The 144,179-nt window shown below is 43.2% G+C and overlaps 1 protein-coding gene across 1 annotated transcript; it reads right to left on the bottom strand.

Moving 5' to 3' along the window:
• Positions 1–39,077: 39,077 nt before the first annotated feature.
• Positions 39,078–138,283, bottom strand: LOC126176458 (leucine-rich repeat-containing protein 51-like). The gene is made up of 6 exons (XM_049923614.1): positions 138,207–138,283; positions 78,075–78,201; positions 67,173–67,276; positions 53,086–53,089; positions 46,963–47,193; positions 39,078–39,389 (listed from the first exon to the last, which is right to left on the bottom strand). Exons 1-6 carry the CDS (start codon positions 138,281–138,283, stop codon positions 39,078–39,080), a joined length of 855 nt encoding a protein of 284 aa, XP_049779571.1.
• Positions 138,284–144,179: the final 5,896 nt, after the last annotated feature.

The raw sequence follows: 144,179 nt of genomic DNA, 5'->3' as shown, positions 1-144,179 counted from the left end.
ACACAGGCTACAGATCAAAATAGAAAAACTGAGAAAAGACATCGGACAGTTTATAAGAAATGAAATATCAGACAAAAAACGAAAAAGGTTATGTAAAACCTCACAACAAGAAGCGATAGAGCAATTAGATGAAAAGAACAGAAATTACAAGCATCGGCCAAACGACTTAGAAGATACAAAAAAAGTGAAAATAGAAGGAAACAAAACCAAACATTCGACACAAACCAAAAGAAATTTCACCAGACAATAGATAACACACACATTAAAATAGACAATCCACCAAACATAACAGGCATGGAACACTTCTGGAGCAACATATGGTCAAACCCGGTACAACATAACAGGCATGCATGGTGGATACAAGCAGAAACAGACACATACAAGATGATACCACAAATGCCTGAAGTGATAATTTTACAACACGAAGTAACCCAAGCAATTAATTCTACGCACAATTGGAAAGCCCCTGGAAAAGATAAAATAGCAAATTACTGGCTAAAGAAGTTCACCTCAACACATTCACATCTAACTAAATTATTTAACAGTTACATTGCAGACCCATACACACTCCCTGATACACTTACACATGAAATAACTTATCTGAAACCTAAAGATCAAGCAGACACAGCAAACCTAGCAAAATATCGTCCCATAACATGCCTACCAGCAATATACAAAATATTAATTTCAGTCATTACACGGAAATTAATGACAAATACAACACAGAACAAAATTATAAATGAAGAACAAAAAGGCTGTTGCAAAGGAGCACGAGGATGTAAAGAGCAACTGATAATAGATGCAGAGGTGACATATCAAGCTAAAACTAAACAAGGGTCACTACACTATGCATACATTGATTACCAAAAAGCTTTTGATAGTGTACCCCACTCATGGTTACTACAAATATTGGAAATATACGAAGTAGATCCTAAATTGATACAGTTCCTAAACATAGTAATGAAAAATTGAAAAACTACACTTAACATCCAAACAAATTCAAATAATATCACATCACAGCCAATACAGATTAAGCGTGGAATATACCAAGGAGACTCATTAAGTCCTTTCTGGTTCTGCCTTGCTCTGAACCCACTATCCAACATGATAAATAATACAAATTAAGGATTTAATATTAATGGAAGATACCAACACAAAATCACACATTTGCTATACATGGATGATCTAAAATTACTGGCAGCAACAACTCAACCAATTACTAAAGATAACGGAAGTATTCACCAGTGATATAAATCAGGGGCAGAGGCAAGAGGGGTGGGAGCTACGGGGGCTATAGCCCCCCACGCCCCTTAATGGAATACCACTTTATACTGGATAAAATGACTTCAGAAATCAACGATTATATTACTTCAACATATTCAATCATTTTTTAAATAATTATTTAGCAATATGTGTTGCAATGTATTTCAAACACATTTTAACAAAAGAATAAGAGCGGCAAACAGCTTTCTATCTAAACCAATAAATATCATTTAACTTAAAATGGGCAGCGTATTATTTATTAATATACACTGGTTGTATATTAATGTACCACTTACAATAATCAAGAAAGCTAAATATGCCGGGTGTGCCTACCAACACTTAAATTGCTAACCCCAGACAAAAACTTAGAAATCGCCCGACATATGGGTCAAATCGTATTATTTTCCCGGGCACATACATTCTGTAGACGCGTTGCAGTGCTGGCAACGCCAGCGGGCTCGCGTCACCTACCGACGAGAGTTACAGGAATTTGTAAAAGCGCATTATAGAGACGTTCATGTTCAAACGTAGTACGCGTTTGTAGTAAGGAATATGAATGTAAATTAAGTCCGTTTTAATACAGCCCAATGAGTAGAAGGCAAATGATATTTAAATTATTCAGTTGTCTGTCGAGCGGGGCGACGTCGCGGTGTATACGATCGCCGATTGGTAGCGGCCTCTCATTATCTCAATAAAGAAGTAAGGAAAACACAGGGTGTTCCAAAAGGATCTTTACAAATTTCAGAAAAGTGTTAAAAGGTGATGGTTCATTCATATATACATAAATTTAAGGGGCAGCATCTGATATTAAATTTTAAAAACCAACCAAAAATTGATATGATAACCGAAAAGTCCGACAGAGAATGTAAATAAAATAACTCAAACCCCAAAACCGAGTGTAAAATTCATTTAACGGCTGCAACCGAGTGAAGAAACCGACTGGACGAAAAAGCAATCGACTGACCAATGATTGTTAAAAACAGTCGGTTGTCCTTCCAACTCTTCCATGTGCTGTCAGCTACAGAACTGGAAGTGTCACAGGTTTGTGCATCTAGAGTCTACAAATTCGACAACACAAAACAATTGGTAAGGGTCATATTTTCTTAATTTTAAATAACCCTTCCTTCATGTTACTGAGATTTTTTAGTAGTAGTTATTAGTTTAATTAAGTAAGATAACGCTATTAGGTTTAATCGATAACTAATGGTAATAATACAGCTGGTTGAAAATATAAAAAGTGAGGTCAATTTTTAAATGTACCATTCGCCAATAAGGTGGTAAAATATTTTCTGCACAAATCAGCATTATTTAATTAATTTTTACTGAAAAATAACACTTTTTTGTTGTTTCCAGAATGAGAATTTCACTCTGCAGTGGAGTGAGCGCTGATATGAAACTTGCTGGCAGATTAAAACTGTGTGCTGGACTGAGACTCAAGCTCGGGTCCCGAGTTGGAGTCTCGGTACGACACTCAGTTTTAATTTGCCAGGAAGTTTCGCTTTATTGTTGTATTTTTTTTACTAAAGCTGGCCATACGTATTTTTGATATTAATAATATCGACAAAATTTGTAAGATGTGATATGGTGGTTGCATATTCTATGTATGAGGACACAACTGTGTATGCTGTAATGACATTTGCTTAATGTTGCAAACTTTTCACAGATGTACACGCTTTTACACAGTTTACAATGTGACAATGTTAAGACAACTGTGAAAATGACGCATCTTGTCCTTTGAAATTTAACTAATCCTAAACACAACAATATTAAATTTTATTAGAAGTTTCATTACAAAATTAATCTTACAATTACGTTATGATGTTGGTTAGTACTACGATAAATCATCAGATTCCGATTCAAAGTTCGGTACTATTTAGGATGACAATCATGTCTGTGGAGGATGGTTAGTTTTGTGACCAGTTGAGCAAAAGATTACCCAAGGTCGCTCGAGTTTACAGTGGACACAAGCTGGTGAACCAACAAATTTATACCTCTGCACGCGGTATTTACCTTAGCTGTGATGAGCTATCATATGTGTGGCCGCTCTCTTCCTCCGAAATTCCTATAAAACGTATTGAACCTTTGCTGAATTTTCCAGCAGAAACCCTCCCTATGTTTCTCATTACGTGAGAAAGAAGTAATCATCCCTAAACTTGAGCCGGCCGCGGTGGTCTAGCGGTTCTAGGCGCTCAGTCCGGAACCGCGCGACTGCTACGGTCGCAGGTTCGAATCCTGGCTCTGGCATGGATGTGTGTGATGTCCTTAGGTTAGTTAGGTTTAAGTAGTTCTAAGTTCTAGGGGACTGATGACCACAGATGTTAAGTCCCATAGTGCTCAGAACCATTTGAACCTAAACTTGAAATATGGCGATATACACGCACATGGCTGGAGCAGCATGCATATTTTAATGCCCTCTCAGTTCTCTCAAGAACAATTAACCAACTGGCTGGTTCGTTTCTCCGCTGTTGGAGCTAAACGTCGCTACAGCTAATTTCTAGCTGGATGTCAGCCGCTGTGAATGCAGTGTTCACACAAATTTCTCCTCTGCTTCGTACAGAGCATTATGCGCCCCGTTCTGCACTAGACGCCTGTTCATAGAAGAGTCTTCGAAAATTTCCGTCTTCTCTTCCTCGTAGCCGAACTGTCTCCCCACCTGGGTTGTTTCGTTCTCCATGTCGCGGCTTTTTTCGACCAATAGAGTCTGAGTCGCCTGGTCGGTCAGTTGTTGACTCCCGCCTTGGGACGAGCCCGCCGGATGCTGTGGCCAAGCGGTTCTAGGAGCTTCAGTCCAGAACCGCACTATTGCTACGGTCACAGGTTCGAATCCTGCCTTGGGCATGGATGTCTGTGATGTCCTTAGGTTAGTTAGGTTTAAGTAGTTCTCAGTCTAGGGGACTGATGACCTCAGATGTTAAGTCCCATAGTGCTCAGAGCCATTTGAATTTTTTGGGACGTGCCGTAAGTGCTTTCCGTGGTACCACCTACGGTGTGGCCTTCAACTCTCCTCGCAACTGCTTCCAAACCAAAACGTTTCCTCTCGCTGCTTGTCTCACCTTCTGCTCTTAGACATGCATTATACGATCAGTGTGTTAATACCGTCGATTGAGTGTCATCCCTTTTGCGTTACATACTTACAGGCAAATTTGCTCATTACTGCCGAATTAAGTTTGGTGTCATATTCACCTTCCCGTTACGATATATAAAGCTCTTATGTAAGGTGCGAAATTGACCTTCATTTATACTGTCACAAATTATTCAAAGCTGTCTTTCTCAACAATATCTACCAATTTTCAGTAATCGTCTATAAACATGTGAGAGCATTTCAGAAGTTTCTAAAAGCTTTTCAGACTACTAGAAGAAAAGTTACAGGCCTGCAGTAAGTAATGTGATACGGAATCTTCCCTGATTTTGCTGTTATTAATCTGACTGCGACCGACTGATGGCACAGGGTGGAACCAACCAACGACCTTCACTGACATAGATGGCTAATATCATGTTAAGTTTTGAAGCGTTTCTGTAGGAAAATTTGCAAACAAAACTTACAGGCAAAGACCACTAAACTAAGAGAAACTTAGATTTTATGTACCTTTGGGCTCCTAAATACCGTTCACGGACTGGTTTCACAAACAAATAAGAGTTGCAGTGTTTAAACTATATCTTGACAGTACTGAATTGGTAGAAGGCAGGTGACGGCAGTCACTTGTTCCGGGCTGCCGGTAACATTAGGTAGCTGAAACATTGTCTGCAGTAACCATAGTTGTCTGCTTTCTTAGTCTTTACTGCTTCACTGTTCTGAGTCGTTTTTTTTTCTCTTTGTAATTACTGTACGGAATTGCTGCAGTTAGTACCTTCATTAAGTATGTCAATACACAAGTCCATTTCAATGCTGTTTACCGAGGGCACCCATACGAATGTTTGTAGCGGGAGGGGACAAGACTAAGGGATATGGGGTATTGTTAATGTTTTGGAAGACAAATATTGACTTTTTAGTGGTCATAATAAATTAAAATCATTTATATTTGTCAATAACGCTATTTACTTTTGTGTTGAGCCAATTGTACGTAATACTGACATTTAAAGCATATTTAACTCACAGGAAGGACCAGAAAGGACTTAAACATATTATGACCTATATGATATAGGAAGAGCTGTTAATGTTGCCTTAGATGATGATGAGAAGCTTAAGTTTTTAAAGAATACTTGGAAGCCTCCTGCAAAGTTTTCTTTTCCTACTCAATTATAAGGGAAGCAAAACCCAAGATTTAAGCATGAATGGATGAGCCAGTACAACTGGCTTTCATACAGTAAAATGTTATGTGGTGGATTTTGTACTGTATGTGTTCTGTTTTCTCCTTCAGTTGCCAGAATCAGCTCCCAGATACTTATTACAGCTTTCCATTATTCTAAATAATTGAAACCATTAACTGGCTGGGTAAAAAAACATAAATAACTTGTAGGTGACGTTTTTAATCGGAGACACTTCAGATACACAAACATAATTATTCAAATTAGTCAGTTAGACCGTCAGAGAGAGCGCATCGCTAGTTCCTGCTACTACTAAAGCGAGTACACCGTTTGCTTTTTACACATTTTTACGAGCTTCAAACAGGAGCGACTTATTTTCAGTTATCTGTGTAGTTACTAGTTTATTTTTGTAATTTCTTGCGTGTTCGAGTGCTTACTAGGTACAACCTTTTATTTCAATAACAGTGTAGTGTACAGTACCGCCATTGCTATCGACCGTTGTATCGACTCTCGTATCGTGCAGGCTTGTATGTTTGGTTAGAGCAGCTCAGTCAGTGTCAGTTAAGGCCGGTTCCCACTAGAGCGCGGCAGCGCGGCGTGCGGCAACGGCAGCGGCAAGCGTTTTCCGCGTTGACGCGGCGGCTCGCGGAATTGGCGTTCCCATCTGGAAGCGGCGGACGTTAGCGGTAGCCAATGACGGACAGCCACTGAGGTACGGGGCAGGACCCACTGAAACGCGCGGTGCGTTTGATTAACTATATCTTACACCTACATGAAGGAAAGACGAAGTTGGGTGAAGACATACCAATTTTTCATTTTCTGTAGAATGTACTCTTTCACATATTTCATTATTCATGTTTTCTCATTTCACCATGAACAGATTTCATGACTACCGTTCACGATTGTTCACTATCTCCTAACACATTGAAACAATGTACGACAAAAGAAATTATTCAGATAGTTAAGCGAGACAAAAATTTAAAATGTGATACGGTAGCAGGAACACGGAACAGTAAGAACACAAAGGCTAGGGGGAAGGGATGAAAGTGGAAGCCACCTGATAGAATTTCCCACAGAGCATAATGTAATCATCGCCAGCACCTTGCTTAAGAATCATGAAAGAATAATATATATTTCGAACAGTTTTCGAAACCAGATTTTAAATTGTAAGGCATTTCCAGGTGCAGACGCAAACCTGACTGAAGACTGTCAATAGCAAGAAAAGCGTTCTGAAAAAGAAAATTTGTTCACGCCAAATATAAATTCTAATGGTTGGATACTATTTTACAAAGGTATTTGTGTGGAGTGCAGCCTTCTACGTAAGTGAAACGTGGACGATGAACAGTTCTGTCAAAAAGACAATGGATGCTTTCAAAACGTGGTGATCAATAAGAATGCTGAACATTAGATACGAGGATCGTGTGACTAAAGAAGAGGTAAGGAATTAAATAGAGGAGGAAGAGGAAATTACGGCACAACTTTGACAACAATAGGGGTTAGTTGACAGGACGTATTATGGGGCGTCAAAGAGTGAGGACAAAGGGGTTGGTTGATATTATTCTGATAATAATCATCTGTTGAAATACTATTCTACTATTTTATCTGTTAATGTAAGCAGTGAATTTACTCTTCCATGCACTCCTCCACAAAACATTTAAACCAAAACTGAAATCAGCTGAACACCAAATCTTTCAACCACTGTCTGACAACTACTGGATTCACTTTCAACTTTCTATAACTGTCACCGGCTAGCCACACACACATACAGATATAAGGAGAACGAAAATAAACAAACATTAGTTTTCAGCATATAATTCTGCAGTTTGGCAACATGTACATAAACAAACCAGACAGGAAGGGACATGAGGTGAACACACTGTAGTTACGACGTCAAATCAGAGTTTTCAGTAAAACGTCTACTGCTAGTGACAGAAGAAGAAAGAGCGAACATGAAAATGTGCTTATGTTCCATAATCTAAGTTTTAGTTCAACCTCCAGCATGTGACCAGGTGAGGGGAAACGTATATGTCCGCCAAAAACTCGATTCACTGTAAGTAATCAGTCATTCACGTAAAAAAAGATGTGAACTGTTCTATAATCTGCAAGTATCACATATCAAAACAAAACTGAATCATTCTAGATTACACTGAAGATGCCTTAAAGTAAAAGGCGAAACGCGTCTTGAATCAGTAAAGTACACTGGATAAAGAAAAAAGAAAGGAAATAATCAATAGCTCTACATATTTAGTAAATTACATCTTATGACATACCAGCAAATTAGTTTCGGTTTAACTTCTCATTCGACATGCTATTAATGCCGTTTAAAAAAATTCATCTATCCCTTCTGAAAAACTGTAGTTACTTTCATATCTCATAACAGATTTAGGATATTTATCATGCGACGAAATACATGACTTTTCACAAGTTATCGTTTGCAAAAAAACACGTTTCGATTTCTTGAAACGTTTACGAAATTTGCAGTTGATACAACCACATGGTTTACGACGAGCAGGACGAAGTATCGGTCGCGTCGCGAGCGAGCCGCGGTCGGTCACGGCACAGCCCGTCCGCCGACATATCATTCAATATCTCGAGAACGGTGATAGCTATCGATCTGCTCTCAGCTTTAAAAACAATTTCGATATGTTGACTAAATTTCATACGCAATAATGTATAACCTAAAATGAACTGTACGCAAAGTCCACGCAATGCGTTTTCACCTGTGCACACTCATTAAAATTTCGTGTAAAGGTTTATGTAAATGCGATACAGCAAGTAACTACGACGAATAACGAAAAGAAATTCGGTCCTTTATCGAGAAAAGGTATCAGGCTATAACATGCCCAAGAATCAAATTTTTCTACCGAATAGTTTCCTTGGAATCGGATGATATGTTTTTCATAGTTGCCGCCGCGTCCGCGCCAGCGTTTCGGCGGAAGTTCGTGTGGCCCGGGGTTCCGTACCTGACGACACGCTCAGCGCGTTCTGTGATTGGCGGCGCGCACCTGGAGCGCGTCACGCGGCAGCGGATGCGGTTCGACATGGGCAAACCGCGACGCAGAGCCCGCCGCGCCGTGCCGCTGACGCCGTTTCCATGGCAACCACGCCGCTGACGCGCGGTTTTGGCGCGTGGCAGTCCTAGTGGGAACCGGCCTTTAGACCGTCAGCGAGAGAGCACCGCTAGTTCCTGCTACTACTAAGGCGTGTACACCTTTCGCTTGTTACGTATTTTGAAGAGCTTCAAACAGGAGGAGTGCAGTAATGGATAGGAACTGTGATTGTTGTGTACAGATGCGAGCTGAGCTGACGACCCTTCGCTCACAGCTTCAGGCTGCGTTGGCTTCCGTCACACAGCTTGAGGCTCCTGCCAAGGGGCGTCACTGTGGGGACCGGACGCGGGGATGCGAGGGACGTCGAGCACGTCCCACGTGTCCTCTGATAGGTCCACTGCTGTGACCTCCCCGGATACTGCCTGCACTGAGGTTGACCCCTCACCTGTCGTCGAGTGGGAGATCATTCCAAAGTCTGGCAGGCAGCGAAAAACTTTCCGAGGGGCCGACCGTAGGGCCTCCCCAGTTCGTTTGACGAACAGGTCTCGGGCGTTACCTGTTGCTGACGATGTCTCTGAGCCGGATGCAGTCGTCCACCCCATTCCAGAGGAAGCTTCTCGGCCCGCAAGGTCTGGGCATTCACAGAGGGTGGGTTTGCTGGTAGTTCGGAGCTCCAATGTTAGGCGCGTAATGAGGCCCCTTAGGAACATGGCAGCCAAGGAGGGGAAGGAAGCCACTATGCACTCTGTGTGCATTCCGTGGGGAGTCATTCTGGGTGTGGAAAGGGTGCTTCCGGATGCCATGAAGAGTACAGGGTGCAGCCAACTGTAGGTGGGGTGGTGGGTTTTCCGGGTTCCACTTAATAGGTCAGGAGTCCACTACACAGGGGGTGTGTGGAAGGGACTGGGCGGTTTATTTTAGGTTAGAGGGTCTCAGGGAACCACAGAAGGGGCGTCCGCCAGAAAGTGGGCAGGTAAAACACAGTAAGGTAGTTGTAGAAACGACTGGTATTGTAGTTGTAAATCGTCGTAGCTGTGTTGGGAAAGAACCAGAGCTCCAAGCCCTAACAGAAAGCACTGAAGCTCAAATAGTTGTAGGTACAGAGAGGTGGCTACAGCTGGAAATAAGTTCAGTCGAAATTTTTTCAAACGATCTAACAGTTTTCAGAAAGGATAGATTAAATACAGTTGGTGGTGAAGTATTTGTTGCTGTCAGAGGTAGTTTGCCTTGTAGCGAAATTGAAGTAGATAATTCATGTGAAATAGTATGGGTAGAAATTATACCTGACAATCGGACTAAACTACTAATTGGATCGTTTTACCGACTCCCCGACTCAGAAGACATAATTGCTGAACAGTTCAAAGAATACTTGAGTCTCATTTCAAATAAGTACCCCGCTCATACAGTTATAGTCGGTGGTGACTTCAGTCTACCCTCAATATGCTGGAAAAATTCTACGTTTAAAGCCGGCGACAGGCATAAAACATCATCCGAAATTGTACTGAATGCTTTCTCAGAAAATTGTTTTGAACAATTAGTTCATGAGCCCACTCTAAGCGTAAATGGTTGCGAAAGCAAACTTGACCTTTTGACAACAAATAATCCTGGACAAATAGTGAGTGTTGTGACGAATACAGGTATTAGCGACCACAAGACAGTTGCTGCTAGACTGAATACCGTAACACCTACAACCTTCAAAAAGAAACGCAAAGTATATCTATTTAAAAAAGCTGATAAAATGCTCTTAACGCCTTTTTAAGAGACAGTCTTCACTCCTTCCGATCTGTTCATGTAAGTGTAGAAAAGTTGTGGAATGTTTCCAAAGAGACAGTATTAACAGCAATTGAGAGATATATACCACATAAATTAATAAGTCATGGTACTGATCCCCCATGGTACAAAAAACGGGTCAGAGCGTTGTTACAGAAGCAACGAAAAAGCATGCCTAATTTAAAAGAACGCAAAATCCCCAAGATTGGCAAAGTTTTACAGAAGTTCGAAATATGGCGCGTACTTCAGTGCGAGATGCTTTTAATAATTTCCACAACTAAATTCTGTCTCGAAATCTGGCAAAAACCCAAAGAGATTCTGGTCAAACATGAAGCACACCAGTGGCAAGACACAATCAATACCTTCACTGCGCGATAACAACGGTGAAATCACTGATGGCAGTGCCACTAAAGCAGAGTTATTAAACACGGTTTTCCGAAACTCCTTCACCAAAGAAGACGAAGTAAATATTCCTGAATTCCAATCAAGAGCAAATGCCAAGATGAGAAACATAGAAGTAGAAATCCTAGGTGTAACAAAGCAGCTTAAATCACTTAATAAAGGCAAGGCCTCCGGTCCAGATTGTATACCAGTCAGGTTCCTTTCAGAGTATTCCTGACAAAATAGTTCCATATTTAGCAATTATATACAACCACTCGCTCAGAGAAAGATACGTACCTAAAGACTGAAAAATTGCTCAAGTCACACCAATACCCAAAAAGGGAAGTAGGAGCAATCCGCTGAATTACAGGCCTATATCACTAACGTCGATTTGCAGTAGGGTTTTGAACATATACTGTATTCAAACATTATGATTCAAACATTAGATTTATTCACATATAGTCAGCACGGATTCAGAAAATATCGTTCTTGTGAAACACAACTAGCTCTTTATACTCATGAAGTAATAAGTGCTATCGACAGGGGATGTCAAATTGATTCCATATTTTTAGATTTCCAGAAGGCTTTCGACACCGTTCCTCACAAGCGTCTTCTAATCAAACTGCGTGCCTACGGAGTATCGCCTCAGTTGTGCGACTGGATTCGTGATTTCCTGTCAGAAATGTCACAGTTCGTAGTAATAGACGGAAAGACATCGAGTAAAACAGAAGTAATATCCGGCGTTCCCCAAGAAAGTGTTATAGGCCCTCTATTGTTCCTGATCTATATTAACGACATAGGAGACAATCTGAGTAGCCGTCTTGTTTGCGGATGATGCTGTCATTTACCGTCTTGTAAAGTCATCAGATGATCAAAACTACTTGCAAAATGATTTAGATATGATATCTGTATGGTGCTAAAAGTGGCAATTGATCCTGAATAAAGAAAAATGCGAAGTTATTCACATGAGTACTAAAAGAAATCAGCTAAATTTCGATTACGCGGTAAGTCACACAAATCTGAAGGCTGTAAATTCAACTAAATACTTAGGGATTACAATTACAAATAACCTAAATTGGAACGATGACATAGATAATGTTGTGGGTAGAGCAAACCAAAGACTGCGATTCATCGACAGAACACTTAGAAGGTGCAACAGGTCTACCAAAGAGACTGCTTACACTACACTTGTCCGCCCTGTTCTGGAGTATTGCTGTGTGGTGTGGGATCCGCATCAGGTGGGACTGGTGGGTGACACCGAAAAAGTACAAAGAAGGGTAGATCGTTTTGTATTATCGCGAAATAGGGGAGATAGTGTCACAGACATGATACGTGAATTGGAGTGGCAATCATTAAAACAATGGCGTTTTTCGTTGCGACGGGATCTTCTCATGAAATTTCAATCACCAGTTTTCTCCTCCGATTGCGAAAACATTCTGTTGTCATCCACCTACATAGGGAGAAATGGTCATCACGATAAAGTAAGAGAAATCAGGGCTCGCACGGAAAAATTTACGTGCTCGTTTTTGCCGCATGCAGTTCGAGAGTGGAACGGTAGAGACACAGCATGAAGGTGGTTCATTGAACCCTCTGCCAGGCATTTTATTGTGAATAGCAGAGTAATCACGTAGATGTAGATGAAGTAGTTTTCAGGCTTGGTTTTTCAGGAAAAATTTCGAGTGCTTAAGAGATTTGGGGTTTGCACTAATTTTTATTTACCTAATTCTTTACCTAAGACCTTTTTAATTTATTTTTATAGATGTTGAAAACACTGGTAAAAGAACCATTGGTCAAATACAAAAAGGCTACGGAAGATCTTCGTCATCATGAAAACACAAAATATCACAAATTTTCCATGGAGAAGGCCACAGAATTCACCAAGTCTATGGAATCAAGTAAAAACCTATTGCTGTTGTCCTTGATACCAAGAAATCTTCAGTTATTGAAGAAAACCGGAAACGCTTGAGGCTTATTATAAAGACTATAGACCTGCGTGCAAGAAATAACCTACCTTTACGAGGACATCGTGATCATGGTTTAATTTCTCAGCTAAAGGAAGAAAAACTGATGATCTTCTAGAGGGAAAAATGGAGTCTTTCAGAGTCTTTTGGCTTTTCGTGTGGATGCTGGAGATAAAGATTTGAAACATTTCAGTACATGTGGCCAAAACAGTTCTATGATAAGTAACACAGTCCAAAACGTAGTCATACATTGCATTGGTGACGCTGCTCGCTCCTCAATATCGAGAGATGTGAAAAAGGCTAAATTTTTTAGCATTATGTGTGATGAAACGACTGATGTCACCACTATGGAGCAGATGACATTTTGTATTAGGTACATTGCACAGAGACCTTTGTTACGAAAGAAGACTTTCTGGGTTTTACTGAGCTTAAATCAACTACTGGCACTTCGATGATTGCAGAAGCCATCGGTGTAGAACTCAAGACACTGGGGCTGAGCTATCAGTATCTTTGTGGACAGGGCTATGATGGTGGCTCAAACGTGGCTGGAAAATTATAAGGAGTTCAAGCTCTTATTTTAAGTAAGCAGCCGTTGGCTGTTTATACCCACTGTTTTAGCCACTCTTTGAACTTGTGCTACTCCAATTGTGATCCGCCCCGGTAGCTGAGTGGTCAGCGTGACAGACTGTCAATCCTAAGGGCCCGGGTTCGATTCCCGGCTGGGTCGGAAATTTTCTCCGCTCAGGGACTGGGTGTTGTGTTGTCCTAATCATCATCATTTCATCCCCATCGACGCGCAGGTCGCCGAAGTGGCGTCAAATTGAAAGACCTTCACCAGGCGAACGGTCTACCCGACGGGAGGCCCTAGCCACACGACATTTCCATTACTCCAATAGTTAGAAATATGATGGGAATTGTTGGATCAGTTTCAGCATTCTTGTCTGCCTCTGCAAACAGAAAAAGTTCCCTAGAGGAAGCTATATCACGACTACCGTTCACAGGGTCAAAGAAAACAAAGTTGAAGGCAATGTGTCCAACAAGATGGGTGGAAAGACACGATAGCCTTATTACTTTCAAGGAGCTATTTGTCCCGGACGTGACCTTGCTTGACGAACTTTCAAGTGGTCGTGAAACCAATGCATAAACGGCTAGTAAAGCTTGTATGTTTAGATCTACTGTCCAAAGAGGAGACTTCGTAGTAGCTTTAGCAACTGCAGCGTATTGATTCTCTTTAAGTGAACAGCTCCAAAGTCCTAAAATGGATTTAACAACTGCCTTAAATAATGCCAATGATGTGCTTGAGGTCTTCAACAATATAAGGATGTATTTTTGAAGACGCTGTTAAACTGGCAGAAGATATTGGAAGTGTAATAGCAATGGCAAGAACTATTTCAACAAAAACCAAAAGAGACAACGTTCCTGCTTCAAACGCCGAGGAATACTTCAGGCAAACAGTATTTTTACCTGTTGTGGATCGTTTTATTGCCGAGCTAGAAACAAGATTTCCCCAAGATTTTCGCGCCATATTACCACATGAGAGTCTTATGCCTGCATACTGTTTAAAATATAGTGGGTATGAAGTGATCCAGGCATCCGAGAAATATGAACAGTTTTTGGAGAGTTCTTCGCATTTAATGTAAGGAGAGTTGAAACTATGGAAGAAAAAGTGGGTTGATGAAAGTAAAAGACCTGAAACAGTAACTGAAGCATTAAAGAAATGCGACAAGCAGTTTTTCCCAAATTTATATGTTTTACTTCAAATATTTGGGATCATTCCTGTCACCAAAAGCACTCCTGAACGAAGCTTCTCTACTTTGAGACGAATAAAGACATATTTGCGTAACACAATGGGGCAGGTGAGACTAAATGAATTAGCTCTTGCAAATATCCATAAAGAAAGAGTTATGGAGGCTGAAAATATCATTGACATATCAGTAAAAAGAAACAGAGGCGAATGAGCATGACAAATTGGGCAGAATACGGAAATATACAGAATTTTGATACAGAATTTTTTTATATTTATGTCAAGTTCAAGTTTTTACATTCATGTCACCTTCTGTATCCAGAAAATTCATGAAAACGTATTTGTTGTAAGTTGACCTTTTTCATGGTTTATGTAATTTATAAAATCTCCCATGTGACAATAAGTTTCTTTTACCCTGAACTCCAAAACAGTTACGAAAAACTACTTCAAGCAACACCAAATTTTACCAATTTGTCGGCGGAGGACCCCAACTCTCCTTTTGTTAAGGGGCTCCGGAACGCCCTATACTTGCAATGTTAAAATAAGGCTTATAAATTACATCTTTCCTCACAAAGTATTTGAGGTACGAAGTTGAACTTTTCACAGATTATTTATTGGAATATGGGCTACAACTTAACATAGGGATTTTACAAAATTTTAGTTCAGTTATTAAAGATGATTTTTTTTCAATTGTAATAAAAATTCACAACATTTTTTTGCAATTTTTTATTTATATATTAAAAAATATACAGTTTTTTGGAAAAAGGCTGTGTTAAATTATGCAGAAGGTACTGTGTAACATTTACTGAAAGTTTGAAACAAATATGTTTGGAAGATCCTTAGAAAACATGTAAGTAGTATGAGAAAATAAAAGTTTTGGGAATCGAGCGACAAAGATTGGATTAAGTTTTTAGTGCATTCCAGGTCCATAGGATGGATTATCTTCATCCTCTGCAAACTCCTCCTCCAGCTTCCTCTTGTTCCTCCTCCTGTTTACTCTTGCTTGTATTTCTAGACTCTTTACAGCCCTGTCTGCAGCCCGAAGGCGTTCCTTGTCTAAAGCACCATCGTACCATGTTAGAACCTATCTTCATTCCCATATTTCTAAATACCTTGCACCTTACAATGTTGCCATCATTGAAAGTCGCAACAGCAACTTTACTTTTAATCATTATTATACTTCAACAAAACAGAGACTCAAGAAACAGAATAAATTACGAATATGTTTGAGTTAACGACAGAGTAAATAAACATGAAACAATCGACAATCACACCAGCGATATATATTGAACCATCACAGGTTAGCCACAACACATACTTTATCTCACATCACTAAAATGTACCTGATGAACACGGATGTTAATAATAACACCATTTGACAGCAGTTTAACAGCGCCACAGTGGGTCACGCCCATGTAGAACACATTTCAAAAAAAATTTAAAAATAGTTGTAGTCTTCTGAATTGAATAAATTATATATCTATTAAAAGGTAATAGTCTGCAGATTCAGAAAACACAAAAAAGTAAAAATAGAACTTTTCATGATTTTGAGCCTTTCCGGAGCCCCTTAAGCGATATTCCACTCCGCCAACCACCCCTCCCTCCTTCCCCCAATTAGACCCCCCCCCCCCCCCCGCCATAGACCGACCTCTAGAACCGCCCCTGGATATAAATATGGCTTTTGGAACAGACAAATGTAAGAAAAATAGCATAGTCAAGGGAAAACACACTAAACAAGAAGATTACATATTGGATAACCACAGCGACTGCATAGAAGCGATGGAAAAAACAGATGCCTATAAATATCTAGGATACAGACAGAAAATAGGAATAGATAATACAAATATTAAAGAAGAACTAAAAGAAAAATATAGACAGAGACTAACAAAAATACTGAAAACAGAATTGACAGCAAGAAACAAGACAAAAGCTATAAATACTTATGCTATACCAATATTGACCTACTCATTTGGAGTAGTGAAATGGAGTGACAGCGACCTAGAAGCACTCAATACACTTACACGATCACACTGCCACAAATATAGAATACATCACATACATTCAGCAACAGGAAGATTCACATTAAGCAGAAAGGAAGGAGGAAGGGGTTTATCGACATAAAACATTATGGACAGGTAGACAATTTAAGAAAATTCTGTCTAGAACGAGCAGAAACTAGCAAAATACACAAAGCAATCACTCATATAAATACATCTGCTACACCACTGCAATTTCATAACCACTTCTACAACCCTTTAGATCACATAACATCAACGGATACGAAGAAAGTAAATTGGAAAAAGAAAACACTACATGGCAAGCACCCGTATCATCTAACACAGCCACACATCTATCAAGATGCATCCAACACATGGCTAAGAAAAGGCAGTATATACAGTGAGACGAAAGGATTCATGATTGCAATACAGGATCAAACAATAGACACCAGATATTACAGCAAGCATATTATTAAAAGATCCCAATACCACAACAGATAAATGCAGACTTTGCAAACAACAAATAGAAACAGTAGATCACATCACAAGCGGATGTACAATACCAGAAAATACAGAATACCCCAGAAGACACGACAATGTAGCAAAAATAATACATCAACAACTTGTCATACAACATAAACTAATAAAACAACACGTTCCCACATACAAGTATGCACCACAAAATGTACTGGAGAATGATGAATACAAATTATACTGGAACAGAACCATTATAACAGATAAAACAACACCACATAACAAACCTGACATCATACTCACCAATAGAAAGAAGAAATTAACACAACTAATCGAAATATCCATACCCAATACGACAAATATACAGAAGAAAACAGGAGAAAAAATTGAAAAGTACATCCAACTGGCTGAGGAAGTCAAGGACATGTGGCAGCAGGATAAAGTTGACATTATACCAAGTATACTATCAACTACAGGAATCATACCACACAATATCTACCAGTACATCAATGCAATACAGCTACATCCAAATGTATATATATACAACTACAGAAATGTGTAATTATTGATAAATGTTTAATTACCAGAAAGTTCCTAAATGCAATGTAACATATACCGTACAGTTAAAAGGAAGTCACGCTTGATCAAGGTCCGCGTCACTTTCCATTTTTAACCAGACATAACGTCTGAGAACGGAAAGAAAGAAATAATAATAAAAGCTTAGTGAAGGGATCAACAACTAACTTAAACGGATGTCATTTGACGTTCACTACGACGAAATACAACGAACAATTACGAACAAAATTGGAAAAAATGGCGGTGAAGACGACCACTAGTGTAAGGCGCGAAATCCGGGTTCGAGTCCTGGTACAGCACAAATTTTCACTATCACCAATAAATTGTGCAGCTGGAGTCTGATCATATTTGCAATTGCGAATACATTTTTTGCTTTATTTAGCACTAAAGTCCACAAGTCTCATTTGAGTCCTCCTCCTTTTCTGTTCAAATTGTTTTTGTGCTTTTAAGGGACTGAAATTAGACAAGTTTTGGGTCTTAGCGCTAAATACAGGAAACAGCGCCATCTATTCTCCACTTGAAGCTCCAATCTGGTTCGGCTTGCTGAGCTTTAAGTTTGTAGCTGTCCTCAATGTCTTTACAGCCTCTGATGATGTCTCCAGCATTAGGAGACGAAACGCTAGACATGTAAACGTGCCTTGGATCACGCCTTAATGCCCATAAAACAATAACCACTTAAATGAGGTTTTCCTCGTTCTAGTATGTACAAAATGCTGCTTTATTCTAGAAAAATCAATTTTTTGCCCTCTTTCATTTTCTACACAAAGTCATACAAATATATGAGTTATAGAAATACAAAATAGTTGCTCTGCCAGTCACTGTTCCCTCTTGAACCAAGAGGAAGCAATTGAGTGACAGACGAAGCATGAAGTGCACGGATTAAAAAGGATGTAATATAGGGATGTAATTTCTCGTCCCTGCTGTTACGTCTGTGCGTCGAAGAAGCAATGACGGAAGTAAAAGAAAGGTCCGAGAGTGGAATTAAAATTCAAGGTGAAAGGATTTAAGTGTCGAGATTCACTGATGAAAGAAGGTGAAGAAGAGTTACAGGGTCTGTTAAATGGAATGAACAGTTTGTTGAGTACAGAATATGGATTGAGAGTAAACAGAAGAAAGACAAAAGTAATGAGAAGCAGCAGGAATGAGAACAGAGAGAGACTTGACGTCACAATTAGTGATCACGAGGATGAAGTTAAGGATTTTTTCCACCTAGGCAGCAAAGTAACGCTGCCAATTGGAGCAAGGAGGACATCAAAAGCAGACCAGCACAGCCAATTGGACGTTTCTGGCCAAGAGAAGTCTACTAATATCAAACATAGGCCTTAATTTGAGGAAGAAATTTCTGAGAATGTACGTTTGGAGCACAGCATTGTATGGCAGTACTCTGGGAAAACTGTAACTGAAAATAGTACGACTAGAAGCATTTGATATCTGGTCCTATAGAAGAATGATGAAAATTATGGGTACTGATAAAGTAAGGGATGAGAAGTTTCTCTGCAGAACCGGCGCAAAAAGAAACACTGACAAAAAGGGATTTTCGTGGTACTAGAGAGAACTGTGGAAGGTAAAAATTGTAGAGGAAAACAGAGATCAAAATACATTCAGCAGCTAATTGAGGATGTAGGTTGCAAGTGCTATTCTGAGAATGAAAAAGTTGAAGTTGGCACAGGAGATGAATTCATGGCAGGCCACATCAAACCAGTGAAAAGACTGATGAAGCAAAAAGAAAAAAAGAAGACAGTAGTTTTGATTTCAAAGGCATGCATGATCCATCACAAGTTGATGATCGGAACCAAACAGAGAATGCAGGAGTTTATATCCATCGAATGCAAAAACTCAACAGCACTATCCAACTACAATGACCAGACACTTCCTGGTAGATTCAAACTGTGTGCTGGACCGAGACTCGAATTCGGGACCTTTTCCTTTCGCAGGCAAGCGCTCTACCGACCCAAGCACGACTCACTGCCCATCCTCAAAGCTTTACTTGCGCCAGTACCTCGTCTCCTACCTTCCAAACTTCACAGAAGCTCTCTTGCCAAACCTTGCAGAACTAGCACTCATGGAAGAAAGGATACTGTGGAGACACGGTTTAACCACAGACTGGGGGATGTTTCCAGAATGAAATTTTCACCCTGCAGTTTTAATCTGCCGGTATGTTTCATATCAGCGCACTCTTCACTGCCAAATGTAGAGTAACAAATTTATATATGTCGGATCACAAGACCAGGTGTGACCACAAACTTATCGATAATTGCCTTATAAATTTTTATAAAAGGTCTTTAGCTAAAGAGCGTTGTATTACCGGCTGGTGTGACCGCAGAATACAGCTACAGAATGGATCACGAGTTTGACGCTATTTAGGACTATATAGGTGGCTTAAACCCTAACAAACAGTATTTACGATGTGCTTCTCTGAACTCGCCGCCAATCACAACCTTGCGGCGTGAGCTAACAAACAGTTGCTGTATAGCAACATTCTACAGTATGTATATTGAGGTAAGAGTGATACATGCAAGTTGACTGCTGTCCTTGATGTTTTCCTGGAAAAGAGAGCCATCTGCCTCTAAACTCACATAGATCTGCATTAAAGGACGATAGGAAGTAGATGGATTGATCTGTTGCGAGGGAGAGAGGGAGATGTTGCTGCAGGTCATTTATGATGCATTTAACCATTTTTTCCATTGTTCTCTCAGGGTGCATCAGTTGTGTGTTATAGCCTGCAATCGACTTGTATACAATTGTGTCTTCTGTATGAGATTTCGAACACTATCTACCTGCAATCGTTAACAGCAAACCTCCCCAAACCACAGTCATCAGAGGACTTCCAACTCGTGTGTGATGAAACATGTCTATTGATGAAAAACCTGTTCCGGTACCCTACTCTAGACTGACGAAGATGTATGCAAAATAGCCCATTTCTCTGCCACATCTTGGATGTAAATCTTCAGTTTCATATGGGCACGAAACGACTGTTACTATACTTTGCATGTTAGTCATGTTCTAAATGCATGTAAGTGGATCATCGGGGAAAGGACCAGTCATGCATCGCTGGAAACCTATGTAGTGTTTGTATTACAGAGAACAGATGTTTTCTTTGGCGTGCAAAGTAGTTTTTTTAATCTCTTGACAGTTTGTCGCCATAGTTTATCACAGGGAAACTTGCATGGAGAATGTATGTCATGTGCTGCGGATATATTTCTCACATTGGATTACTAACAGCGTTGCATTCCGCACGACTACTAGGCCGGAAGCCGCACAGCTCTATCATTATAGCGTGTTTTAAGTGCAGAGCCGTGTAGCCTTAGGAATGCATGTAATTATGTGTTCTCGTACCAATACCTTCTTGGTACTGACGTCAGACACTAGAACAATACTTCTGAATTGATAGCGCAATAGATTTACTTAAAATCCTTCAAACTACATCTGTCTGGACCTCCATCATGCATAAACCACACGTGTCTTCTTCATAACCGTCTCTTATATCATGCGCGCATCTGGAGATATATTTTGCCCTTGGATAGGTGCTGTGAGTAAGATTGGTGCAGAACAGCAGTTACGGACTCTGCTCCTTCACGAGACGGGGAAAGTAGCTGTCTACTTCTGGTCAGCTGCAAATTAAATCGGCAGTTACCCTAAGTTTGCGAGAATGCTCTGTAACTCCCATCCACATAGGGAAAGATGGGCAATTGTAATTGTAAATTACGCCCTATGATCGAGTGCTAGAAACACGTAGATCGCTGTATGGTATACTTTGGTATATAGACATGTGCTCGACAATTAACATTGAATGGACGTACTGCACAGTCATCTATCTACATTCGCAATCTAGTATATGGTATTCGCAAAGTAGTGAAGGGGCGGTTTTAGCGATGATGCAGAAATTAGGAAGCATGCTGCTGTGTCACTGGTCGGCTTTGAAAAACTGGTAAAATTGCTAAAATAGATCCCACTATCAACTGTGACGCTTGTTACAGTACATCGAAGTCTTTTCCATCCCATCTCCCAACTGGTATGCTGTTGATTACCATATAATGATTGACTGACATCACTTTTTTGAGATGGAGAAAGAGTCCTGGTAGAAGGGCAACATCTTCTGGGGATGGCTAGCACCGAAACAGTGATTGCACACATGACCGCAATATGAGGAATCAGTCGAAACGGAAAACTGAGTCACTGTGAAAGATGAGTTTAAATGTAGAAGTAATCAGTCATCTTCTGACAGCTGTTTGGATACACTCCACAATGCTGGAAAGCTCTTCCAGTTTTCTTATGTTGTGACTGTCTTTTATTTCAATCATCCGATGTGTTCATTGTCTGAGCAGCAGCAACATGATTTACACTGTGTGATGTCTAGCTTTCAGTTAGAACCAGTGGATTGAAAGATGTTAATGCCACTGTAGAACCTGACACAAACCTCGACGTCATGGTGGAAAAAACAAAATGTATGGATGTGTACAAAGCTGTAGTAATCATCGATTGGACGTGTTACAGCAGAAAAAAAAACAATGTATCAAACAACAAAACAGGGACCCTCTCTTGCGCGTGATAGTCTGTGGGATATGGTCCTCCTACAGTACAGGCGATTAAATTCTACAGTGGTCTGTGCAAGCGACTGACCACCTGCTCCAATGGGTCAATACTATATATTTAATAGGGGTCTGCGCATATGCTTGACACCAGCACACAGACGGTATTTATTTTCGATATATATCCCTGAAGCCAGGGACGTGTAAAAATCTTATCGAATTCTCTGTCGGACGATGTCAGAGCTTTTTTAGTTTGTAGTTTTTCTCTGTTGGATGGTACAAAATAACGATGGTAGAATGTTTAGGTGACAGACGTGAATGCACCCTGAGGGATGCAGTACATGTATGTGGTCTGGAGATGCACAGCAACGCAGTAGCAAAACCCTCGTCCTTTTTTCAGTCCTTCCTCCAGTTCCTTTGCTGTCTTTTATACTATCTCATGCTGCAGGAGAAAGCTTCGCTTTGGCGCTGACCTTACACAACGTACACCATTGGCAGAGCTACGTCAAAATGCCCCCATTTGCAATGAGTGGTCAAAAAAGACGGTCCTGTCGCATTAACTCATCTCAACTTGTTTCTCCACAGGATGGAGAAGGTGGTAGACATAGCGCTCTCCGACTTCTGCTCAGTTCCGTCTTAAATTGGGACGATCACATTGACTAATTTGTAGGTGGGGTGGGGCAGAGGCTGAGGAACAGTTACAAGATGCAGGACTGTCTAAAGCCACGTTGGAGTTTTGCTGTAGCAGATAGGTTCGAAAAAGATGACTCGTTTCGGGATATGAGAGTGGCAAAAATATGATTCACCAGTGGTTTTAATCATTAAAAGGCTTCCCCATAGTATCCAATGCAGCCGGCCGGGGTGGCCGAGCGGTTCTAGGCGCTACAGTCTGGAACCGCGAGACCGCTACGGTCGCAGGTTCGAATCCTGCCTCGGGCATGGATGTGTGTGTGTGTTGTCCTTAGGTTAGTTAGGTTTAAGTAGTTCTGAGTTCTAGGGGACTGATGACCTCAGAAGTGTCCCATAGTGCTCAGAGCCATTTGAACCATTTTTTATCCAACGCAAGTACGTGGTTGAATGGAGAGACTTGATTCCAAATCGTAGAGAGCTTTTCTACCAGAAAGCATAATGTTATAAGCGACTCTTGTGTGTGCTTGTAGAACGAAAACGGCTTTTTATGCAGGGTGAAGGTAACATAGTCATTGTGATTGTGTTTTTAATAGCATGGTCCTTACGCGAAATGTATGTTGCCGGCGGTACAATCCATCTGTGGTCAGTTTCAAATGTCGGTTCTCGATATTCTTCCTCGAAAATAACGTCGTCTTCCTTCCAGGGATTCCCATTTGAACCACCTGGTGAGTGTAATCCGACTACTCAAAAGGAAACATTTCTCACCATGCAAAGTGACTCTCATGATCAATTTAATTAATTAGCCTATCAATTTGATATCAGTGATATACCATCTGGCGGCTGGAGGCGGTGGATAGGGCCCCACAGATATGATTCTTGACTCGGTGTTTTTTTCGTTGGGACGATATCTTTTAACGATATTTGAATCTCTCACCTACACAGGGAGAGACGACCATCGTAATAAAATCAGATGTATTACCGAATTTATAAAGTGATATACAGGGTGGTCCATTGATAGTGACCGGGCCAAATATCTCACGAAATTAGCGTCAAACGAAACAACTACAAAGAACGAAACTCGTCTAGCATGAAGGGGGAAACCAGATGGCGCTATGGTTGGCCCGCTAGATGGCGCTGCCATAGGTCAAACGGATACCAACTGCGTTTTTTAAAAATAGGAAGCCCCATTTTTTATTACATATTCGTGTAGTACGTTAAAAAATATGAATGTTTTAGTTGGACCACTTTTTCGCTTTATGATAGATGACGCTGTAATAGTCCCAAACGTATAAGTACGTGGTACACGTAACATTCCGCTAGTGCGGACGGTATTTTCTTCGTGATACATTACCCGAGTTGAAATGGACAGTTTACCAATTGCGGAAAAGGTCGATATCGTGTTGATGTATGGCTATTGCGATCAAAATGCCCAACGGGCGTGTGCTATGTATGCTGCTCGCTATCCTGGACATCATCCAAGTGTTCGGACCGATCGCCGGATAATTACGTAATTTAAGGAAACAGGAAGTTTTCAGCCACATGTGAAACGTCAACCACGACCTGCAACAAATGATGATGCCCAAGTAGGTGTTTTAGCTGCTGTCGCGGCTAATCCGCACATCGGTAGCAGACAAATTGCGCGAGAATCGGGAATATCAAAAACGTCGGTATTGAGAATGCTACATCAACATCGATTGCACCCGTACCATATTTCTATGAACCAGGAATTCCATGGCGACGACTTTGAACGTCGTGTACAGTTCTGCCACTGGGCACAAGAGAAATTACGGAACGATGAGAGATTTTTTGCACGCGTTCCATTTAGCGACGAAGCGTCATTCACCAACAGCGGTAAGGTAAACCGGCGAAATATGCACTATTGGCAACGGAAAATCCACGATGGCTGCGACAAGTGGAACATCAGCGACCTTGGCGGGTTAATGTATGATGCGGCATTATGGGGAGAAGGATAATTGACCCCCATTTTATCGATGCCAACCTAAATGGTGCAATGTATGCTGATTTTCTACGTAATGTTCTACCGATGTTACTACAAGATGTTTCACTGCATGACAGAATGGCGATGTACTTCCAACATGATGAATGTCCGGCACATGTTCGCGTGCGGTTGAAGCGGTATTGAATAGCATGTTTCATGACAGGTGGATTGGTCGTCGAAGCACCATACCGTGGCCCGCACGTTCACCGGATCTGACGTCCCCGGATTTCTTTCTGTGGGGAAAGTTGAAGGATATTTGCTATCCTGATCCACCGACAACGCCTGACAACATGCGTCAGCGAATTGTCAGTGCATGTGCGAACATTACGGATGGCGAACTACTCGCTGTTGAGAGGAATGTCGTTACACATATTGCCAAATGCATTGAGGTTGACGGACATCATTTTGAGCATTTATTGCATTAATGTGGTATTTACAGGTAATCACGCTGTAACAGGATGCGTTCTCAGAAATGATAAGTTCACAAAGTTACATGTATCACATTGGAGGAACCGAAATAAAATGTTCAAACGTACCTACGTTCTGTATTTTAATTTAAAAAACCTACCTGTTACCAACTGTTAGTCTAAAATTGTGAGCCATATGCTTGTGACTATTACAGCGCTATCTATCACAAAGCGAAAAAAGTGGTCCAACTAAAACATTCATATTTTTTAATGTGCTACACGAATATGTAATAAAAAATGGGGATTCCTATTTAAAAAAAAAACGCAGTTGATATCCGTTTGACCTATGGCAGCGCCATCTAGCGGGGCAACCATAGCGCCATCTGGTTTCCCCCTTCAAGCTAGACGAGTTTCGTTCTTTGTAGCTTTTTCGTTTGACTCTTATTTCGTGAGATATTTGGCCCGGTCACGATCAATGGACCACCCTGTGTAGTTGAAACCTTATTCTCTGTGCTGTTACCTTAAGAGAGAGTCTGAAAGTGAGGAGGCGACCTGTGACTGTGGTGTGAGTTTAATATTCTAGTCCTGTGATGCAGGACATGACAGATAATAAAATTTTTTTTTCTATCTGATGAGAGAATGGTTAGATGGAATATAACCTATGCCATAGTCTTGTACAGGATTTTCACTACAAATAACGATACTTAAGCAATGTGAAAACGCAAATAACTCGTATAAAAGGGAGAAATCTACATTTCGCGTGAGAAATTCGAGATGTATGGTCAACGACATCGCTGCCTCAGATTGGTTAAAGTAAATTTTTGAAACTGGTCGGTCTATGTCGGGGGTGGAATTGCTAAGAACTACTGTATACATTCAAGCTGCAGCTGCTTGTTTTGCAGTGCACTGTGGCTGGCTGCAGCGGCGGTCACGAGGAGTCTGGAACCGGAAGCAGAGGATTAGCGCAGCCTGGGCTGGACACAAAGAATGCGCCGACCTGTCTGGGCTTGCCATCAGCAGCAGGGGCTGCGAAGTGACCAGAGTGCTGGGTGAGCGCGACAGAGGTGGACGTGTGTGTGTTACGTGAGAGAAGATCAAAATGATGGATGTTTCCACTGGACACATTGATAACATTCGGATTCCTTCCACTCCAGTCACCCCTGGATGCCCTCCATGACCGGGGTGGTGCACTCTGGTATACACGCGCGTCCACGACTGAAGCTGCAGCTTCCTGTGATCCCTGAACATCGGTGCTCGCGGTGCACAAGTGGACGGGTGCTCTGTGTTTGGACGTCTGAGAGGTGACTGCGTGGGACGTGCGAGTGTTTCAGCAATTTCCGACATCTACCCACAGCAATTACTGCTAAGGACTGCGTCGTGATTTAAGTGTTTCGTGTTTAGCGCTTCTCAGTACATCGGAGTGGACTCTGTCTTGTAGTGGTATTTGCTGTTGTCTCTATTCCATCATGCAATAGAACTTCCTCCCTCCTTCCGAATGTAGCAGAGAGAACAAATTTAGGAAGTCTGTAGTAATTTTCTCCCGATTAATCAGTCTATTGTTTCCGATAGTTGTATTGCGTGCACAGATGCATTCAGTACGTGCAGGCATGGCCGGCATATGTGTGGGTCTCTCCCAGCTGGTGCAGACGGGCCTACCCTGCAGTTGGCAGACAGTGCGCTTCATGATTGTTAGGATTCTTTTTCACCGGGTATGTCGAGTGGAAACGTTGTGGTGGGGAAGGGTGTTTATGCTCTCAAACATCGGTGTGTAAAAGACCATGGATATATTTAGCACTACGATCTATTTGTGATGGAAATTTCATTACTTGTTTTGAATAATGTTTGTGTTTTATACTTAAATGTTGAAAATATGTTTTAATATCAAGAAGGATCAATGGAAGGTGGAAGTGAGTGTTTTAAGTGATCTAGTTGACTCTTCTAAATTGTGAAACAATTAATTTGATGGAGCAGTACAAATGGATTGCTTCACTCTATTTTTGATATAGAAATTGCCTCAGCTTCCCCTTTGTCTCCAGCATTAGTCAATAGGAATAGAGTCTCCTGAGGAGAGATGAAAACCTCCATCTTCTTGTTGGGAGACGTTGGTTCACACAGACAAACAAGGAGTGGCATCTTAGAGACAAAGACAGGAAGTGAGCCTGGAATTTTCTGATCAACAGAATGCCGCCACTTGATGCTTTGTATGTGGGCCGTGAGATGAAAGGAGGCTGATATCTGGTCTGTGGTTGGTGGTTTTTAGTAATGTAATCTGTAGTTAGGACTTTGGGCTCTTTTGACCTTTGTGGCGGTGCCCTGGCGACAGACACACATGTGGGAAACCCCAATTTGTGGCTAGTATACTGCATTTCATTCCATTCCCTGGTGATTACAGTTATTATGTCATGGGGAGCAAGGGTGGCGGGTGCAATCGTGATGTCTACCCAAGTGGGGGAAACCCTGTTTCCTACAAACTGATTGAATGCAGAATATGTATCAATATATTATTGACTTTGATTTGAATTTTGTGCCGTGAGATCCTTCTTCTCCAACACATAGTAAATCTTTTTTCCTACCAAGTTTTCTGGGATTGGTGGGGAGGCAGAGGGTGAGGGATAAGGGGGGGGGGGCATGAGATGTCCTCTGGTGGTGGCATTGTGCACTAGCTCAGTCGATCCCTGCATGTCAAGGTGAGTGCACAACCGAAAATTTTTCATTAAGACGACACTTCCAATCTGCAGCAGAGTAATTACATAATCAGGACATGTAGTTGCTGGATGTGAGCTTTTCCCACCAAATAAAAGTGAGATCAAGCCCCTGTGAATTGAATTTTATAAACAAACACTATATCCTATGCTATATAATTGAATTTCCTGTTGTGAGATCCTTCCTTTCCAGCACAGGTGACAGCTTAGACCCCATGGTGGAATCCATTCTGTCAGACATTTGCCTCGGAAGGAGTTTTCATGTGCTTTGGTATACCACTATGATTCACCAGGTAAATGCTGCTCTGTTTGTAGTTTGGTCAGACTGTGAGTGATGGCATGTGCAGGCCAGGCTGTGGGATGCTAAAAGAGGAGAAAGAGAGAGTGCATGTGTTTTGACAGGAATTTCTTGGGTGCTTTGGTTCAGGGATTAGCGTGACATCCAGTCTGTAAGTTGCTCGGTCAGACAGCTCTTGGACTTTGGCGCATGGCATGGCCACTGATGGACATGTCGCTTCCTAGGGCCCCCGGTGCACCCCGACTTTGCGCAGCCCATGTAGGTGGCGTGAGCTGGCACTGAGTGCAGGCCAGAGAATGGTGTGTGCTTCGAAGTTGAAAGATTTTTTAACAGTGTGATTATGTGTTTCCTTACGTGATTGGAATGCAAAAGCGCTACATTGTTTAAATATTCCACATGCTGCAACCAATTTCCCACCAACTGCCAAATTCTTTGCAATAATAAATAAACTGTTTTCCATACACAGTCTCGTATCCCATAAATTGTTTAAATAAACAGAGTTCCACACATTGTCTAAATTTGTTAAAACAATATTGCTTACACTGCAGTCAATTTCTCACCAAATCTTTAAATAAATAAATAAACTATATTGTCTAAATTGTTTAAAGAATATTCCATACATGGAAATCCTTTTCCCTCCAAATGCCCAATCAGCTGACTCTTTTTCCCATCAATTTTCAAGTGGGGGAGGGGAGGAGTAGGGTTGGGGGGTTTCCCAGAGGGGGAAAGGTTAATTAATTGATAGATTTAATTAATTAGTCAATCAAATCGTATCAAAAGTGTGCTTGCACCAGCGAGGGGAGTTCCAAGATGGGTAGGGGGAGAGGAGGAGGAGGAGGAGGGGGAGGGAGAGGAAGAGGGGGTGGGGGAGGTGACATGGAAAACCACTTAACTGAACAATAAGTTAAGAACCTGTGACTTAAAGGGATGGATTATCCCCACAAGATCATGATCCTCTTAGCAGAAAAATAGTTTAAGGACTTGTTAAACAAAAGAGAACAGTAGGTTTGCATCTGAATGTAGGCAACACACACTAACAAATTGCCCTGATACCGCCCTTGCCCTGCTAGTGATGTGGTATTTCGTCAACATGTCTGGTGCTTGTACTGAACAAATTGTGTAAGCAGTGGTTAATAATAATATCAACATTACGACTTTCTCACTTGTTTGACCTGTTCTGCCCATGACCCATTGCTAATCCATTACATATGGGAACATTTCTATACATCTTTCTTGCATTCACGGCGCAAGGTTTGCACCTGGTGTCTAAAACTTGAACTAATATTCTTCCAGCGTAAATAGGTTCGACCTTCACTCACTGGAATATATACCAAGTTTCGAAGAGGACCAGCCCAGGGTGGATCTCTGTGAATAGCTGCATTTTAATTACAAACACCTGATAGCTTGTGCGAAAGAATCGAGACAGGGAGGCGCCAAATGATAAGACGCTTGTGTGGGAATATGAAAAAGTGGAGAGGGGAGTGGGCGGAGGCTGCCAAATGACATGTCGCTTGTGTGGAAAAATGTTATGGAGCCAGTCCTAGGTAGACAGTTGAAGTAAATATCCTGTTATTATTTTATCTAGATCCTCTTAAAGTAAACAACATTTCGCAACGTGACACAGTTCCCAACAATACAGGGGTGTCTGTAGTGGCTCATGCTGTTGTTTAGCGTCAGTTCGAGGCGAGGCGACTGATCAGCAACATAAATGTATCCGCCCCAGTCAGAAATATTTTAAGAAAATCTTGACATGCAATAAGAATACGATACAGCGATAGCAGTTAGAATGTAAGCCGTCAACAACAAAATGATTTCTGTCAGTTATTGGCACTCAAAAGACAGGCGTCAAATTGATTGCACTTTTCTGCGGATGCATAACATAAATTCTCACAGGCATCTGAATTGAATGAACTTGGAGAGCGTTGACACCAGTTATTTTCAGGGCAGTCTGAGTTTGCAACCCAGTCATCCAGACAGCTTATAAAGTTTTCTCTGAGCCACTTTGTATTGGCAAAGCAAGAATTTTAAAAATCTTGTAATTACTGAAAAATTGGAGTACTACAAGTTCTACATTCTCCGACAAAGTTTCCGTATCAAGTGCTGTCTGTATTCGCTCGGACAGGTGTTGTTCGACAAGTTGAGTGCGTCACCGTGCCGTCTTTTAATCACACGTTCTCCATGCACAAATAACAAGGAATACATTTTTATAAGAATTTCTAACGATTTAGACAAATTGCAAACATTGGACTGTATTTTTATCACAAAGCTAACTTGTCTTTTAAATCAAAGACGTCTTATAAATAGAATGAAACTGTTGCCTTCCTAGAACTGAAATTTGAAGTGCTAATATGTTGATTTTTCTCGCCGCCAACTTTGGCAATCAGATGACACTGTGTGCAATATACCTGACAGTATACTCTTAGTCGTCACTAATGTTGTGTCTCTTTTCGGTGATAAGTAATTTATAACAGTATTATTTGTACATGACATTTACACTGTAGTGCAGCCCCTGAACTGACACAAGTATTAATCACTCACTCTGAAAAGACTGTCAGAGCAGTGGCTGATGAGAGCAGCTATTTCGACGGAAGTCTAAAAGACTGTGCGTGATTTCGGACTGTTATTCAATTGTTTCTAGTCGCTATCAAGCTATTCTTTCAATGTTCTGTGCAAAGAGTATCTCCATGGAACATATCAATAAATTTAAACCATTTCAGATTCAGTTAGTTACAACATGCATGTGATCTTTAAGTCCGCTTGTTACGTCTGCTCTAGTTGACGATTACGTAGACGCACAGAACGCAGCATCGTCTGCTAGCTAAAGTTGACTAAATGGTTCGCATATCCTTATGTTGGAATTATTTCCATAAATAGCTTTGGCTATTTTAATCAAGGGAAAGACTCCAATTGACTGATCGATTTTACTATTTCCTTTTCTTTCGAGTGCCGGTTTCCCCAGCTCTCCTCTGCTGCTATTTTTGGTGGGTCGACGTGTGACCAGACGCCTTTGTTGACTGTTGGGAGGTGTTGTATTTGGTTTTCCTGGGGGAAGGAGCAAACAGCTTGCCTTTGTTCAACATCAGCCCTTAGCATTCCTGACTGCAACATGTGTGACTACTTTAAGGCGCTCTTTGAGGCGTGAATAAATGTACAAACAATAAAGCGACATTATTTCGTGTGACGGCTGGCGACTATCCTCGCACATATGTTAAAAATAAAACGACACACTGTTAGGTGTTCTGGATGTTTGTGTATCTCCACTTAATCAAATGATCTCTAGTACTATAACATATTTTCATAGATAATTTTTTTTGCAATTGTCACCTTAATTACTTTCTATGCATTTCGTCACAGAATTCACTGAAGTTCATCTTAGAAAGAAAATTTGCAAAGGTGTTCTATTCATACTGAATGTTACATTTCTCGAATTTATGATCTCTGAACATTTTTCTTGTTCATGGTACATAATATTAGCTATTTGTGATTAATGCTAAGTATTTGTGTAAAATAATTTTAGATAATTTTGTCCTGATAAACAGTTTTAATTTTAGTTCCAGTCAGTCTGTTCCGTAGAACATTACAATAATGGAGTGTATTCTTTGTAAAATATTCCTAGTCCGCCATATGAAAATAAGTAATAACACACATTTCGATGATGTTGATAAACTAATAGTTCAGATAAACTGAGAATTTTGTGACTTGATCTTATCCTCCACACTCGTATATGTGTTAACCCTGCTCGATTACAGTATGTGTAAATACTCTGAGTCATAAGCGTAATTTTTTGTTTGTTACTAATTATGATGAGTAAGATGTGTGCACACCACAAGCACAAAGCGTTATCCTTCAGTAGTGAGGATTTGCAGATGATGGCTTTGCAGATGATGGCTTTGCAGATGATGGCCCAACAAACATCTAGCTCTGATTACTAAGTTCAGCAGTGACACATATAATACATGACCAAAGAGAATTAAAATGAGATTCATTGTCTTTTATACAACAGAAGAGAAATGATACTTTATATATCAGTCTCACAATAGTTCAGTATCTCTAGTGATCACAGGCTGGCAAGATGCAGAATGAAGCTAGAACTCTGAGACAGACACTAGGTCATTCAACCCAAATTTTAATTACTAGTTTGTTGTGGGACACTCTTTCCAAAACTGGCCCATAACCTTCTTAATAAATAATTTTCAAATGATGATAATCCATTTAAATTTTTATTTCTTCGTGAAAGTATGAATGCAGTTAAATCTAACACCAATGACTGAAGATGTAAGTAATATTTTCTTTAACTCCGCGTTTTGACAGGTTCTCATTATGTTTCTCTGCAACATGAGACAGATAGCTGGCTATGAGAACGGATAAGAGCGCCAAAGGGGAGTGTGGCAGATAGTAAAAATGTTCCTGTTGAAAGCCAGGAGTTAGGGAGGTAGGGGCTGGGGACAGAGCACTGTTTCTTCGACAGATCCAAAAACACGAGGTGGTTGCCGAGGGAGTGGCAGACCAAGAAGGAGTGTTTATAGCATGTTTTAAGCTTTCAGAAAAGGGAGGAGCTTAAAGAATGCCCTTTGGAAAAAATAAAATCTGTGGCATCAGGAGAAAAACACGGCACATTCAGCATGGGAGATGGCTATTCTGGGTCAAAGGTGGTCACAGGCGTATATGTTTAAATTTTTAATGGAAGCCCAAATTGGCTCATACTAATTATTTTGGTTCTTGGGATGAGAACTTGTGAGTGCACACCTACAGCCATTATCATTGTAGGGTATATGAAAACACACAGACAGTGGGAGCGAACTTATGTCTTCTTCCCCTCTCTAAAAAAGAATTGAGTGGTCTTTGTTAACCATGGCAGTTTCGTTAGAAGAAGAGAAATTGTTATAAACTTTTCATTTGTCAGAAATCGGAATTTATAATGTGACGTGCTATGAGATTCCAATGTTGGCACTACCAACTAAATTTTTTGGAGGAAAAGTGAAAGACACTTCATTTTAGGGCATGAAAAAGATATTTCTTCATCATCGGATGTCAGGGAGAGAACAGAGATGTCTTCACTTTAGAGCTGATCACAGATACTGGAGCAGAACTCAGAATTCTCAGCCACTACTGCAGTCATCCTCTGCTCCTGAATATCAGCAGAGTCATGAGTTGCGTTTGTGTGTGTCACAATGAGCCGACCGTAGAGTTATTTGTTTTCACCTAATTCATAGCCTGCTAGCTGCACTCAGTATGCACATAGGCGGGAGAACGGCTGAATGTTCACACTTTTCTGGGTCTTTTCTTTAGAATAGCAACTTATTCAACAATCATCATCAATATTCGTGGACTTAGTTTTTGTATCATTCTATCTCAAACCGAACCACCTGTGCAAAGGTCTTTTGTATACGTCTTCCCGTCCTTGCACCCTTATCCAATTATTTGCATTACTTGTTTATTGATTAGAATCATATACATGCATCCTGCAATAAATCAAATTGTTATAGTGATCTGTAGTTTCATTAAGTAGCTCGATGGAAACTATTATCAATATTTCTGTGTGAGATGTGACACGTTCAATTTAGCCATCTCTGTTTGATACAAACAATCAGTTATCTATTGCACGACTCTGCTTTTTCCATTTCACATGATCTCGTGGAGAGTGATCTGTTACCTGTGAAGGTCACCAGGTTTTTAACTTGTAGCCTCTCAAGGGTGTGCTAAATTCTCAACTGATACCCCACAGATTCATAAAATAGAATGTAAAAGAGGAAGTGCTTTGAATAAAATTAACAAATAGATTTAAACTCTAGAGAATAAAGAAACCATAAATATAAATTAAAGGAAATGAAATTAAAGTCTAGGGACGAAATGAGATTAAGAAATGAAACGCAGAAAGTAGAAGATGAGCTTTGCCATTTGAGCAGAGAAATAACTGATGATGGCAGCAGTGCGAACAATATAAAATGTAGAATGGCAATAGGAAGAAAAGTTTTCTTTTCTGAAGGCATTTATCTGGAATGTAGCCTTATATTGAAGAGAAAGATCCGCAGCAAACAGTAAGATTTGGAGAGAACAGAAGCATTTGAAACATACCATTATACACTCCTGGAAATGGAAAAAAGAACACATTGACACCGGTGTGTCAGACCCACCATACTTGCTCCGGACACTGCGAGAGGGCTGTACAAGCAATGATCACACGCACGGCACAGCGGACACACCAGGAACCGCGGTGTTGGCCGTCGAATGGCGCTAGCTGCGCAGCATTTGTGCACCGCCGCCGTCAGTGTCAGCCAGTTTGCCGTGGCATACGGAGCTCCATCGCAGTCTTTAACACTGGTAGCATGCCGCGACAGCGTGGACGTGAACCGTATGTGCAGTTGACGGACTTTGAGCGAGGGCGTATAGTGGCCTGCGGGAGGCCAGGTGGACGTACCGCCGAATTGCTCAACACTTGGGGCGGGAGGTCTCCACATTACATCGATGTTGTCGCCAGTGGTCGGCGGAAGGTGCACGTGCCCGTCGACCTGGGACCGGACCGCAGCGAGGCACGGATGCACGCCAAGACCATAGGATCCTACGCAGTGCCGTAGGGGACCGCACCGCCACTTCTCAGCAAATTAGGGACACTGTTGCTCCTGGGGTATCGGCGAGGACAATTCGCAACCGTCTCCATGAAGCTGGGCTACGGTCCCGCACACCGTTAGGCCGTCTTCCGCTCACGCCCCAACATTGTGCAGCCCGCCTCCAGTGGTGTTGCGACAGGCGTGAATGGAGGGACGAATGGAGACGTGTCGTCTTCAACGATGAGAGTCGCTTCTGCCTTGGTGCCAATGATGGTCGTATGCGTGTTTGGCGCCGTGCAGGTGAGCGCCACAATCAGGACTGCATACGACCGAGGCACACAGGGCCAACACCCGGCATCATGGTGTGGGGAGCGATCTCCTACACTGGCCGTACACCACTGGTGATCGTCGAGGGGACACTGAATAGTGCACGGTACATCCAAACCGTCATCGAACCCATCGTTCTACCATTCCTAGACCGGCAAGGTAACTTGCTGTTCCAACAGGACAATGCACGTCCGCATGTATCCTGTGCCACCCAACGTGCTCTAGAAGGTGTAAGCCAACTACCCTGGCCAGCAAGATCTCCGGATCTGTCCCCCATTGAGCATGTTTGGGACTGGATGAAGCGTCGTCTCACGCGGTCTGCACGTCCAGCACGAACGCTGGTCCAACTGAGGCGCCAGGTGGAAATGGCATGGCAAGCCGTTCCACAGGACTACATCCAGCATCTCTATGATCGTCTCCATGGGAGAATAGCAGCCTGCATTGCTGCGAAAGGTGGATATACACTGTACTAGTGCCGACATTGTGCATGCTCTGTTGCCTGTGTCTATGTGCCTGTGGTTCCGTCAGTGTCAATGTGTCAATAAAGTTTCCCCTTCCTGGGACAATGAATTCAAGGTGTTCTTATTTCAATTTCCAGGAGTGTAGAAGAATGCTGACAATTAGGTGTGTAAGCTGAACAGCAAATGAAGAGGTCTGAATTGAATTCTGGAGAAAAGAGCTCTATGGCACAACTTGATTAAAATGAAGGACAGGTAATTTGCTAACAAAGAGAAATATGGAGAGTAAAAACTATGCAGTGAGACAAAGACTTGAATATAGTAAGCTGGTTGGAATGCATGTGTAACGTTGAAAATGGTAATACTTGAATTTGGAGTGGTCTAAAGGAGAACATGATCCTATTGTGGAAATGGATAATGGTGATGATGGGGAGACAATGATGATGATGATAAAAGTGTGGAAGACTTTGAAGAAGACGTAGATGGATAAACAGTACATATATTACAGTTTCAAGAAACGCTTATGGTAAGGAAGAGTTTGAAGCATATGGACACATGGTACTGTAGAGTTCATTACCCCTCTGTGGAATTGACTAGAAGTTCTTCCAGCGAATTATAATGACGAGGCTTTAGGAACACTGGATGGTGACAAGGTAAAATAAAGAGTAACGCAAAAGGCACTTCAAACTTACAGAGTTAAGAGTGGAGATGTGTGAATGGATGTTGAAATATTCTAGACAGCGTTCAATGCCGCGTTAATGAAGAATGAAAAATTTTAAAACACAAAGAAAAAATGAGATACTGCACAAAAGATAAATTGTATTCCTAGAAATCTGATTAGTGTGGAAGGACTTTTGCTTTAACCTATATTTATTACAAGGAGAAATACAGAAAACATATCGAAACAATTTTTTCCATTTTTCACTTGCATTCACATCCAGTACCGCAATTTACTACCTAACTTTGTTGATATGTTACGTGATCAAAAGTAGCCAGAAGCAACCGACAAAAAAACTGTAGTCACAGTGATTTCATACATTGCTTATGATATACAGATTCGTGAGTGTACAACAATGTGATGTCAGATGTGATGGACGTTCAACGTGATGTGATGACTGACTGTTCTGGTTGTAAAAGAGCAGTGCTAGAGGTTTCAGCTAACTCTAAATTTGTGTTTTTGCAACGAAGTGGAAAAGCAACAGCATCAAATCAGACCACGCTTTTTGATTTTTGTTACACCTATCTGAGAAGAATGGAGTTTCAGGTTGTGGATGCACCTGTGGCTGAAGGATGCAGACTCTGTAAGACAACTAGCCGTGCAAGTACAGCATCTTCACCTGTGAGAACTAGCACAGACCGACAGGCAGACTCGAAAGCTGGTTGAACAATATGTCCAGCCAAGTGAGCTGCCCTGGTTCCACCAGCATTTGTGAATGAATATCCATGTTCAAGTACGAAGTATTTCCTAGAGAGTGGTAGATGATGTCAAAATGAACCCCTATTACTTGACAATACATGGGATGGACCTTCAAGCAAACAAACCCTGCAGTTTCACATTGGTAATTGAGCAGGCTTTGTCGCAGAGTCCATTCGATTAGTTCTAGTACACAACTGATTTCAGGACATAAGTATGAGCTAGTAAGTCTACAACCATTTCCGTTCAAGAGTTCTGCAAAGCATCTAAACCTATGCAAGATTTACCTACGATTCTTCCAAAATAATAGTCCAATGTCGTACCCCTCAAATCAGCTTGCTCACTATCATAATACTGGGTGATTCTAATTACCGTTTAAAAACCCCCGAAGCGACGTAGATAAAGCTGAGACAAGTTATTTAATATAAGAAACATGGGGGTGCAAATCTCGGGAACACCACAAAAGTGGGCGATTAATGCTGAACATGTGATGTCACTGTGTGACGTAGATCTCAGGACGTGCAGTGGTGGAATCTATTGGTGTGCTGCATCTGATCATCGCAACCCAAGTCAAGTATTCCGAAACTACTTGCGCGACTTTGGCACGAGGGGCTCAGGGTTCGAGTCTTGCACCTAGCAGGCACTGTTTTTCTGCATTGCGTAAGATTTATTATTTTAGTTATCGGTCTCACCGTCTCCGCTGGTTAACTGCAAAGTACAGTGCAACAAAAACACACCATAGTAAACAACTATAAGTTTCCAAATTACATCGATAGAAGTAAATGACCTACATATTCTTTAATAAATACAATCTGAAAATTAGAACAGCTTTTGTGTGATTACTGAGAGGACAATAATTTTGTAACTTCTACGTTTACAGCAGATCACATTTTTACAAAATATGTTCGAAAACAGAGTAGGCTAACGGAGCGATGGGAAGTACTGCCCCCAACTGGCGAGGGTGATTCGAGAAGCCCAATCACTAAACGTGCGGCGAGGTATATCATCTGGTGACGTCACGTATTCAACATCTGTCATCCACTCTTGGGGTATTTATCTAGATCTGCGTCCCCATGTGCCTTATATTAAATTATTTACTATGAAAAACAGTCTTGATCACGATTTATTTATTAAGTCGACCGGTTTCGACCACTACTGTGGTCATCTTCAGACCACTGAGTAGGAAACTCTTACTGCTGGAGAATCACTAGAACCAGTAATGATTCTCCAGCAGTAAGAGGTTCCTACTCTGAAGAAGACCACAGTAGTGGTCGAGACCGGTCGACTTAATACATATATAGTGATCAAGACTGTTTTTAATAGTAAATATTTGCAACTCATTGATCACTGCCACTCCCATAATGTATTCAAATTCAAATGGCTCTGAGCACTATGGGACCAATCATCTGTGGTCATCAGTCCCCTAGAACTTAGAACTACTTAAACCTAACTAACCTAAGGACATCACACACATCCATGCCCGAGGCAGGATTCGAACCTGCGACCGTAGCAGTCGTGCGGTTTCGGGCTGAGCGCCTAGAACCGCTAGACCACCGCGGCCGGCCCATAATGTATTCAAAAGTAATTATATTAAATTACTTGTCAGAGTATCATCTGCATAACATTTGGATTTTTTAAACATTAATAAGTCTGTATATTACAGAGGCACTAATGAGGTTTTGTTGTGCACTTCAAATTGCTCTGTCTCCGCTTCTCTAGATCACAATGTTGCAAAGTAATTACGCGGCGAGCAGATACAGAGTCAGCACATGTCAGTGCTTTGGAGCACTAATGGTGAAGTACACGCAGCACTGTCCATAAAGGACTGAAATGAAAATTAGTAAAAACTGAGAAAGGGGGCTACTGAAGTACTTGTAACGTCAGTGAAAGCTATTTCAGCACTGAGAGAACATCAGTCAGCGGACGACTGTCTCTCTTTGTGGCGTTCAGGTGAAGTGGAAGCTCCTCAACTTGCCAGCAGTCTGGAGAGGAGCTGATGATGGCCATGTCAGGGGCACTGATGTTGGTAAACTCAAGACAAGGCAGCGCAGCCTGTTTGATGTTGAGCCGCTCCTGCATGGGGTTGCTGACTGCGACAGGAACAGGAGTTCGTGCGGGCTCGCGACGACCCTCCCGGACGCAGTAACATTGGAGAAGTAGAGGCACTGAAGTTTAGGTACCATTTATGGTAGGGCACCAATAATCTCACTGTCGATCACCATAAATCGACAAACACACACGCTCCCAGCTGCACCGTTGTGGGCCACTGCTGGGTAAGCTCGCCAGCTGGAGTGGTAAAATGAGTCACCGCGGGCTGGTGGCGGACCTCTCGGACGCGGTGACGTTGGTGAAGTCGAGGCAGCGCAGCGCTGGCAGGCCGGCGAGCACTGCGGCGCGGTAGTCGGGCCTCTGCTGCACGGGGTTGCCGTGCAGGGTGAGGCTGTACAGCTGCGGCAGCCGCGACAGCACGCGCAGCGCCTGCGACAGCTCGGACAGCCGGTTGCCGTGCAGGTACAGGATCTTCAGCCCCAAGAAGTGGCACAGGTCATCAGGCAGGCTCGAAAGCTGGTTGAACGACAGGTCCAGCCAAGTGAGCTGTCCTGGTTTCTCCAGCACCTGTGAACGAGAACTCGTGTTACATTGGGAAATTTGGACAGCAATGTTTTATTAAATCTGGTGCCAATGAAACAATATTGCCTGCTGGGACGAGAATCGAAAGGTCATCCTGATGCATCTATGACTGTTCTGACTACTGGTCGTTAGCGAGAATAGCTCTTGAAGGATTGTGATCTTGCATGAGAGTAATTTTTGACTGTGTAGATCTTGGAAGTACTCAAGTTTTATGGAACTCATGGCTTTACACACATCTGATTTGAATCAAAACTAACAAATAGAATTCGAAGAGTTTTGCTGAATAATTCACGTAGTGAAACTTCCCGGCAGATTAAAACTGTGTGCCGGACCGAGACTCGAACTCAGGACCTTTGCCTTTCGCAGGAAAGTCCTCTGTCAACTGAGCTACCCAAGCATGACTCACGACCTGTCCTCACAGCTTTACTTCCGGCAGTACCTCGTCTCCTACCTTCCTAACTTCACAGAAGCTCTCCTGTGAAACCTGCAAAACCAGTACTCCTGGAAGAAAGGATATTGAGGAAACACGGCTTAGCCACAGCCTGGGGTATGTTTTCAGAATGAAATTTTTACTCTGCAGTGGAGTGTATTCTGAAATGAAACACAGTGTTAATCTGCCAAGAAGTTTCATATCAGCACACACTATTGCAGAGTGAAAATTTCATTCTGGAAAGATACCCCATGATGTGGCTAATCATGTCTCCGCAGTATCCTTTCTTCCAGGAGTGCTAGTTCTGCAAGATTCACAGGAGAGCTTTTGTGAAGTTTGAAAGGTACAAGACGAAGTACTGGCGGAAGTAAGGCTCTGAGGACGGATCCTGAGTTATGCTTGGGTAGTTCAGCTGGTAGAGCACTTGCCCATGGAAAGCAAAGTTCCCGAGTTCAAGTCTCTGTCTGGCGCACAGTTTTAATCTGTCAGGAATCAGCACGCACTCTGCTGCAGAGTGAATATTTCATGCTGTAATTCAATGGCTGAAAGGTAGTAAATTTTAGTGACTGGGAAAAAGGGAGTCCTACCGGGTTCAGTTTTGGGTCCAGTCCTATCCCTTATACAGTTTGGGGCAAATGAAAGTGGCACGATTGGACATGAATGCATGCACATAACAACACCCCATGATGTGCACACCAAGCATACGCCCACCACATGATCCACACCAGTTCAGAGCATAGTGTGGGCTGTGCCAGTGTGAGTGGAGCAGTACAAAACCAAATCCCAAATGCCAAATTTCACCGCACCGTTCTAACGGAACGTTCGTCGTACGTCCCACATTGAGTTATGCGGTTATTTTACGCAGTGCTGCTTGTCTGTCAGCACTGACAACCCTAAGCAAACGCCGCTGTTCTGGGTCGTTAAGTGAAGGCTGTCGGCCACTGCGTTGTCCGTGGTGAGAGGTAATGCCTGAAATCTGGTATTTTCGGCATACTCTTGACACTGTGGATCTCGGAACATTGAATTCCCTAACGATTACCGGAATGGAATGTCCCATGCTTCCGGCTCTAACTACCATTCGGCTTTCAAAGTCTTTTAATTCCAGTCGTGCGTCCATAATCACGTGGGAAAACTTTTCATATCAGTCACCTGAGTACAAATAACAGCTCCGCCAATGCACTGCCCTTTTATACGTTGTATACTCGATACTACAGCCGTCTGTATATGTGCACATCGATATTCCATGACTTTTTTCACTTCATTGTAGTCTTCCCAGGGATTGGGTGTTTGTGTTGTCCTCATGATTTCATCATGATCATCATGATCATCATCATTCGTGTTAGTGGCTAGACTGGACTGTGAGAGAAAACTAGACTGCGTAAAAATTTGGACTTTGTATGGGCGCTGATGATTGCGCAGTTGAGCGCCCCACAAACAAAACATCATCATCATCATCAACTTCAGTGTAGGTTACCTATATGCTTCATAATTTGCAAGTACACGTGTTTACAATGAATGAAGTAAAAACTATTGATTAAAAAAGTTCTCTGTACGACAACACTGCGTAAAAGATATTCGCAATGAAAGGCAGGCACTTCGAAAATTAATGACACAAAGAGTACTTTTCAGACTTCAAGCATCAAGGTATCGCTGTATAACTGTCAATCAACTACTCAGATTTGCAATACAATCTACTACACTGGTGCAAATCCCAAATTTTCGTAATTTTACAATTAATTTGTTAGAAATCAAGTAACCATAAGAAACGTACTGACACGAGCACTATGGGACTTAATATCTTAGGTCATCAGTCCCCTAGAACTTAGAACTACTTAAACCTAACTAACCTAAGGACATCACACACATCCATGCCCGAGGCAGGATTCGAACCTGCGACCGTAGCAGTCCCGCGGTTCCGGACTGCAGCGCCTAGAACCGCACGGCCACCGCGGCCGGCACCTAGAGGCACTATGGCATCTTAATGCACCTTAAGACGACGTAACATATTTACTGGATTAGATAAAGTCAAAAATAATAAGATTAAAATTAAATACATGAACTAATGAGAGAATGGCGAGACATATCACCAATCTGAATGGTCGAATAGAAAGATGAGACAATTCCTATAAGAAAGATGCTATACACCAAATGAGTTACATATGTTCTTTTATACGACTAATTTACACAAGTATCAATAAAATTAACAACAGTTCAATCATTTTCCAATTAATGCTGAATCTAACAATTAGTCCTACTTTTATTTTCCTTATAGCACGCATGCAACGCCGTTTGTAACTTTTGAGAAAGATACTTTATTTAATAATTTGTGTTGTTCTGGAAACACTCGTTCTGTGACGTTAGATACAAGAGAGATGGGACAGCCTGTAGGCAGAGAGCTGCGAGGGAATAAGGCAGCTGGATTTGTGGAGCGCCTGGGGAGTGGGTCGATGGAAACGAGAGCAAAGAGCCACTGTAGAACTCTGCCGCGTTCACTAGTATCGTCTATACAAAGTTCTTCGATTCTTATAAAGGGTTTAAATTTGGTCTCATATGGACTTAAAAAAATCGCGAACTATACTGAGCAGCAAATAGCTCTTATGAACAATGATGTTGGTTTGATGCTAGGAAAATCATTGCTTCTGTGGATGCAGACTAAACTTCAGCATCGACATCAATGATTCCTTTACACATGGCAATTTATTTATGAAAATACAATGTACAGTCACCAACAAATTTTACATATTCACAAGTACCTTTGCCTTTGATCCAAATAAATACAGTTTCATTAGATGATAGCTTACGTCTATTACGAGTATATAAAGTAAAGGGAGAGGGTGACATATAGGTAGATTTGCCAAAATCTTTATTAGCGTAAGCTGCCACCATGCCTTATTACAGAAGATATCGTCGACGTTCAAGACAGACAATATATAAAACAATTGAAGACGTCGAAATGACAACTTCTGCTGCAGACAAGAAAAAGAATACTATTAAGTCTGTCGCAGCACACTCTCTACTGGATGGACCAGCAGTCTTCTGTGGATGCCGACTCAACTTCAGCATTGACATCAACGATTGCTTCACACATGGCAACGGATGGTTAACTGTTGCTATAGTACGAGGTGGATCTGGAGTCCCAAATGTATCCGGCCTGGAGAGCTTTGTGGACCGTGATGTCATCGCATATAGAATTTACCATGTTACCGAGAACTGATAAATTAATGGTGCAATTTCATTAAATGAATTTGTGTATTCAGGAGATCTGATTGCCAGTATTTTATCTCGCCCATGCTTGTGTGAAGTCGATGCTCTCAAGTTTGGAAAGATCACACTTATTCTTGCTTAATGGAATAACCTCTAGTTAAAACTCACGTCAAATCCTAGTGTTGCCCAAATTACTCAGGGAAGTCGACTGAACTTTATGAACTTATCAGATAGCCGCTGCTTCTTTAGCAACGTGTAATTACTGCCTAGGTAGCCTTAAAGCGGAAGTATTCATCAATGCACTCATCTGTTCCGCCGGATTAAGATAAAATGGTAACTTTGGGAGCAATATCATGTGGTACGACATGAGATTTTGAATCATGTTACTTTATTTGACATTATGCATTGTTTTGCATGACATGATTACTAATACTAAAAAGTAAAAAAGCGCGGATATATCAAGAAATTTTTATTTAAATGTCCTTAAAGTTGTTAGATAAGTCGTAAAGCTACTTCCCGTCTATTACGTCCCCAGGACACAATCTCCTTTTTTGTGCTATGATAGGAGCGTTTCTCACTCTGGTTTACGTGAATATGCATGAAGCTGTAGGTCGCGTTACGGAAAAACGTATGCGTAATGTGCTGAGAGAGAAGTTTGATATTAGCAGCTATGACTGCCCCGAGAGATGGTTATCATAACAGATATAAATAGTCAAAGGAAATCGTGGTACTCAACGGAATCTGTAGCACTTTACAGCTTCATGACCATTTGTTAGCCAAGTAAAGTGTCCCAAACAAGTTGCGCAGTAGGCAAATTCCTGCTGATCTCTGCTCCTAAAGCAGTGGAGCGATTTCAGAAAGACTTGGCCCTCATGTCCTTCACTGTCAAACAACAATCGCTGCGCCGATAAGAACTATCTACCTAACATAGTTCAAGAAATATGACGTCATAAACAATGAGGTGCTTGAAAAACTGTCGCATCATGCTTGACGTTTAAATTTATTACTCCTTGATACTAACTCTATTCGCAACATATATCGCAGGCAGTATCAACATATTCCAGTGAATGTACTTACGCAAATAATCACTGAATGACATACAGTTCAAGAGATATAACGTCATAAGCACTAAGATGCTCGAAAAAATTGTTGTATCATGCATAAAGTTTTAATACATTTATTCTTTACTACTAAGACACTCGTAACAGTCCCTTCAACTTAAGAAAATCCCTGATATCTGGCAGCGCTTGTCAAAGCTTTCAATTGCAAAGCCTAAACGGCTGTAAGCGAAGCCAGTAGCCCTCAACAGAACTATGAACTACCTTGTAGACACACGAAGCACCTGCTCCCAGTGTACAGAAACTGTCCGGGATCATGTTTCTTATTTTACATACTGTACTTATATATTTCATATTAACCACATTTCTTGGTACGTCTGTTTCATAATTTCAAAGATATTTTCCGAATTTCAAAAATGTTTTCACGAATGTATGGAATTTTTTCGAACAGAAAATTCGCGGAATGAATTACCGGGTAGTGCCGGGTTTGTAAATTAGTTAGTCATGATAGGCGCCAGTCTTCGGAACAGCCACCTGCTGGCTGCATAGAATCCCCATGGTATGTGTGGTTACAGGGCACGATCAGCACGGGTTGAGCCTCATAATGTGGGCGGGGATTATTGGTGACCACTTTGTGGAACCAGTTGTCCTTCCACAACTATCTTCACTTACTGCGTGCGACCCTGCCTTCCCTGCTGGAACACGTGCCTTTGGTGGTACGAAAGGCAATGTGGCTACTACGTGAAGGTGCTCCAGGTCACAGCCGTCTTGAGTGTGGATATCCTGCGAAAATAGATGAAGGGCAACAAGAAGGTTCAAGACTTCATAAGCAAGAAAACTTTGTGCATTGTCCTCGAGGGCGAGTGTTCATCTGAGAAGGAATGCCTCAGGGAAGTGTGATAGGACCACTGTTATTTCCTGTATACTTAAATTTTTTGATGATGCTGTATTGTAGGGGAAGGCGACGAAGTTGAGTGACTGTAGGAGGATACAGGATAACTTTGACTTTCTGTTTGGTGTGATGAATGGCAGCTTGCTCTAAATGTCGAAAAAGTTAAGGTAATGCAGATGGGTAGGCAAAAGAATGCTGTAATGTTCGAGTGTAGTAGGAGTGATGTGGTTCTTGGCAAAGTCATGTAGATTAAATATCTAGGCGTAATGTTGTAAAGCGATAAGAAATGGAATGAGCACATAAGGGCAGCAGTAAGTAATGCGAATGGCTAACTTCGATTTACTGGGAGAACTTTAGGAAGGTGAAGCTCATCTACGAAGGAGATCACCTATAGAACAGTTCTGTGACCCGTTCTTCGATACTGCTCGAGTGTTTGGGATTTGATGCAGACCTAATTAAAGGAAGATATTGAAGCAATCCAGACTGCTAGATTTATCACCGGTGGGTTCCATTAACACGCGAATATTACGGAGAGACTTCGTGAACTCAAATGGTAATCCCTGGAAGGAAGGCATTTGCAACTGACTGCTGAACGATTGTTTCTATTGCCGCCAACGTACATTTCGCGTAAGGACTAGGAGGTTAAGAGAAATTGTGGGTCACATAGAGGCATAATACAGTCGTTTATCCCTCGCGCCATTTGGAAGTGGAACAGGACAGGAAATGACTAGTAATGGTACATGGTACCCTGTCCTGTGCACCACAGGGTGGCTTGCGCAGTTTGGTATGTAGATGTAGATTTAGCAAAATCATCGTGTGTATTATGGAGTTATTCTTCCCACTAACGTACGAGGGGCGTTCAATAAGTAATGCAACACATTTTTTTCTGAAAGCAGGTTGGTTTTATTCAGGATTGGAATAGACCCTATTATTCCCAACTGTCTTGGCTACAAACTCCTTTATTCAAGTCAATCTCTGTGCAGTGCGACGGCCTTAGGCCACCTTAAAAAAATGGTTCAAATGGCTCTGAGCACTATGGAACTTAACATCTATGGTCATCAGTCCCCTAGAACTTAGAAGTACGTAAACCTAACTAACCTAAGGACATCACACAACACCCAGTCATCACGAGGCAGAGAAAATTCCTGACCCCGCCGGGAATCGAACCCGGGAACCCGGGCGCGGGAAACGAGAACGCTACCGCACGACCACGAGCTGCGGACTATGCCACCTTATATGGAGGGCCTGTGTATCTGTATGTTAAGACTTTACTGGTCGACGTCAGAGCCAATGTCTTCGTTCACGAATAACCTCCATATCATAAACGTACTGCATCCCTTGGAGTGCACTGGGCCAAGCAGATGGAAGTCTTCTTTTAGGCAGCGAGGAACCAGGTGGGCAGACACAGTTGAATACCTCAACTGGTGGACGAGTTCGTCAGCACTACCAACAGGGATGTTCAGTTGAGCAGCGAGGTGTTTGACTGTGATACGTCCATCACCCTAATGAGAGTGTCCTCACGTTCCAATATTGCTACTGCAATATTGGGGCACAGCTGTGTGGGGCAATCCTGTACGAGGGAGGTCGGGCAGGTTTGCGCGACCTTGTTAGGATGATGAGAGACACCTCGCTCAACGACTCACCGTGCTTCTGTTCACTGCCAGGTCTCTGTAGACATTGTGCAAGCGCCTATAAATATCTGCGATGCTCCGGTTTTCCTCCAAGGGAAACTCGATGACAGCTCTCTGCTTGGAACGCACCTCCGCTACAAACGCCATTTTGAAGAGGAAGTGTAGCGCCGCCACCTGTCAGAACTTCATAGAACTATGGGGGGAGTGGGAATATGGGAACATTCCACGATGTCCCACGACAGATTCCGCATTTTCTCTACTGAAATTAGCAGAGAAAATAAAATGTGTTGCCTTACTTCTTGAATGCCCCTCATAGAGGGGCTGGAGAAGAGAGTGAGCTTACCAGGCGGGCGACGGAGAAGAGTCCCTGCACGGAGGCTATGGCGTTGTTGTTGAGGCGCAGCGCCTGGCAGCGGTAGTGGCCCGTGGGCGCTCTGCGGTAGCCGCGCCGGCCGCGCCGCGGGCCCCTGGCCGACAGCTCCTCCACGGCGCGCAGGCCGCGGAACGAGTAGTCCAGAGGCGGGCCCAGCCAGCACACCTGCTGCTGCTGATGCTGCATACCGGTGTCCGCTACCTGCAACACAGGTAGCGGCTGATGAGCATTTCTAATCAGACTGGATGTCGATGACGTCGTCTCTGAGTGAGAGCTCAGAGTCTGGACGCCATGTTTGTGCCATTACTGCGTTTGCTCTGGCTAGCGTAACAAGTGTTGTACAGTCGTGGATTGATTTAACGCTCTAAATACTGGTTAAGAGCTACCTACATTACTGGCCATTAAAATTGCTTCACCACGAAGATGACGTGCTACAGACGCGAAATTTAACCGACACGAAGAAGATGCCGTGTTATGCAAATGATTAGCTTTTCACAGCATTCGCACAAGGTTGGCGCCGGTGGCGACACCTCCAACGTGCTGACGTGAGGAAAGTTTCCAACCGATTTCTCATACACGAATAGCAGTTGACCCGCGTTGCCTGGTGAAACGTTATTGTGATGCCTCGTGTAAGGAGGAGAAATGCGTACCATCACGTTTCCGACGTTGATAAAGGTCGGATTGTAGCCTATCGCGATTGCAGTTTATCGTATCGCGACATTGCTGCTCGCGCTGGTCGAGATCCAATGACTGTTAGCAGAATATGGAATCGGTAGGTTCAAGAGGGTAATACGGAACGCCGTGCTGGATCGCAACGGCCTCGTATCACTAGCACTCGAGACGACAAGCATCTTATCCGCAGGTCTGTAACGGATCATGGACCCACGTCTCGATCCCTGAGTCAACGGATGGGGACGTTTGCAAGACAACAACCATCTGCACGAACAGTTCGATGACGCTTGCAGCAGCATGGACTATGGCTGTTGTTACCCTTGACGCTGCATCACAGACAAGAGCGCCTGCGATGGTGTACTCAACGACGAACCTGGGTACATGAATGGCAAAACGTCATTTTTTTGTATGAATCCCGGTTCTGTTTACAGCATCATGATGGTCGCATCCGTGTTTGGCGACAGCGTGGTGAACGCACATTGGAAGCGTGTATTCGTCATCGCCATACTGGCGTATCACCCGGCGTGATGATATGGGGTGTCATTGGTGACACGTCTCGGTCACCTCTTGCTCGCATTGACGGCACTTTGAACAGTGGACGTTACATTTTAGATGTGTTACGACACGTGGCTCTACCCTTCATTCGATCCCTGCGAAACCCTACATTTCAGCAGGATAATGCACGACCGCATGTTGCAGGTCCTGTATGGGCCTTTCTGGATACAGAAAATGTTCGACTGCTGCCCTGGCCAGCACATTCTCCAGATCTCTCACCAACTGAAAACATCTGGTCAATGGTGGCCAAGCAATGGCTCGTCACAATACGCCAGTCACTACTCTTCATGAATTGTGGTATCGAGTTGAAGCTGCATAGGCAGCTGTACCCGTACACGCCATCCAATATCTATTTGACTCAATGCCGAGGCGTATCAAGGCCGTTATTACGGCCAGAGGTGGTTGTTCTGGGAACTGATTTCTCAGGATCTATGCACCCAAATTGGGTGAAAATGTAATCACATTTCAGTTCTAGTATAATATATTTGTCCAATGTATACCAGTTTATCATCTGCATTTCTTCTTGGTGTAGCAATTTTAATGGCCAGTAGTGTATATTACACTGAAGAGCCAAACACAGGTATAGGCATGAGTATTCAAATACAGAGATATATAAGCAGGCAGAATATGGCGCTGCGGCCTGCAACGTCTATATAAGACAAGTGTCTGACGCAGTTTTTACATCGGTTACTGCTGCTACAATGGCAATAATCAAGATTTAAGTGAGTTCGACCGTGGTGTTATAGTCGGCGCACGAGTGATGGGACACAGCATCTCCGACGTAGCGATGAACTGGGGATTTTCCCGTGCGACCATTTCACGAGTGTACCGTGACTATCAACAATCCAATAAAACATCAAATCTCCGACATCGCTGCGGCCGGAAAAAGATCCTGCAACAACAGGACCAACAATGACTGAAGAGAATCGCTCAACGTGACAGAAGTACAAATTTCGCAAATTGCTGCAGATTTCAGTGCTGGGCCATGAACAAGTGTCAGCGTGCGAACCATTCCACGAAACATCATCGATATGGGCTTTCGTAGCCGAAGGCCCTTACGTGTATCCTTGACACAAAGCTTTACGCCTCGCCTGGGCCCGTTAACACCGACATTGGACTGTTGATGACTGGGAACACGTTGCCTGCTCGGACTAGTCTCGTTTCAAATATTATCGAGCGGGTGAACGTGTACGGCTATGGAGTCAACCTCATGAATCTATCGACCCTGCATGTCAGCAGGGGACTGTTCAAGCTGGTGGACTCTCTTTAATGGCGGGGGGCATTTGCAGTTGGAGTGATATGGGACCCATGATACGTCTAGATACGACTCTGACAGGTGACACGTACGTAAGCATCCTAGCTGACCACCTGCTTCCATTGATGTCCATTGTGCATTCCGATGGACTTGGGCAATTCCGGTAGGACAATGCGACATCACACACGGCTACAGAGTAGTCTCAGGAACACTCTCCTGAGTTTAAAGACTTCCGCTTTCCAGCAAACTCTTCAGACATGAACATTATTGAGCATATCTGGGATGCCTTGCAACATGCTGTTCAGAAGAGATCTCCACCCCTTCGTGCTCTTACGAATTTGTGGACAGCGCTGCAGGATTCATGGTGTGAACTCCCTCCAGCACTACTTCAGACATTAGTCGAGTCCATACCACGCCGTGTTACGGCGCTTCTGCGTTTTCGCAGGGTCCTGCACTGTATTAGGCAGGTACACCAGTTAGTTTGGCTCTTCAGTGTTTAAAACAAGGAAACGCGCGTTATTATTTCGCATTACTACACATACTAATACACATGTAACGTAAATCTGTCTATATTGCCCTGTAGTATCACACACCTTAAATTAATATGCCATTAGACACAGTCAGAATTAATAAGTAAACTTGCACTATCAGGCATATAAGATTCTTCCTTGTATCTCTCATGGCGATGCATAATGCTCTCATAAATCTCAGTTTATTACCTAAAGTAAACTGCCCTTCCCGTATCACAGATTGTTCCATTCTGTCATGTACACATCATAGCCAACAACGAAGCTATCTCAACAGTAATATATTTGAACCATTGTGTCAGGTCACGGAAAATGAAGAATCAAGGAAAAAGAATGAGCCAAAACTAGTTTCACAAATTTGACACAACATTAATATTCCTGTTTATATCTTTTCTTGATCTTACAATTCTGTAACATTTGTATTTATTTTGCAAAATTACATACATTAATTAATATCCTGTAAATATATAGCTTTATTTTTCTTTATTTATTCAAACGTTTGACGCCACATGGTTAGAAGGTGAATAAGAGCAACTCATTCAACGAAAGAGCAGCTTGTAACAGTCCAGGCTTATGGTTACTGACCCTACATTATGTATTACTAGATCAATACTCTTATATCTCCAGCTATAATTAAATTCAATTACTTTTCGATAATAGGAAAAAGGCTTTTAGAAGAATAATAGCAATACCAAACAATAGTAGTTACAATATCCTTTGTACCATAAACAATCAAAATCACATTCAGGAAATTAATGTATGGAAAATGTTTCGATAAAAGAATAATATATTTCGTTCTCATCATCTGCAAATGGTAGGAATTAAATCTCGAGCCTAATTAACAAAATATAGATAACTGATAGTTTAGTACTGTTAGAATTCTTATTTCGGCACTTTCAATATTGACAAACTGCCTATTGGCTTCTGTCTCGGGTTCTTCGGCCGACGTTCATCTAATGATTTTTCTGACGTTTCGCCAGCACGAGTGGCTGGCATTGTCAAAGCTTCACCCTCCATTGCCGGTGGTGAACTGGAGGCGAGCTCGCGGCCGCAGGCTATATGTACCTGGCGCGCCAACGTCCGAGGGCTTCTCCGCGGAGAAGCCCTCGGACGTTGGCGCGCCAGGTACATATAGCCTGCGGCCGCGAGCTCGCCTCCAGTTCACCACCGGCAATGGAGGGTGAAGCTTTGACAATGCCAGCCACTCGTGCTGGCGAAACGTCAGAAAAATCATTAGATGAACGTCGGCCGAAGAACCCGAGACAGAAGCCAATAGGCAGTTTGTCAACAAGTGGCCACGAAAGCCTTAACAATTTTGTACTTTCAATATTAATGTGATTTTTATGTGTTTAGAAAGTGTCTTAAACTTATTCTAGCAAACTAAGGAATATTATAGAGTGTTTGATAATGTTGTTTAACTATTTCATATTATAAACTATGTTTTGCATTATTATAACCAGTAGTACATTGTAGGAAGAGTATAAATACTCGGCTTCAAGTATTGTTAGGGCAGATGAGTGTTGGACCCAGTAGAGGACAGATCTGTGCGTACAGTTCAGATGTGTTCTTGGTGCATGATTCAGGTTTGGATTTACAACAGAGCAACTCGTGTGTTGGCCATTGTCTAAAACAGCATATTCGAACAGTGCAGTGACGGATTATTTCGGAGTGTTAAACAGTGTGATTTAATATCGCAAAAGACAGCATGATAGGTGACTTTATATTCGTACTTTGTTGAGTATTAGTGTTGAACAATGCAATGGACCTCACAAACGCATTTCTATCAAATTAGCGCATCTGGACTATTTAATATCGTCAGTGTAGTATGTGCAACCATTGGTTAGCTGTAGCAGTAACAACGAGGTTTATTGCACAGAAGATTGATAATGAGCTCATAAGATACAGGTTCTGAAGTGAATAAATCTGCGTACTTACTTTATTTCAATTGTGGCCTACATCACTGTAGTGAAATCCATTATGGTACCCTGCATTTATTGAACAAGCATATTTTAGCTCATGTATGCAGTCGTCGAGGGACACCGAAGGCAAGATATTCACAGATATTTAAACCATTTTTAACTACTCACTAATCGGTGGGACGTTACAAGCTGAGTCAATGAATTTAAAGGAGCATAAACATTGGCTATTCCTTTATTACTTGAAATAAGAACAACATTATATTTAAAGAAGCAACAGGAAGACTGTCATAATATTCTTGTGCTTCTGAAGCAAAAGAACTTTATAAAATATGCAGATCCTGCTATTTCTCTCGACAGACGGGTAGCAGGTCTGAAAATATGAAGTAGAACAATTTGGAATTTGAAACTGTAACATAGTAAAAATCAGATAAGGTTTGGAGATTATCAAACACTTTCACCGGTAAAAGAAAAGTCAGGCAAATCAAACTCTACTTCACTGGATTCTTCAGATGATTGAACCGATTTCAAAGCAGCAGCCTCCCATATTCCATTATAAGTCGTCCTGAATTTGACAAGCCTTGGGTGAGTTCTGCCTGTGACGAATTCTCTGACTCGATGCGTAGGAAAAGGACACCTCTGCTTGGACATGGGCTTCAGGAAAGCTGTCCATTGGTGAAGAGTTTCGGATGTAACTCCCACAACATTTGACCGAGTGATATGAATATCTCTATTGGATCTTTAGAGATTTATGTTTGAGATTTCTGGTTTATAAGGCCCATGTTTTTATTATATCCCAAATAAGTCTTTTTATTGGAAATAACATCTCACTTAGACAGTGAATTGGCATCACTTAGTTCCAGTAACACGGATGTAGAGGAATTGTGGGCAAAGTTTAAGCAGATTATAAATCGTGGTCTAGAGAGTTATGTGTCTAGCAAGTGGATAAAGGATGGAAAAGACCCACCGTGGTTTAATAGCGAAATTCGGCGGATGCTGAGGAAGCAAAGGCTATTGCACTCTGTGTTCAAAAGGGAACGCACAAATGACGACAGGCGAAAGTTAGCAGAGATTCGTGCTTCTGTTCTCTATTTTTTTTAAAAAAAAAAAAAAAGCAGAAATGCGCAAAGCATACAACAGCTACCACCGTCACGCATTAGCAAAATACACTCCTGGAAATTGAAAGAAGAACACCGTGAATTCATTGTCCCAGGAAGGGGAAACTTTATTGACACATTCCTGGGGTCAGATACATCACATGATCACACTGACAGAACCACAGGCACATAGACACAGGCAACAGAGCATGCACAATGTCGGCACTAGTACAGTGTATATTCACCTTTCGCAGCAATGCAGGCTGCTATTCTCCCATGGAGACGATCGTAGAGATGCTGGATGTAGTCCTGTGGAACGGCTTGCCATGCCATTTCCACCTGGCGCCTCAGTTGGACCAGCGTTCGTGCTGGACGTGCAGACCGCGTGAGACGACGCTTCATCCAGTCCCAAACATGCTCAATGGGGGACAGATCCGGAGATCTTGCTGGCCAGGGTAGTTGACTTACACCTTCTAGAGCACGTTGGGTGGCACGGGATACATGCGGACGTGCATTGCCCTGTTGGAACAGCAAGTTCCCTTGCCGGTCTAGGAATGGTAGAACGATGGGTTCGATGACGGTTTGGATGTACCGTGCACTATTCAGTGTCCCCTCGACGATCACCAGTGGTGTACGGCCAGTGTAGGAGATCGCTCCCCACACCATGATGCCGGGTGTTGGCCCTGTGTGCCTCGGTCGTATGCAGTCCTGATTGTGGCGCTCACCTGCACGGCGCCAAACACGCATACGACCATCATTGGCACCAAGGCAGAAGCGACTCTCATCGCTGAAGACGACACGTCTCCATTCGTCCCTCCATTCACGCCTGTCGCGACACCACTGGAGGCGGGCTGCACGATGTTGGGGCGTGAGCGGAAGACGGCCTAACGGTGTGCGGGACCGTAGCCCAGCTTCATGGAGACGGTTGCGAATGGTCCTCGCCGATACCCCAGGAGCAACAGTGTCCCTAATTTGCTGGGAAGTGGCGGTGCGGTCCCCTACGGCACTGCGTAGGATACTACGGTCTTGGCGTGCATCCGTGCGTCGCAGCGGTGCGGTCCCAGGTCGACGGGCACGTGCACCTTCCGCCGACCACTGGCGACAACATCGATGTACTGTGGAGACCTCACGCCCCACGTGTTGAGCAATTCGGCGGTACGACCACCCGGCCTCCCGCATGCCCACTATACGCCCTCGCTCAAAGTCCGTCAACTGCACATACGGTTCACGTCCACGCTGTCGCGGCATGCTACCAGTGTTAAAGACTGCGATGGAGCTCCGTATGCCACGGCAAACTGGCTGACACTGACGGCGGCGGTGCACAAATGCTGCGCAGCTAGCGCCATTCGACGGCCAACACCGCGGTTCCTGGTGTGTCCGCTGTGCCGTGCGTGTGATCATTGCTTGTACAGCCCTCTCGCAGTGTCCGGAGCAAGTATGGTGGGTCTGACACACCGGTGTCAATGTGTTCTTTTTTCCATTTCCAGGAGTGTATCTGACAGAGAACCCGAGAAAATTCTGGTCATACGTAATATCGTTATATCGTTAAGCGGGTCTAAGGCTTCAGTTCAGCCACTTGTTGACCAGTCGGGTGTGACAGTTGAAGACAGCAAAACGAAAGCTAAAATTCTAAACATCACTTTCAAGAAATCATTCACACAGGACAATCGTACAAAAATACCGTCATTTGACCATCGGAAAGACTCCTCTATGGACGACTTTGTAATAAGCATAGCTGGCGTAGAGAAACAACTGAAGTATTTGAAAGCAAATAAATCAACAGGTCCGGATGAGTCCGAGTTCGATTTTACAAAGAGTACTCTACGGCATTGGTTCCTTACCTAGCTTACATTTATCGTAAATCTCTCGCTCAGCGCAAAATCCCAAGCGACCGAGAAAAAGTGCAGGCGACTCCAGACCCGCAAAATTACAGAGCAATATCGCAAACTTATGTTTGCTGCAGAATTTTTGAACGTATTCTCAGTTCGAATGTATTAAACTTTCGCCGTGCGGAGTGGCCACGCGGTTTGAGGCGCCACGTCCCGGAGGTTGTGTGTTGTTCTTAGCGTAAGTTAGTTTAAGTTGTGTGTAATTCTAGGGACCGATGACCTCAGCAGTTTGGTCCCTTAGGAATTCAGACACATTTGAACATTTTTTATTAAACTTTATTGAGATTGAGAAACTTACGTGGGGGAATGAGTATGGTTTTAGAAAGCATCGCTCGTGAGAAACTCATTTGCCCTTTTCTCACATGATATACTGAGAACTATGGATGAAGGGTATCAGGCAGATTCCATATTTCTAGATTTCCAGAAAGCATTTGACACGATGCGCCATTGCAGGCTGTTAACGAATGTACTAGCATATGAAATAAATTCACGGATACGCCAGTGGCTCGACGACTTCTTAAATAATAGAACGCAGTATGTTTTCTTCGACAGAGTGTTCATCAGAGACAGAGTTATCGTCAGGAGTGCCCCTGGGAAGTGTGATAGAACCGTTGTTGTTCTTTATACACATAAATAGTTTGGCGGACAGAGTGGGAAGCAATCTGCGGTTGTTTGTTGATGATGCCATGGTGTATGGTAAGGTGAAGTTGAGTGACTGTAGGAAGATACAAGACGACTTAGACAAAATTTCCAGTTGGTGTGATGAATGGCAGCTAGCGCTAAATGTGAAAAAATGTAAGTTAATGCGGATGAGTAGGAAGATATGTGTAATGTTCGGATATGGTATTACTAGTGCCCAGCTTCACACAGTCAAGTCGTTTGCATATCTGGGCATAATGCTGCAAAACGATATGAGGTGGAATGAGCGTATGAGAACTGTGGTAGGGAAGGCGAATGGCCAACTTCGGTTTACTGGGAGAATTTTAGGAAAGTGTGCTTCAGCTGCAAAGGAGACCGCATATAGGACGCTGGTGCGACCTATTCTTGAGAAATGTTCGAGTGTTTGGGATCCATAGCAGGGGTACACCTTCTCTCTTGACAGTCTCAGCTCATCTGTTTCCTTCTGCAGCCTGTCTCATAGAATTTGTCCTGTCACAGTCGCCACTTTATAATATAATACAAAACGTACACTACTGGCCATTAAAATTGCTACACCAAGAAGAAATGCAGATGATAAACGGGTATTCATTGGACAAATATATTATACTAGAACTGACATGTGATTACATTTTCACCCAATTTGGGTGCATAGATCCTGAGAAATCAGTACCCAGAACAACCACCTCTGGCCGTAATAACGGCCTTGATACTCCTGGGCATTGAGTCAAACAGAGCTTGGATGGCGTGTACAGGTACAGCTGCCCATGCAACTTCCACACGATACCACATTTCATCAAGAGTAGTGACTGGCGTATTGTGACGAGCCAGTTGCTTGGCCCCATTAACCAGACGTTTTCAACTGGTGAGAGATCTGGAGAATGTGCTGGCCAGGGCAGCAGTCGAACATTTTCTGTATCCAGAAAGGCCCGTACAGGACCTGCAACATGCGGTCGTGCATTATCCTGCTCAAATATAGGGTTTCGCAAGGATCGGATGTCGGGTAGAGCCACGTGTCGTAACACATCTGAAATGTAACGTCCACTGTTCAAAGTGCCGTCAATGCGAACAAGAGGTGAGCGAGACGTGTAACCAATGGCACCCCATACCATCACGCCGGGTGATACGCCAGTATGTCGATGACGAATACACGGTTCCAATGTGCGTTCACCGCGTTGTCGCCAAACACGCATGCGACCATCATGATGCTGTAAACAGAACCTATAATGCGCCGGAATTACGTATGGTCTAACACAAAATTTAGTATGCTCACGAACACGAAATTGGTATTGAAATCCCTTGATTGTTCCAGTTTTGTGAGTAAAAACTGTGGAATGTGCTTGTAAAATCTCAAAAAGGTCCTGCCTATCAGTGTCATTACAATTCTCAATTGTTTGAATTTTATTCTGAATTAACTCATTAATTTGAAATATGCCGTCGATGTCATCCCTGTCAGTACTTGCAGAGTGATTGTTAGTGTCTAGTTCCGTAGAAAATTCCGAACTGTTGTCTAACAGAACGTAAAGCCGATTAATTTCCTCATCATGGTTTGAGAGCCAGTCTTCAAATTTCAAAGCTATTGACTTACCTTCTTTCTCTAAACTTATTTCAGCATCGTAAAAGCTTAAGACTGCTTTGTATTCATTCAAAAAGTCTACTCCCAGTATAATTTCCGTCGACAATAATGGAACAATAAGAAAGTTCATAGAGAAGCTGTGGCTTTGGCAAAAGAATTCTAAATGGGTTTGTTGGCGTACATCTACACTTTTTCCAAAGATTGCACCTTGTAATTTAATCTTACGTAACGGAAGTGTGGGGCAATCGTTCGATTTGTTGCATTTGCTAAAAGCTGTTTCACTAATTACTGAAATGGGACTGCCAGAGTCAAGTACTGCCGTAAATTTTACGTCATTTACAGTAATGTGAATCACAGGATATGCAATGTTGTTACGTGTTACGTCGTGTTCCTGGAGTAAGATGTCCCTAATGTCTTCCATTTTTACGTAATTACTAGCTACGGCAGCTGCGTCGTCAGTTTCATAAGTACGTCTTGTGGCTGCCAGCGGTGTGAGTCATTGCCTATTGTCTCTTTGTTGGCGCGCGTCGTTATTGGGATTTGGAGACCTAACTTCTACAAATTCACCGTGACGAGAATCCCGCCAGTTCTGATGCAGTTCAGGTCCGTCGTTACGAACATATCGTCTGTCGTCATGTCGGTAGATTCCATAGTTTCTTTCTTGTCGGTCACGTGGTGGAGAATTTCTCCCTGAGTCGTAACTGCGCGCTGGACCATTGCGTCTGAAGTTATTCTGTCTCCCGTGATAATAATAGTTCTGGTTGCCATATTGTCTGTTTCTATAATTGTCTCTGTCATATTCATTCCTACGGAAATGCGATCTTTCTCTGTAACTATTACTCTGCCAGTGGTTGTCATACGGGTGGTGTCTGTTTTGGTCACGATTTACGTTGTAAGAATAGGTTTGTTGTGGCCATTTATTGTTTCTGTCGTCACGGAATTGTGACGGATGTGACCTGTAGTGATTGTTTTCCTGTTTTCACATCCCGCGACTGTCTGTGTCAATTTCTAATTCTTGTAAGAGTCCCTGAAAAGCTTCAATGTCGTCTTTGCAACGTCCTGCCAAAATAATATGCCGTAAATGTTCAGGTAATTTGATTAAGCAAATGCGGATGAGTTCTGAGGGGCTGTATGGGTTTGACAGGTACTGATTCTTGTGCAACATGTCTTCAAAATATTTGACAAGACTGGAAAATTCAGATTGTTCAAAGTGTTTCATTATCATGATGCTATGTTTTACTCGGTCTTGTGTAGCTTGTGACCAATATGCTGAGAGGAACGCATGGTAAAATTCTCCTTCACTATGACAATCGTGAATGACCGATCGCATTCTTACAGCTGGTTCATTCTCCAAGTAGCCACACATAAATTCTAATCTGTGTTCTAATGACCAGTTGGGAGGAAAACAATGAGAGAATTGATGGAGCCACGCTTGTGGATGAATGTCGTTGGCAGAATTCTTAAATGTTTTGAATTTACGTGTAGTAATGAACAGCTTATAGTCAAAGTCATCGTGTCGGCGAGTAGCATAGCGGTCATTGTTACGTCGTGTCGGCGGTTCCATCTCAAAATTCGGTCCACCTTGCCAATTTCTTTCATAATCACCGAAATGCCCTGTGTTATTATTTTGTGGCTTTTCCGTATTTCTAAGTTCCTCTTCCCGTGTTGGAGCGCGAGTGTCCTCTGAAATATGTAATTCTTGTATCACCTGCGTCAACTGATCTTGTACTTCCCGGATTTCTCTTTTGTACTGTGTATTGATTTGATTTTGATTTTGTTTGAATTTTCTTATTTGTTCATACTCTTCTGTGTCAGTGAAGGCTACAGGTCTTGTGTCATTCAGATCATCATCTACCGTTGTAGGTAAGTTAGTGACCTGATCCGAAAGTTCGGCTACTCTCTCCGATAGTGAACACATTTCCTCAGTGTGTTTATCTGAACCAAGTTTCAGAGTGTCCATTTGTGTTGAAATCGAATCTACTGTGTCCTTTAAGTTTTCCTGAGTTTTTGCAAGTTGCATAACCGAATCGGTAGATGCAACTGAGTCAATTTTAGCTCGCAAGGTCTCATGATTTTCATGAACAATGGTTTGCAGTTCTTTTATAGCTGCTTCGTGATTCTGTAATGCATTTTCATGCCGCGAAAAAATAGGTTGAAAATGCTCACAAATCTGTGTTTTTACGTCATTACAGACTTTTTGACATTTCGATTCAATGTTATGTAACTCAGTAGTTAAATCTTCACGTGTTTGTTCAAGTGTGGTGTCTAACTTCCGAAGATTTTGTTCCATTGTGTCTAACTGTTGCTGTGTTTGTCTCTGGTGTTGTTCCATTGTGTCTAACTTTTGAAGATTTTGTTCCATTGTGCCTAACTTTTGAAGATTTTGTCCCATTTGTTTCTGATTTTGTTCAAGCGTTGTGTCTAACTTTTGTAGCCATTGTCCCATTTGTTGCATTAACTGTAATAACAGTGCACTGGTGTCTGAAACATGTTCCTCAGTGCTATTCGGCAATGCATTTGAACCGGCAATATTTGCAGTTTGAAAAGCAGAAAATGTGTCTTGACTTATTTGAGAAAAGGGTGAGGACGCAAAACCTGAATCTACAGTATTTGCAAGATTGTATCCTGTCATTTCGGATTCCTGAGGCGAGCTGTTGCCGACCGATCGATCGATAATGCTTCCCTGTTCACTAATTGTTTCACTGCCTACGCCATTGTTTGCCGCCCGCTCCATTTCCCTATGCACAATTACCAAATTACTATGTTGAACATTAGTTAATTCATTACATGGTGGCGCTAACACACTACTTTCGTCTTCACTGTCATTTCTCAGTTTACTTTGGAGCCTAGTATTACGTTTTTCACACGCCATTATTGTCACAATATTTCACACGATAACACAGAAAAGCACAATTTGAAGAGCAAAAATAAGAGAACACATTAACATACAACTGAAAATAATATCTAGTTAATTGCAGCTGCGAAATACTTGGTGCAAATCTACATGCATGCCACAACTGTTTTACTGTACAACAATGAAAAACCACAACTACCAAGGAAATTCTCTCTATAGTTACGCGCTAGCAATAAACAAAAGTTACACTAAATACACAAACTACAAGAAAAAATCAGAAGATTCCAGTGAGGTATCCTAGGCTAAGGGTCGACATATGAAACGTCCCCTTAGAACAATTTATACACGACTGTGCTTAAACTGACACACAATGTTTTTAGCGCAACGCAATCTGACTATCAAAGATCCCTGCAAAAGAATGGCCCTGAGTAACATTAAACTATACCTTTCAGAAATCACTTACCTCACAAAAATCTTCATTACTCGAACTACTGCAATACAGCGAGCGCCACTACTGCCAGCTAAATAAAAGATTCAAACTATGGAAGGCACTAACTACTAATAGGGATAGTTAGCAAATGAAAGATATTAATAGAGAACAAACAATCTATTTACCTTAATAGTCATAATATATATAGCAGTTCATGACAAATTACAAAACTCCGCCATCTCTCTCCCCACATCCACCACTGCTGGCGGCTCACCTCCAACTGTGCAACGCTACACGCTGTTCAAATCCAGCTGCCGCTGCCCAACACTACAATGGCAGACAACAATGCAAACTAGCCACATACTGCACACAGCACAGCCATACAGGGCGCTACGTGGCATTACCAATATAAAAATCTAAACAGCCTACTTACAGGACCAGAGAGAAAACACTCGTCATTCTATGAGGTAGGAGGTATTTGAAAAACTTCACTCACATTTTATGTGAATAGGACTGATACTTTAATTCCTAACTGACAGCTATTAGGCTGACACGAAAAGTAATTTCAAGCATCATTTGTCAATCATGCAGCCTCAAGTAATGTCATGTTTTAATCGCAATGGTTTTCATTTAATGTTTTATACATTTGTTGATTGTGTAAAAGCGTAGGTGGTTGTGTGCTAGTGGTACTCTGGAGGAAATGAAGAGGAGGTGCAGAAGATGTAGGCATGAAACAGTTTCTTGATTCTCCAGCAAACAGGTGTAGAAACTACATGCCCACGGGTGTCGGAGATCAGGCGGTGGGCGATGAACCGCCTACCGCAGTGGGCTGGCGTGGACGCACTCACCATGCAGTCAGGCGACGGCGTCTCAGTTCCCGTGGCTGTAGGTGGAGAGAGCCCACATACAGCGTCAGTGGTAGTCAGTGCCCACGGTCAAACCCTAGAACGGTGGCTAGAGAGCAGTGAGTGGCGGGCTTGGGGCTACGAAGCAGTTCGTATCTCGGGCCATAAAGCGGCGGCAGGACCTCTTGTAACACCATAATTAATTCTAAAAATGGTTCAAATGGCTCTGAGCACTATGGGACTTAACTTCTAAGGTCATCAGTCCCCTAGAACTTAGAACTACTTAAACCTAACTAACCTAAGGACATCACACACATCCATGCCCGAGGCAGGATTCGAACCTGTGACCGTAGTGGTCGCGCGGTTTCAGACTGTAGCGCCTTTAACCGCTTGGACACCACGGCCGGCAATTAATTCTGCAAATAACTTTGTACTGATTAATTCTGTTCAGTGTCAAGTATGTATCTTTCACTATATGATGTCTTTGACCTGTTGTAAGGAAGTGTAAATTTGTGTAAATTGTTTTCTCTTTACTATTTAAATTCTTTGTATTAATTGGAGGAAAATGATAATTATTTATGTGACTTTTGTGCTAACGTGTTAATGCATTTAAATATTAAAATTTTTTTAAAAGATGTTTGTTTACAACTATGTATATACTGGTTCATACCTTGGGACTTGCATTATATAAAGTGAAAAGCAACAATATTTCCCATTTGTAACGGAAGTGAGTTGGCGCGCGCCAAGATGTGATTGGCGCGCTAGGAAAAGGTGGATGTGGCGCTCAACTGGGCGCGAAGTGAGAGAGCAGTCAGTCAGCAGTTATCTACTGAACAGTCTAGTCTGAGCAGCAAGTGAGTGAACAGCGCAAGTGCCGGCGGTGGTATTCAATACCTGGATTAATATGGAAAGGCTTCGGATGTGTGTACGACTCTAAAATGGTGCTCTATTAATGGAAAAGGCTCTAATGTTGGAAATATCGTCACCAAGAAGAAGATAATAGGGCCAATTACAGTCAGAGCAGAGACCAGGTAGTCACCATGTACTCGCCACCAATATTGAGCCATCACTTCAGCAAAATCTAAGAGGTCAGATTTTTGTCAAAGTATGAAGCAGTACATTTAAGTGTTGTTTAATCTGCAATAATAAGGCAAATTATTTTAAACTGTGTGTCCGACCCTTGAATTGGTTCCTCTCCTCATACCTCTTAGGATCCATTCCACATAATTACTAACATCCAAGTATCCTGTATGTGAAAAACGGTTGAAAATAAGTAATCGTTGGTGTTGCTTAATTCTGAATGCATCAAGATGTATAGAAATACTGTGGGTTTCATTGAAATCAAGGGATGTAGTTAGTATTACATTTATGAAAACCTCCATATGATGATTTGTTTTAATTCAAAGTATTTGTGCTTCAAAGATTAACTGCATTTAATTCAGTCAGTGAAAATTACTAGTTGTGCAAATGACAAAAGGAAGCCCGTTTAGCCGGCCGGAGTGGCCGTGTGGTTCTAGGCGCTACAGTCTGGAGCCGAGCGGCCGGTACGGTCGCAGGTTCGAGTCCTGCCTCGGGCATGGATGTGTGTGATGTCCTTAGGTTAGTTAGGTTTAATTAGTTCTAAGTTCTAGGCGACTGATGACCTCAGAAGTTAAGTCGCATAGTGCTCAGAGCCATTTGAGCCATTTGAAGCCCGTTATTTTGAGGTTAGAGTAAAATGCATTTAAAGTCATACTTGAGAACCTGTATGAAAAATGACTGGTTTTAACTGTTTTAAAAGCCGTGCAAGGTGAGTGAAATTTGTGAAAAAGTGATTCCTAAATTTGCATCTACCAAATCGTCTCAGAAAAGTGTGTTTAGTTTACTTTAGTGTAATGGTCAGTTTGAGAATCTCCACTTTAGTGTTGCTTAACATTCTTGAACGATGAATTTACTAATTGCGTTATGAAGTAATTCTAGAGATTTGTGTGCTTTGTGTAATAAAAATTAGAAAGACAGTTTGAGGGCCCCACCTAAGTCTTTGCCTGTGAAAGATAACGTTACCGTAGTTGCTTTTACTAATAAAAATAGAAACAAGATTGCTTCATAGTGAGTGTAAAAAATCCTATTGCAAGTGGCTCGTAATTATATTTGTACTATTTGGAAAGTAACTGTTGAAATAAGACTATGTCCATGTCAAAATTTGGTTTAGTAGTGTCTTCCACAACATTTGATGAGGAGATAATTTATGTATGACAAAGTATTACTGTTGCAAAGAGATATAGTGTCAAATTTTCCTGCGAGAGCTTGCACATACTATTTATGACTGCTAGTATTCACTGTGTCACTTAGCTTATTATAGTACAGTTTCATTGAACTTCCTGGTAAAGAAGTAATAGTAGCTTTCCTTTACCAAAATTCAATACAGATTCTTTAAAAGTAATGTTTAACATTACTATGCCTAATTAGGCTGGCGACCGTATTTTATTTCATTTAAGTAGACTTGGTTACTTAAGAAATTTTCCAAATTTACATCTTTAGCTTTCTGGTTTCTACTGTTATATTAAATTCGGGTTCGATAATTCAAATCCATTAGGTAACTCACGGCCAATTAACTTAAATCCTCCAGAGGGTAACATTTATTGCAACGTAATACCATATATGGTAATACACGTTGTGCCAGTATAACAAACGGCGCAGTATATTTTTGTATTTGGCTTTGCCCGTTATAGTACTAGGTATTGAGCAGTAAGTGTTATACTCTGACAAACTGCCAACTGGAACCGGCGGCAGGGCGCAAGCGGCCAGATGGCGAAAGTTGTGCGGCAGCCGTCATTGATTCGTATCACCGCTGCGCTGATGACAGCTGCATTAGGAGAGCGTGAACGACCCCCGTACCCTTGCCTTGCCAACCAATGATGGCCCAGAAATGGTGCTTGTTAATGCGGAAGGCGTACACTACCGCATACTTCAGTACCGTGAAAACTTAGTAACGCTGCTCTTTGCCTGGAGAACTGAGTCGCTGTTGAAGAAGTTGTCCGAAGGCTATTTGCTGTGTGGGCAGGCTGAAGCTCGTGCCCTGAATATGGCACCGTCCTGCTGCCTTGGCCCATACCATTACAGCTGACATGCTGTTCATAGTTTATTTATAAGGGGCGATAAAAAAAAAGTTTCCGTTAGGGAGCCGTACACTCCAGAATCGGTGTGCCAAATCAGGCAAAATCACCGTGAGCATTGAGGCAATCATCCCACAGATGCATCAGGTTGAAGATACCCATTTGATAAATGCTGCACGTCCTTGTATGGACGCTTCAAGGCATTTTTTAAGGGGCCGAACGCGCGACAGTCGCACGGGGAGAGATTATGACTATAGGACAGGCTCCTAAGTGTCTCCTACTAGAAATGGCGTAACGGATGAGGGTGGCTACGCAGATCGACCGGCGTCTTGTGTCGAACCGCGACCAGTACGGACCTTCCCGCTCCATTCCACAAGAGTGGTTCTGGACGGACATGCTGCCTCATACACATTCTTCATTCTTCGATGGATGTCTACTGGTGTTTGTCCTGCATTTTGTAACAACGTCGCCATAGTTCACGCTTCCACATTTACCGCACGCACATCGGAAAGACACGAATGACGCACTAATCCCTTGCCTACATAACGGTGCTTATATACTTGCATCGGTGTCGCGCTATGTTGCATATGTGCTGCGGCAGTGTCCTCAAGCGGAAACTTTTGATCGCCACCTTACGTAATATCTCAAGCTGGAAACGAAACGCCGTGGCGGTTTGTCCCTCTACCCTTTGCACTTAGGTCACGTCCAACCTCGGAGACCATCTTTGTCAACGCCCTCTCTCTCTGTATAGTCGTCGGTTACCCGTGTACAACACATGTGTATGTCGGTGTTTGCTGGAGTTTACCTTGTGTGTTCAATGTCTGACGTCAGTTTTCTGTTTGAGCTGTTCATTTAATCTAGGCTTGCGTCACACTTTCTCTCTGTTTATATAATTTTCCACGTGGAACACGTATTACTCATTCTACAAACTGACACATGCGTGAACAGCAGTGTACTAGACACGTGCTTATTCACACGATATAAGACTTGGATGTAACATTATTTTTTGTAATTTTTCTCTCTTTTATATATGTTTGCTATTTCATGTTCCCTACATTTATGTAATTTTTTTATATGTGACTGCAGTTTCCCAACTGATAATGATACACTACTAGCCATTAAAAATGCTACACCAAGAAGAAATGCAGGTGATAAACGAGTGTTCATTGGACAAATATATTATACTAGAACTGACATGTGATAACATTTTCACGCAATTTGGGTGTATAGAACCTGTGAAATCAGGACCGAGAACAACCACCTCTGACCGTAATAACGGCCTTGATACGCCTGGGCACTGAGTCAAACAGAGCTTGGATGGCGTGTAGAGGTACAGCTGCCCATGCAGCTTCAACACGATACCACAGTTCATCAAGAGTAGTGACTGGCGTATTGGGACGAATCAGTTGCACGGCCACCATTGACCAGACGTTTTCAGTTGGTGAGAGATCTGGAGAATGTGCTGGCCAGGGAAGCAGTCGAACATTTTCTGTATCCAGAAAGGCCCGTACAGGACCTGCAACATGCGGTCGTGCATTATCCTGCTGAAATGTAGGGTTTCGCAGGAATCGAATGAAGGGTAGAGCCACGGGTCGTAACACATCTAAAATGTAACGTCCACTATTCAAAGTGCCGTCAATGCACACAAGAGGTGAGCGAGACGTGTAACCAATGGCACCCCATACCATCACGCCGGGTGATATGACAGTATGGCGATGACGAATACACGCTTCCAATGTGCGTTCACCGCGATGTCGCCAATAACGGATGCGACCATCATGATGCCGTAAACAGAACCTGGATTCATACAAAAAGATGACGTTTTGCCATTCGTGTACCCAGGTTCGTCGTTGAGTACACCATCGCAGGCGCTCTTGTCTGTGATGCAGCGTCAAGGGTAACCACAGCCATGGTCTCCGAGCTGATAGTCCATGCTGCTGCAAGCGTCGTCGAACTGTTCGTGCAGATGGTTGTTGTCTTGCAAACGTCCCCATGTGTTGACTCAGGGATCGAGACGTGGGTGCATGATCCGTTACAGACCTGCAGATGAGATGCCTGTCGTCTCGAGTGCTAGTGATACGAGGCCGTTGCGATCCAGCACGGCGTTCCGTATTACCCTCTTGAACCCACCGATTCCATATTCTGCTAACAGTCATTGGATCTCGACCAGCGCGAGCAGCAGTGTCGCGATACGATAAACTGCAATCGCGATAGGCTACAATCCGACCTTTATCAACGTCGGAAACGTGATGGTACGCATTTCTCCTCCTTACACGATGCATCACAACAACGTTTCACCAGGCAACGCCGGTCAACTGCTGTTTGTGTATGAGAAATCGGTTGGAAACTTTCCTCACGTCAGCACGTTGGAGGTGTCGCCACCGGCACCAACCTTGTGTGAATGCTCCGAAAACCTAATCATTTTCATACCACAGCATCTTCCTCCTGTCGGTTAAATTTCGCGTCTGTAGTACGTCATCTTCGTGGTGTAGCAACTTTAATGACCAGTAGTGTATTTCCACCGAAATTGGCCCATTGTGGAAAATAAATTTTTAATAGTCGTGGCGAAATGCAGTCCTTTAAGTAGTAAAACAAGTGTGACTGCATTTTTAACACGTTTCTTTCCGTACTCTTTGAGACATTCACGGGAGTCTCATAGTTAACTCCCAGACAAGCGTCGAATTCAGTGCAGGCCGAATGGCGATTCAAAAACCTTCCACAGTAGAATTGAATGTCATGTTCAGCAAAGTTCTCATTGGATTCAGAGTTTCTTACAATAAGGGGAAGAAAAGGCGGCAGGGAGGCGCCTCACCTGGACACGTGGTCGCAGTAGCGCTTGAGCAGGCCGGCCAGCTGCGAGTCGGTGGGGCAGTAGCAGGTGCGGGACCTCAGCTTCGCCGCGGACACCTCCAGCTCCTGCGGAAACACAGCACGGCGTAGCTGCAGTCGAGGCCGCGACAGGAATTCATTCTCATGAGGCACTTCTTTTGGAGAAAAAAGACATCCTGTTTGAGGAAACTGTGATTGACTTATCATAATGTTGTTTATGTTTTTTGATACAGTCACTTTTCTGATGACGCTGTCATAACCGATTTCGGCCTAGAAATTCTGATGCTAGAATAGAGAAAACAAGACCTAAGGGCTAAAACAAGTACAAACATGAAAATATGGTTCACGCCTGCACGGCATTTGGTGAACGCATGAACCTGTGTTCACCAAATGCCGCTCGTAGATGTGAACCATACGCATGCTAATAGTACTTCATCTGCCTTACAAGTAGGCCTAGTAAAAAGATTTGTGCTTGTTTCAGGTCTTAATATAAGCTTCCGTTTTCTCTATTCTAGCATCTAAAGATGACCTTTTTAGATCGAAATCGGTTATGATTGTATCAAAAGCTAAAAATGCCTTATATTATTAATTTTCATCTTTGTTTGGGGACCGATGGAGAAAACGTGCAGGATCGGAAACTGTTTCTTTGCTTCAACATGAACAAAAACTAACGTCTTTGCATATAAAAAGGGGGTATGCATCTATGTGTATGTGAATGTGTTCTAATATAGATTCCGGATACCTGGAGAAATTCCTATTTGCGGAAGTGTGGCTGACAAAGTGGTGACATATAGGCATGACACTGCTACGTCTGGCGCAGTTTCAACTAAACTGGGTATATTTAAGGATTAGTATATGGAAAATATATACTCTTGGGGTAAAACGTTAAAATAATCGAAAACAACCGATATTAGTGTGGAATCCATAGTTTTTTGTGTTGCTACAATGATTGGTGACGCTCTTATGGTGGGATACGGGTGGGAACAGTCAAACAAAAGCAAATAACAAGGCAGCGCTGGAATTTAAATACGAGGGCTTTCCGAAAAGTAATATCTTCGAATTTTTTATGCGGGAACTCTTCAAGCTTTTTAAATAAAACAAACGTAATTGACATTTTACATATTTATCCTCTATGCTTACATATTTTCAGACCTCTGCCGATAGAGCGCTCCCAATTGTCGCGTGTAACACGGCGATGCGTAATGTAATTACAACCTCTCGGACTGGTCGCGCGGTTAGAGGCGCCCTGTAACGGATTGCGCGGCCCCACCCACCGGAGGTTCGAGTCCTCTCTCGGACATGGGTGTGTGTGTTGTTCTTAGAATAAGTTACTAAGTTAGTTTAAGTCGTAAGTAAGTCTAGGGACCGATTACCTCAGCAGTTTGGTCCCTTAGGAATTCGTACACATTTGAACATTTGAATGTGATTACATCGGTGTTGAGAAACAGCGTGCTGTGATGGAGTTGTGAATTCGAAGAGTTCGTCCACACATGGAGCACCCTCTCTTTCAGCATTACAGTACTATTACTACGTCACACATGAGCGCTGCGACATCTGCAACAATCTGATGCCTTTCTTTGGTGGGCTCACTGTCGTCGATCATCCTCTTTACAGTCCCGATTTGGCTCCAGCCGATTTTCATCTGTTTCAAAACTTAAAGACCGCCTTCGAGAACTTCACTTTGGTAGTTACGAAGCGGTGCATAGAGGGATGAGATTGTGGCACCGACATTCTACAGCGACAGTATTAACAAACTGCTCTGTCATTGGGAGAAATGTGTTCGTCGCCAGGGTGACTAGGTTGAGAAATAAATAAGTAGACATGAAGAGTAAACACTTAGAATGTTAATAACGCTTGTTTTATATAAGAAGCTTTACGAGTTTTCACATAAAAAATTCAGAAACATTACTTCTCAACAGGCCTTCATAAATGAAATGTGTAAGTTTGATATCAAACACAGATCACCAGTCTTTGAGTTCAGGATGCAAGAAAAGAATTTGATACATATTAAGATGAATAAATTGCTATTTTGCAAGTTATAGAGCAGTTAGTTCCATAAAATTTCGGGCGAGCTGCCACATGTCTGCAACTTACTACCACGATATTTCGGCGCAGAATCTTCTGACCATCTTCAGATGAATACTGACAGCAAAAGCACTGAGCTCACGTATTTAAGACCCAGCCGACACATTCGTATAGCCGCGCGGGCTAGCCGTGCGGTCTCGGACGCCTTCTCACGGTTCGGGCGGCTCCTCCCGTCGGAGGTTCGAGTGCTCCCTCGGGCATGGGTGCCTGTGTTGTCCTTAGCGTAAGTTAGTGTACGTTAGGTTAAGCAGTGCGTAAGCCTAGGGGTCGATGGCCTCAGCAATTTGGTCCCAAGGTCCTTACCACCAATTTCCAATTTACTGGGTGATTAAAAAGTCAGTAAAAATTTGAAAACTGAATAAATCACGGAATAATGTAGATAGAGAAGTACAAATTGACTCACAAGCTTGGAATGACATGGGGTTTTATTAGAACAAAAAAAAAATTCAAAAACTGTCTGACAGACGGTCCTTTATCTGATCAGAATAGCAATAATTAGCATAACAAAGTAAGACAAAGCAAAGATGATGTTCTTTGCAGGAAATGCTCAATATGTCCACCATGATTCCTCAACAATAGCTGTAGTCGAGGAATAATGTTGTGAACAGCACTGTAAAGCATGTCCGGAGTTATGGCGAGGCATTGGCGTCGGATATTGTCTTTCAGCATCCCCAGAGACGTCCGTCGATCACGATACAATTGCGACTTCAGGTAACCCCAAAGCCAATAATCGCACGGACTTAGGTCTGTGGTCTTGGGAGGCCAAGCATGACGAAAGTGGCGGATGAGCACACGATCATCACCAAACGACGCGCGCAAGAGATCTTTCACGCGTCTAGCAATATGAGGTGGAGTGCCATCCTGCATAAACATCGTACGTAGCAGCAGGTGTTTATCAGCCAGGCGGGGGATGATGCGATTCTGTAACATATCGGCGTATCTCTCACCCGTCACGGTAGCAGTTACAAAACCTGAATCACCCATTTCCCCGAAGAAAAACGGCCCGATAACGGTAGATGTGGTAAATCCAACCCATACCGTGACTTTCTCGTCGTGCAATGGAGTTTCCACGACAGTTCTAGGATTTTCGGTAGCCCAAATTCTGCAGTTGTGGGCGTTGACAGACCCTCGGAGCGTGAAATGAGCTTCGTCGGTCCACACACGTTACTCAACCAATCGTCATCTTCCGCCATCTTTTGAAACGCCCACACCGCAAATGCCCTCCGTTTCGCTAAATCGCCAGGTAACGGTTCATGATGCCGATGGATTTTGTACGGATAGCATCGGAGGGTACGCCTAAGTGCCAACCAAACAGTAGTGTTTGGAATGCCGGTGCGACGTGCGACTGCACGAGCGCTGAATTCCCCGTGGATAGACGAACCCGCTACAATCTCCATTTCTTCCTGAACTGTCTCAGCAGCATTACGCCTTGTGCTCGGTCGGCCACTACGGGGTCTATCGTCTAAACAACCCGTGGCTTCGAACTTCGAAATCATTCTCACCACAGCTGGATTTGTCAACGGACCTTTACCCGTTCGAATCCCCTTCCTATGGCGATAGGATTGTAACACTGAACTAGCACATTCCCCATTCCGATAATACAGCTTCACTAAAAGCCCTTTTCAGGTAACGTCAACATGCTGCGACTGCTGGCGCATCTGATTCTCTCTCTCATTACAGCTCCTTTTATACACGATTGTCATGCGCAGTCACTGACGTTTTCCTGTCCAGCGCCATTTGTCGGACATTTTGTCAGCTTTTTTTTTGGTTCTAATAAAACCCCATGTCATTCCAAGCATGTGTGTCAATTTTTACCTCTCTATCTACATTATTCCGTGGTTTATTAAGTTTTCAAATTTATACTGACTTTTTGATCACCCGGTACATGCATAGTGTGTCGAGTTGGCGTTGTGCATACGCCGTTTGTCTGCAAGTCTGTGCGCTGCGTTGCGTGCCCTCCATGGTGAAAGCTGGATTCATCGATATCAGGACGATTCTCTTCGCATGGCAAACGATGCCGGTTACGCAGAACACAAAGTTTTTCTATGACGGGATTACATGTAGAATTTAACTGGAAACCGTTGTCTTGATTAATAAGGGACTCAGACAGTCATATTTCCACTGATTCATTGATAACGGAGCTCCAAAAGTTTCACGTATGGGCCCCAATATTCTCTTGGTCGTATTTCATCGCGTGACCAGTGGAAACACAATGTTCAGAGATGGCGGCCTCAGTGCCTTTCTTGTTAGTTTTCGCCTGAAGATTGCCAGAAAACTCTGCGCCGAAATGTCGCGGCAGCAAGTTGTAGACATCCGGCAGTTCGCCCGAAATTTTATGGAACATTCTGTACGCCGTGAAAGTTTTAAATCTCATACAGAGCTGCTAGAAAATGGTTCAAATGGCTCTTGTCGTTGAAACTTTTCAGTTCGTAGGTATTTTATTTGACAACAAGCTAGCTCGGTTCAAATGGCTCTGAGCACTATGGGACTTAACATCTGAGGTCATCAGTCCCGTAGAATTTAGAACTATTTAAACCTAACTAACCTAAGGACATCACACACATCCATGTCCGAGGCAGGATTCGAACCTGCGACCGTAGTGGTCGCGCGGTGGCAGACTGAAGCGCCTAGAGCCGCGCGACCACTCCGGCCGGCGAGCAGCTAGACTTCGGAATGTGACGTAACTGCATAGATTGTGTTAAAAAGGTTCTACCGAATACACTGAAATTATGCCGTTTGTTCACTCCGAAAATAAGGAGAAGACCTTTAAGAAATATCGATTTCTTTGAACGAATGTTCAGTACGAAAAGCAAGAGCTGCAACATCCGTCTCCAGAGCAGATGAGGTATCACGCAGTAGACTCACAGACCACCACAGCAGTACAAGGACAGTCGCAGTGGTATACGACAGGGTCTTAAAAATACTCTGACAGGTCTCATTACTACGACCACGTCGGAGCTGTGACGTCCACACCGCGTAGCTCGTGAGATGTTGCGTTGTGATGACTGGCGAACGATATTTTTCACTGCTGTTAGGCGTAAGGGAAGACATTTACCGAGGATACAGAAGGTGTAGGGATACGTGATTCGGGAGAATCGTGGTTTCAGCGTCGTTTACCCTTCGCTGTTTGTTCGTGGTATGATGGACGTTCACAGGTCCAGTGGCAGTCTGCACAAAAAGAAGCAATCTAACCTCGCAAGCCTTTAAAAATAAATGGGAAAGACAGAAGGGAGGAATGAGAGGTCTCAGTATATGTTACGCAGTCGTACAAGCGACGTGGTATTGAAAATTTGCTGTGAAACGATGTTACGATACCATGCAGAAAGAGTTGAAGATTTACAAGGGGATCTAACGGTCTCGGAAATTCAGTTCAGGATGAGACTTCGCAGGTTAGTGGTATACCTCGTCCACAAAAGTTGTAAAGCACAATAGCCTAAAGATTCCAAGAAAATGGCTGAGAGGTCAATGCCTCTACGATGCTCTCACATTTATATCTTACTCTGAGTAATTCGATTTGGGGAAGTATAGCCGAGTATGGTCATTGCAAGGCTTGTATTGAGAACCCAGAAGATAAGAATATTTTCATCTCTAATTAAATGCGGTGAAGAGTTGCTACTTCTTCCCACGCTGCGTCTTTCGTCGCCTGTGTGGTCCGGAAAGACAGGAGTGTCCTGCTGGGGATAAAAGGATTATGCCGACGGGTGTGAGGGAGTCGAGTGGATGCTGTCCAGACGCCGACATTGTCATAAGAGCGTGGGCCACAAGCCCATAGGGGCCTGAAGGAGCGGCTGGGGTTACAGATTCCGTTACTTCGTAGAAACTTAGTGAAAACACTTTCTGACGGGCTACGAGCGAGGCGTGGTAATGACTTGTGTTTCCAGGCAGTTTTGGCGGGCAAATTCTACAAAATCATAACTGTGATTGGCTTGCTCAGGGGATAGCTCTGTGACATAGCAAAATCGGCGCAGAAATTGGCGCCAAGTATCTCCTTTGGTGGAATAGTAGTGCTTCGCAGTAGAGTGGAATTTTCCGCCAGTTTTCGAGTTGCTGATTGGCATGTTTAACCACGGCCAGTGTCGTGGGCGCGGGAATGTTCTGTGTTTGGCTTGTACAGGTGCTCTTGGTAGAGTCGAGTCTCGCTTTTCGGTCGGAGTAGGATACAACATTGAGCTCTCACTGCTCTGGACAGCCTGCCTTCCGTTGGCTGTCTAATATACTCTCGTTTAATAATACCCGTTTGACGAAGTTGCTGAAGTTTTGACTTCAGCGTAACTTTCCGAGTACGGTTGGCAACTGAGCGTTCTGAGAACAAGCGGCTTATGTTGTCCGTCTTGAGCAGTTCTGGCTAAAGTTGACTGTATCTGAGTTACTGTGTGACTTCGCTTGTTAAAATCAATCACTGTACCGTCAGTGATTGTGTGGCGAGCCTTCTTCATCTCCCTCAGAGGCGCATTTGAATTGCTAGGAAGTGTTAAGTGTGGAACAACCAGACCAGGATAATTTGTTTCGGGCTATACTGCGACATTATCATCACCACGACAGGACGTCGAAGCAACCAGCCATCCCCTCGGGCACGCCAGATCGTGTCCTTGCAGTCAAGAAGGCAGCATGGTAATGTATGTCCGCAGCATCGGCATATTAGGGAATTTTGCTCTGTGATAATCAGAGCTCAGCAGAGCGCGCCTATTACTGTCTTTTCTATCGTGGTTCTGTCTTGGGTGTTCATTGTCTGAGTTCTCACTACTGTAGCAGCAGTTAATGTTGGATTGGCTGGGTGTTTCTCTTAAGATTTGAATTTCAAGGTATTGGCTCCACATACCACTTGGTCATAAATGTCACAAACTAGTTTATGGACAACTTCACCTTCACAGCATTTATTTGATTATCCAATTTGAAGTATTATAAATATTTCATGTGTTTTTTTTATTTTGAGTTTAGTCATAATAAATCAAATTGTTATTTTGAACAGAACTTCCATTCTGTAGATCGGCAGAGCAACCCTTTCATCTCTCACTACGTTAGTGAAACTTTCCTTTATCAAATTAATTTCTATCAAATTAAATTATTGCAGGTGCCAAACTCTTCTCTACTCCACTTGCAGGGTCGATTACAGTCAGTTCACGTTTCTTCTTAATCCATTTGCAACAACAGAAGTCGGAGTTAGAAAAGGGGGGGGGGGCTTAGAGCATAATTTCCATATGAATGTTCTAGAAGAATATAGTGTTAAATACACTGCTAATCCTGGCACCTCGCAAGGGCTCTAAAGTCATATATACTGGTCAATTTGTACGCTATGGCAGCACAGCGAAATGGCTGCACCTGTTGCAGACTCGCTTGCCACACGGGCGATCCAGATTCGATCCTACCTTCACGTAACTTTTTATTTCCTTTTTTGATTGTTTTAAAAAATTATAGCAACGTTTAAATAAAAAAAATACGTAAAATATTATCAGCAGCAGGTAAGGACGGTCGATAGTTCCGCGAGGATATGGACACTCCCTAATTGTATGTACAACAGGGCAACAGCTATACTCTGTTCTTCCACGTAGAAACCGGTTACTCAAATTTACAAAGAATATTCCTAATCTCTCCGCAGCTTCTAAAAATTGCAATAACATTTTAAGGACAATAGTAAGTCATTTCATAAACAAAATATAATTCTTTGTACAATCCTAAAGATCGACTGCACACCAACCAGCGCAGAGCTGTGAAACAGCACCAAGAAGGCGCTGACCCGCGCACCAATGGGAAGAGCGGGCAGCGCCACACCTCCAGGAAGACTGATTCAGCGCCCTCTGTCAACTCTGGCTTAACCAGCCGTCTATAGCTGGTCGGGCCCAGTTCGGTCGCAGACTTCGAGAACATCAGTACTGAGTAATAGGAGGACGATACTTAGCCTGTATTCTGCGAGTAGTAACATTGGGTAAAGCAATTGCTTGTAGGAGGCACAGGAAGCACACCAAGCCACCTCATGGCGAGAAGTTATATTTCTTTTCTTTTTAGAAATAAAGTTTCCTGTTAATCTGTAACTGTTATGTACAGATCATTTTGGATTTCTGCCACCGGTCATCGCAACTTCTCTCCTTCCTTGTTTGTTTCGATACTAACTCCCACAGTAGCTGACACAACATACTTTATGATTTAATTGATAATATTTTAGGCCTCTAACTTTACCTCAAAGGTATTATAATTTTTAACACAATTAAAAACACAAAATAAAAAGTTATCCAGACGAAGGATCGAAACTGGATCGCCAGCGTGGGAAGTGAGTCCGGTACAGCTGCAGCCATTACGCTGTGCTGCCACAGCGTTTCGGCTGAAACTTCACAGCCCTTTTTCTGGGATACGTCTGGCTAGTGCACCTTACAATTTTTGTGGGCGGACACCATTGAAGTATACTACTAGACTACGAAGACTCATTCCGAAGTGAATTTCTGAGACTGTAAGGTCCCCTTGTTAATTGACAATGAAAGAGCCAAAAATTACAATGATCGACAGATGGGATCCATTGTTCTCTGCATCAAGAAGCACTTTATGCTAAATTTGTAGGCTTGCAGTACGTGAAGAAACTGGTGGTGTGAATAGTAAAATTTCTGACGTTGCACGCATTATTCCACTGTCCGTTGCAATAGTTCTCTGTGGCACTGAACGAAAAGCATGGAGACTTTATACATTACTCAAAGGTGCGTTTCTTTGGTAGAGGGACATGTCTGGAACGATTTCTCGGTTTAAAACTCACTATTGTTCAATTTATGAAGGAAAAAGGAATACAGCAACGAAAATTAGAACATCTGAAATGAACTGCAGACTTCGCATTTTAAGTGGGCTTGACTGCACACAGGCGATAATAAGGCACTGCGCGGAGAGAAACAACGTCTTCCTGATTTGATGGGGTTGCAATTAAAAAAATAGCTTTGTAGAAGGAACACATTCTGACAAACACAGTCGAGTTCCCTAAGCTCGCCTCCGTTAAAGAAAACGCAAGATCTGAATTCATTGTGGCCCTGAACGATGTACGAGGATAGGTGTGCCGACTGAAAAATGCCACATCGCAATGCTAAATCAAATATCGCACTGTGCAGAGTACTTACCGGAAGGAACGAGCAAAGCAGAGGCAAACAGAACCTTGGCCCACACACGGCTTGCAGACCGAGCCCGCGTGAAGTTTGCCACGCCATGGCCGGCCCAGACTTTAAGTGGTGGTATCCAGAGTGATACCGTTGAAAGCAGCGGAAGAGGCACAAACGAAACGGAATCAAACCAGAAAGCTCGCCTCACACTGGGACTCAAGTAACCTATACTTGCTCAGCCGAAAAGAGCCTTTGGCCATTCATAAGATGCATGTGAATTACAAGTAATATGCAGAAGAACTTAAGTTATTGTTCGCAAAAGGATTTCGAGACTTATGACCATTCTAACGTAATTTTAATGGAAGAATGTAGGCTCTGATTAGAGAATGAGGATATCTGACTACTGCTTTACAATGTGATATTACTGATATACTTATCCACCTCACTGTTAAGTGACAACGCCAGCTACACTGAAGAGCCAACGAAACTGATATAGACATGCCTATTCAAGTACAGAAATATGCAAACAGGCAAGGTATGGCGCTGCGGTCGGCAAAGCTTATATAAGACAACAAGGGTCTGCCACAAATGTTAGATCGGTTACTGCTGCTGCAATGACAGGTTATCAAGATTTAAGTGAGTTTGCACGTGGAGTTATAGTCGGCGCACGAGCGATTGGACACAGCTTTCCGAGGTAGCGATGAAGTGGGGATTTTCCCGTACGACCATTTCACGAATGTACCGTGAATATCAGAAAACCGCTAAAACATCAAATCTTTGACATCGCTGCGGCCGGAAAGGTCCTGCAAGAACGGGACCAACGACGACTGATGAGAATCGTTCAACGTGACAAAAGTGCAACGCTTCAGCAATTTCCCGCAGGTTTCAGTGCTGGGCCATCAACAAGTGTCAGCGTGCGAAACATTCAACGAAACATCATCGATATGGGCTTTCGGAGCCGAAGGCCCACTCGTGTACCCTTGATGACTGCACAACACAAAGCTTTACACCTCGCCTGGGCCCATCAGTACCGACACTGGACTGTTGATGACTGGAAACATGTTGCCTGGTCGGAAGAGACTCGTTTCAAATTGTATCGAGCGGATGGACGAGTACGGGTTTGGAGACAACATCATGAATCCATGGACCCTGCACGACAGCAAGGGACTTTTCAAGCTGGTGGAGGCTCTGTACTGGTGTGGGGCGTGTGCCCTTGGAGTCATATGGGACCCCTGATACGTCTAGATACGACTCTGACAGGTGACACGTACGTAAGCATCCTGTCTGATCACCTGCATCCATTCATGTCCATTGTGCATTCCGACGGACTTGGGCAATTCCATCAGGACAATGCGGCACCCCACATGTCCAGAATTGCTACAGTGTGGTTCCAGGAACACTCTTCTGAATTTTAACACTTTCGCTGACCAGCAAACTCCCCAGACATGAAAATTATTGAGGGTATCTGGGATGCCTTGCAACATGCTGTTCAGAAGAGGTCTCCACCCCCTCGTGCTCTTACGAATTTATGGACAGCGCTGCAGGATTCATGGTGTCAATTCCCTCCAGCACTGCTTCAGACGTTAGTCGAGTCCGTGCCAAGTCGTGTTGCGGCACTATTGCGTGCTCGCGGGATCCTACACGATATTAAGCAGGTGAAACAGTTTCTTCGGCTCTTCAGTGTATTTTGTGGATTCAGTCTGTTGCATTAATGTGTAACACAGACTTACCTTCAGTAACGTTTTATTCCTCTGTGTAGCTCTCAGTCTTCTTTCATGCAAGCTTTCTGCATCAGCAACTTCTACTGTATCTGCTGTTGAAATCCTCTGTTTAGCGAGATTATCCCTCTGGCTCTGCCTGCGAAATAAGAAAACCTCTATAGAATATTTAATTGTCATCGAAACCACACACGAATCGCATCTCTCTGTTTTCTGGAAGATCCCCCAAAGGTTATACTATTATGCAGTTTGGAAGGACTCCTCCTATTACGTGAAGATTCCTCTACTGATCGCACACTTTTACTTCGCCCCTGAGGGGAGATGCAGGGAGCGGAAGCTTGGGTCGCCTCGTAGCGCGTTGCCTGCTGAGACGAGCGCCGCCTCCTTCTTCCTGAGCATCCAGTTTATAGCTTCAAATGAAACGAACACGCAATGGATTAATGCGTCGCAGAAATGACACCAAAGTTGGCTGAGTTGCCAGAAGGACCAGGATTACCATCAACACTCCTGAATGATCAGATTTTAACATATTTAGACACACTGTGGACAGATTTGAGTTTGCACCCACAATATTTTCGCTGAGCAAGTGATAATAAGCCTTTCACCACCATAACTCCTTTCCTTACTAATCAAAGTTTCTTTTAAAGTCTCCATTCAGCTGCATAAGGTTTAAGTGCTACAGTACTACCATTAATTAAATGTCTCAAATGCAAAGCACGCACTGTTAGCACCAGGAAGGACACAGTACTTAATAATTAAACTTTCGTTACTTGAGAGGGCCCTCAGAAAAAACGAGTATCATAGCACAATGAAACTTTGTTGGAACATTTGTAAGGACATGCGGAAGAGAAATAATGAGTAAACCATTGAAACAAACACAAATGTCAATGTCTACACGAGAGCGTAACATTTGTTAATTGCGTACCATGTTTACGTTCCAGGTTACAAACGTTGCTCAATGTGAGGACCATCTGTATCCAGAACAGCCTGAAACCCTACTAGAGGGTTCCACAATTGTTTGCAGGATTTTTCTAACTGTTCAGCATGGGTTTCGAAAAAGACTATCGTGTGAAATCCAGCTCGCGCTATTCGTCCACGAGACTCAGAGGGCTGTAGACACGGGTTCCCAGGTAGATGCCGTGTTTCTTGACTTCCGCAAGGCGTTCGATATAGTTCCCCACAGTCATTTAATGAACAAAGTAAGAGCATATGGACTATAAGATCAATTGTGTGATTGGATTGAAGGATTCATAGATGACAGAACGCAGCATGTCATTCTCAATAGAGAGAAGTCTTCCGAAGTAAGAGTGATTTCAAGTGTGCCGCACGGGAGTGTCGTAGGACCGTTGCTATTCACAATATACATAAATGACCTTGTGGATGACATCGGTAGTTCACTGAGGCTTTTTCCGGATGATGCTGTGGTATATCGAGAGGTTGTAACAATGGAAAATTGTACTGAAATGCAAGAGGATCTGCAGTGAATTGACGCATGGTGCAGGGAATGGCAATTGAATCTCAATGTAGACAAGTGTAATGTGCTGCGAATACATAGAAAGAAAGATCCCTTATCATTTAGCTACAATTTAGCAGGTCAGCAACTGGAAGCAGTTAATTCCATAAATTATCTGGGAGTAATTTAAAATGGAATGACCATATAAAGTTGATCGTCGGTAAAGCAGATGCCAGACTGAGATTCATTGGAAGAATCCTAAGGAAATGCAATCCGAAAACAAAGAAAGTAGGTTACAGTACGCTTGTTCGCCCACTGCTTGAATACTGCTCAGCAGTGTGGGATCCGTAGCAGATAGGGTTGATAGAAGGGATAGAGAAGATCCAACGGAGAGCAGCACGCTTCGTTACAGGATCATTTAGTAATCGCGAAAGCGTTACGGAGATGATAGATAAACTCCAGTGGAAGACTCTGCAGGAGAGACGCTCAGTAGCTCGATACGGGCTTTTGTTGAAGTTTCGAGAACATACTTTCACCGAGGAGTCAAGCAGTATATTGCTCCCTCCTACGTATATCTCGCGAAGAGACGATGAGAATAAAATCAGAGAGATTAGAGCCCACACAGAGGCATACCGACAATCCTTCTTTCCACGAACAATACGAGACTGGAATAGAAGGGAGAACCGATAGAGGTACTCAAGGTACCCTCCGCCACACAGCGTCAGGTGGCTCGCGGAGTATGGATGTACGAGGTGCATTCAAGTTCTAAGGCCTCCGACTTTTTTTCTCCGGACTGGAAAGAGATAGAAACATGCACATTGTTTTAAAATGAGGCCGCGTTCATTGTCAATACGTCCCAGAGATGGCAGCACCGTACAGCAGATGGAATTTTACCGCCAGCGGCGAGAATGAGAAGTGTTTTAAATACTTAAAATGGCGACGTTTTCCTTACTTGAACAGCGTGCAATCATTCGTTTTCTGAATTTGCGTGGTGTGAAACAAATTGAAATTCATCGACAGTTGAAGGAGACAAATGGTGATGGAGTTATGGATGTGTCGAAAGTGCGTTCGTGAATGCGACAGTTTAATGAAGGCAGAACATCGTGTGACAACAAACTGAAACAACCTTGGGCTCGCACAAGCCGGTCTGACGACATGATCGAGAAAGTGGGGAGAATTGTTTTGGGGGATCGCCGAATGACTGTTGAACAGATCGCCTCCAGAGTTGGCATTTCTGTGGGTTCTGTGCACACAATCCTGCATGACGACCTGAAAATGCGAAAAGTGTCATCCAGGTGGGTGCCACGAATGCTGACGGACGACCACATGGCTGCCCGTGTGGCATGTTGCCGAGCAATATTGACGTGCAACGACAGCATGAATGGGACTTTCTTTTCGTCGGTTGTGACAATGGATGAGACATGGATGCCATTTTTGAATCCAGAAACAAAGCGCCAGTCAGCTCAATGGAAGCACACAGATTCACCGCCACCAAAAAAATTTCTGGTAACCGCCAGTGCTGAAAAAATGATGGTGTCCATGTTCTGGGACAGCGAGGGCGTGATCCTTACCCATTGCGTTCCAAAGGGCACTACGGTAACAGGTGCATCCTACGAAAATGTTTTGAAGAACAAATTCCTTTCTGCACTGCAACAAAAACGTCTGGGAAGGGCTGCGCGTGTGCTGTTTCGTCAAGACAACGCACCCGCACATCGAGCTAACGTTACGCAACAGTTTCTTCGTGAGAACAACTTTGAAGTGATTCCTCATGCTCCCTACTCACCTGACCTGGCTCCTAGTGACTTTTGGCTTTTTCCAACAATGAAAGACACTATCCGTGGCCGCACATTCACCAGCCGTGCTGCTATTGCCTGAGCGATTTTCCAGTGGTCAAAACAGACTCCTAAAGAAGCCTTCGCCGCTGCCATGGAATCATGGCGTCAGCGTTGTGAAAAATGTGTACGTCTGCAGGGCGTTTACGTCGAGAAGTAACGCCAGTTTCATCGATTTCGGGTGAGTAGTTAATTAGAAAAAAAATCGGAGGCCTGCATGACCTCGCACCTCGTAGATGTAGATGTAGAACTGTGAACCAGGGGATGTCGTGACACAGCTAGTGCAGTGCTTGAAAATCGCGCACTGTGTCCAGCATTTTCAGCCATGGCAACGTTATCTTCTTCGAGAACTGGTGACGCAATCGGGCGTCGGTCTCTCCCAGAAGCAATTCCCAAATCGCCAGTTAATTCGAACTTCCGAAATATGTTCTTCAACAATGGTGCGGAAAGAGGATCAACAGTATTCCTTGAATCCTTCAATGCGTTGATATTCCAGAACAGCACTATTGCAGTTGTTTTGAGAAAACAGCTTTACGAGCAAAGTCCTGTTCATCTTGTCCAGACCTATGTTGACTGTCTGCAACTCTAATGCACAATGATGCGTCGCCGTACCAGAACCGGCGCCTAACGGTAAGTCATTACACTGACACTACTAACAACGCAAATCCTGCAACGGTCAGTCTAACAAGGGGAGGCCACGACGTTTGAAACGCGGATTTACTGCAAACTTCGTACACTCGTAGTACTCCATGAGGACAACAAAATGTGTAAGCACTAGCGCGTACTTCTCAAGAGTTATTGAGAAAATCGTAAGACAATTTGGGCCGTCGAATATATACACCTGTGCAGGGCCATTTTAACCATGAAGCGGCTGCAGCCGAGCGGTGCCGGCACGGTAACTCAGCGTGTTCGGCCAGAGAGCCGGTTGGTCTCTGTAATAAAAACCTGAGTGGAAGGATTAACAAACGAACTTGAACGGAAGTAATGTGACGTCCGCAACGACCAAACACACACACACACACACACACAAAAAACACGTGTTCGGTCAGAGCGTTAGCTACCCTTTAATAATAAAAGAACTTAGCGAACGGATCATCGAACAAACTAAATGGGTGTCATCGGACGTCCACCGTGAACAAATTCCACGAACAATGTAGAACAACATGTTTTCTTTTTTTAAAAAAAGTGTTTGGCGCTCAAGCCGCTGGATCGCTGCATCGAGCTCCGTTCGTCAGTTTATTTTCAACATAGTCATTTTCTTTAGTATTTATATTACAATTGATATAATTGGGAAAATACGTGTAATCGGATGAAGTTTTATTAAATTTACAATGTTATTTGGCAGTCTACTAATTTTTACTATCACAAATAATGTAATATTCATAACTATCGACTAGTAAACGACAAAACGCATAAAGTGATACTGACAATGTATGCTTGTTCGTGATTTGAGAAATCCCTTATACCTGGAAGGAGCCCGAAACGGCACAACCGGCACAGACGGCTTTCGAAAGATGTACAATTAATTGTCGCTTTCGACATTACGAGTACAAGCTGCAGGGTGGTATTTTTCGTAAAAACATGGGAAACATAAAGTTAAACGGCACCAGCTGCATTGAATAAATGCTATGTTTCCGCATACGCAAGGCCTTTTGACGTTTTCTGTGGAAAAACAAACCACGTTAACTTTTTCAAAAACCTCTCTTTCAGACGATAGTTTGGAAGCAAACCATGCATAGCGCAGCATTTCCTTAAAAATCGGCGCTGATAATTGATTATGCAGTATCGAGTGTATTTTAATAGCGTCTTCCGAGAAGCAATTTCTTGTTCTCTTTCGATTAAATACGAACAGTTTTGAAGACACGGACAAGCATACATTTTTAGTATCACTTTATGCGTCTGATGGTTTAATAGTCGACAGTTATGAATATTATATTATTTGTGATAATAAAAATTAGTAGAGTGCCAAATAACATTATAAAGTTAATAAAAGTTCATCCGATTACACGTATTTTTCCCATTATATCAATCGTAATATAAAAAGCAAAGAAAATGACTGTGTTAAAAATAAAAAAAAAAATAAAAAAACTGACGAACGGAGCTCGATGCAGCGATCCAGCGGCTTGAACGCCAACCACATTTTTTTTTTAAAAAAGAACATTTCTCTATAATGTTTGTTGAATTTGTTTAGGGCGGACGTCCGATGACACCCGTTCTGTTTGTTCGTTCATACGTTCGCTCAGTTTTATTTTTATTATAAGGGTTAGCTATCGTTCTGCAGCCGCTTCATGGTTAAAATGGCCCTGCACAGGTGTATATTTGACGACCGAAATTATCTTGCGATTTTCTCAGTAACGCTTGAGAAGTACGCCCTACTGCTTACACATTTTGTTGTCCTCATGGAGTACTACGAGTGTACGAAGTTTACAGTAAATCCGCGTTCCAAACGTCGTGGCCTCCCCTTGTAAGCCGCGCGGGATTAGCCGAGCGGTCTAAGCCGCTGCAGTCATGGACTGTGCGGCTGGTCCCGGCGGAGGTTCGAGTCCTCCCTCGGACATGGGTGTGTGTGTTTCTCGTTAGGATAATTTAGGTTAAGTAGTGTGTAAGCTTAAGGACTGATGACCTTAGCAGTTAAGTCCCATAAGATTTCACGCACATTTTAACATTTTTGCACAGTCTAAACATCAGTCTTATAAAGTTCGATACCCACACGCTAAATAGTTTTCCGTCTACAGTGGTTGAAGAATCGAAAGTTTAATTGTGTATTATACAAAGCAAATATATAAGTGAAGCAATGCCGTTGCAATAACTCTGTAAAAAATAAAAAGCAATTTAGTTGCTCTAGAGCAGACTAGATCTGTCTGTAAGCCTTCGTAACACTGTAAACCTTCGTATTACCTGATTAGTTCAGTCCACTGTTGGACTGGCTAGAATATTTAACGTCCAAAGACAGACACAAGTCTGACAGCGTTACGGGAAAGAGTCGATCAAAAACAATGACGATGCCCTATCGCCTCATGACCATTTACTTCCTCAAGTTCAAAAATCAGTTTTCAGAGAAGAGGGAAGATACTTACGTACTAAGTAAAAAAGAAAGGCTGATTTAAATGCAGAACCCTTACAGGCATACAGACAATTGCTGTCACTTACACACGTATCAAAAGGGAAAGGTTGATTTAAATGCAGCACCTTTACAGACACATAAGCAATTACTATTCGCATCCTCAGGCAATCTTAGAAATAAGAAGAGCAACTAACTAAAAAAAGCTGGGTTCTACTGGAAAGCCTCGTGCTGAAATGTTCTTTCATGAGAATCTTCAGAGAACATGAGCCGTTGTCATTCCTGTATCCAATTTCGACGTTCTCTTCACAAATGACGACATGCAGCACACTGCTGAGAAGTCAAGGATGAATGACCCAGCGGATACGTGACGGTGCTGAGATTCTGACGTCAGATGCCTGTGAACGCCAATGAATCACCTCCTGTGTACCCCGCCTACAAAGAAACAGGACAGCACTACACTGAGTTGACAAGTTAGTTATATGCCCGTATACAGATGGCGGTACTATCACGTACACAAGGTATAAAAGGGCAGTGCATTGGTGGAGCTGTCATTTGTATTCAGGTGAGCCATGTGAAAAGGCTTCCAGTATGATCTTGACCACACGACGGGAATTAACAAACTCAGAACGCGGAATGGTAATTGGAGCTAGACGCATGAGACGTTCCGTTTCGGAAACAGTTTCAATATTCCGAGATCCACACTGTCAAGAGTGTGCCGAATGGTTCAAATGGCTCTGAGCACTATGGGACTTAACATCTATGGTCATCAGTCCCCTAGAACTTAGAACTACTTAAACCTAACTAACCTAAGGACATCACACAACACCCAGCCATCACGAGGCAGAGAAAATCCCTGACCCCGCCGGGAATCGAACCCGGGAACCCGGGCGTGGGAAGCGAGAACGCTACCGCACGACCACGAGATGCGGGCGAGTGTGCCGAGAATACCAAATTTCAGGCCTTACCTCTCACCACGGACAATGCAGTGGTGAGAGCAGCGGCGTTTGCTTACAGTTGTCAGTGCTAGCAGACAAGCAACAATGCGTGAAATAATCGCAGAAATGAAAGTGGGACGTACGATGACGTATACGTTAGCACAGTACATCGAAATCTGCCATTAATGGGCAGCAGACGGTCGACACGAGTGCCTTTGCTAACAGCGCAACATTGCCTGCAGCACTTCTCCTCGGCTCGTGACCGTATCGGTTGGACCCCAGACGACTGGAAAATCATCGCATGGTCAGATGAGTCGCGATTTGAGTTTGTAAGAGCTGGCAGGTTCCGAATGTGGCGCAGACTCCACGAAGGCATGGTCTCAAGTTGTCCTCAAGGCATTGTGCAAGTAGGTGGCAGCTCCATAATGGTATGGGTTGTGTTTACATGGAATGGAGTGGGTCCTCTGGTCCAACTGATTCGATCATTGACTGGAAATGGTCATGTTCCGCTACTTGGAGACCATTTACAGCCATTCAAGGACTTCATCTTCCCAAACAACGATGGAATTTTTACGGGAGATAATGAGTCAGGACACCGGGCCACAGTTGTTCACGAATGGTTTGAAGAACATTCTGGACAATCGTAGCGAATGATTTGGCCCCCAGATCGCCCAACATGAATACCATCGAACATTTATGGGATATAACCGAGACGTCAGTTCGTGTGCAAAATCCTTCATGAGCAACACATTCGCCATTATGGACAGCTTTAGAGGTGGCATGGCTCAGTATTTCTGCAGGAGAATTCCAATAACTTGTTGAGTACATGCCACGGCGAGTTGCTGAACTGCGCCGGTCAAAAGACGGTCCGACACGATATTATGAGGTGTATGTCAAAGATTTTCTGGAGCCCTACTGCAAGCCAATCCCGCGCAGAATGCCCAAAGTCCAACAGCTCACGTGACCGTAGCACTCTACTTGTCGTAGGAGACGTGGAGGCTAGTGTTTGCTCGTATATTAACAGAATTTTCGCCAGTTGAACATATTGGGGGAGTGCCAGAACCGTCACTAACCGGCGCAGTGTGTAGGCCATTCATCAACATGGTTGCCAGCAGACGAGAAATGTTCATTAGGAAAACGCTCGCAATTTGTACAAACGCAGTACCTCCTCATATTGCTGACAGTATCGTCATTGCCGAACTTGCGCTTTAAGTATCCTGCAGATCAAGTCTCATTAATGGAGAGATGAAAATGTCATTTAAACAATAACGCGACGAATTGCTCGAAAACTGCGGGTTTTACTAAAAACCGTGAAATTTCTTACATTATGTATGTTGCTGATTAAACACATTTTGAAACTCTGAATATGAGGGCAGTTACTGACTAATGCGCGTTTCTGGTTCTCTGGGCGTGACAGAACCTATCACGGTTTGTACCAACATCACCCACGGCCTTGCTGCAGTGGTAACACCGGTTCCCGTCAGATCACCGAAATTAAGCGGTGTCGGGCTCGACTAGCACTTCGATGCGTGACAATCTGGTCTGCCGAGCGCTGGGGTGCACTTAGTCCTTGTGAGGCAAACTGAGGAGCTACTTGATTGACACGTAACGCCTCCGGTCTCGTAAACTGACATACGCCCAGGAGAGTGGTGTGCTGATCACATATCCCTCCACAGCCGCATTCAGTGACGCCTGCGGTCTGGGGATGACACGGCGGTCGGTCGGTACCGTTGGGCCGGCCGCGGTGGTCTAGCGGTTCTGGCGCTGCAGTCCGGAACCGCGGGACTGCTACGGTCGCAGGTTCGAATCCTGCCTCGGGCATAGGTGTGTGTGATGTCCTTAGGTTAGTTAGGTTTAAGTAGTTCTAAGTTCTAGGGGACTTATGACCTAAGATGTTGAGTCCCATAGTGCTCAGAGCCATTTGAACCATTTGGTACCGTTGGGCCTTCATGGCCTGTTCGGACGGAGTGTTTTTATACGCCGGCCTGTATGGCCGAGCGGTTCTACGCTACAGTCTGGAACCGAGCAACCGCTACGGTCGCAGGTTCGAATCCTGCCTCGGGCATGGATGTGTGTGATGTCCTTAGGTTTGTTAGGTTTAATTAGTTCTAAGTTCTAGGCGACTAATGACCTCAGAAGTTAAGTCGCATAGTGCTCAAAGCCATTTGAACCATTTTTTTTTTGTTTTTATACCAACATCGGCTGAATTTAGTTGTTATGTGATGTTTGGATGGTCAATAATTTTTCTCGGTAGACGCATTAAAACTAAGTGCATTATTTGCATGACTCAACAGTTAGTCCTGAAAACTGACTTGGCACAGCTCACTTTTCCTTATCAAAACATTTATTTAACAGAATGAAAATATTTGGCTTGTGTGGAAGTCGGCTGCAATTTAACTTCGATTGCTAGGTGTGACCGATAAGAAAGAATTAAGTTCTATTCACACTAGACGGAACCACACCAGGAATTAATGTCAATGTCTGATATGGTGCTTCAAACAACAGCATTCACTCATGGTCAACGGAACAAAACGAAATGTCATCATCGAGCACGTGGAGTAATTTTTGAGAGAATAGTTTTGATCTTAAAGTTGATGATCACATGATGTCGTCCTTACGATTTGACTTGCTCTCACTCACACTAATTTATCTCTTCATAATTAAGTGGAAGTCGATCTTTTCAAATTCTTAAATGTAGAAAAAGTCATTTATTCACACTTTCCTTTTTGGAACTGAACACAATTTGCCTTGCACGTTTGAAGACAGGTTGCGAGGGTCTGGTTTCCTAACACGGCGAAACACTGACGTATCATCGTGGCAGTATCTCAAAAAGAGAACTTCTTCTCAAAATTCGGAGAATTATCAGTAGTGTTGAGCAATTATCTGGCATGAAATGAATTATTTTCTTCGTATGTTTTTTTCTTTTTCTCAGTGTAATGTTAATAACTGCCGGCAAGATCTCATTTTGTTCTATATTGTGCGTTGGATTTGTTCGTGGCGGACGTCCGATGACACCCGTTAACTAATATAACACTGATAAACAAGTTATCAAGACAAAACTACTAAAAGGAAAAATAAGATGTCAGGAAATAACACCGACATTGATGAAATGACACTAAAATTTGTAAAGAGAGAGTGGTTTTACAGGTTCATCCTTATTTATTGTATGTTATTGTCATTCCTTTAATTACTTGCATTTGATATATCGTACTGATCGAGTGGGTCCTTTTGGTAATAACTGTTTCCATGTACAATATCGTGATTCAACTGCAAAAAACTGTTGGTTTGTATTCAGTTACAAAGCGACACGAACTACTCTAAAGAGCACCCTACCAAATAAAAATAAATGTAAATGTCGTGTGACTAGGGCCTCCCGTCGGGTAGACCGTTCGCCGGGTGCAAGTCTTTCGATTTGACACCACTTCGGCGACTAGCACGTCGATGGGGATGAAATGATGATGGTTAGGACAACACCGCAACCAGTCCCTGAGCGGAGAAAATCTCCGACCCAGGCGGGAATCGAACCAGGGCCCTTAGGATTACCATTCTGTCGCGCTGACCACTTTTTTTTCATTTTGTTCGTTGTTGATCGTTGTGTTTGGTCGTTGCGGACGTCACATGACATCCGTTCAAGTTCGTTTGTTGATCCTTCCACTCAGTTTTTTATTACTGAGGCCAATCGGTTATCTGACCGGACACGCTGAGGTACCGTGCCGGCCTCATTTTGTTCTATATTGTTCGTTGAATTTGTTCGTGGTGGACGTCCGATGACACCCGCTCAGGTTGTTCGTTGATCCGTTCACTCAGGTTTTTTTTTTTTTCCTTCATTACAGAGGGTAGATAAATCCTCTGACCGAACACGCTGAGCTACCGTGCCGGCAAGATCTCATTTTGTTCTATATTGTTCGTTGGATTTGTTCGTGGCGGACGTCCGATGACACCCGTTAAGGTTATTTGTTGATCAGTTTACTCAGTTTATTTTTTATTACAGAGGGTAGCTGACCCTCTGAGCGAGCACGCTGAGCTACCGTGCCGGCTGACCACTCAGCTACCGGGGGGCGGACATCCTGCCAAATATGTAGCTGCAACAACCTATTGCGAGATTGCTGACTGGGATCTAGGGCACTTGTGTTCCAGCTTGTAAGAGGAAGAAAGGACAAACTACACCGGTTGTCAGAAAACATCATTAAAATACGATATCATATTGCATCTGATTTAATTTAGCCAAAATGAAAAAAAAAATAGAAATGTAGTTTCAGAGAAATCAATTATGTTCAAATGTACAACGTGTTTGAAACGAACGAGATGCACGCATGAGTTTTGTACGAATAACGTCAGTACGGAGCTGTGTTGTTTCTAGTAGCAGCACGTTGAGTAACATATGCTGCTGTTAAATGAAGATTCCCATAAGCTGCATAGAGAATAAAACTTTATCCATTATGGATGTACAACACTGCAGCTACGATGAAAAATGTTTTCAGAAGTGACTGCTACCAGGCGGTTTTCTTAATGATAGAATTTTTATATTCCCATTACCAGTTTCAAGTCACTCAGTGACTGATCAGATGGTACAGTTCTTAGTAATTTTTCATATATAGTTGTGGTTGTCGCTCTATAGAGTTATCTGATTCCAAAACAATCCCCGCAATTCTATGAACAACTACTAAAGTGAGGCATCTCCTGAAGCAATTTCAAACATGTATTTGGGTCAGGAGAACTGCCTGGCCATGCCATATGCTGAATGGTTCCCTGTTGAAGGTATCCATACCCTACGTATTCAGGTTGTGAAAACTACTTGACGGTTTCATACGCTGATTTATTTACTGTTAAAGATAGTGTCTGAAATGAGCTCTGAAGAACACCTTGCCATCCCATACCCTAAATTGCGTTGAGTTGACGGCATTCATACAAGAGGCGAGCTCTGTGTCATGAAACGTATTTTTCTCTTCCCCAGTACAGAGACTTTTACGAGGATCAGAAGTATAAAGTCCACTGAGTAGCCCATTTACATTTCTGCATGGAAATATGTGTATGTGTGGGCATCTACCTAAAAATGAACCAGCTCAGATGTGGGCACGGGTGTCTGATGATTGATAATGAGTTCACAAGATTACGGTTTCGGCCCAAGCCATCGTCAGATTAGGCTATGTGGCATCAAACGAAGTAAATACTGATGGGACAAGAACCTACGAGTACGTATTATAAGTGCAGCGTAGCTGAAGGCTATAGCATGCGATTGTGGAGCATTCTCTGAAGCAATTGTCAACGGCAATGTCAGTGTACACATAAGCGGCCTTACATTCTTTTTAATCTACCAGTACATGGAAGAGCACCTCAGTTAGGTAGAAAATATTGTCGCCAGGTGCAGGACGACTTCGGCTTGCTTCTTTGCCAATCACAAATTTAGTACTGTGTTTCCACAGGATGTGATTAGGTATATTTGTTCAATGGCTCGTTCCGCCGAACCTCCATTATCGCGACGTAATCCAACATAGCACGACTAGTTAAAACTCTACACGCTCAGAACTGACCATGAATGTTGTGCATTACATCGCAACGTCTATATATTTGACCGTGTTAGAGCTATTTAGAACGGTTGGCTCCTTAGTATATGAGATGCTATCCAAAATTTTCGGGACTGGTGCTGCTATCTGTTGGAAACCTTATCTTTGAACTAATGGTCACTATCACCCTCGAAGCAGTTCCCATCTGCACGTACACACAGGTCCCAGTGCTTCTGCCACTGGTCAAACATTTTCTGGAAGTCCTGTTCTTTGAGGGTGTTTATCACCACCAGCAATGTCCGCCTGCTTAGCTGGGTGGTTACGTGCTTGCCTCCCATGCAGCGGGCCCAGGTTCAATTCCTGGCTGGGTTGCGGATTCTCTTTGCTCGTGGACTGGGTGTTGTGTTGTCCTCATCATCATTTCATCCTCCTCACTGGCACACAAGTCGCCCAATGTGGCGTCGACTGAAATGAGACTTGCACTCGGCGGCCGAACTTCCCCGAAAGGGGCCTCCCGGCTAACAGTGCCATACGCTCATTTCATTTTTTACCACCAGTGATGCTTCTTGAATCCTCTCTAGAGTGTCGAACCGACGGCCTTTCAACTTGAGTTTCAGTTTTGGGAATAGCACGAAGTCGCAAGGTGCCAGGTCTGGCGAGTACGGTGGGTGGGGTACAACCGCCATGTTGTTTTTTGCCAAAATGGTCCTGGTGAGCAAGGACGTGTGACAGGGCGCGTTGTCGTGATGCAGCAGCCAGATCCCTTGACGCTAAAGTTCGGGCTGCCGTTGCCATACGTTTTCACAGAGCCATCGCAAAACGTCACAGTAGTGCGCGGAATTCACTGTTTGGTTGGGTGGGACGAATTCTTTGTGCACAATTGTATCAAAGAAAACGATGATCATGCTCTTCACTTTCCTCTTCACCTGTTTCGCTTTTTTGGGTCTTGGAGAGCCTGGCTGTTCCACTGGGACTATTGTGCAGGCTCGAGCTAACACTTATAAAGCCGCAGAGACGAATGTCTAATCGTGAGTATATGCAAACTTGAAGCACAAATTTCCAGAGGGGTTAAAATGATGAAATTCCTCGCCTTTGAATAAATATTTATCTATACGGTTGTTCTCTCACAAAAGAGCCACGTCCGTATTTCTATTCACAAGATATTACGCCTCAGCGTTTAAACAAACTTCATTCTCTAACTAATTCCGTAATGGCCGCCGTGCAACAATACAATTAGATCCGCTCCGACAACAGGTCTTTCTATTCCAGTCTCAAGCCAACGGAAGAAGTACTATTAATCCATTGTCAAGGATGCTTTATCAGCAAAGAGTAGCATCACCTACACAGGGTTTATTCTCGCAGTCACTTTCTTTTGCTGCCGCTAATACGTAATTCTCAAGGGAACGTAGCGTGTAGTTCGTTGAAACAGTCACTGCTGTGAAAAGTACTGTCAGTACAGCTGCAATCCACCTCAAAAACTAGCAAATTTCTCATCTCTTAAGTCGATTTATGTCATTACAGCACCCCAAATCCTCACTGCACAGATCAAGTACGTATCATTTAATCACAGTCTCATTTGTCTATTATCCCCAAATCCTCACAGCACAGATCAAGTACGTATCGTATAATCGTAATCACAATTCAAGGTCTCATTTCTCTGTTATTCTAATTGCGCCCAACCACAAAACAAACGCCTTCGCAAACTCGTTCTCTGTCGCTGCTGTCCTCTAGGGAAGCCGAATTCTGCATACTATAGAAAGCCCTTCTGTACGTAAAAAAACCGATGCAGTTATTTTCATCGATCTCTTAACGTGTCATAAAATGTAACAAAAAACAGATGTCTCTCTATTAAACAGTAAAGCAAACGCATCTTCTTTCGGTTTTGCTTCTTTCTCTTTTCGCTTCTGAATCAGTCACCGTACTTTTTTTCCACCTCTCTTCATTAATTATGTTTCCATCATGTTCCCCATTTCTGTCCCACTCCTACCTCGTCTCTTACGTCAATTTCTGCCAGTGCCCAAAGTGTAAATACACCTGAGTGCAACATGCATTCGTTGTTCCATTTCATATGAACTAATGAAAACTGTCATTTTTATACTAAAGATACTATTGCTTTCCACTGTTTATATTATAATTACTTCTGTGTGTTGTGTCTCACATTACATATGTTCTTATTAAATTTATGTCATTATGTGAATATTCAACTACGGTGCCACTTTTGGGAAAAACAACATACAGCCTGTGGAGAAAAATGTTTGAAGTGTCTTTAACTGCTTTTAGCGCTTCATACCTCAATCGTCGAGTTCGGAACCTTTGTAGGATCACTTTGTTGTCCGTCCGTATGATCTTTCTGCCTGTTAAAAACCTTTTTTCCCTGAAAAAAAAACCAAGTTTACGTAATCAGCTGACATTTATCTCACACATTCCGATCTAAGGTCCCATGGTGATGTAAATAAGTTAGGCTTCTAAGTCAATGCAAATAAAAGATACGGCCATTTATATCACTCATCAAAACCTTCAGGGTAGTTTCTGTTGACCTAGAATCATGAAATTTGGCAAAAATTAAGGTTTCACACTACAAGAAAAGGAAAGAAACTCGAAAATGATTAATCAGCAATTACATCATAAGGAAAATTTTTTGTCTGCCCTTCTGTTAATACCCGTTTCTCTCAGGAATAGGTAGACATATGTCTTATCTCTATCGATACCGATAACAGGCTAAAATCGACGTTCTCGATCTTCAGGATGGACTACCTGTATACATAATTAAGTTTGTATAGAACCCTCGGTGCTCGAGTCCTAACCGCACTTACACTGATTTTTTGTTTCGTACACCATCACAGAATATGATAACATTCACTGTCGGTTTCGGCTATACATTGGCCATCTTCAAAATCCGCCCGTCATAGGCGCCAGATGACAAAAATGGTTCAAATGGCTCTGAACACTATGGGACTTAACATCTGAGGTCATCAGTCCCCTAGAAGTTAGAACTACTTAAACCTAACTAACCTAAGGACATCACACACATCCATGCCCGAGGCAGGATTCGAACCAGCGACCGTAGCGGTCTCGCGGTTCCAGACTGCAGCGCCTAGAACCGCACGACCACTCCGGCCGGCGCCAGATGACAAATAATGCATGTAGCGCACGTTTTGTTCGTCATATACAGCGTTCGACATAAATGCGGAAGATTGTCCACGTAAGACTGAAACCCGTAATGATTGGGAATTATAATCTTTGGTTGTTAAAATCGAAAAAAAAAAAAATGTACAACTGGCTGCACCTCTTTTTCTCCCTCTCACAGCACCAGATCTAATGCACGCGGCTGTCTTGTGTGCACATATGGCACAAGCGGATGTACCAGCATGTTTTAACTTTCCTGTCAACTGAGCCATGCTTCCTCGAGTTATTTTCCTTCCGTTAGTTTATGCTCTCTCCATTCGCCGTTCTCCCTCTCTCTTTCTTACCATCCCGCCGAGCCCCATTCTCTCTCGCTTCCTCTCTCTCTCTCTCTCTCTCTCTCTCTCTCTCTCTCTCTCGCGCGCGCGCGCTATTCCTCTCCCTTCCCTACCTCTCCCTTGCTCTCCCTGCCCCCTTCTTTCATTCTCCTAGCGTTCATCCCGTCATTCATGGCCAGATGTTTTCATGATCGGTCGAGCGGTTCTAGGTGCTTCAGTCCGGAACCACGCGGCTGCTACGGTCGCAGGTTCGAATCCTGTCTCGGGCTTGGATGTGTGTGATGTCCTTAGGCTAGTTAGGTTAAAGTAGTTCTAAGTCTAGGGGACTGATGACTCAGATGTTAAGTGCCATAGTGCTTAAAGCCATTTGAACCTTTTTTTTTCATGATTTGGCCAAATTTAATTTTTGTTTAATTTTGAAGCACGATGCCCACTCTGTCGCCACAGTAATCAGATAACCCAGGGAAGGGTAGTGCGTGATCTATCTGTGAATAATGTACAGAGGGTCCATAATTAAACTTCCAGTTTCAAAACGCTGTAGAACGTTAACCGCTACTCAGATGATGATTATTATTTTTTTAAAGGGACTAAATTACTGGGTCATCAGTCCCTCCATTTCACGAGAGAAACACTTAAAAAGGTAAAAAGGGAAAAAAGCGGGGCCTGGCTGCACCAACTGTATAAGCAAGTCAAATAGTTTTTAAAAAAGGCGTGACAGTAGTTTAGCACGATAGGTAAAAGAAAGTAGAGATACCCCAGGCAAAATTTTCGCCAAGAGAGTCTAAAAGCACAACAGGGAGTGGGGGGAAGAAAGTAGCCTGCCGTCGCATGGGGAGTACCCGCCGCAGTGGAAGGCTCCCCCCCCCCACCCCCCACCCCCCCACACAAACAGCCCTAACACTGAAGGCGGAGGAGTATTATAGTTTATTATGAACAGGTTCTCGCTCGGGAAATACAACACTTTGGTAGTGGCTGTCTCATCATCCGCAGGCATCTGAGGTAGTGATGTGGACAAGCTGAGAGCGCGCTTCGTATCGATCAGCAGGGCGCACTCAACAAGAACATGCGCTATCCTCAGTGGACTACAGTAGCTGCAGTGAGGAGGATCCTCCCGACCCAGAAGGAACTCGTGGGTGAGTTTCGCGTGGCCGATCCGCAGTCGGCACAACACAATGGCTTCTTTTCGAGAGGCCTGGAAAGATGTATGCCACCCTTAGTGGACCCTTTAATCGTTCTCAACTTTTTTTGGGTCGCAGTAGCCTGCCATTCCAAACTCAGAGTCTCAAAATACTGCGTCGAAATGGTAATCGTAAGTTGGTGCTCGGTGTTCCGATGTCAAGTTTATCTCCTGTAGTTGCATCTTTAGCTAGACGGTTGACGAGTTCATTTCCTGAAATGGCTATGTAGCTCGGTGTCCACATGAAGGTCATTGTCTTTCCAGAGCTACAGAGGTCAACCAGCACGACCTGGATGTTGACGACCAAAATACTTGGGATAGCACAGGGATATCCCTTTTAAGCAACTCATGGAATCGCTACAGATCAGAAAGTTCGTCTTGGCCAGGGATTTGACGTACCCCAAAGCCTGACGTATGGCAACCAACTCTGCAGTGTATAGAGTGCAGGCACTTGGCAGATAGTGCTTCTCGTGTCCCCTTGCATGTGCAAAGGCGGAACTGACCCTGTTGCCGACTTTCGATCCGTCCGTGTAGATGCATACTGATTCAGAATAATTGTGGAGGATCGAACGAAAAAGGTGTCGGAGAAGGGTAGGATGAGCATCCTTCTTGGGGACACAAAAGATAGCGATCCGTATCACAGAACAGGGTACATACCAAGGGGGGCGGTGTCGAGAGGAAGCTCTAGGAACACAAAGGGGGATGTTGGAGGTCCTTCAGTAGAGTGTCGAGTCGGATCCCAGCTGGTCTACCCTGTTTGGGCAACGCGCAAAACGATCTGAAGTGCTGGTTGTGGAATAGAGTGACCTAGGTGAGTAGGCATCTGACAGACTGACTGCATGATTTCCCAGAAACTGCTGTCGTCTAAACCTCAGCGGTGGGACACCAGCTTCCGCTAGGAGGCTGTCAACAGGGCTCTCACAGAAGGCATTCCAGTGTGCTGAACAGGGTCCAGCAAGAGCAGTACGGATGGTGCTGCCGACCGATAGGCAACAAAACCATCATCCAAGCGCGATACCATCAGCGCTTTGTAAAATCTCAGAAGAACTATGCATACCGCGCCCAAGAGGAGTTACTGAGAAAACGGAGAGCATTCAGCTTCTTCATGCAAGTTGCCTTCAGCTGGCGGACATGCGGTAGCCAAGCTAGCTAGCCGGCCGGAGTGGCCGAGCGGTTCTAGTCGCTACAGTCTGGAACCGCGCGACCGCTACGGTCGCAGGTTCGAACCCTGCCTCGGGCATGGGCGTGTGTGTTGTCCTTAGGTTAGTTACGTTTAAGTAGTTCTAAGTTCTAGGGGACTGATGACCACAGCAGTTAAGTCTCATAGTGCTCAGAGCCATTTGAACCATTTGAACCGAGCTAGCTTGTTGTCAAATAAAATACCTACGAACTGAAAAGTGTCAACGACTTCAAGTAGCTGGTCACCGAGATAAATTTCTGGGTGCGGGTGCACAGTCTGGAGTCGGCAAAAATGCACTCATCGAAACCTATAGGGTAGTTTCCATTGACTTAGAATCCTGAACTTGGCGCTCAGCACAGCACAGTAATGCAGAGGCACAATACGGATAAAGCTAATTTACGTAAGTGATGGAGAGACTGTGGGGCCCACTGCATTTACGATGCCATTTATGGCGGTAGCGAACAGCGTTACGCTCAGAACCAGTTCCTGAGGGACTCCAGTTTCTAGTACATATTGATTGCTTAGAGTCGAACCTATCTGGACCCAAAAAAGATGGGGAGATAGGAAATTTGACGACGCGCGAAAGCACTGCACACTGCAGTATCCAGACGAACCAGGTGATCTGTGGTGGACTCGAAAGCCCGAAAGCCACTTTCGAATTGCGATATATGCCCTCCAGCTTCAAGGCACCAACAAAGACGCCGGTTACCCATTCGTTTAAATAGCTTACACAACCCATTTATCAGAAAGATTGGCCGGTAGTTAGTTAAAATATGTGGGTCTTTTCACAGTTTCAGGACAGGAATAATAATACCTCCTTCTTGGAGGGAAAATTCTCCTTCCGCCAAATGCGATTAAAAAGCCCAACGATATGTTGCATACCGTCGCCACGAAGATGTTTGACCATTTGGTTGTGGATTTTCTCAGGTCCAGGGGCCGTGTCTCGACACTCTGGCAGATTGCTGCGAACCGAATCAGTTAGATGAAGTCTTTCAAATTTTTTCTTTGCATCTTGATAAGACAGGCAATCCAGCGTTTTATAATCATGAATTTTCTTCTCCCTCTTGAACACCGAGCATTGCAGTGAACGAGGAGTGCGCGGTTCCAGACACACTGAGGAAGTTGATGAGAAGGGATGCCCTAATTGGATGCCTGTCCACAAGCTCTACAGATAACGTCATTAGAACAGTGAGATTACATGCATCTGAACCTTTGGCACCTAAAATATCTCATCACAGAAGGAAAACAGGGCCTGACATCACATCTATGAACCATGTCGTTAACCTTCTCAGGCAAAACTAGGCCAGGATAAAAGCTCCAGAGTTCATTCTATTATTCTTGGGGCCCTTCTGGATGCAGTGAACAAAATGGATTCCACACTGCGCCAGATTAGTATACTGCTTTTCATCATTTTACAGCATTAGGTCCCAATGGAAGATAATACCTTGAATTCTATTGAGCCTGTTATGAGGAGAAAAGGAGATTGATATATCTCCCGCCTTGACAAAGGCCTGAAGTGTCCATGAGTGGTTGACATGAGATGTTTTGATCAGCAAAGTTCTACTTCTCATCTTCTCTATTGCAGCAACCTCCCCAAACCGATCTTCAATATTTTCAACGAAAAACAGTCGCTTTCTTTTAGCGACAGATTCGCCATCAGTTCGGGAACAAACTTAAGAACTTGGCAAACTATACTTCAATTTCTGTTTATCTGGCTTTCGTCTTGAGGAATGGTCAAAGACGGAAAAGCCGTAGGATTGCAAGCCTCTGCATTAAAATCATTGTTCCTGACCGTTGAGGCGACCGTGTTGGCACAGCCACCGTCAAGTTTGATCTGTTTCATTGCAGATCATCCGCCCCGATGCCACTCACTCCGATCGGAGGCTCTCCCCATGGGTGCCACCCCGCCAAACAAAGGCCCCGCGGGCACAGCAGCCATTGCCAAGAGTCCTGCTACCCCGAAATGGATAAGTACTTACTCCTTGGCTGACACAGGAAGATTACAGCTCAGGCATCGGCAGTGCGATCCCTGCGTTGTCAAGAGGCTACCACTGAGGGGGTACATGACGTCCTCACTACAACGGACTGGCTACCGCGCTGGATGTCGGATGGAAAGATAAATCCACTTGAATGGTAGGCGTAAAAGATAACAGTGCACACTGGAGAGTTAATGCACCACAGTGAGGCGTCCTTCCCCAAACGGTCTGCGCTTCTGTAAAATTTGGAAAGTGCAGATCAAACCCAAAATTTAAAAAAATCAAAAGAGGTGAGGAAGGAACATTAAAAAAACGAAAAGAGCGAAAACCTTTAGAACTCCAAAGAATAATCAAAGCACCAAGGTAAAAATGTGACCAAATAAAAAGGTTCCTATTAATCGCTTCTTACGACAGGGAAGGAATGGCCGTGGATCTATTCTAGCCCCTGACATCGCACTGCTCAGAGTGACGTCAAATCTGAACAGCATGTTATTGACGCAGTGGAAAACCTCATGAAAAAAATATATATTAAGGAAAATTTTACCAATAGATGGCGTACTGTTTAATGTGCAAGACTACAACTGTCCGGCAGTTAACAGTTGTGGCACTGTTAGTTAGGTAAGCCCAACCACCACAGCAAGGTCGTACCACATTCGCTGGAAAAATCAGGTTTCAATTGTTTTGAGGCCAAAAACAGCATAAAAAGCAAACTGGCATCGGTTTTGAATTGTCCTGCGACCAAAAACTGCACAAAAAGCAAAATGGCATCGGTTTAAAACTGTCGTGAGACTGGAGCTAGACACGTTCGGTATGCTGTTCACTGTTTTGTGCCAGAATTTGAAATCTACAAACAGCACCTTCCACTGTAGATCGGAGTGTCTCAGGGGTTATGTTCAGAATTTGTTGCGCAATGCTTGCCTTTAGTTCAGCTACCTTCGTAACTGAAGCACTGAACATAACATCGTTCAGGTAATCCCACAGCCAGTCTCCTGCAATGCTGTCGCCACATCTTCAACAGACGTCGGATCAACTGCTTTCCTCCGTCTGCCACAATGCTCCTGAAAAGAACCTGTCTTTACGAATTTTGTAATCATTTTCTCCAGATCCCTAGCAGACACAGGACCAACACCTTTTCTCATCCCTTCAGGTCCGGAACTTCTGAAAGAGCTTCTGGCGCAAAGTCACCGTTCTTGTAAAATAGCAGCTCGCGACCGTTCATGGAGACAGTCATGTCGACCGTCTCGGACGCGGACTGAGGAACAGTTGCGTGCCGCACGTCTGTTGGTACGCATATTCGCACTCTTACAGCGCCATCTATTGGTCAAATTTTCGTTAACTTTTTTGTGTTCCGCGAAGTTTCCCTTGCATCAATAATCTGTTTCGAAACCAGAACTTTAATTATGGACATCGTGAATGTGTTGTCGTATTTTAACTGTTTGTCTACAGTTTTTCCTGAAACGGAGATATGGGAACAGCCCAGCATTTATCTAAAGACTCCTTGAACCCCGCTACATGAAGAAAGAAACAAAAGCCGGTATCATGTTGAGCTGCGTGTCCGTCGTACTACTGGCGGAAGCGTCGCGTGCAGAATTCTCGAGTCTCCGCTGACCCAGAAAAGCCGCCAGCACGTGGTTTGGCGGTGGGAGGGGCGAGATAAGACGCCAGCCCCAGACGCGGTCAGTGACCCCGCGCTCCTGCTTGAAATACACCCGCATAACACAAGCTGCCGGCGGGTGTGCTCTGCCCCCAGCTGCCGCGACTGCTCGGTGAACAACAGCTCGCTCTTACAGTAGACTAGCGCCTGCACTATGTTTACAGTGTGTAAGCATGAGAGGCCTTATTTTCACTACAGAGTGAGTCGAAATCACGACGGGCTATAAATGTGAATCGGTATGCATGCGATAGCAAGCGTACTAATGTTACAAAACGCCACGCATAACAACGGGATTTTCCATTGCTCATACTTCGGGTTCTATTCGTGCTAAAGACGATGGGCTAATGTGTTTTCGATAGCCCTTGGACTAGGGACCATATTTATTCCCAGCAGAAAGATCGTCTTAGTGACCCTATCCTACAGTACAGGGCCAAAGTATGAATATTACATACTTTCTCCTGTTTAGACAAATGGAGCAAATCGATTGGCTCTTTTTATATTCCATGTGGTCTAGGTGGGATTGATGGGACTTGTGGAAGAACCATTAGTTTATTGGCAGTTCCTCGGTCACTATATTTCCGCCGTCACCAGCGGACCAAACCCCAGCTGAAGATTCCAAGACAGCTATGCACAGCAAATAGCTGAAATTTTTACCATATATCCCTAAGATTCCGATCTCGGACAGACTTCCAAATTTTCTCGATATCTTTATCCGTTTCCGAGATACGAAGGTTCAGATTTACCCTATTTTTACACGTAAAATAAGCACGTAAGATCCGGTGTGAGGCGAAAACGTAGTCTATAATGTGACGTAACACTGAGAAAAATGTTGTAAAATGTCTCTGCTATCATCTGGGGACCCCATGTTGTAGTACTGAAGCACATGCAAATTCTTTTTGCACATAATATCCGGTCTGATATTTAAAATTAGTTTTGAGTTATTTCAACTTCACACAAGTATACTATCTAAAGTTTACTGACCATTACATCTCTTTTCATATGAGCTACACGCTCTGCTGCAGCAGGGAAGAGAAGGGAACACCTATCGGAGCACAAAAAATGCGAATATATTCCCGTTTATTTAATAGGTCCCGACTGAAAAGTGGGGTACCAGCTGCCTCATTCTGCTTCCCACGGAGTCTTTAAAAATGTTCCCAAAAATTTTGGCATGTGAACATATTCCCGCTTTTTCATGCTGAGAGAGAACAACACAGTGGTGGTGGCAAAGAGACGGAGAAGTAATAAATACTGGATGATAGCGGGCAGTGGCTACGTTATAGAAGGATCGAAGGAGACAATGGCAGTGTGAGAAAAAGAGAGGGACATAGTAACACTGGAACATGGCTGACAGTGACAGAACAGTGCCACGAAAAGAGTGAAAGAGACAGTGCCCTGGGGGGATGAATAATGAGAAAGTGGACGTGACTGGGATCCAATGATAATGAATGACAATGTTTGTGAACGACAACGAGAAAGATAGACGTAGTGACAGTGGGAAGAGGCAGTAGCAGTAGGAAGAAAGGAATGAGACAGTGGCAGTAAGACAGAGCAAGAGGGAGCTAGTGACAATGGGAGGAGACTGCAATAGTAGGAGACGGCGGCTGTGACGTAAGAGACACTGACAGAGAGACAAAAAGAGATAACTAGAATGAGTTGCGCTGAATGAGTGAGTGAGAGAGGCCATCTGGGAGTGGATGGATATGAGCGACTTACAGCTATGGACTAGTGGGTGTGAGTGAGTTACAGTTATGGGTGATTGTAGGAGTTTGAGTTGAGTTGCATGCTAAAAAAGCGCGAATATGTTCGCATGCAAAAATTTTTGGGAAAATTTGTAAGTCTGCTGAGGAAGGTAGAATGAGGCAGCTGCTACCGCACTTTTCAGTCAGAGTTTTTAACTAAACAGAAACGCATTCGCATTTTTTGTGCTCCGATAGGAGAATTTTTCCGCTGGTAATATTTTTATTTATTCTTTTCTCCTTTCTTTTGTTTCAGACTCAGGAACGATGAGATACTGACCATGGAACATTCAGCATCGTTGAACGAGCCAAACTTGTTAGGTTTTACTTTGGAAGCCAAAAGTTACTTGTTCTCACAAAACGATCAAATCCCCACCATCTCAATGTCCGGATCGAATCATCGAAATCCACGATCAGTCGCTTTATTCAACGCTTCAGACAACAGGGTTCAGTGGACGACGTACCACGACGTAGGAGACCAAACTCGGCTCCAACAGAGGATAACATTCAACAAGTGCAAGACAGTGTTAATGAAGATGTAGGAACTTCAACGAGAATACAACTAGCCAACTGGGGTAGACAAGGACGTCACTTCGGCGAATTCTGAAACTCGATTTGCATCTCTATGGCTACAATATCCAACTGGTGCACCAGTTGACACACACAGTTTATCACCAAAGTCTCGCCTGTGCAGTTTCAACACAGGAGCTGGCCGCAGAAAACAATGATTTCATCGGCACGTTGTTGATGAGTGACGAAGCGCCTTTTTCACTTAATGGCTTTGTTAACAGACAACATTTTCGGTTTTGGCGCAGCGAAAACCCACACGCTATGCATGAGCACGAACTGCATCCTCTGATGTGCACTTTATGGTATGGCATCACGTCAGAAACGATCACTGGGTCATACTTCTTCGACGATGATGAAGCCAATGCAGTGACGGCGATTGGTGATCGACATCGCAACATGATTACGATTGTTGTGCATCCTGCAGTGGGGAACATGCCTGAAGCGAGATTTTAACGAGATGGGGCCACAGCAGACACGGCAAGGGCTTCAACTGGACTTTTGAAGACCATTTCTGGTCATCGCATACTCTCAAGAAACACTGGCTTTGCATTTGACTCGCCTCATTCCGCTTGATTATTTTCTTTTGGGACTATCTGGAGGACAAAGTTCATATGAAGAAACCACAAAAGAATACAGGTCACTGGCAATATTCATGCAGAAATACTGGCACTCGGACCAGAAGTATTGATCCCTGTCATGAATAACGTGCTACACGTGGCCAGTATCTGTGAGTCCCATAAGGGTGGACAGCTACCTATGATTATATCTTAGACATAAGTGTAAACAATACCCATGCTTGATCCTTAAGTGTGTGGAGGCCAATGATGAACGAGAAAGTTATTCGCAATTATAACAGTTTCGTGACACGTATCCCACCCTGTTTTTCTGCTCGTCTAGTAACCGTTTTCACTGACTGATCTTCTTCTCATTGTCTTCTTTATTTGATTTTCTATACCCTGTATGTAGCGTTAGTGAAGTTTGTGGTATAAATGTCAACGCTAAAAACATGAATTACGCACTTTTAATTGATATGTGTACTCGATAAGTGTTGTTTCTGTCAGCAGTCCTAAGACCGGTCTGAGATAGTTCTCCATGTCTGTCGCTGACTCGGAAGTTTTTCAAAATTTAATGGCGAGGGGCGAACCCGTCGACTGGTCCGCTATAATAAATTATCTTGGAGGCACATTGGACAGGAGATTGACGGCTCCAGTTTGCTCAAGGTCACAGGAAAGACATTTGGAAGACTGACGGAACTTTACCCCTTCTTAATCTCCATGTCTTTTCTTCATTGTGAGCAGGGCTCACCCTATATATTGTGCAGGTATTCTATAGGAGAACACATCAGAATGGAACCTGTGGACGTTGCAGACGATACAAAACCGCACATTAGAATGTGCACTCAAAGTACCTTTCTTGATGTTCTACTGAATCGATTCACGAAGTGGCTGGTATGCCGCTCCTCGCGAGCATTTCAAGAACTCAGCGCGTCAGTTCGATGAAGGAACTGCCCATGCCACCAATGGAGAAATTCTCATATAGCGTTATTACTCAACCCGCCCAGCACGAAATGGCGACGCCGATGACTAACAGCTAACGTCCACCACACCCGTTACGCCTAATGTTACACAGTTCTAGTTGCGATTGGAGCAACAGTGCGACATACGAGGTGCATTCAAGTTCTAAGGCCTCCGTTTTTTTTTCTCCGGATTGATTAGAGATAGAAACATGCGCATTGTTTTAAAATGAGGCCGCGTTCATTGTCAATACGTCCCAGAGATGGCAGCACCGTAAGGCAGATGGAATTTTACCGCCAGCGGCGAGAATGAGAACTGTTTTAAATACTTAAAATTGCGACGTTTTCCTTATTTGAACAGCGTGCAATCATTCGTTTTCTGAATTTGCGTGGTGTGAAACCAATTGAAATTCATCGACAGTTGAAGGAGACATGTGGTGATGGCGTTATGGATGTGTCGAAAGTGCGTTCGTGGGTGCGACAGTTTAATGAAGGCAGAACATCGTGTGACAACAAACTGAAACAACCTCGGGCTCACACAAGCCGGTCTGACGACATGATCGAGAAAGTGGAGAGAATTGTTTTGGGGGATCGCTGAATGACTGTTGAACAGATCGCCTCCAAAGTTGGCATTTCTGTGGGTTCTGTGCACACAATCCTGCATGACGACCTGAAAATGCGAAAAGTGTCATCCAGGTGGGTGCCACGAATGCTGACGGACGACCACATGGCTGCCCGTGTGGCATGTTGCCAAGCAATATTGACGCGCAACGATTGGGACTTTCTTTTCGTCGGCTGTGACAATGGATGAGACGTGGATGCCATTTTTCAATCCAGAAACAAAGCGCCAGTCAGCTCAGTGGAAGCACACAGATTCACCGCCACCAAAAAAATTTCGGGTAACCGCCAGTGCTGAAAAAATGATGGTGTCCATGTTCTGGGACAGCGAGGGCGTAATCCTTACCCATTGCGTTCCAAAGGGCACTACAGTAACAGGTGCATCCTACGAAAATGTTTTGAAGAACAAATTCCTTCCTGCACTGCAACAAAAACGTCTGGGAAGGGCTGCGCGTGTGTTGTTTCACCAAGACAACGCACCCACACATCGAGTTAACGTTACGCAACAGTTTCTTCGTGATAACAACTTTGAAGTGATTCCTCATGCTCCCTACTCACCTGACCTGGCTCCTAGTGACTTTTGGCTTTTTCCAACAATGAAAGACACTCTCCGTGGCCGCACATTTACCAGCCGTGCTGCTATTGCCTCAGCGATTTTCCAGTGGTCAAAACAGACTCCTAAAGAAGCCATGGCGTCAGAAAAATGTGTACGTCTGCAGGGCGATTACGTCGAGAAGTAACGCCAGTTTCATCGATTTCGGGTCAGTAGTTAATTAGAAAAAAAATCGGAGGCCTTAGAACTTGAATGCACCTCGTACATGGCCTCCGCCCACACCTGGAACTCCAGCATTTCCAGTTTGTTAGTCAGTAGCAGCTACAGGCGCTTTGTGTTTGACCCTCGCAGTGCTCCGTCTGTTTCTAGATTCGTTCATCGTTGTGGACATAGTTCTGATCTGGTCTTTGCTGAAGGACTGACCTCAGGACTAATGAGTGATTGCTGTATAACAACGGATTCTGCCTACGATTCCCTTACGTGGTCTGCTTACGGACAAACAGTGAGTGCTGGCTATGGACTCTGCTCCGAATCACAGCCAGAGTCCGCGTGTGATTGTGCTGTGTACTGTGGTGAGGAAGCAATAAATACTTGGTGAAGCAGAAGACTTCTGGTTGTTTCACTTACGTGTTCTTCACTGACCATGTTTCACATCCGTACAGACTTTTACTACAAACACACCTTCTCACGAGTTTATTTTCTGATTTCACTGTCCTTATTTTTAGATAGTAATATCTATTTCTTTATAGTGTCTTCCTTCTTTGTCTGTTACACTTCACATATAACAAAATTTACCAAATCTTCGAATGCACTGTATGTTTCCTTGTTTGTTCTAAATTTTCAAAAAAATGGCTCTGAGCACTATTGGACTTAATATCTATGGTCATCAGTCCCCTAGAACTTAGAACTACTTAAACCTAACTAACCTAAGGACAGCACACAACACCCAGCCATCACGAGGCAGAGAAAATCCCTGACCCCGCCGGGAATCGAACCCGGGAACCCGGGCGTGGGAAGCGAGAACGCTACCGCACGACCACGAGATGCGGGCTTCTACATTTTCACTCTATTATTAAGTACAGTGTTGAAATTGTTTATCCGGTTCTTCTGGTTCCCCTAAAGGTGAACTGGTACTCTTCCAATAATTTTTCCCATATTTTGATACTAGACTGTATGAGTGGTAATTTTCACATCCATCCGCTCTTGTTTTTTTGCAAATGAAATAGTTACATTCTTTTCAAAATCTGATGAAACTTTTCAGTTACATAAATTTGATTCACAAGCTTGCACAGTTCTTGCTCTTACTATTGGCCTGATTCGCATAGTAGTTTCGTTGACACTTTATCAATTGGTGGGCGTTTGTTCCTTGTCAGTTCGTGTATTACTTTTTGAAAATCGGAATCCGTCTTGAATCTCTGTTGTCACGTTCTTGCTCTGTGTCGTCATTTCCAAACACCTAAACATCTTTTCTTTCGAGCAACTATAAAGTTACTCGAAGTATTTTTTGCATGTTTTCACTTTGTTACATCCAATACGTGGCTACCTTTTCGATTTCAAGTCATTATGCTCAGTATTTTTACTCCCTAACGTTTATTAGCACGTGTGGAAAATCTACATTAGTCTGTTTCAATTTTGTATCTATCTCCTGATCGCTTACTCCATCAACGCTTCTTTAGTTTTTCTACATTTTCAAATAATCTCCTTTCTGATTGATCAATATTGTTACTGCACGCAATATTTTTACATTTGGGTCGTTTTTTTTTATGAATTCCGGTACCTATTCTGTTTTCCATGACTGCCTCTTTTCCTCCCTTATCAGTCCTTGTACTTTTTCTTCCGAATTTTTGCACCTCTTTTAACGCCTTTCAATAATATTTTTCGATGCCAGTAAGTCCTTGAAGTGTCATTATTTCTTATGTCTCATTTTCTTCCATGGCAGTGTGAACTTTTAGCACTTACGATTTGTGTAGTTCTTGTTAGTTATCAATCTGCTGTTCATCCACTGTGTTCCTTATCCACAGAGCTGTAGCTGTAGCAGTCGGTTATATCCACTGTGTTTCTTATCTATCTTATCTATGTATCTAAAGCAATCGGTGCCGGCCGCTGTGGCCGAGTGGTTCTAGGCGCTTCAGTCTGGAACCGCGCTGCTGCTACGGTCGCAGGTTCGAATCCTGCCTTGGGCATGGATGTGTGTGATGTCCTTAGGTTAGTTAGGTTTAAGTAGTTCTAAGTGTAGGGGACTGATGACCTCAGATGACCAGATCGGTTTGACGGAGGAGATAGAGAAGATCCAAAGAAGAGCGGCGCGTTTCGTTACAGGGTTATTTGATAACCGTGATAGCGTTACGGAGATGTTTAACAAACTCAAGTGGCAGACTCTGCAAGAGAGGCGCTCTGCATCGCGGTGTAGCTTGCTCGCCAGGTTTCGAGAGGGTGCGTTTCTGGATGAGGTATCGAATATATTGCTTCTCCCTACTTATATCTCCCGAGGAGATCACGAATGTAAAATTAGAGAGATTAGAGCGCGCACGGAGGCTTTCAGACAGTCGTTCTTCCCGCGAACCATACGCGACTGGAACAGGAAAGGGAGGTAATGACAGTGGCACGTAAAGTGCCCTCCGCCACACACCGTTGGGTGGCTTGCGGAGTATAAATGTAGATGTAGATGTAAAGTCCCATAGTGCTTAGAGCCATTTGAATTTGAAAGCAATCAGTTATATCAACCTCAATCGGCAAGAAAACAAGATACTCTACTGGATTTAGGGATTATTAATAGAATACTGGGAGTGTAGGAGTGGCCTTTGTTTTGACACTACTACACTTTGTGTATCACTCATCGTGTTTATCTAGACACCACTGACGATGGTACAGATATGCCAAACAAAGTGCCATATTCTCAAAACAAAGAATCTGTCATCGTACCCTGCAGTAAAATATAGTATGAGGGGTATTTAATTAGTAATCCAACACTTTTTTTCTGAAAGCTGGTTGGCTTTATTCAGGATTCCAGTACAACAATTATTCCCTACTTTTTTAGCTACAAAATACTATTTTTCACCATAATCACCGTTCAATGCGACGGCCTTAGGCCATCTTATTGGGAGGTCCCATATGCCCGCATGGTAACACTCTACAGATCGACGTCAGAGGCAACGTCTTACTGCATCAGTAACCTCCCCATCAGCCACGTACTGCTTCCAGGAGAGTGCATCCCTCACTGGGCCAAACAGATGATGCTCTTTATGATCTTCTGGTAGGTAGGCATACAGCGGCCACACATCTTAACCCTGTGGCGCATAGCATCCACTACAGTGGACAGCTGTTAATGGTCGCTTCCTTGGCAGTCCTTAGGCTGCAAATGCACACAGTTCACTGCAGTGGGCACTCCCCACTGGTGTGGTGTCCTGCATGCATTTGCAGCCTCATGACTGGCTGAAAACGCCAGAGAATTGACCATTAAAAGTTGTCCACTGCAGTGAAATTCATGCACCACTGTGTTAAGGTACACCGACTGGTGGACGAGTGTCAGCACTACCAACAGAGACGTCCAGGTGAGCACCGATGTGTTTGGCTGTAGCCTCGAATGAGAGTATTCGCACGTTCCAACATTGCAGGAGTCAGAGCTCTTTGCGTCCGGCTGACACGCGGGAGATCGGACAGGTTTGCCCGACCTTGTTGGGATGATGACAGACGCCTCGCCCTGTGATTCGTCGTCCTTTTATTCGCTGCCAGGTCTCCACTGACGTTCAGCGAGCGCCTATGAATGTCTACGATGTTCTGGTTATCTACCAAAAGAAACTTAATGACAACTTCCTACTTGGAGCGTACCTCCGTTACAGGCGCCATTTTGAAGGCTACGTATGGCGCCGCCACCTATCGGAACTTTTGAAACAACAGGAGCTGAAGCGGAATATTCCACGATGTCCCATAAAAAGTTCCGCATTTTTCGATCGAAATTGGCCGAGAAAAAAAGTGTGTTGCTTCAATTATTGAACGCTGCTCGTGTTTGCAGACTGTTGTGCGTTAATGAATACAGTAGGACACCAGAATGAGAATTTCCTCTCTGCAGCGTAGTGTGCGCTGATATGAAAATTCGTGATTGATTAAAACTGTGTGCTGGACCGAGACTCGAACTCGGGACCGTTGCCTTTCGCGGGCAAGTGCTCTACCAACTGAGCTACCGAAGCACGACTCACGCACCGTCCTCACAGCTTTACTTCTGCCAGTACCTCGTCTCCTACCTTCCAAACTTAACAGAAGCTCTCCTGCGAAACTTGCAGAACTAGCACTCCTGAAAGAAAGGATATTGCGGAGGCATGGCTTAGCCACAGCCTACGGGATGTTTCCAGAATGAGATTTTCACTCTGCAGCGGAGTGTGCGCTGATATGAAACTTCCTGGCAGATTAAAACCCCTTTCTTCCAGGAGTGCTAGTTCTGCAAGGTTCGCAGAAGAGCTTCTGTGAAGTTTGGAGGGTAGGAAACGAGGTACTGGCAGAATTGAAGCTGTGAAGACGGGTCGTGAGTCGTGCTTGGGTAGCTCAGTTTGTAGAGCACTTGCCCGCAAAAGGCAAAGGTCCCGAGTTCGAGTCTTGGTCGAGCACACAGTTTTAATCTGTCAGGAATTTACAATAGGGCACCATCGCACCAGGAGTGCTACGATGGTGTGGCGGAAGATGCCTCTATACAGAAGTAAGTTTAACGTGAACTCCTTGTTCTTCATTCTCTTCGAGGAAGGCACGTGCATACCTTACACTTCGCACCACTCAGATGGGACGTTATTTAACACACATGTCTATAACACATTGAGTTCTTTGAGACTTTCATCCACATTGTGATTCATTCTTTATTCATTAGTAGATTAATATCTCATCATTCATCGTCAAGTCAAACGGAAAAACTCTGTCATGCGTTACTTCCCTCCGCTCCTATCACTCGACGAATACAATTATCACAGACTATGAACAAGCGAGTGTCTGTGGGCAACTAGTGAGTGTTTTTTCAGACACGTTCTAAAGAACAGACAACACGCATTCATATAATTGATACACCTAGCTGGGTAATGGATCTAGACTCTTCAGTGCAGGTGCACAAATACGTCCGATTTCCTGTGGGAATCTCAGGCCAGCGACCAAGGAGTCAATGGATAGGGACTGCGGATAGGTGGCGCTCGGTGGGAATGTGGGTTCGAATCCTGGTCCAGTAAACATTTTTACTTGTTGCCGCTGATTCTGATTAAGTCCCACTGCAGCTGACAACAGTGATCCCCTTCAATTTACAACTAGTGATTGGGTTTCCTACACTTGTTAACATGGATACTAAACAGTAAACTTGTTGCGATTCTTCAGTTTCTCCTGGCGTATTTCTTGCTTGAACAGTCCACGGTGTACTGCAGGTCCATAGTGTTCAAAGGGCACAATATTTCGGCTATCAGACATGTCGCCATCGTCAGGTACGCTGACGAACTGAGCTCCCGAGCTGACGCTGACGCTGAAAAGACGAGCATGTCCTTGGCTCGAGATGGTGTAGTTTAGACAAAATTGTCATTCCTGCGGTTCCTAGGGGGTAGAGAGATCCTGAGGGCGGCCTATCGTCTTAAATCCCCTCCCCCTGCGAGGCGTTCTCTGCGCGGTCCGCGCCCGCGGCAGCGCGATGGCGGTCGCTGCGACGCTGGCGTCGGCGTCTGTGGTGGCGTCGGTGTAACTGCCTCGTCCGCCCCGGTCGCCCGTTCGTTTTCTTTGCTCAGCGTCTTTTTAATGAGACTCAGTGCTAGTTCCCATGCCTTGATGAGGTTATAGCCGCAATCTCGGTTGAATTTCGATAGTCTGTCTAACGACGCTGTCCCAGTATTTAGATGTCTGTGCCAAGACCCTGGTGTGTTGGTAGTCCATTTCGTGATCTTCGGACAAACAGTGCTCTGCAACCGCCGGCTTGTTGGGTACCTAAGTCGAGTGTGCCTCTGATGTTCTCGACAACAATCTTCGATGGTCCGCACTGTCTGTCCAATATAAGTCTTCACACACTGTCTCGGAATCTGGTATATGCCCGCCTTCTGCAAACCAAGGTCGTCTTTGACACTTCCCAATAATGCTCGTGTTTTATTGTATGGGTAAAAGACAGTTCCTACTCGGTGTTTCCTCAATATTCGTCCTATTTTTCCCGATAGTGCGCCAGTATACGGTATATAGGCACTGGCTATCTCTTCCTCCGTGACTTCTTCCGTCTCCACACGCTGTACTGTAGAGGTGGGGCGGAGAGCGCGTCTGATCTGCCATTCCGAGTACGCCGGGAAACCTGCCGTGCTCTGACGAGAACTTAACCGATCAAGTCGAATATTACCAGTAGGGTGAGGGCAGGCATTCGAGACCTGAGACACAACCCTGAGATTCTTGTCTTACCGGCTGACAAAGGCAATGCTACGGTTGTTCTTTCCCATAGGGACTACATTGAGAAGATGCAGAGCCTGCTACATGACGAATCTTCCAGGAAGATCAACGCTCAACCCACAAAGAAGGTGGAGAACAAGACTAGGGCTCTTCTCAAGGACGCGGATTTAACAGAGGCTGTCGCCAAGAAATTGACACTTCAAGGACCTGTACCGCCAAGACTTTATGGACTCCCTAAAGTCCGCAAAGAAGGGGTGCCGGTACGCCCAATAGTCAGCAACATTAGGGCACCTACATATTTTCTAGACAAATACCTGGCAGAATTACTAAGCCCTTATGTCGGTAAATGCCCTCATCAAGTTCATAAGCCTGTGTCTCGACAACTTCAAGCTGAAAGACTCAGATATCTAGGTGAGTTTTGACGTTGTTTTACTATTCACCAGGGTGCCTCTTCGAGAGACAGTTGAGCTTATTGCACAGAAATTTGAGGAGAAGACGACCGACCTTTTCATGCACGTTCTGACCTCCAAGTATTTTCTCTTTAATGGAGAATATCATGAACAAACATGAGGAGTCGCAATGGGGAGCCCACTCTCGCCCATGGTCGCGAATTTCTATATTGAGTACTTCGAGGAGGAAGCTTTGGCGTCATCCAAATTGAAACCTACTTGTTTTCTTCGTTATGTGGATGAAACGTTCGTGATCTGGCCCCATGGAAGGGACAAGCTCCTAGACTTACTTAATCCGAAAATCAAATTCACTATGGAGACCGAAGCAGAAGGAAGATTACCATTCCTGGACGTCATGGTCAAAAGAAGAGTGGACGGCACCCTGGACCACGGGGTGTACAGGAAGAAAACGCACACCGACCTGTATTTGCATGCAAATAGATGCCACTACCCTTCGCAGAGGAATGGGGTGCTAAAAACACTGGTGAACAGGGTGCGCACCATCTCTGACGCAGAGAGTCTGCCCCATGAGCTGGAACAACTCAAAACTGTATTCCCGAAAAACGGGTACTCGGAATGGCAGATCGGACGCGCTCTCCGCCCCACCTCCACAGCGCAACGTGTGGAGAGGAGAAGTCACGGAGGAAGACAGAGCCACTGCCTATATACCGTATACTAGCGCACTATCGGGGAAAATAGGACGACTATTGAGGAAACACCGAGTACGAACTGTCTTTTGGCCACCAAATAAAACACGAGCATTATTGGGAAGTGTCAAAGACGATCTCGGTTTGCGGAAGGCCGGCATATACCAGATTCCGAGTCAGTGTGGGATGACTTACATTGGACAGACTGTGCGCACCATCGAAGAACGTTGTCGAGAACATTAGAGGCACACTCGACTTAGGTACCCCAACAAGTCGGCGGTTGCAGAGCACTGTTTGTCCGAAAATCACGAAATGGACTACCAATGTACCAGGAGCTTGGCACAGACATCTAAATACAGTCGTTAGAGAGGCTATCGAAATTCGTACCAGGGACGGATCATCAAACGAGATTGCGGTTATATCCTCACCAAGGCATGGGAACCAGCATTGAGTCTAATTAAAAAGACGCTCAGCAAAGAAAACGAATGGGCGACCAGGGCGGACGAGGCAATTACGCCGACGCCATCACAGATGCCGACGCCAGCGTCTGAGCGTCCGCCGACGCGGTGCCGCGGGCGCGGAGCGCGGAGAGAACGCCTCGCAGGTGGAGGGGATCTAAGACGACCGCCCGCTCTCAGCAGCTCTCTCCCCCCTAGAAACCGCAGGAATGTCACGCACCTGACGATGGCGACAAGTCTGATCGCTGAAATATTGCGTGCTTTGGACCGGCAGTACACCCGTGGACTGTTCGAGCAGTAAACTAGTTGACGCATTACGGTGCCTGTTTGTTTTGGATTAACATTATTAAAGACTTACGTTGTTTGCAAGTCTATGATGTTGAGGAGGTGTTCTATGAGTAGAAACAATACTGTGAAGCTTTAATTTTTACTAAGAATTTCGTTATGCTTACATTGAAGTCTTAGTAAAGGGTGTTTCGAAAACAATTACTTGATCTCAAAACTCCATATTTATTGATAAAAACATATCACAAATGTGGGATTAATTTCAAAATAAAAGATCTTAAAATTTTGGTTATGCTATTACAAGTGCTCTGTGTATCAAACAGCAGCATCACGAACAACGTTCAGGCGTCAGCTAAACTCGTCATGAACTTTACACATTGTAGCTGCTTTTACAGAAGTTATGGCGGCTTTTATTCTGTTCTTCACTTCTTCTACGTCCCAAGGTAAAGAGGAGATGACACACTTTCCTTCACGTATCCCCACAAGAAAAAATAGCATGTCATCAGATCTGGTAATCTTAAAAGTCAAGAATGCAGGGCAATGTCCGGTGTCCCATGTGCCTTATCTAGCGTTGACCTATCTTCAAATATTACAGAACTGGCTTTTTCCACAACTTTAGGAAGACTCTGGTGACTTTCCAATAGGATGGTGCTCCACCATATTGGCACAACAATTGCTCAATGACACTGTGCCTCACCGCTGGACCCCGGGTCACTGCGCTGCATTCTTGGCCTCCAAGATAGCCAGACAAGACGCAATGCGATTTTTTCTTGTGGGGATCTGTGAAGGAAGGCGTTTTAATCTTCCCTTTAACTCGTGACGTAGACGAATTGAAGAACATAATAACAGCCATCGTAGCTTCTGTAAAAGTTAATACAGTGCGTAAAGTTTATGACGAATTTAGCTACCGTCTAGATCAGTGGTACCCACACTTTCTTGGACCATTACCCATGAGTGCAGTCAGACATTAGATAGTCCTCACGCCTCCTGCCCCCCTCCCCCCCCCCCCCTCTGTCCTCTGTGAGCCCCGTATCCCCCACATTATCACCAACTTTAGCTCCTAACTAAAATGAAGAATGAAAGACTTTCGTTGGAACACTTTTATTTTTAAAATGATGAAAGATATTTAGTGTATGTGTGTGTGTGTGTGTGTGTGTGTGTGTGTGTGTGTGTCTGTTAGAATGAATGACGAAGGAATTCGTGGTACATTGCAAGTGCTATTCACAACTCCGTCTCAGAAAAGAAAGCTAACTATCCACAGTGAGGGTACACATTTCTTACAAAACATGCTTCCCCTGAATTACTCCTCTCCATTCAGAACTTGGTTGACTTGCACTCTGCAATCCCATTTAAAATCAAACTTCAGATGTGTTAACTATACTTACTGTACTTAGTTCGTAAATCGCTTCTTTGAAGCACTTTTTATTTATCAACTGCCAGAATGTGGATGACTTCAGGCTGTTAATACTAAGTGTCTAACCAGTCTAATAATAATCATAATAATAATAATAATAATAATAATAACATTGTGTACAGCACTATAGTATCCCTTATGTAGTTACTGCTGTGTTGTCCTGTTAATTAATTCCTTTATCTTTCGAAGTGAGTAACGAAGCAATTTCTGGACTACTGCAGGTACTACATACAACTTGGAGAAGATATTTTTCTCTAGATATTTAGCATTTGTTGCATATATGTCTCACTTCTATCATCAGTAATGTACGGAACAAAGCACAGCGTATATGTGTAGTGGGTGCAGCGTGTGAGTAACCTGTAACCTCCACCTCATTAATGCTACGAATTAAGAAAAAGTAATTATTAATAAATTACGTGATCAGCATTAGAGCCCACATAATTTTGATAATAGTAATGATCTTTTGAAAATAATTTAGTTTCGTGACTGAAACAGAATCGAATCGTGTTTTTACCCCTCAAAAAAATTCATTTTACCCATTAGGGGGTAATTACCCCAGGTTGAGAACCACTGGTCTAGATGTTGTTCGCGCTGCCGCTGGTGGGCATACAGAGTATTTCTAATAGCATAGGTAAATCTTCAAGATATTTTATTTTGTAATTCCTCCTACGTTTGAAGTATGTTTTATCAATAAATAAAAGTTTTGAAATCATATCATTCTTTTTGAAACACCCTGTGCATGGAATTCTAGAAAGAAATATATCAGGGCACCTTTTTGGAGGTATGTGGCGTTGCAAAATCATCATGGATATTGAGACTCATAGAGACAATGGTGACTACTAAGTACACTATCTAACCAAAACTACATGAAAGTCTGTCAGTGGAGATTAATGTGAGGTGTGTCAATCCTTTGCCTTTATCACGATTTGAACTCTTTCATTGAGGTGTTTGAATGTATGTGTAGACATGGCAGCCCATTCTTGCTGAGGAGCCGAAATCAGAGATGGTAGAGATGTTCGAAAATGGGGTCCACAATGAAATAAACGTTCTAACTGGTCCCAGAGGTATTCCATTTCAAGAATATTACTGCACGCAAAACCATTGCCACGCAGATGCTGCTTTATGACAGCGTTTTTTTATTTCGAATGACTTGAAGATGCAGTGTGTTGTTACAAAATACAATGTACAGTTATCTACATATTTACAAACATATGCAGGTTTAGACCTCGATATATGAGTAACATCATTATTATTACGGATGGATGCCCAGTGTCCTTAACCACTCCACCGCTTCCTCACTGGCCTGATGGATCTCGTCCATTGAACCACAGAACCTTCGAAGTGGTAACGATGTGGCTGATGGTCTGAGGCACGTCTGCACAATCCCAGAAAGCGCTATCAGCAATCTTCTATTTGTGCTTCCAAAACTGACTTCTGCCATGTTTGGTTCTTATCCGGTTAAGTGATGTCCAGATTTTCTTGGGCTGGTTGAAACCAGCTGGTTGGGTCCGAGATCAGTCCAGATCTATCTGGGTTTGAAGACAGCCAGTCGCTGTGCCAAGCTTCACTAACCGTAAACTGATCTTGGGCCAGGTTCTTTCCTACAATCCAAGAAGGGTTCCGAGATTTCAGCCTGAGATCTTCATGTAGACAGTCTTCATGTATTGGTAAGAGAGGGTTGTGTGACAGGGTTCACTGTCCACTTACACAAACAGTCATCGTGTCTGAACCGTTCCTCTACTGTGCGCAAACACAATGATGTAAAATGTGTTCATATCCTTCGGCATCTAGCGTTCTCTTAAGCGAAATGAGACGATCACGCCCTAACCACACTGTAACACCACCTCCTCCGCACTTTATTGTTGACAGTACACGTGATGGCAGGCAACGTTATCCAGACATTCACCAAACCCAAACCCCCGCAGTGGATTGCCACAAGATATATCGTGATACAACACTCCAGATTACTCGTTTCCTGTCACCCATTGTCCAATGGCGTTGGTCCTAACACCACCTCGCAAATGTGTTCGTTGTGAGGAGCTGCTCGACCATTGGATCGCATTATTTTTGACTCTGTATGCACAGAGTTTGTGCTACCTGGACGGGTGGTAGCACGTTGGAACTCACGAGTGATTCCATCCTCTGATTTCATGCGATTTTTTACAAAAACCGCAATGCTCGAAAGTCCCTGTCCACCAGTACATGAGATCTACTTGGTCTCGATTTAGCTGTGGCCATTCCTTCTCATCTCCACTTCGGGACCATATCACCAAAGACTTAGCCCGTTTTAGAAATGTTGAAATGTCTTTGGTGGATTTGTTACTCAGGTGACATCCAAAGAGTAGTCAACGTTAGAAGTGACTGACCAATTTTGTTGCTACCGGTTCTCTACTGGCAACACAGTATTCCCCACTTTCTTCTTACACTGGCGGGTTCACCTCTCGTGACATCTAGCCGTCAATTCCGCACTACTTGTGGGTGACCGGATATTTTTTATCAGATAGTGTATGTGCAAAGCTTCTGGCTAGTGATACGCAATAAACACAACCTGGGAAATAGGACACAAAAGAGAGCGAAGAAAGATTCTTTCACTGACGGCAAAAGTAAGACTGATTACGGGATAGCGTGAGGACTTGTATAGCGAGTTCAAATGCTGACCCACGGCACATTCCATGTTCCCTCTTCGTCGCAGCTGACGATCTGTAGATCACTTTCCGGTGAATAACGGGTGTTTAACGGATACTCTGTTACCATTGATAAATTTGTACCCGCTAAATTCTCTGAGTCAATGAAGGACGTTAGAAAACATAGCTCTATTTCTATATCGCCGTGGTATTTGCTTTTTGGTTGAGATCAGCTGAAACAGGGGGATTGAATCTTGCGTTATTCTGTAACAGGTTCGAGAAAACTGAGCTGGGACTACGGGAATCTTCATTGGAAATGTTTGCCACGGGGTTTCCAGTACCGCCCTTTGCTTTACGCCTTATCTATTGCGGACTTTTTTTTTGTTGTCTGGTTATTAGATGGAGTTTTGGTGTTTTTGTGACCGAACGTTAGTCTAGGGAATTTTTGTTAGTAAACTGGAAAGGATGGTCGTAAATGGTGAAGTAGATGTCTTGAGAACGGAGGTGAAGGTGGTTACTTTCTACGTCTTGAACGAGTTGACTTTTTTTAGCCACTTGTTGCACAAGGAGGTAAATTGATTGAAAAATCGTTGAAAGTTTCGTTTGGATCTGTGGAAAATGATGTTTAGGATTAGGAAAGCAGTCTCATCGGAATACTGTAGGAGGTAGACAGGGGAGGGGGGTAGAGATATATGACGTGTACGTCATATAAAATAGTGGAGAAAGGACAAATACTGGAGTTAGATTGCAGTGTTATTGAAGAGATATGAATTGGTGCTGTTTTTGGTCCCATTGGATTATCTGTTGGATAGATAACTCGCAGGGAAAAGCGTGCGGTTCATTGGAAGTGCATATGTATCGAATTAAGAAAGGAGAGTGGAGTACCATTCGTGGTGATTTTGTAAGGTGATTTTTTAAGATCAAGACCCACAAAAATGGCATATTTACCTTTACTGCGTTGGTAGGATAGGAAGTAGGTAACGTTGGACGACGGAGGGAAAGTTACGATAGGGGCTGCGCTGACAAACACGGAGAGACAGGTACAGTTTTAGATATTTGTGGATGCACTGGGACAGGTAGTTGTCGGAGACCTGGCTGAACGCCGATGTAGGGCCGATGGGTTGCTGCGAGGAGGTGTCGCATGGGTGTTTGTTGGGTTTAAGAAAGAGTAGGATACAGGAAATTTTCGATGATTGAAGGTGCTGGCAATGATTTCTAGAAAGGAGTGGATGCGTTCTATATCACGACAGTAGGTAATGCTGTCGTGGCTAGGAGCAGTGTTCCGTTTTTTGTGGAGTATTTGTTTGATGTATTGTACTGTGATTGCTATAAAAAGTTCTGTTTGTGATATGTGATCAACGCACTGAAAACTACGAGCAAAAGGTGGGATAGAGATGTCAGTTCCTTCATGGATTATGGGGAAAATACTAGGCCTTACCAGGAATTTTAAAAGTATGTGAGAGGTAGGATCGTAAGATGTTGATGCTGAAGTTAAGTTGTAAGTGTTTAAGGAGACCAAAAAGCGAAAGCCATCAGTCTCCTATTCACCTCTCAGGACAGAAGCAGTGTACCCAGTCCGTCTGAATACAGAGTAAACTTACCGCATAGAGTGAATTTTGTGTAAAAGTGTGAGGAAGTGCACAAAATGTTTGAGTAGCATATATCTGAGACAGGACAAGGGAACCAGCTCAATATTCACCCTTTGAGGTATAGGAAACAACCTAAAAACTGTATCCAGGTTGGCCAGCACACCGACCCCTCGTCGTTAATCCACCACGAGGCTTCGATTCGGGGCCAGCATACCTCCCTGTACGGGAAGCGGTTGCGTTAAAATGCGTGGCTACCCGTGCGGGTTTGTTTTATCCTCCTCGCCCGACATGGGCGTATGTTGGACTGTCAGCGGTACGAACATTTAGTTCTTAAGCCAATAATTTTAAAAATATATAAGGTCGAAAAAATATCGTTGAAAGGTTAGATATGAAGAAAACGGGGATAGAAGTTTTACAGGAGAGCAGTTTCAAAAATGAACCCGCAATGATTAATTCAACAATACTCCGTTCCTGAAACCTTCATCTATTTTCAGTAGTGTACACTTCTGTGAGAAATTGCACGGCTTTTAGCTGTTAGGCAAGTACTTTTTAATAAATGAAAATTAGGGCGATATGAACCTGCTTAGGGGCCAAAGGGGTAATACCAAACTACATGTAAAAAACACATATAGTTTTATCAGTAACACTTAATAGCATTCAGATGTTTCCTGTTCTACACACAACTCAACAACACGTTTCGAGAGACAATGTTTTTACATCAGATAGTCAAAAAATGAGGTTAACACACTGAAAAATCTATCAGCACCTTTGTCACATTCATAAAATAAAACAGAATAAGAACACACTAGATCATGAGTCCTCATCTTACACTAAAATCACCGAATTCTGTCCATATTCGTTCCATGTCACACTGGGCTTCGTAGTCCTGGTCAGATGCGGGCTCCAAGAGTGTCGTGTATTGTGAGCTGACATGTCTGAGGCATTACTGTGTAACTCAAGCTATTGGCTCGACCATACTGCTATTCTACTGGTCACCTAAGTTTCTTGATTGCAGAAATGCTTCTTGTTTGCTATCCTCTACAATTGTCAGACTCTGCCTGTTTCGTCAGAGAAGTATTATAAATTTATAATTATACATCTACTTTAAAATAATTCTAAAACGACGCTAAGAAATCTTGTTCGATTGTCTTTCACTTGTACATTACGAATATTGTCATATTTCTGTCTTTTATTGAATGGTAATCTCCAAGTCTTCTTTGACATCGAGTTTTCATTCTTTCTTTTCTATGTGCGGGATTTCTAAGTCATTTTCTTTTTCTTTTGAGGGGATGGCCCTGTTTTGTAAATGTGGTTCACTACCGCTGATTTTTCATAGCTACATAATCTGAAAGCATTTTTATGTCCCTTGCATCTGATCATAAATGTGTTTCCCAACTGTCCAATAAACTTCCAGCTGAAAATAAAGTTTACTATTCTATTAGACCAATAGTGAATTATAGAAATTACTCAGCCAATAAGATAACTATAGTGGTTCACCAAATCCATAAAAAACCTTGTCTTTGAGAACAACTATTCAGTTTGTAATAATATGGCTCTGATTAACGTAATTCAGGAGAACCCAGTCACTGAATCTCCCCATTTGTTTGCAATGAATGATAAGAAAGAATTTATGTAAAGGGAAGAGACCGTTTAATTCATACAACTGTTACAGCTGATTACATGTTGTAACTATTTCATTTCAATCCTAAGCTTGAAAGTTTATGTTGTTTATCTGAGCAATGAATTTAAGCTAGCATTATATAATTCTGATATAAAATATTGTTACTTTTTACATCTGAGTACTCCAATCTATTGCTTAACCATGGAGAAGTTGAATGACAATTTAAAAGTTCTTGTAATTTAGATCAAGACTGAGTATAACAGATTTCTATTTGCCCTAATTATTGGACAGACATCACAAGTAGCTAACACAGGGAAAAGATTTGTAAAAATTTGTCTTGAATTCATGTCCGCTAACACTGTGGGGAGATCCAAATTATATGGATGACTGCTTAGAAATCAATTAGACAAAATCATAATTATAATTAAATGGGCAACTCAATTTGCATACTGGAACAAATATGTAGCGACCTGGCATAAACATTTCTGTAAAACCAGCAAACCATGCACCCATCAGTGTACTAACACCTACATTGTTAATTTTAAACATTATTATAGTCTGTACCCAATTTTAGTTACATCATCGATATATGTATTAAAAAGAGTGGATGAGAGGGGACACCTTTGCCTTACTCCTTCGTTTATTTCAGACATACTATATTTGCTGCCTGATATCTTTATTTATATTTCGTTACTAGAAAATAAACCCTGTACAGCTCTTTTAAGACGAGATGAGATCACTCTGTTTCTTAAAATTTTCCACTGTTTGTTTCGGTTTAGTTTACTAAACGCCATTGCCAATGAAGGCAAAAGAAGTAGGTAAATTAAATTCATGGTGTTTTTCTATTAGTTGTTTCATGGCGAAGATACATTCTGAGCATGATCTGTGTTCTCGCAAACTATGTTAAGCATCAGACAATACGGTTTCAGCGATTGGTGCTAGTTGCTTTGTTAAAATTCTAGCATGCAATTTATAACATTAATTCAGAAGTTCTGGCATTTATGCCTGTTTCCTTTCTTATATATTAGGTATATCTGGACTACATTCCATTCTTCATGTATATAACCTCTTTGCCAACACATATTCATAAAATCGACTATTCTTAGTTTTGAAAAATTTGGTGCACACTTTATCAGTTGTACATTGATTTTGTCACACACTGGAGTCTTGCTAGACGTATTGCATCCAGTAGTTCCTCCAACGTTATTAAGGCTACGTTCCTATCAAGTTCAGACAGAACTACCTGCGTATCTTCCATGTCCATGTACGTTGTCTTGGTTAAATGTTTCTTATTTGCTACGCTTTATCTTGTCTCCACCTTACATCTTGTTCAGTATGTGTAATATATTTTTTCAACTAACGTTTTTAACTTTCCTGACTTCCCTTTTGACAAAAGCTGATTTCCATTTATAATCTAGTCTCAGATCTTGATCGTCTGAGGAATTCAACATTTTTAAGCAGGAGTGTTTCTTATCTTCAATTAGACTAGGTATCTCATCATCTCAGTATCGTAGGCCCCTTTTGAAAAAGAAAATTTTCTTTCTCGTACCAAGTACTTCTGTTGCTGCTTTAATTAGTGCTTCCTTTGTATTATTCCTTTCCAGGTCGTTTACATTTAAACGTATGTGTCCTTCAAGCCTTTTGTGGTATAGTAACTGGATATTCTCTTCTTGAAGCAAATGTACTTTAAATGTTGTATCAGAATTACTTTTTTCTGTGTGGAAGATATCTACCATCTATTTACTATTATATATTTTTATTTTTTAGAATGAAAAGAAATGATCTGAAGAGATATCTGGACCTCTGAAGACCTTTGTGTTTTGCACTGAAGACCAAGTCTTCTTATTTGCAATTATGTATATAATTGTGGAAGAGCCTCTAGCTGACCAGATATATTTGTGGATCTGTTTATGCCTGAATAATGTGTTTGTTTTGCTTAGCTCGTCTATATCTATATCCACTATTATTAAATACGTTTTCTCCATTCAGAAGCAATAAAATCTTCCACAGGTATGTTACTCACCCTTGCATTTGAATCTCCTGCTACTACCAAATAATTATTTCTGTATATCTTATGTACTTATGTAGTGTGCTTTGCAAGGTATCATAGAAGTCTTTGGAGTCACCGTCCCGTCCCTCTTCTGCGGTATATACTATAATTACCTATAAATGATCTCTTGTCAACTTTATTGTAACCATAATTATCCATTCACTGAGGAAGGTTTAAGAGTGTATTTTGTTTGTTAAATTTCTTCTTCCACAAAACATCGACTTCAGCACAGGCTGTTTCCTTTTGACAGAATCCTCTGTAGATCATGACATACCTGTTTATTATTGTGGAATCTCTTGATTTCTTTCTGGTGTCTGTTGTGATGGCCATGTGAATATTTTGTGAATTTAGTTCACTTTCTAGTTCTGCTTCTTCATCTTTTAGACTGCAGACATTCCAAGTACACAGTTTGAATACACTGCCTATTCCAAGTCGTTTGTTCCTCTTGTATGCCAAGGTGGCATTAAATTTATCTGCCCATTTGCTTTTCTTCTGGTGATTCTGAGTAACATTATAATTCCCCGTTGTAGTACTGGCCTGTAGCCAGGTTAGCTAGGTGGTGGGGCTGCCACCTGTAAATATCCCAGCACACCTGTTTTTCTTTTGGGATTGTCTCCCTTAGATGGTGGCTTTCAGTACAGCTATGGGTCCATCTCCTCAGGTTTTATATGGTGTCCTTCCCTGTTTTTCATTGAGGCTGTCACATAGAGTTGGCTTCCCTACGCCTACGAGCCCCTCCATCCCTCCCCCGCCTCCGCCCACCCAAGAGACCTGTCTGGCTTTGGTGGTCCTGTCAGGAGCTTAAGCTCACACCTACATACCTCTCTCGGTCGTAGCGGAGTGCACAACAGTATGGCGACAGTCACTGAGGAGGAAAATAGTTTATTACAAACGTTAAGTAGCTGACATACTGTTGCTTGTTGAGAAGAAATAGTGAAAAAGTCTGACGAAGACCACAAAAGAATAGAGTTCACTGTGGAGAATGAAACTATCAGTAATTCACAGTCCCTCCATTTGAACATTAAAACGTAAGGCAATAAGTAGGCATTTACTGTTAACAGGATACTGACAACAACTGATGCTGTAATTCTTGGTAACACATAGGAAAATCAACGTGCCAATGAGCAAGAAAGTTAAAGAATCAAATATAATTATGAAGAGAGAGATCAGCAATGGTTACAAAGTAGATGTTGTTAAGAAACTGATGGACAAAAGTAAGAGGAATGGAAAGAAGAAAGTAATGAAAGACAAAATGAAAGTGGTGACTATACCATATTAAGAAAATCACCAACATTTCTAAACCTCACGGTTTCAAAATAATAATCTACTGAGGTATAGCATGAATCGTGATGTCGGTAAAAAGATAAACAAGTTCGAAAGATGGTGAATGTATAAAATAAATGCGCATTCTGTGATGCAAAGTGTGTTGGACAAATGGGAAGAGCATTTGCGATCAGATAAAAGGAACATAAAGATGCTTTCAGACTATTACGATACTATTCGCTGAACGAGAATTCTTTGACATCAGCTGCATTAGGTGCAGATATACTACCTATTTGTGACACGTGAAAATTTGTGCTGGACCAGGATTCCAACCCGGATTTCGCACTAATCACATAACAGCAGCAGCATCCATGCACACTCCCAGACCGACCCAAAACTCCAAATGCCGTATTGTCTACGTGCCCTAATGCTCGTGCATTACGTGATTCCCACAAGAGGGAGAACGAGACTACAACGAATCTAGATCATTGTCTTGGAGCTTGGGAGAGCAATATACTTACCGTAAGTTCCTACAGGTATGCAAGCTTTCCTCGCGAAAAAAAAAAAAACTCTCTGGAAGGCCTAATAAAATAGCAGTGGCAACTGTAAAACATTGGAGGCATATGTTTTCTGGATATGATTCATACCTTTGCTTGCATTTGAGGATGTAGAAATTATACTTCTTGCAGGATTTTGTCTTTTTCTTCCTGAGATCTCAATTGTCATTAGGGACGTTGTTCACGGAGCATTATATGACTTGTGATTCACGGCAAGTTATGACCATGTCAAACCGAAGCTGTCTCACAGGTCGGCTTTTAAATTATCACACATTGCACTCTAAAATGATGTTCAGTCCATTTTATATTATCCTCATTTGCACAAATTTCTAGTAGAAGGTTGTGGTTTGGAACAAGCATTCTCAAACTGTCCTCCCAGTCTTTGGGTATTTGTAATTGTGGTATTCACTAATCCCATATTATTGCTACACTCGATGTATGAGTGGCCTTTAAGTAACCACTACAGCTGTAATGCGTTTCTTTATGCGCACTGCATTATGCAGCTATGGTTTGTGACCATTTTCAGAGTCACAAAATTGTGGAGAAGATCAAGATCAAATTATTCACTCAGTTCATTAACTACAAAATCGTCCAATACGCGTCGTTATTGGCCTCGTATTCGGAATATACATAGAAGCACGTTATGTTGTCAGAGAGTCTATGAGTATTGAAATACAGTACACAGAAAGCTAAAATTATTTTGTGATACTCTATATTTGTCGTGATATTTGGGCAAAGAAGATTTTGTTAGAAATCCATAAAAATTTCCTCTGTCTCCATGTACTTCCTTCTTCTTTTCCTGTCTTCTCTTTTTCTGTCGCCGGCCGGTGTGGCCGTGCGGTTCTAGGCGCTTCAGTCTGGAACTGAATGACCGCTACGGTCGCAGGTTCGAATCCTGCCTCGGGCATGGATGTGTGTGATGTCCTTAGGTTAGTTAGGTTTAAGTAGTTCTAAGTTCTAGGGGACTGATGACCTCAGGTGTTAAGTCCCACAGTGCTCAGAGCCATTTTTTTCTTTTTCTGTCAAAGAAATACTGTTTTTCTTAGAAGTATCTCAGTTTTAATTTCGTTTTCTAATTTAGTGAAAATGTCATTCGACCTGATTCTTTTAACTCGTCTAACTTGGCACCTAGGGACTTTACAATAGCATTGAAACTGTCAGAGTAGAAGTATCATTTCGAGGTTAACCAAAAGCGATATTGAAGTTCTCACAGAAAATTTATCTGTAGACCCATAAGACAAACACTACTGTTAAGATAGCTTTCTTTATACATTATATGTTTCTTCACTTTGAGTTATTCTGGTAAAAATTCAAATGTCGCTTGACGCTGTTAGCTGGGATACCCCATGGTGTGGCTAAGCCGTCTGTGGAAAAGTGTGTTCTTCCTCCGCATACATTGGCCCCTCTTCTTGCACATATTTGAGAGTAGTGGCGTATGTGTATTTGTACAGTGTACGTGAGTGTAATGGATGCATGTATAGTGCAGCACAAAGTAAGTATGGCCATGCTCGCTAAGTTTAAGAATTGTTACTGTGTGGAATAATTATTTGTGTTTTCTGTTACCAGTCTCTTTTATTTGTTTATACTAAGACATTTGACTTCCTGCATGTATAAACGCCCATGATGAGCAAAACATGCTTGAAACGCATTGCGATTTGTTAAATCAAACATAAAACAAAACAAAAAAACCGACTGGTAGCAGAAAATACAAATAACCATCAATAGTTCCACATGCCATCATTTTGTGAGGCGCTGAGGAGAGGTTTGGAATTTGCCCCTGGGTTTTGACGCTAAGACGGGTGATTAGGAACTTGAGGCCATCAACTCGCCTGCCCTTGTCGAGCAAGTACTGCCAGCGAAAACAAAAACTGGCATTCGAATCGCATTATCTTCGAGTCGAAAGATACTGCACAGGCATGCGTTAGCGACCTCGACCAAGGAGGTGGGTAGTGCTTTTAGTGAGAAGATCTTTTTTTGTTTTTTTCAACTATAGTGGCTTTCTCTCTCTCTCTTTACACGACCAGATATGGGCGACGCCATTTGCTTTTGTGTCATCTGAATGCTTATTGGTGCTATCTGCATCTTCTTCTTCTTTTCCTCTTCCCGTTTCTCCACGTGGTCGGTATTATTATGCAGGTTGTAATAACGTTAGCGTCAGTTGGTGGCCGGATGCCCTCTTGACCCTACCGCTCGCCCCCAGGACAGAATCTGTGTACCACATTTGTCTGTGTCTAGAGTAAATCTCATGCTGAAGTATTAGAATGTTTTTCTAAATGTTTGCGTAACATGTACTTAAGGCGGGATGTGAGACCCAGCTCGGCATTTACCTAGGTGAATGTGGGAAACCACCTAAAATTACATCCAGGTTGGCTGGCTCCGCACCTTTCGTCGTTAACCCCAAGGCGGATTCGATCGGTGGCAGGCTCGCCGCGTTGAATCCCGGAAGTGGCGCATTAACGCTCTTGGCCGTGGGGCAGGATTGGACCGATTTTCATGCTTACTTCAAACAAGTCCTGTGTCTCAAATGTTATGTATGTTTTATAAGCTCCGTTTTGATATCCCATGTATGGACAGAAATGTTTCTTAAAATTTAGAAACTACTATGCTGCCTTCCATCAAATCTCTTGCTTTACACTTAAAACGTTTTTCTCAAAAATTCGCCTCCTTATATCTCTTCCTTAGCTTTTTTCTGACAACTTCACAAACTGAAGTTAACGCAATGAATCACATGGTCTGTTTTTCCCAAACAGTTAAAATATTAAAATCGTTAATTATATTTGAGTCCTCTGGGGCTGTAATGTTGTCAAAACACCTCAGTTTGCAGTTACGTGTCTTACCTTGCTCATGTGTCTGCGCCCTGAGCCTCTTGTTGGCATCTTTTAACCTTTTATGTGACTTACGTATTTTAGCACAATTTGTAGATGCAGTGATGAAAAATGAACTGTCGTTGTCCATCATCTCGCTGGAAAAAAGAATGAAAAGGATAATGTCCTGCCGACCGCGGTGGCTGAGCGGCTCTTGGCGCTTCAGTCTGGAACCGCGCGACTGCTACGGTCGCAGGTTCGAATCCTGCCTTGGGCATGGATGTGTGTGATGCCTTAGGTTAGTTAGGTTTAAGTAGTTCTAAGTTCTAGGGGACTGATGACCTCAGTCCCATAATGCTCAGAGCCATTTGAACCATTTTGATAATATTCTGAAAGTCATGAAGGCTAATTAAAGATAATGCTCCACCCAGAAACATATTGTTCTTACCACAACAAGAAACGCATTGTCACTGAAACAGCAACCTGTTCAACTAAGTTCAAGCCAACCGACTCGAAATCAGAAAACTTCCAGAGTTAGAACGATGCGGTGTAACATTCACAGACATGTCTCATTTCTTCTGGGAAGGCACTGGAATTGCTTGCTTTTCTCCCTCTTCATATATATTAAAACAGGAAATATTTCTGTAACGTACCTCTTACTTCCCTAACCCATTTATGCTCTGTAACAGACCGAACTTCAGCTACACGACTGAGGCATAAAATGACAAAAAGTGGACTTACCTTCTACCTCGCTGAATCATAGACGAATGCCAGGATAGTTCCTTTGAAAGGACACAGCCGATATCCTTCACCAATACGACTTCGTGTACCTTCTCTAATGACTCAGGAGGCGACGGGACGTTAAACCCTAATCTTCATTCCTTTATAAAGCTCTGTGGACTCTATAAAGCAGCAAGATTACATTAAGTTTAATACTTTTTGAAGAAAGACCAATTATTGTTTCTAATAAAGTGTGATCTATCTTCCTGTATCATGCGAGGTGAAACTACGGTTTTCTTAGTGCTGTGGCTTCAAATCCTGGTCACAGCCTTCCAGTTCGACTAACTGCAGTTTTCATAATGGAAGGCTATATTTTGGTGCTCTCCACTCGGTTCCCTCATCTCGTCACTATGGCACACCTTCAGCCACTCCTAAAAATATACAACCAGCATGAAATTAGGCTTTAAATTTCTTTTCAGATCTTCAGAGTCTCATATTCTTCACACAATCAGATATACCTACATGAATGATGTAAATGCATATTGGACGAAACATACACGACTCCTTCTTGTTGATTACTCTTCATTCTCTCCAAACTGAATGAAACATTTTCTCAATTTTACGTACTTTTAAAAAGTATTTACTAACTTTGAAAGAGCTAAACATGGTTTGGATTGCATCATGAGTTTTAGTTCACTATTTAATCTGTTAGCTAACCTCAGCAATATTACAGGCAGTGCTTTCGCCTTTTTAATTGTGATTTGGCGCCCTATTAAACTAGAAAGTATTTCTGTTCCAACCGCAAAACAAACCTGAATTATTTGCAAACAGAATAAGAGGGAATCCTGGCCATCCATTAAAGTCACATAGAGAAGTCTGGGAATCTAATTACATTACTACAGTAACACAGACAACATAAAATGTCCGTTATGCACTTATGATATTTTCAGTTAATTACTAAAACTAAATTAACTGCCTATATTTCACCACCAAAATTCATACGTACAGAAGTATCAACAAATATAACAGCAATGTTGACCGGCAGAAGTCATTGTCGACCAGGGCTGCAAGTAATGCTTGAGTGGTCGCAAATGTAATACTTTAACACTGTTCCAGTTACATACTAAAATTGCTAATAGCGTTAATGGAAAGAAAAACCCTACCCTTTTTCCTGTACTCTGGTTCTGCCACGCTTTCCAGATTTCGCCTATTGATTAGTGTGTGTTGAAATGCTTTACTGCTCCAGTTTCGTTCTCGCACTGCAAGGAAGAGTGATGTAGACATTAGTGTCAGTGGCGTTGAAAATAAATAAAAATAAACGAGGGTCCAGAGCTGTATAAGCTGCTATTTTAAGGATAATATCCTTCGAGATATCCTTTTAATGAAAAACTGTGCCCAAGATCGGAAGAAACCTCATCTGTCTACAAGAAAGGTTGCAGAAGTGATTCACAAAACTACTGTCAAATCTCATTGACTTCTATCTGTAGCAGAAGCTTGGAGTACATACTGAGCTCAAACATATGCCTCATACGTGCCAACCAGCAACGGTTCTAAAAGCATCGATCGTGGGAAACCCAACTCACAGTTTTCTCACAGGGCATTCTGAAAGCTATGGATCAGTGCAGTCAGACGCTTGCAGGGTTTCTTTCGAAAAATATTTGACTCGCTACCATACCAACATCTATTAAAATAAGTGCATGAGGTGTCTGAAACTTCTTGGCAGATTAACAGCGCACAATCCGCTGCAGAGTGAAAATCTCTTTCTGGAAACATGAGGTGTCTGTTATGCGACGACCTTCCCCAGCTGGCTCCACACTCTACAGCCAGGTGAGTCAACAGTCTGTCTTCCGGATTCCGAAGCCTGATTCAGAAAAGTGCAGAGCCAACATGGTGAATGCTTCCACTCCGGCACTGTGGTGAGCATGGTTGCCACATGCCAGGCCCTGACATTTGCTGCCTGGGCCCCATTTGTGACTGGGAGCAGCACCTTTCCTGAGAAAATTTAAATACTAACCACCTGGACCTAACACTATTTGTTGTCAACAGCTCCCTACAATAAGAACGCCTCCATATGAGTTGCCGATCCAGAGTGGGTCATCAACTCTCGTCTACAACCAGCCACTGCCTCCGCTACCCAGTGATCTGTGGGCTATACCTAGTTCTTATGCTGCCAGAGCCTGAACTGGCGTCTTCCAGTTGGGACCTGCCGCAGGCTGATGTCAACCAACCCCTGGGCGCCTCCAAGGGGTCCCTGGCTCGTAGTTCATGCTTGGGTGCCTCCTGTACCTGACCCACTGCGCGCTGCTGGCTGGACACTACATTTATGCCTAACGCTATGGCCAGTCTGCACATGAGTCTGTTGTCGCTACACATCTGACGTTTGCAGGCTTAACTTAGCTGTGAACTCGCTGGGTCGCTAATACCGCTTCTTTGCAGTCCTACCTTTCCAACTTGGCATCTTTGTTGCCATCCACCTCCACAGCTGAGTGGTGAATGCGACAGACCCTCATGTGGCAGTTCTGGGTTATTGCCAGGGATTTTTCCTTGGTGATAGAACTGGACCAGGGTGCACTCAGTCCAATGACGCTGAGTGAGGAGTTACCTGATTAAGAGGAGGTGGTGGCTCCAAGCTCGGAACGTCGGCAATGGCTGGGAGTGCAGCGCGCTGATCTCAAGGCCTTACATACCGGATCTGATGAGGAATGACTGAGGATGACAGGGTGGTCGGTCGACTATCAAGTAGTCTTCAGGGTCTCATGGTGAGGTTTCCTTTTTCCTTCCCATCTTTGTTAACACTTCACGCTGCCATGTTCTTCAGTGGGCAAGTGCAGTCTCCAAGGGTCAACGCACACAATTAAGGTACCGTCTAAACTCGCTGTAAGAACTCTGCTGAATAAAAATGTTGTTACCACTGTATTTATGATTCACTATGGCTGAGGAACTCGTTACTCGTACCTACTGCCTAGTGAACCAACATGCAACGTCATCTTAACATTCAATGGGTCAATAACGCTTGGTCCATCCAGACCCAAAAAAAAGTGATCAGATAGAGATTTTCTTGGCAGGCGTGTGCGTGTGCATCGAAAGTCGTCGCCAGATGTTAAATTAAGATTCAATGGGCCACAGGAAAGTGTGTTAGGACTGTTGCTTTTAATGTTGTGAATGTCTGAGTAACACAGCGTAGACCACAAAGTTATTTGTTTATTATCGCCCGTTTCATCCAGTAAAGCACCTCTTTGGATATTAAACCTCGTAACTCGTTGCAGAAACTATTGCGTATCGTCGACTAGTGAGATGTGTATCTATATTAATAGTAAAATAGGAATTTTTGCAGGTCATACAGTTATCTACATTCAAACACTGTCGGCAAATTCCACAAATATCCAGGCAGGTCTTGATTTTAGAGTGGTGCAAAGAGTGGTAACTCGCTCTAAACGTATTGAACTGAAAAGCTGTGCACTTTACAAAATCTGGAAAAGTAGTACCCATTCACTACGACATCAACGAGTCATAATTGGAATAATACCAATATCTGTGTATCTTTTTATCAAATACAATGATCAGATCCGTTTCAGTCATAGGTAAAGCAGGTGACATACTTCGCCTCATCAGCAGGATGCTGGGAAAATGCAGAGAGTTTATAAAGGAGACTACTTATAATACGCTTGCAGTAGTTGGACAAAATTATATAAACACCATGAGAAATACGTGCAGATGTTAGCCAAGCCTGCAGGTGGCCCTGTTGTATCTGACCATGAAAGGTTGTTGTGCAATGCCCTCAATACGTTGCAAGGGTCAGTCGTAGTGAGAATACTGTTCTGTGTAGTTGAAAGTGCTTTGTGTCGGAACTCATACTGTGTACAGGGGAAATGGAAAAGCATCATCCGTTAAGTAACAACGCGGACGAAAGCGTTGTTGAATGACGGTGACGGACGGTCATTGGAGACGTGACGAAAAGTAAGAGGACGGCAGCTGCAAAAGTTACTGCATAACTGAATGTCGCACTGGCGAACACGGCCAGCATCAAAACAACACGAAGGGAGCTCCGTAAGATGGGCATTGCATGACGAACTGGGATTCCAAAACCACACATCAGTGATCCATATGTCCTTAACAGGAAAACGTGATGCCGAAGCCGCCAGAGAACTTGGACTACGGAGAAACGGAAGAAAGTAATTTGGTCAGATGAGGCTTGGTTCACACTGTTTCCAATTTTTTGGCCGAGTTTCCGTCTGCGTGCCATCTCAAGCCTATGATGCAGATTGCTTGCTGCTTTGAGTGAAGCATGTTGAGGAGGTGGGGAGGGGGGGGGGAGTTTCATGGTGATTTGGGCAGCCATATCGTGGTATTCCATGGACCTCATTAGGTAAGGTCGCATTACTGCCAAGGATTATGGGACCACTTTGGCTGATCAGGTCCATCCCATTGTAGAACATCTGATCGCCAATGGTAATGCTATGTTCCAAGGCGACAGGGGACCTGTTCACTCAGCTTGCATCGTCCAGGACTGGTTATGTGAGCACAGAGATGAACTGCCGCATCTCCCCTGGCCATTACACTCACAAGATATGAATACGGTTGAGCCTTTGTGGCCTACTTTAAAGAGAAGAGTGCTTGGTCGCTATCCACATCCATCGTCGTTACCCAAAGTTGCCACTGTTTGCAGGAAGAATGGCATAAAATTCCCTTGAAACACATACAGAACCTGTATTTTCCATTAGGAGACGACTGTAGGCTGTCTTGAATGCCAACGGGTTTCTTGCACCGTGTTAGACAAGACAATGTTTTGCACTCGTAATGGCATAGACATTGTGACAAACGATAAGCATCAGGACAGTGTCACAACTGTATACCGCATCTCTGATCGACTCATGAGTGTAAAAATCGAATTTGGCACATCTACACTTCGAACTGTGTGCTGCTACGCACCACAAACTGGATGTCCTGATGAGGAGAAGGATGAATTTTGAACAGAATTAGACACTCATCTACGCGCTATTGACTCCGAAGAATATCTGATAATAGGAGGCGACCTCAATGGCCATGGGGATCAGTAGGAAACGGGTATGACCAACGTCATAGTGGAAATGGATATGGCACTGTCAATGAGGAAGGGATACGAAGGATTTATTCATAAGCACCTGAGCTTGTAGTGGCCAACATATCCTTCAAGAAGAGGCATACACATCTGATAACCTACACAAAAGGCGGGCTTAAGACTCAAATTGACTATCATGTACAAGAAGACGCAACCTGAAGCTAATGACTGACATAAAAGTCATTCGTTCAGAATAATTGCACCCCTCCCCCCCTATCATCAGCCTCCTGTCATGGACTTCAAGTTGAATATCTACAACCGAAATAGCCCCCAAACCATTATGGTGCAGAGAATCAAATGATGGCGTATGTCAGTATGCAAAACACAGCTCATCAGTGCTCTTAAGGCCATCGACATAGACACAGACCAGTCAGTATCAGGCATATGGGACAGCATTACCAGACAAGCCACTATGCAGCGAATAACGTTCTTGGCAGAACGAAATCATGCAAACGAACAATCAATAAAGAAGTCTGGTGGTGGAAAGAAGTTGTACAAACAGCTGTGAGGAAAAAGAAATAGTCTTTCAAACTAAGGTTCCAGTCCTGCGCTAATGAAGATCTGCAACGCTACAAGATGCATAAATTGGCTGCCAATGGTTTGGAGAGCAGTTGCAGCAGCCAAATCTTCTTACTACGACCGTGTGTACGATGAACTAGACACACCTGAAGGAGTAAAGTACGCCACAGAGCCATCCTCGACTTACGTCATGTCAGACACATAGAGGACGAAGACCATTGACTCCTTTGAGATGCTCTCAACAATCTCTGCAGATTGACTGATTACTTCTCCAGAATCAGCAATGAGTAATTCGACCATCCTCCAATACTGAGTGCTGATCCAGTTGCTGGACCTGTACTACCAATTACCATCCAGGAGATAAATGAAGCGGTCAAGAAGATGAAGAATGGGAAGGCTACTGGCCCTGATGACATCCCAGCTGAAGTATGGAAGATCCTTGGCCGCAAAGGTGCCAAAATTCTTACTACCTCTTCAACAGAATCGTTGATAAGGATACAGTCCCAGCAGTTTGGACAGCTAGTGTCACAATGCCAATCTGAAAGGGAAAATGTGTTATGACAGAATACTCGCAGTATCGACCAGTTCGACTGCTTTGTCACACCATGAAGATCTTTGGATAGGTTATAGACACCCGGCTCCACGCAAATTTTTCTATCACCCCAGACCAATACAGGTTTATCAAAGTAAATGGCACCACACGTGACATTCATGCCGCTCGGTAATTTATGGAGAAACACCTTGAGAAGAACGAGGATATTCATATGTCATTCCAGTGGGAACATCACACCCTTTTGCTATCAATTTCGGAGTACATCAAGGTTCAGGACTGTCACATCCGCTAATTATCTTCTGTATCGACACTGTGACTTACGACCTATAGTCACCCCACCCTTGGTCACTCATATATGCTGACGATGTTTTACTGCCAAGTGAACACCATGAAGATTCCAGGAACAGATGCAGGAATGGAATCAACGACTTGGTAAATCTGGCCTCCGACTGGCCATCACGAAGGCAGAATACATGGAGTATGGTATTCAAGCCAATGGGACCATCAAAGTCGGTGGAGAAGACCTGAAGCAAGTGGAGCAATTCAAATACCTTGCCTCACTCATGTGTAGTGATGTCAGATGTCCGTACCAGTGTTAACACAGTCTGAATGAAATGGTGCCAGGTGACCGGCGTCCTGTGTGAGCACGGTATGTCTTTACACCTTGCGTCAAAGGTTTATAGAACTTAAGTACGCCCAGTCGCAGTTTATGGGTCGGAGTGTTGGTCAACGACAATGAAGAATGAGCATGCTTTCCATGTGATGGAAATGCTTATGCTCTGATGGTCCCTTGGGCTTACCCGATTTGACCATGCAGAAAATGTCGACGTTGGACGGCGACTTGGACTTGCACCCATCTCAGAAAAACTATGGGAAAGCAGATTAAGATGATATAGACGCATCATGCACAGTAAAGTAAACTCAGTGGCAAGAAGAGCTATGCACCTGGACATAAATGACCGACGATCTCGAGGCAGACCCAAGACACTATGCATGAACCATATCAAGAAGAATATGGAATGCATCAATGTCACTTATGAAGATGCCCCTGACAGACCCAAATGAGGGCAGGTGTGTCAACAAGCAGACCCTACAAGCGCGGGATAAACGCTAAGAAGAAGAATGCGTTGGATTTTTGATATTTCCATATTTTTGTACTCCGCTTTTATGGGTCTCATCTTAGAATATTGCTCAAGTGTATGGTGCTCTTCAAACAGGACTAACAGGAGATACTGAATGTATTAAAATAACAGCAGCACGAATGGTTATAGGTTTGTTTGACTCTCGGGAGAACATTACGAAAATGCTAAAAATCTGAAGTGTCAGCCGTTGAAATAGATGAAAATTATATCGCGAAATGCTCCTGAAGAGGTTTCAAGATACAATGTTAGGTGATTAATCCAGGAACTTGCTACAAATCATTATGTATCGCTCCGACTGGACTGTAGAGACAAGATTATATCTATTATTGTGTGCGCATAGTCTCCTAAGTAGCCATTCTTCTCTCACGTATGGAGAGGGAAGAAGGCCTAATAAATGATGCAACAATGAGAAGCACTCTCTGCCTTACAATTCACAGTAGTTTCCAGAGTATGGATGTAAATATGAATGCATGTCTGATAAAATATATTTCAAGAAATCTTCTTATTTAGGATTTGTCTGCTGATTGTTCATTATCTTCAACATCCATGAAAATTTTCTCAGTTTTGCCTACTTTTAAATGGTTTCACTAACTTTGAAAGTATTTATCGAGGACTGCATTACATCACGATTAATTTAATGTACTATATAAGGTACGATCTAATCTCAGAACAAAACTCGTAATTTTAAAGTGAACTCTTTTCGTGGGCTTTTCAGATGTGAGATGGGGCCTCCTTAAACTCTGTCTCTTCCTCGTATGCAAGTACCTGGGACTATTTGAAAATACATACACCTTTATAATATAGACAGCCACAGCCAGTGAAATTCATGGTAAATTGAACTTGAATAAACCGCAGATAGCTGTTAAGTGATGCCATTAACGACGGGTTTCGCTGCGTTAAAGCGGCATCTTCAGGTTGTTAGTAGTCACATACAGTAGATGAGGACACGGAGACGCTCTCCATTACCATTATTTGAAAATACTGTAATAAGAGGTCGCTCTGGGGTTGCACAAAAGTCGCATAGAGAAATCTGAGACGTTATGACACTACTACATTTACGTACTTTACAGAAAACTACCATAGATTTAATAAAAAAAATGGTTCAAATGGCTCTGAGCACTATGGGACTTAACATCTGAGGTCATCGGTCCCCTAAAACGTAGAACTACTTAAACCTAAGTAACCTAAGGACATCACACACATCCATGCCCGAGGCAGGATTCGAACCCGCGACCGTAGCGGTCGCGCGGTTCCAGTCTGTAGCGCCTACAACCGCTCGGCCACAGCGGCCGGCCTAGATTTAATAAACGAGGTAAAATAATTGTGTACCTTTACCGACAAAAAGAAACAGCGGTATTATAGCATCGTTGACAAGCATATATTACTGTCGATAAGGGCCGTACTTGGTGGCTGGAGTTTACGTTGGCCGCAGTAATTATGCTTTTATGTTACTTTGATCAGGTGGCAAAATTGCCAGCAAGTAAAAGGAAAAAAAAGCACATTTGTTGATTTTCTGTGATAGTGTAGAGAAAACTACCTCCTATTTAATAAAAGAGGTAAAATAATTCTGTATTTTTCATTAAAAATTAATAAAAACTAGATCACGAGACGGTATTACAGCATTGTTGTCTGCGTGTGTCATTGCCGTACAGGGCCATACGTGGTGGTTAGAGCTTTCGTTGGCCACAATAATAATAGTTTTATGTTACTTCGCTCAGGTGAGAAAATTACTGGTAATGTAAAGAGAAAGGACACTAAATTTGTTAATTTTTTTGGGGTAGTATACAGGAAACTATCATTGAGTTAATAAACGACGTTAAATAATTGTGTATCTTAAACACAAAACTTGATACGTACAGGAGCACCAGACGGTAGTCTAACATTGTTAAACGGCATGTGTTATTGTTGAACAGAGCTTTAGATGGTGCTATGGCTTATGTTAGCCGCAATAATGAGGCTTTCATGTTATGCTGATATGGTGATAACATTGCTAGCAACTTAAAGGGGACAAAAAACGCAAATTTGTTGACTTTATGTGCCACTATACAGAAAACTACTATCGATTTAACAAACGATATAAAATAACTGCGTATCCACAAAAAGCAATACATACAGGAACACCAGATATGTTATAACACTTCAAAAATGGCTCTGAGCACTATGGGACTTAACATCTGAGGTCATCAGTCCCCTAGAACTTAGAACTACTTAAACCTAAGTAACCTAAGGACATCACACACATTCATGCCCGAGGCAGCATTCGAACCTGCGACCGTAGCAGCTGAGCGGTTCCGGACTGAAGCGCCTAGAACCGCTCGGTCACAGAGGCCGGCTATCATAACACTGTATTACAGTACTGTTGACCGGTATTGATCATTCCGAGGGTTCTACATGAGGGCTAGAGCCTATGTTGGCCGCAATAATGAAGCAGGTGGCAAAATTGCAAGCGACATAAATGGAAGGAAACCCCAGTTTGCTGATTTTCTGTGTTCTGGCGCTTACACCCTCATTCCCCAAGCCTCTAGTTCAGTTCGTCTGTGCAGCAGATCCGACCCTGTGTCTCAGTACGTTTCTTACTATTTACGCCGTATTACTTGCCATAGCTGAATAATTTTGATGTTCGGACGCATTGTAAAAGCACTGCACAATACATACTGAAAGAAAAACGGAAGCGGTGAGTTCACTTATTGTTGGACTGCTGTGTGTGACCGGTGTCGGCAGAGTTGTTTGGCGGTACTCACAGGGCTTCGAGGCGTACGTGGAGCTGCAGCTCACGCTCGGCGAACTTGGCGAGCACGCCGTCCAGAAAGCGGAACATGGGCTCCCGTCCGCTGGCAGGTGCGTCCCACACTGAAGCCGGCGGTTGGCCACGCCGGGGCGAGCTACCCTCGCGGGAATATCGACCCGGCGTGTGGTCGATCGTCGCGTGCGCGCCTCGACTCACGTTGGGGAGGAGCGGTCGGAGACTGGCGCCTCACAGCAGTGTGTCACCCGGTAAACAGCTTCTACTGGACAGGGTGACCGATACGAGCTTTGTCTTAGATCGATACACCGAAGCGTTAAGGTAAACCTCGTTACCGAGAACAATGTAATACGGTATGCTTACATTTCTACGTACATTTTACGCTACTGGCCATTAAAATTGCTACACCAAGAAGAAATGCAAATGATAAACGGGTATTCAGTGGACAAATATATTATACTAGAACTGACATGTGATTACATTTTCACGCAATTTGGGTGCATAGATCCTGAGAAATGAGTACCCAGAACAACCACCTCTGGCCATAATAACGGCCTTGATACGCCTGGGCATTGAGTCAAACGGAGTTTGGATGGCGTGTACAGGTACAGCTGCCCATGCAGCTTCAACACGATTCAACAGTTCACCAAGAGTACTGACTGGCGTATTGTGACGAGCCAGTTGCTCGGCCACCATTGACCAGACGTTTTCGATTGGTGAGAGATCTGGAGAATGTGCTGGTCAGGGCAGCAGTCGAACATTTTCTGTATCCAGAAAGGCCCGTACAGGACCTGCAACATGCGGTCGTGCATTTTCCTGCTGAAATGTAGGGTTTTGAAGGGATCGAATGAAGGAAGAGCCACTGGTCGTGACACATCTGAAATGTAACGTCCACTGTTCAAAGTGCCGTCAATGCGAACAAGAGGTGACCGAGACGTGTAACCGATGGCATCCAATACCATCACGCCGGGTGATACGCCAGTATGGCGATGACGAATACACGCTTCCAATGTGCGTTCACTGCGATGTCGCCAAACACGGATGCGACCATCATGATGCTGTAAACAGAACCTGGATTCATCCGAAAAAATGACGTTTTGCCATTCGTGCACCCAGGTTCGTCGTTGAGTACACCATCGCAGGCGCTCCTGTCTGTGATGCAGCGTCAAGGGTAACCGCAGCCATGGTCTCCGAGCTGATAGTCCATGCTGCTGCAAACGTCGTCGAACTATTCGTGCAGATGGTTGTTGTCTTGCAAACGTCCCCATCTGTTGGCTCAGGGATCGAGACGTGGCTGCACGATCCGTTAAAGCCATGCGGATAAGATACCTGTCATCTTGACTGCTAGTGATACGAGGCCGTTGGGATCCAGCACGGCGTTCCGTATTACCCTCCTGAACCCACCGATTCCATATTCTGCTAACAGTCATTGGATCTCGACGAACGTGAGTAGCAGTGTCGCGATACGATAAACCGCAATCGCGATAGGCTACAATCCGACCTTTATCAAAGTCGGAAACGTGATGGTACGCATTTCGCCTCCTTACACGATGCATCACAACAACGTTTCACTAGGCAACGCCGGTCAACTGCTGTTTGTGTATGAGAAATCGGTTGGAAACTTTCCTCATGTCAGCACTTTGTAGGTGTCGCCACCGGCGCCAACCTTGTGTGAATGCTCTGAAAAGCTAATCATTTGCATATCACAGCATCTTCTTCCTGTCGGTTAAATTTCGCGTCAGTAGCACGTCATCTTCGTGGTGTAGCAATTTTAATGGCCAATAGTGTAGTTTGTGAAAACTGCACCACAGAAGAGGCACAAAACTTCTTGGTCGTTCAGGTTAGGCCAATACCGTAGCGAACTCGAATGGCGCCTGGGGTACGACACTTTACTGGCGCATACCCCCAAACTGATGTCCCGTCACAACACTTTAATGGCGCCCCCTCTGCCTATTTTGGTGCGTGGGGTACGACACTACACTTCATTGGCACTCCGCCTGCCTCCTCCAGGAACACATATAGTAATGCACTCAAGCGTCGAAGAAACTGGTGTAGACATGCGTATTCAAACACAGAGTTGTGTAACAGGCAGAATACGCGCTGCGGCTGACAACAAGTGTTTGACGCAGTTGTTATATTGGTTACTGCTGCTACAATGGCAGCTCATAAAGATTTAAATGAGTTTGAACGTGGTGTTCTAGTCGAGCGATGGGACACAGTATCTCCGAGGTAGCGATGAAGTGGGGATTTTCTCGTACGATGATTTCATGAGTGTACCGTGAATATCAGGAATCCGGTAAAACATCAGATCTCCGACATCGCTGCGGCCGGAAATCGTTCAACGTGACAAAAATGCAACCCTTCCGCAAATTGCTGCAGATTTCAATGCTGGGGCATCAACAACTGTCAGCGTGTGAACTATTCAAGGAAACGTCATCGATATAGGCTTTTGGAGCTGAAGGCCCACTCATGTACCATTGATGACCGCACGACACAAAGCTTTACGTCTCTCCTGGGCTAGTCAACACCGACATTGGACTGTTGATGACTGAAAACGTTTTGCGAGGTCGGACGGTCTCGTTTCAAATTGTATCGAGCGGATGGACAAGTACAGGTATGGAGACAACCTCATGAATCCGTGGACCCTGAATGTCAGCAGGGTTCTGTTCAAACTGGTGGAGACACTGTAATGGTGTGGGGCCTGTGCAGTTGGAGTGATATTGGACCCCTGATACGTCTAGATACGGCTCTGACAGGCGACTCGTACGTAAGCATCCTGCCTGATCACCTGCATCCATTCATGTCCATTGTGCATTCCGACGGAGTTGGACAATTACAGCAGGACGATACAACACCCCACACGTCCAGAATTGCTACAGAATGGGTCCAGAAACACTCTTCTGAGTGTAAACACTTCCGCTGGCCACCAATCTCCCCAGACATGAATATTATTGAGCACATGTGGGATGCCTTGCAACGTGCAATTCAGAAAAGATCTCCAGCCTCTCGTACTATTACGGATTTATGTACAGCTATGCAGGATTCAAGGTGTCAGTTCTCTCTAGCACTACTTCAGACATTATTCGATTCCATGCCATATCGTGCTGCGGCACTTCTGCTTGCTCGCGGGGGTCCTATACCATATTACGCAGATGAACCACTTTCTTTGGCTCTTCAGTGTATAATATATAGAATTTACTTTAATAATAACATATTTTCCGGAAAATCTGTCTTGCAGACTATTTGGCGCCCCTTGACGCCCAAGCATGGCAGAACCCCTCGCCACTCCCTCGCTACACCACTGTATATTGCTTATAGAGTAAAAGTTATGAATCAGACAGCAATAGTGCTTACTTGGGTTGCAGATAGACACGAACGACGCTGAAAATTAGAACACCTAGAACGAAATGGCCCTAATGCGAGCACTCTATACAGTTCCACAGTCGTTCAGTGAACAACATGACTTTCCTGGGCATAGAATCAAACCTGTGACTGGATTCAGAACTTCTTAGCAGAACTCATTCCCATCGAAGACGTGCGGCTTTTTTGTGCTGGTGTAAGCAGTGGTCTTTTGCTAGGTACACTCCTCAAAATGTACACTGCGTGCAGTGGGTTACACCAGCGATGAAGGATCACATTAGTGCCTGCTACCAGTTCTATACTATCTATACAGCTCCCAAGTGACCAACGGAACGAAATCGACGTAGGTACAGGTAAGCTCACTGTACAAAAGAGCACAGTGCGCACTTGCGGGCTCTGCAGACGCTACAGAACTGATATGTGGTCATGTGACCATCTACTACTGACGTAAGCCACTGTATCTGGTGGACATTCCGAGTCGTCCACCTGCAAAAGGTCATTGCTTACAGCGGTGCATGAAGCTGCTGTTATTCAATAGGGCAAGCTAAAGAGAAATTGCACAGTAGCCGACTGCAGGCGTATGGTGTGACAGCGACTTACGATTTTGTTTCTATTCAAGTGATGCAAGGCGACGAGTGCAGCGACGGCCCAGTGCATATTGTGTAGAGGATGAAGTTCAGACCAGACGTGCATCTGTGATGTTTTGAGAGGTTTTTTCTACATCTACATCAACATATATACTCCGCTAACCACCAAGCGGTGTGTGGCGGAGGACACAATTCGCACCAAAGTCATATCCCCCCCCCTCCCCCCTCTCTGTTCCACTCGCGGATCGCGCGAGGGAAAAGCGACTGTCTGAACGCCTCAGTGTGAGCACTAATTTTCCTTGTCTTTGAATGGTGATCATTGCGCGATTTGAAAGTTGGTGGTAAGAATATATGCTCTACATCTTCGGCGAAGATCGGATTTCGGAATTTAGTGAGGAGACCCTTCCGTTTAGTGCGTCGTCTATCTGCAAGTGTGTCCCACTTCAAACTTTCTATGAGATTTTTAACGCTCTCACGATGGCTAAATGTACCAGTCACGAATCTTTCCGCTCTTCTTTGGACCCACTCATTCTTTTGAATCAGACGCAACTGGTAAGGGTCCTATACAGACGAGCAATACTCCAAGACTGGACGAACTAACGTATTGTAAGCAATTTCCTTGTTGAAGGACTGCGTCGCATCAGGATTCTATCAATAAACCGCAATCTAGAGTTCGCCTTACCCGTTCCTTGTGTAATCTGATCACTCCATTTGAGATCATTTCGAATAGTCACACCCAGATTCTTGACGGATGTTACCGTTTCCAAAGGCTGAGCAATTATTTTGTACTCGTACATTAATGAGGATTTTCGCCTTGCTATACGTGCGTGGTGTCTGTTCTAAGTCGTTTTTCCCTACCACTTTCGCGCAACGACGCTCTGAGCGTGTTTTTTAGGGAATTGACTGGGACCTGTTGCTGGTAAGGAGACGCCAGACCACACATGACATGTAGAGTTCAGAAGAGCTCAGTGAGACTAGCGATGATATAATCAAATACTTAATGATTTCGGCGTCAGCTCCACTGCACTCCCTGTAAAAGAATCTTAATACTAACTAAATTTAGTGGAAGGGGTTCAAGGCTTTCCTATTTTTAGTTTGCTGGTAAAATAACGTCGAAAAAGCAGTTAAGTTTACCATTGGAAATTTTATTCTACTCACAAAACATTGTTTATAAATTGCACTATTGATAAAAGGAAATATTTTAATACAGGATGATAAAAACCAACTGCGTTCAACAAAAATGTGAACGAATATTCCCTGAATGGGTTTCCAAGTTCTACAATGGGTCGAAGGATGACCTATGCCATATCACATCTATAATCTAGGTTTAAATTAAGTTTCATAAAAGAGAAAACTATGAAAAATGGTCTACACTCAGTTACCTTTAATTACTTATTTAACTTGTCGTAAATTACAGTGGCTGATGTGGCTTCTCAATAATTATATAACAGAAAAATCATCGCGTTTCAGATTTTAACTTCTAGTAGCAAATGTGAATACCATGAAGTTTAATTGACGATCGACACAAGTATTACGTAAAAAGGGGATGTAACAGATGAGACTTCCGCAGTTCTGAGTGAAGCCTTATGGCGGCACCGTGTTCGTTCATTACCTTGTCGGTGTTTAGGCAGCGTCAGTGGGTGGCGGGCGGCGCAGCTCCACGCATCTCGCCGTCTCGGAAGCAACTCTCTCCTCGCTTCTCCTTACTACAATTTACCGAAGTTGGTTTAAAAAACGGAATCTGGCTGTGTTTTCATCTGACCAATCAGGGTCTCAATGCTAACTTTAAGCTCCGCCTACAAAAATTCTGTCTATCCAATGAGAAACGTTATACTTTTCGTGGTGGGACAATGTTTTTAACGTTTGCAACGTAACAGAGACGTGTATAGTCTCACGCTAAAACTTTCAGCTGGTGTGGTCCTTTTAGTGTTAACGTAAGATCTATACTGTTCTTCTGGTGGGCTCTATCTTTTAACGTGTGCTGGGGGGCGGTCCTGGCGGTCGGCTGATGGCGTGGGTGTCCG

Source organism: Schistocerca cancellata, chromosome 3 (genome assembly GCF_023864275.1).
Source record: "Schistocerca cancellata isolate TAMUIC-IGC-003103 chromosome 3, iqSchCanc2.1, whole genome shotgun sequence".
NCBI lineage: Eukaryota > Metazoa > Arthropoda > Insecta > Orthoptera > Acrididae > Schistocerca > Schistocerca cancellata.
Note: the sequence above shows the minus strand (reverse complement) of the source record. Positions and strands in the feature narration are given on the sequence as shown.

Excerpts from the sequence above, each read along its gene's own strand:
- LOC126176458 (XM_049923614.1), bottom strand. The coding sequence starts at position 138,283 with ATGTTCCGCTTTCTGGACGGCGTGCTCGCCAAGTTCGCCGAGCGTGAG. Across the intron at positions 78,202-138,206 it reads CACGTACGCCTCGAAGCCCT|GCAGAGCCAGAGGGATAATC; the intron begins GTGAGTACCGCC and ends CTTATTTCGCAG. Across the intron at positions 67,277-78,074 it reads GGAATAAAACGTTACTGAAG|GAGCTGGAGGTGTCCGCGGC; the intron begins GTAAGTCTGTGT and ends GTGTTTCCGCAG.